General features: G+C 43.0%; 1 long non-coding RNA gene, 28 other non-coding genes and 3 pseudogenes across 48 annotated transcripts; all 32 read left to right on the top strand.

Annotated features, from left to right (window-relative positions):
• The first annotated feature begins 1716 nt into the window (after window positions 1-1716).
• On the top strand, window positions 1717-9719 carry LOC115835503 (annotated as a pseudogene). The gene has a single exon (XR_004030493.1). The product of XR_004030493.1 is annotated as a 40S ribosomal protein S26-like (transcript).
• Window positions 9720-10899: 1180 nt separating this feature from the next.
• Window positions 10900-96970, top strand: LOC105739932. 19 transcript variants are annotated; one of them, XR_004030503.1, is made up of 41 exons: window positions 10900-11132; window positions 12733-12772; window positions 19794-19866; window positions 27681-29068; window positions 30489-30628; window positions 33170-33309; window positions 35949-36087; window positions 38690-38830; window positions 41376-41498; window positions 44069-44208; window positions 46665-46803; window positions 46916-47990; window positions 49665-49796; window positions 50788-50921; window positions 52806-52939; window positions 53898-54031; window positions 55042-55173; window positions 57290-57406; window positions 58073-58235; window positions 59895-60028; window positions 61040-61166; window positions 62164-62296; window positions 63306-63439; window positions 64323-64575; window positions 66308-66437; window positions 68545-68685; window positions 70326-70527; window positions 72025-72141; window positions 73412-73523; window positions 73840-73973; window positions 75473-75584; window positions 76549-76657; window positions 78597-78708; window positions 82640-82764; window positions 83734-83839; window positions 83934-84450; window positions 86502-86632; window positions 90308-90332; window positions 92122-92227; window positions 92948-93062; window positions 93745-96970. It is a non-coding gene; the product is annotated as an uncharacterized LOC105739932 (long non-coding RNA). The 19 variants fall into 19 exon arrangements; XR_004030495.1 differs by lacking the exon at window positions 83734-83839 and having other exon boundaries at window positions 83934-84139; window positions 84290-84450; XR_004030498.1 differs by lacking the exon at window positions 83734-83839 and having other exon boundaries at window positions 27681-27820; window positions 28912-29068.
• On the top strand, window positions 12233-12299 carry LOC115835792. Its single transcript, XR_004030808.1, has one exon. It is a non-coding gene; the product is annotated as a small nucleolar RNA SNORD109A (small nucleolar RNA).
• On the top strand, window positions 25329-25423 carry LOC115835728. Its single transcript, XR_004030754.1, has one exon. It is a non-coding gene; the product is annotated as a small nucleolar RNA SNORD116 (small nucleolar RNA).
• LOC115835722 lies at window positions 28048-28142 on the top strand. The gene has a single exon (XR_004030748.1). It is a non-coding gene; the product is annotated as a small nucleolar RNA SNORD116 (small nucleolar RNA).
• LOC115835723 lies at window positions 30867-30961 on the top strand. Its single transcript, XR_004030749.1, has one exon. It is a non-coding gene; the product is annotated as a small nucleolar RNA SNORD116 (small nucleolar RNA).
• LOC115835720 lies at window positions 33553-33648 on the top strand. The gene has a single exon (XR_004030746.1). It is a non-coding gene; the product is annotated as a small nucleolar RNA SNORD116 (small nucleolar RNA).
• On the top strand, window positions 36331-36424 carry LOC115835724. The gene has a single exon (XR_004030750.1). It is a non-coding gene; the product is annotated as a small nucleolar RNA SNORD116 (small nucleolar RNA).
• Window positions 39003-39098, top strand: LOC115835725. The gene has a single exon (XR_004030751.1). It is a non-coding gene; the product is annotated as a small nucleolar RNA SNORD116 (small nucleolar RNA).
• On the top strand, window positions 41753-41847 carry LOC115835726. The gene has a single exon (XR_004030752.1). It is a non-coding gene; the product is annotated as a small nucleolar RNA SNORD116 (small nucleolar RNA).
• Window positions 44381-44475, top strand: LOC115835721. The gene has a single exon (XR_004030747.1). It is a non-coding gene; the product is annotated as a small nucleolar RNA SNORD116 (small nucleolar RNA).
• On the top strand, window positions 47047-47141 carry LOC115835727. The gene has a single exon (XR_004030753.1). It is a non-coding gene; the product is annotated as a small nucleolar RNA SNORD116 (small nucleolar RNA).
• LOC115835733 lies at window positions 48048-48144 on the top strand (annotated as a pseudogene).
• Window positions 49859-49950, top strand: LOC115835732. Its single transcript, XR_004030757.1, has one exon. It is a non-coding gene; the product is annotated as a small nucleolar RNA SNORD116 (small nucleolar RNA).
• Window positions 50982-51073, top strand: LOC115835719. The gene has a single exon (XR_004030745.1). It is a non-coding gene; the product is annotated as a small nucleolar RNA SNORD116 (small nucleolar RNA).
• Window positions 53002-53093, top strand: LOC115835731. Its single transcript, XR_004030756.1, has one exon. It is a non-coding gene; the product is annotated as a small nucleolar RNA SNORD116 (small nucleolar RNA).
• Window positions 54094-54185, top strand: LOC115835708. The gene has a single exon (XR_004030734.1). It is a non-coding gene; the product is annotated as a small nucleolar RNA SNORD116 (small nucleolar RNA).
• On the top strand, window positions 55236-55327 carry LOC115835715. The gene has a single exon (XR_004030741.1). It is a non-coding gene; the product is annotated as a small nucleolar RNA SNORD116 (small nucleolar RNA).
• LOC115835712 lies at window positions 57469-57560 on the top strand. Its single transcript, XR_004030738.1, has one exon. It is a non-coding gene; the product is annotated as a small nucleolar RNA SNORD116 (small nucleolar RNA).
• LOC115835717 lies at window positions 58296-58385 on the top strand. The gene has a single exon (XR_004030743.1). It is a non-coding gene; the product is annotated as a small nucleolar RNA SNORD116 (small nucleolar RNA).
• Window positions 60091-60182, top strand: LOC115835711. Its single transcript, XR_004030737.1, has one exon. It is a non-coding gene; the product is annotated as a small nucleolar RNA SNORD116 (small nucleolar RNA).
• LOC115835713 lies at window positions 61229-61320 on the top strand. Its single transcript, XR_004030739.1, has one exon. It is a non-coding gene; the product is annotated as a small nucleolar RNA SNORD116 (small nucleolar RNA).
• Window positions 62358-62449, top strand: LOC115835710. Its single transcript, XR_004030736.1, has one exon. It is a non-coding gene; the product is annotated as a small nucleolar RNA SNORD116 (small nucleolar RNA).
• Window positions 63502-63593, top strand: LOC115835706. The gene has a single exon (XR_004030732.1). It is a non-coding gene; the product is annotated as a small nucleolar RNA SNORD116 (small nucleolar RNA).
• LOC115835709 lies at window positions 64632-64723 on the top strand. The gene has a single exon (XR_004030735.1). It is a non-coding gene; the product is annotated as a small nucleolar RNA SNORD116 (small nucleolar RNA).
• LOC115835714 lies at window positions 66504-66595 on the top strand. The gene has a single exon (XR_004030740.1). It is a non-coding gene; the product is annotated as a small nucleolar RNA SNORD116 (small nucleolar RNA).
• Window positions 68748-68839, top strand: LOC115835716. Its single transcript, XR_004030742.1, has one exon. It is a non-coding gene; the product is annotated as a small nucleolar RNA SNORD116 (small nucleolar RNA).
• On the top strand, window positions 72365-72456 carry LOC115835735. The gene has a single exon (XR_004030759.1). It is a non-coding gene; the product is annotated as a small nucleolar RNA SNORD116 (small nucleolar RNA).
• Window positions 74194-74288, top strand: LOC115835736. The gene has a single exon (XR_004030760.1). It is a non-coding gene; the product is annotated as a small nucleolar RNA SNORD116 (small nucleolar RNA).
• LOC115835737 lies at window positions 76301-76392 on the top strand. The gene has a single exon (XR_004030761.1). It is a non-coding gene; the product is annotated as a small nucleolar RNA SNORD116 (small nucleolar RNA).
• Window positions 81258-81340, top strand: LOC115835734 (annotated as a pseudogene).
• LOC115835738 lies at window positions 82994-83088 on the top strand. The gene has a single exon (XR_004030762.1). It is a non-coding gene; the product is annotated as a small nucleolar RNA SNORD116 (small nucleolar RNA).
• Window positions 96971-104800: the final 7830 nt, after the last annotated feature.

Here is a 104800-nt window from a genome sequence, read left to right on the forward strand (position 1 = left end):
ATATAATGAGCTCCTATTTGACAGGGATTTTTTCTTTCTATTGTCTTATGATAAAATGTCAAGATAAAAATGTATGAGTTTCATTAAAGTTTGTTAAATAAAATTTGTGATGGAACGAGTGAGAGCGAGGTCATGAATGAGAATATAGAAATAATGGAGAATGTGATATTCTGATAGTCATGCAATATTCTTTTTGATGTAATATGTAACATATATTACTATGTTATATTCAATGTATTATTTGTCATATATATTACTATATCCTGTTGCTATATTTGGATAATTTGGGAATCTGCCATTTTTGATGATGTTGAAAAGAGAACATAAAATGTAGTGATTTCTTAATAAGGTGTAGAGGTGTAGGTATTAACTCGTTAAGAATATAGTGATTTATTTTAAAATAATGATAGGAAAGGATCATAAAAATGTCTGAATTTGGGAAATTAGAAAAGATTTTCTCTCTGGGGCTTTCATATGTCTGTTCTATGTGAATGTTGTATAATTCTCGCTTTGCCACGGCTCCTTCTTTGCTAACCCTTCTTAACCCCTGCAGAGAAGGAATTGGACTGATGGTATTTTGAGCCCGTCTTCAGGTTTGTTGGGAATGCAAGGGAAATGAGTTGTTACCAATGGGAGTAAAGGGCTAGTTGCTATGCCAGTTGCTGCTACTATTGTTTGACACTGCTTGAGCAATCTGAATGGCTAGTTTTGAATCTGGCTTCTCAGTCAGAATTTTACCTTCACTCTAACATTGCTTTTTTTCAAGTCACTTATATTTACATAAATATGAACCAACTTCAGTGATCTTAATTCGTTCCCGAAGATCCAAGTTTCTTTCCATCTGCCTGAAGAACTTTCTTTAGCACTTCTGATATAGCAGGCCTACTGATGATAATTTTTCTTTTAGTATATGGTGATTAGTTTACTTTTTATTCAACTGTGTCTTTTTTTGAAGTCTTCTTCATTGAAATATATTGTTAGTAAATATAGAATTAATGGTTTTTTTTAAGCACTTCAAAGATAATCCACTGTTTTCTGGACTCCGTTGATACTTAAATATTTATTTTTGTGTAATTCTTTCTCTTTATGTAAATGTGCCATTTTTCATTTTTCTCTGACTCCTACTAAGATATTTTTACTTAAGTATTGAGTCAGTTTTGGTTATGATGTGACTCAGTGTGTTTTTATTTATATTGTTTGGTTGTTTGAACTTCTTGAATCTGTAAATGTTGTGCTTTATGTTAAATTTGGGGGAATTTCAGCCATTTAAAATATAACTTTTCAGTCTCTTCCCCCGGGACTCCAATTTTTACATGTGTATTTGTATTAGACCTATTAATATTGTTCTGTGGACACCTGACATTCTTTTTAAATCTTATTTTTGGTGTTTTTCACTTTGAACAACCTAATAATTTGTTTCCATCCATGTTCACTCACTGTTTATTCTATTTTTTCCCATTCTGCTCTTAAGCCTATCCTGTGAATTTTCTTTTTAATTTATTTTATTTTTTAGTTCCAGATATTTTCTGCTTTTTGTTTTGTTTTTGAGACAGAATCTTTCTCTGTCACACAGGGTGGAGTGCAGTGTCATGGTTCACCGCAGCCTTGACCTCCTGGTCTCAAGTGATCCTCTTACCTTAACCTACCCACTCCTAAGTAGCTAGAACTACAGGTGCATGCCACCATGCTCAGCTAATTTTTTATTTTTGTAGAGAGGGGTCGTTGTGTTGCCCAAGCTGGTCTTGAACTCCCAGGCTCAAGCAGTCTTCCTGCCTTGGCCTCATGCCCCCGCCAACCAGTTCTTTATTTTTAATATTATGTTGTATTTGATGTGCTATCCTATTCATTTAGTATAAGCACATTTTTCTTTGTCTTCAGCATAATTATGTGCTTTTTCAGAATTTTAACATCAGGACTGCTTCCAGGTTAGCTTTATTGCCCTTTGTCTTAAGTATGGGTTATAGTTTTCATTCCTTGTATGTCAAGTAATTTTGGATTATAACTTGAACTTTGAATATATTGTAGAAGCTCTGAATTCTATTTTATTCTTCTAAAACAGTATTTCTCAGCTTCAGCACTATTGACATTTTGAACTGGGTTATTTTGTGTTGTTGTGTGTGTTTTGGGAGGGTACTGTTCTGTATGCATTGTGGGGTACTGAGTATTATCCTTTGTCTCCACTCACTACTTGCCAGTAGCATAACTCTTTCTCCTCCCCGCATCCCCTGCCAAAAAATGCCTTCAGTCCTTTCTAAGCGCCCTTTTTTATGGTGTTGGGGCCAAAATCATGCATCCTTATTCTTTCTCATTGAGAGCTATGGCTGTAGAGGGTAGTGATACTTTTTTTAATTTATTTTTAAGGCAAGCAGTTAACTTACCTGGATTCAAACTCCAGGCTGCCTTGTGTGCTGTGGGAAGCAGCCTACACTCTATTCAGTTTTCTTTTCATGTTGGTTGGGTTACTTTGAGTCTGGCCTACATGATGGGCAGTTTAGAGGTCAACCAAAGGATTTCAGCAGAACTTACACACACAATTTCATTCAGGCTTCCCATGTCTGATTCTCCACAGTGTGGGAATTTCCTCCCACTTTTCAGCTACTATTGAGGATGCCTTTCGGCAAAATTCCTTGAAATTGGAAACTTACAGGGAAATTCCTTTCCTCCAAGAGTGCACTCTCCTCCAGTGTTGGCTTGCTTTTGGTTGTTCTCCGTGGTTTTAGATAGCTGTCTTTATATTAATTCTGGAGTTTACAGTTGATATCTGTTGGGGGCTTAGTTTGATAACACATATTCCTCTGTTACTAGTAGCCAGACCTGTATGTCATACTTGACCTGATGGAGAAAAGTTTCAACTTCTGAGACAATAATGTGCTAGCTAGTTTTACTGATTCGTACTCTAAAGTACCCAAGCCTAAAATAGTAGAGCTGTCTATCCCACATGAAACTTCCCTGATTTTCACTGTTTTTTTATAAAAAGTATACATGTTCAGATTTCTGTAGGTTTTTTTTAAGCATCACCGTTTTTATAAACTTTCTATATTTCCAAGGTCTACCTGCTTTGTATTTTGCCTAGAGAGAGTTTTGTATTCATGTAGGAATAATCTCTTGGTGTGAGTATCTATTTTCCACTCATCCAAAACAGATAGAGCATTGATTTCACTAAGCGTTATGTTCTAGTTTGCTTTGGTATTATTATTAGAAATACCTAGTGATTAATTTAAGCTAACTATTCTTCTCTACCCTCATTCCCAGCATTATCACCCGCTTTTACCACTTCCAAGGGGTGGAAGCATTCTCCACAATGCATTTATTCATGCCAGAGAAAAATCTAGAAAAAATTGAGTAAAACGAAGAAATTCTTTCCCCTTGGTATCTGTAGCTAACTTGCCTAAGTGTTCTTTCCCACAGTTCAAGTCTTCAGTCCATAGTTCATAAGCAAAGGGGTGTAGCGAGCTCTGATCTTGCCAGAAGAGAGAATAAGTGAGCTACCCCGTGGTAGACGTTCTGGCCATCTGAAATGAGTCGATGCATGTGGCTTTTGTCTAAAGGCTACAAATAAAATGTGACCACTTTCTTCTTTGAGTAGTTGATATAGCAAATAGTTGAAACAAGTTTTGATTGGCAAATCAGGATATGGTAGATACTTTAACAAAGAGTAGAACTATTACCAGTTTTATGTGTTGCTGTTTGTATCTCTTTCACAGTTTTGATAATATCACATCCTGGAAAGTGAAACAGAAAATTATTATTCCATTTTAAATGACTAAATTTGCTTTCATGGTATTTACAGTGAAAGAGTAAATTAGAAAGTGAATGGATGACTGTTAATGAGAAAAAGCAGGGTAAAAAGATTTTATTTAATTAATTGAAAATATTAGGGTCAAAACATAGGCTTATGTTATGTTTTGTGAATTGTGCTGTGTTGTAGACATTTGATGAGTTCTCCTAACATAGAACTGATCTAGCTCTTGAAATACCATTTTTGATTGAATATAAATGGGATATAGGCACCTTACAACTTCTGAATTCGAGGAAGATGATGTGAATCTTCCAATTTTATCTATTTGATTCAAGTGGTATGTTTTTTTTCACATTTCTCATAATTTCCACATTTCAACTCCCATGATGATCATGCAGGAAAGGGGCATGATTGCACTTCTTGTAGTGCATACCATCACTAAAACATAGTTACTGTCTTTCTATGGTCCTAAGAAAAATTCAGAAACAGCATACCAATGTACATATAAGATAAATAAGCTTATGTGGAACAATAAGTGTTCTGTTCTGAGAAATACCTTGATTCATATCCTAATGTCTGATGTTATTGGTAGTTCTCAAACTTCCCCAATTCTGCTTTCATCTAAATTCATCTTATCTATCTATTGTTAAATAATCTGTCAGTCCATTTTTATCTATCATCTATATATCTGTCTTTATCAATCATTTGTCTGTAATCTATCTGTGCCGTTTGGCGTAAGAGACAGAAGGGCATAGCAGTGGAAACTCAAAGGAGTTACCTCCATGTAAATGAACAGTGGTGATGGTGATCTGTGAGGTGGTGATGTATAGAAAGAAAAACTAGAAGAGAGCATGCCCTAACTCAGGGACCTTGTCCAGCAGGCACTCTGGCCTTGTTATACTGTGCTTGAATATGAAAAAAAAATCAAAATAGTGCTGACATTCTGTATCTTCTGGGTCTGAGAAAACTTAGAGTAGATATGATGACTCTGCCATTTCAGTCTTTTGTACTTCCACATTTTAAAGCTCAGTTTTAATTATGTAGAATTATTTCTCTAGCCTGTGTTAAACTAGACCATGGATTGGCAAACTTTTTTTGTAAATTGCCAAATACACACTTTCAGTTCTCAAAGCCTTGTGGTCTTTGTTGCAGCTAATCTACTCTGCTGTTGTGTTATGAAAGCAGCCATAGGTAATTTATAATTGAATGAGCTCGCTGTGCCTTTCTTCCAATAAAACTTTACAAAAGCATCCTGTGGGCTGGAGTTTACCCTTTGGGAAACCAGAGCATTGGCTAAACTGGAACCTGAAGAAATAATCACATCAACTCAGCCACATGGTAATAATATTTAGAGTCTTATTTCAACATTTTCATTGTCATAAATTTTTTTAGCTCTTTTGCCAAATTCCTTTTGTGAGTGAAACAAATGACTACCACGTGCCATTAACATCATCACCTAAACAGTGTAAAACAAGCATAGTAGAAGGAATTGGAATGATATAAACCCCTTGCTATAATAGTTATAGTTGATAAATTATGCTTCAAAATTGAACCTATTTCTTCCAAATTTAATCTATAAAGTTCCAAGGAATTCCAGAATCTTGCCTGCTGCCTTTTCCCAGTTAGCAGTATTGTCTCTGAGCAGCCATGGTGGTATCCAACCTCCTTGGACAATGAATTTAGCCTATTTTGACTTCATTTGAGCAGTTGTAATTGTCTCACCACATCAGAGTAAGATTACTACATGCCAGAGCTATTCTTTAACTCAGCTTATAAAAACATTATAGCATCAACAATATACGTAGCAAATGAATGCCATCTTTAATCCAATTAAATGGTTTTTACAAATTTGCTCTTGTTTGTTGATGCTATCTGCACTGCAGTAATTAAAGGTGAGGTAAAAAGAATGAATAAACTGCCAAGTTAAAATTAAATTTGGGCAATTTCTCTTTTGCAGTAATGTATGTATATTTACTCAAAACATAATATGCCAAATTTAGTGTTGAAAGGCTCGTTCAAATCAATTGGGAAAGCACGTAAATGAACAATTCATAAAAGAAAAGCATTGCAAATGGCCAAGAGCATAGAAAATGTGCTCAATCTTATCAGTCATTAAAAGGAAATAACGAAATTTGTGTATATATGAAATACTTAAAATATATATAAAATAAAACAGTTATTTGCCTTTTTTCACCTATCAGATTAACAGATTATATGTGTTACAAGTTGGGGATAATTTACAACTCCTGATGTGTTAAAATCTTTCAGGAAGGTAGTAGAAAATATATATAAGATGGAAATTAGCACTTTTGACCAACAATTTTACTGTTAGATACTTACCTATAAGGATATAATAGGAGGTGTTCAAAGATGCATGTAACCTTAAGGGTACTCAATGTAGTGTTAATTATAATTGTGAAATAGTAAATAACATTTTTGTCAAATCATGTTAGGAACATTAGTGATGGCACATTTAACCAATTGAATTATATTCAGTTACGAATACCGTGATGCATGTTCAAATTAATTGATACAAAAATCCAACAACTTCAGCAGTTTGTTTACCAGTTATTGAATACCAGCTGTGTTCAACATTGTTATTTCATTCATATGAAATGATAAATGTATGTGCTTGTTATACGTAACGTCAATAAAACCAGTTTTATAGGAAGAATACTCACAAAGCGAGTTCTGGTCATTATTTTACTGTTTCATTTGTGTGTGTGTGTGTTTTGAATACATACATATATTTTAATATAGCATTTATTGAATTTTTGTCACATGTACCAGATGTGGAGATCAACACTTTACATGAATTATAATGCTTATAATAACAGATGGAATAACGAATTTGTCTTTTTAAAAGATAAGTAAATTGAGGTTGAGTTTGAATTTGTGTAATTCATTCTATTATATAGAAATTAAATAAACCTAGGATGTCACAACCTTTGGAAGATATTAAAAATACTTATGATTTGTTAAACCCATTGAGCAAAATCATGTTTTGTGAAAGAAGCCACATTTCAGAAGTCATATTCATTCTCTTTTTGTCTTTAAGGCCAGAGACATGATTAAGTGTAGCTTCTCAGGACAGAAAGTGTAAGTGTTGGTATATTGTAGGAATAGGAGAAAAACATGAATAGGAAATTGTCTTTTGGAAATTCTTACAGTATAAAACTTTAAGGAGTTACTTCTAGAAATATGGGGTGCCTTTTCTCAGGATGTGGAACAACATGTTCCCGGGCAGAAACCACATTATACACAAAGCCCTGAGACATCATGGAGGCACAGATGAAAGTCCAAAGAGAAATGGCCAGTAGAAAGAGGATCACTAAATGAAAGAAGCTAACTTTGGAATAGAGCTGGTGACAAGTAATATGATGACTTAAATACTGCCAATAGCAGGGAAAAGGTCCATGGTAATATCTGAGTGAAGAAACAATTGCCAACTGATCTAGATTTGAAGGGCATAACCTCTTGTTGGAATATTTTTCCAGTGTGATTTATGATCATATGGTCTGGATTCTACAAAATCTCCCCCATTCTACAAAATCTATAATCAGTTCTCTTTTTCCGTTTTCTTCATTCATTCTAGCCCTTTTCTAAAGATGGCGCTTTGTATCTTGTGAATGCAATCCCTTAGCAGTTCTCAGCTAGTAGCTGAAACTTTGGTTAAAATGGTAAGCATGGGGGATTGTGACATAAATTTTGCTTTGCTATTTCAGTTATTGAAATATTTTTAGAATTTTGACTATTTGTCATGTAAGGAATGCACAGTGCCATACTAACTTTGTATATTCTGGTATTTGGGGGGTGGAAATTGACTATATGAGATTCTTGCAGCTGGGTCTCTGACATGTTGAGAATGCTGAAGAAGAAAAAGTACAGAAGGAGAAAGCAGAGATGGGGAAAGCTGCATCCCTCAAATAGGATACCACTGGATACTGAGCAGTGAACAACCTCTGGTTTTGTCGGACACCATTTTGGAATATTTGGACACAGTTTCCTGAAGGATGAGAGACCTAATCAATGGTAGTAAGATGTTTAAAATATTATTAATATGAATGAATGAATGCTTAGGCAGGGTTGACGGTAAAGCTCTTCTGTACAATAGGTAGCGTTAATAAAGCAATGACAAGATTTGGAAAATCAGTATTTGGAAATAATCATAATTGTTTCAGCCAGGAATCATCAAATGATGCTAAAACTTGGAGAAAATTTTAAGAGAAGCAGGACACTTAGTGTCCTTATCAGTTACAAAGGGAAAGTAGTAGCTTCCTGATGGAGAACATGGTTGACAGCACCTGAATTAAAGAGGTGAAAGTTAATACCCCAGTAGTGGGAACATCAAGCAGCACTGATAGGATGCACTGAGAAGAACACAGTCTCATTTCTGTAGTATTACTGACTAAAGTGCATAAACCTGAGTCTACCCATGAGGAAACATCAGTCTCAAATTGACTGATATTCTGCTTTTAGTATTCAGACATACTAATTTCACTGAGGAAATGGTCCAGATTATTTCAGACTATATAGACATGAGAACAGAATATAACATTGATTCAGGATGTCTATAAAAGGATAAGGAAAGTTGGCAAAATTTGAAGACAGTCCCTCAAATAGATTATAGTGTTACGTGAGTATTAATTGCCTAAGCTATATAATTGCCTGAGGTTATATAACAGAAAATTCTTGTTTTTAAGAAATTAAAACAATTTAAAGGATAAAGGGATAATGTCATGGCTGTAATTTTCCAAGCGTTTGGATAAAATAATATACATGTTTCAAAAAAAATGAAACAGATGTTGTAAGATGTTAGCAAATAGGGAATCCAGGTGAAAATTATCCAGGAATTATGGATAGTCTTGTATCCGTTCAGCAGGTCTGAAAGTAGTTGATGAAAATAATGCAAAAGGCTCTCTCCGGTCCGTGCCTCCAAAATGACAAAGAAAAGAAGGAACAACGGTCGTGCCAAAAAGGGCCGCGGCCACGTGCAGCTTATTCTCTGCACTAACTGTGCCTGATGCGTGCCCAAGGACCAGGCCATTAAGAAATTTGTCATTCGAAACATAGTGGAGGCCGCAGCAGTCAGGGACATTTCTGAAGCGAGCATCTTCGATGCCTATGTGCTTCCCAAGCTGTATGTGAAGCTACATTACTGTGTGAGTGGTGCAATTCACAGCAAAGTAGTCAGGAATTGATCTCGTGAAGCCCGCAAGGACCGAACACCCCCACCCCGATTTAGACCTGCGGGTGCTGCCCTACGTCCCCCACCAAAGCCCATGTAAGGAGCTGAGTTCTTAAAGACTGAAGACAGACTATTCTGTGGAGAAAAATAAAATGGAAATTGTACTTTAAAAAAAAAATAATGCAAAAGAACATGTCAAAAAGAAATGGTTTGAGCATATGGCTTCAAGCATACATAAATGCTCAGGAAACATGAAAATGTGGAATAAATGGATGAGTACCATAATACCAGCAGACCTTGTAGATACCTGCATTTGAAGCATTTATATTAGAAGGAAGCCTTTTAACCCCAAATTTTTTTCACTTAGCCTAATGTTTCCAAGGTTTGGCCATGTTGCAGCATATATCAGATCTCCGTGATATTCTGTTGTATAAATATATCACATTTTGCTCATCCACTCATAGTTTTTGGCTATTATGACTAATCCCACCAGGAATATTTATGTGGAGATTTTTATGTGTTTATGTTTTCAGTTCTCTTATACATGAGAATATAGTAACTGTGTTTATTTGACATTTTGAGGACCTGTCTGTAAGTGATGTTTAAGATAATTTTTGCTACATTTGAAGGCAGATAATAGTCTATGCAAAATGAATATTCTGTTGAATATTGATGTGAACTATTCTTATTGTAAAAAAAAAATTACATTGAAACATTAAGTATAGAAGTTAGATCTTGGTGGCGGGGCATGGTGACTCATGCCTGTAATCCCAGCACTTTGGGAGGCCGAGGCGGGTGGATCATGAGGTCAGGAGATCGAGACCATCCTGGCTAACATGGTGAAACCCCGTCTCTACTAAAAATATAAAAAATTAGCCGGGTGTGGTGATGAGCGCCTGTAGTCCCAGCTACTCGGGAGGCTGAGGCAGGAGAATCACTTGAACCCGGGAGGCAGAGCTTGCAGTGAGCTGAGATTGTGCCTGCACTCCAGCCTGGGTGACAGAGCGAGACTCCATTTCAACCAAAAAAAAAAAAAAAAAAAAGGTCTTGGTTTTTGTACTCAACAAGCAGTTTTATGTTTTATTTTTCAGGAACTCTCCCATACTGAATTCAGGCTGGGATATTACAGAAAAGGAAAAGACATGAAACTCACTGGTGTTTTATGGTGCTTTGAGTTCCCCAATTCACCTTCAAACATTTAGCCTTCCAAGTTCTCTGCTACTGTATCAGTGCATCCCTCCTGAGATTCTTAATTCTTTGATTGTGTAAAGATGGACTATGCTTACTCCATCTTCTCTTACGTGTTACTAATGGAAGTGCCCTATTACATTTTGTTCTTTTCTATGATTTCCAATTATTTTATGAAATTTTTCATTTTTTCTGTTCTTGCCATCTTTAATTTCTATATAACGTTTTGAAATAGATTTCAAAGATTTTATATATATATATAGAGAGAGAGAGAGAGAGAGAGATCTACTGTACTGTTGAAGTAGATTCCTAAAGTTTTTATCTCTTCTAGAACATTGGTTTCACAACACCCCTATTATGCATATTTAATTTTACCCACCACAGGGCGTTTTCAAAAAGTCTTTATTTGGCAGAATACAACTTCAGAATCTGTGATTCAAAGAGAAAATTGCTCACAGCCATGAGCCACTGCGCCTGGCCGATTTTTACTATTTAAAGAAAGAAGAATTTTAGCAGTATGGGGTGGCTCACGCCTGTAATCCCAGCACTTTGGGAGGCTGAGGTGGGTGGATCACTTGAGGCCAGGAGTTCAAGAACAGCCTGGCCAACATGATGAAACCCCATCTCTACTAAAAATACAAAAATTAGCCAGGCATTGTGGCACGTGCCTGTAGTCCCAGCTACTCAGAAGGCTTAGGTAGGAGAATCGCTTGAACCAGAGACACGGAGGCTGCAATGAGCCGAGATTGCACCACTGCACTCCAGCCTGGGCGACGGTGCAAGACTCTGTCTCAAAAATAAAGAGGAATTGGAGGAGGAAATAAATGAATAAATGGCAAAGGTGACAGAGGACCAAAGATCCGTGACTTGTGCAAAGATTGCTCTGTGGTAATTATTCAGAAACAATGTTTGTATCTTATTTTTTAGTGAATTTTGTATATTGTCTAATCTGATTTACTTTGTTTTTAATAGTTTGCTGCAGGTCTAGAAGATGTTACAGAATTTCAAGGAAGAGAGGTGAGCAGCTACTGTGGTGATTTTGAAATTGTTTATGTGTGTTGTGGCCAGTGATGTCAGAATTTCAGGATCTGAGAGTTCATGATTTTAGAGGCTCAAAGGAGAATATTTTTATAATAGATTTTTTTTTGCTATGTGAGTGTCCCTAATTTGTTCAGGGAATCTCATTATTTTTTCTCTTTTTTTAAAAAGGGATTTTTTTTTGTAGTAACCTGAATAAATTCGGGGAAGTATTGATATATTTCCTTTTCTCACCATTTTTTGTTGGATGAAAATAATCTTTTAGTGAAATTCAGTGTTAAATATTCATTTTTTAAAGACTAGAGATGGGGTCATGCTGTGTTACCCAGGCTGCCCTTGAACTCCTGGGCTCAAGCAATCATCTTGCCTCAACATCCTGAGTAACTGGGACTATAGGCATGTGCTGCCATGCCTGGCTTAAATATTTATTTAAAAAATTTTATCTGGCCCATTCTGAACACAGATGTTTCTACTTACATTTGTTATGTAATCACAGTATATATTGATTTTGCTACCTTGACTACTCCTAAAAATTTTAGTTCATTTAATTGGTCTTAATTGGACTTAAAAATTTTTTCCCTGGCTGGGCGCCTTGGCTCATGCCTGTAATCCCAGCACTTTGGGAAGCCGAGGCAGGTGGATCACCTGAGGTCAGGAGTTTGAGACCAGCCTGACCAACATGGAGAAACCCTGTCTCTACTAATAATACAAAATTAGCTGGGCGTGGTGGCACATGCCTGTAATCCCAGCTACTCAGGAGGCTGAGGCAGGAGAATCACTTGAACCTGGGAGGCAGAGGTTGCAGTGAGCTGAAATCGTGCCATTGCACTCCAGCCTGGGCAACAAGAGCAAAACTCTGTCTCAAAAAAAAAAAAAAAATCCCAATAGATTTTAATTTAATTTTATTAGAACAATTCAGTCATATGTTTTTTCATGCTATGTATATGAGAGTTCCATTGTTCAGATACTAAACAAATGTCTACTGTACATTTACTGTTCTCACTGATGATGCATTAGATAACCATGCACAAAATAAGCCTGGCTGTGGAAATGCTTATTTGCTGGGAGGGTGCTTGTTTGGATCAATGATGAGAATAATTGTCTGAGGATGCTGAGGGACTCATTCCAGATGTCAATCTGAGGTCCAGATGTGCGGCCCTCCAATAGGACAAATAAGACTCTCAGAGCCTGGCTCTATTTGGGGATCCCTCAGTGACAACATAGTACCCCTATGAGCATGCCTTTTCTATCTCTCCGAAGAGGGCAGTAGCATCCTGTCTTATGAGTCAGTATGCACTTTAGTATGGTTGGTGACCCAAGACTGACCTTTATTTTGTTCATTTTGAGCAGAGAATTGCAGATAGATACATATATAGGAAATAATGTTCTTGATTAACATGAAAATGAAAAAGTTTCAGTCAAGAAAGGTCAAGCAACTTTGATGTATAGTGAAGGAAGGGAACACTGCATGCCTGTATTAAATATTGACAAAGGAACCAATTTTAGTGCTTAGTTATTTTTACCGTTGAGTATTTTCTGAGACCATTTCTTTTTCTTCTGTTTTGTTTTGCTGAGGTAGAGGAGGGCTGGAATGAGGTCCTCCACTTCAGAAAATAGGGGTGAGTAGTTAAACCAACATCCTTTGGAATTCATATACATCATGTGTTCCATGCCACATCCTGAGGTCTTTTGGTTGATTTTTTTAGTGGCTTACTGGATAACATCTAAATAACGTATATTTTACTTTGGTGAGTCTCTCCACCTTCATTTCTGAATCATTGTCCTTTACATTTTTATTCTATTTGAATTTTGCATGAAATGACAAATGTAGAATTTTTGTCCAATTGATTTTATTTATTCATTTATTTACTTGGGAAGACAAAGTCTCTCTCTGTCACCCAGGCTGGAGTACAGTGGCCCAGTCATAGCTCACTTCAGCTCTTCACTCTGTAGCCCTTAACAACTGGGCTCAAGTGATCCTCCACCCTCAGCCTCCCAAGTGTCTAGGAATACAGGTATGTGTCACCACCCATAGCTAATTTTTAAATTTTTTATTTTGTGGAGATAGGATCTTACTGTGTTCCTAAGGCTGGTCTTGAACTACTGGGCTCAAGGAATCCTCTTGCTTTGGCTTCCCAAAGTGCTAGGATTATAGGCAGGAGCCACCATGCCTGGCATCATTAGGGATATGGGTCTGTGATTCACTTTTTTGATGATGTCTTTGGTTTTGATAAAAATTAGGGGGTAATAGTAGACTCATGGAATAAGTTGGGAGATGTTTTCTGCTCTCCTGTTTTTTGGAAGAGTTGGTAAAGGACTGATGTTATTTCTTTAATGATTTGTAGAATTCATCAGAGAAATCATTTGTGTGGGATTTTATTTGTGGAAACTTTTTGAGTAGCTAATTCAATCTCTTGTTAAAGGTGACTTCAATTTTCTGTTTTTCCTTCTTGTGACAGTTCCTGTAATTTATATATTTCTAGGAATTTGCCCATTTACGTTATCTAATTTGTTGACATACCTTGTTTCTATAAGGGTGTTAGTAATAGTCTGATTTTCATACCAGATTTTATGAAAATTGGGTCTTCTGTTTTCAGTAGTGTAGATATAGTTATGTCAATTTTTTAAGAGACAAAGTCTTGCTATGTTGTTTATGCTAGCCTTGAACGTCTGAGCCTAAGCAATCCTGCTGCCTGTGCATCTTGAGTAGGTGGGAGTATAGGAACACACCACCACACCTGGCCTGTCACTAAACAAACAAACAAAAAATTTCAATGAACCAGCTTTTGATATTTTTATTTTTTCTTCTGTATTTTTTATTTTATTTATTGGCGTTTTATTCTTCTTTTATTCTACTTGATTTAGCTTTGCTTTGTTCTGTTTTCTTAAGGTAATAGTTTAGGTTATTGATTTGAGATTTTCCTTTTTTTAATATGGACATTTACAGCTATAAATTTCTCAAAGAACTTCTTTAGCTACATATATATATTCTTTTGCTGTGTTTTATTTCCTTTCATTTCAAACTGTTTTATAAATTGTCTTAGTTATCCCAAGAACTCCCAAGGATTCTTAGTAATGTGTTAATTTCCATATATCGTGAGTTCCCCCCAATGTTTTTCCTTTATTTCTGATTTGATTCTATTGTGGTTGGACACCATACTTTTCTGATTTCTTTACTTTCAGATTTGTTGAGACCAGTGTATGGTCTAATACCTACCCTGGACACTGTTCCATGTGCACTTGAAAATAATATATTTTCTACTGGTTAGATTGTTCCATAGATGGATGTTATGTAACTGCTTTATAGTGTTGGTTGTCTTCTATTTCCTTGATCTTCTGTCTCATTGTTACATTCATCATTGAAAGTGAGGTATTGAAAATTTCAATTATTACAATGTTTATTTTGCCTTCCATTCTGTCATTTTTAAAATTTAATTTGGGGGTTATGTTGTTAGATGCACATATCTTTATTATTGTTATATCTTCCTGGTGGATTGACAGTTTAATCATCATGAAATGTCCTTCTTTTTTTCTACCAACAATTTTTTTTTTTTGAGATGGAGTCTCACTCTGTTGCCCAGGCTGGAGTGCAGTGGTGCTATCTCTGCTCACTGCAAGCTCCGCCTCCTGGGTACACACCATTCTCCTGCCTCAGCCTCCTGAGTAGCTGGGATTACAGGCACCTGTCAGTACGCCTGGCTAATTTTTTTGTATTTTTAGTAGAGATGGGGTTTCACCATGTTTGCCAGGATGATCTCGATCTTCTGACCTCGTGATCCACCCACCTCGGCCTCCCAGAGTGCTGGGATTACAGGCATGAGCCACTGTGCCTGGCCCTCTACCAACAATTTTTATCTTGAAATTTATTTAGCCTGATAATTGTAGTTTTTGTCTGACTTATAGCCCCTAAACTCTCTTTGGTTACTGTGTGCAGTTTATCTTTTCCTTTCATTATTTTACTATCTACCTATTTTTAATTAAAACAAAATATCTTTGAGACAGGATCTCACTCTCTCACCCATGCTGTAGTGCAATGGCATGATCATAGCCCACTGCAACCTGAAACTCTTGTATTCAAGCAATTCTTCCACCTCAGCCTCCTGAATAGCTGGGACTACAGGCCAACACCACCACACCTGGCTAATTTTTTTGTATTTTTTTTCTGGTGGAGATGAAATCTTGCTATGTTGCCCAGGATGGTTATTTTCTACCTATTTTTTTTTTGTCCTTGAATCTAAAGTGTATCTTTCATAGACAGCATGTAGTTGTTTCATGTGTTTTTAAAAAAAAAAAAAACATCTCTGCCTTTTAAGTGGAGAGTTTACTTCATGAACATTTAATGTAATTACTGATAAGGTAAAACTCACATCTGCCGTTTTCTATTTTCTTTTATGGCATATATCTGTTTTGTTTTTCTTATTGTTGTTCTTTATGTTAAATAAATATTTAATAGTGTACTGCTTTAATTTTCTTTTTAATTTTTTGTGTTTACTTATTAGTGGTTGCCTTCGAGATTATAGTTCATTTATAACATAGATTTAATAATTTTAATAGTATACAGAAACTATTTTTCAATATAGCTCTGTTGTTTTCTCACCCTTTTGTGTATTACTGTCATTCAAACATTTATACCGTCTTTTATATTTGCCTAATAATTATTTTACTGGTCCTGTGCGTTTCTTTGTATGGATAAAAGTTAATGTCTAGTGCTATTTCACTTAAGGCTGAAGTCTCCATTTAATTTTTCTGGTGGGATAGGTATTTTGATAAATTCTCTCAGCTTTTGTTGATTTAGAATGTCATTTCTTTTTTATTTTTGAAGAGTAATTTTGGTGTATCAAGATTTATGGGTAGACAGTCTTATTTCTTTTTCTTTAAAATAGTTTGAATATGTTATCTTACTGTTTTATGGCTTCAAGAGTTTCTGATGAGAAATCAGCTGTTAGTCTCATTGAAGATTCCTTGTACCTGATGGGTTTTTCTCTTCATATTTTGAAGACTGTGGCTTTTGAAATTTTTACTATGACGTCTCCATGTCTTTACATGTATCTCACTTGACTGAGTCAAGTTCATTTGACTCATTTTATATGTACATAAATGTTTTTCCCTTACATTAAGGAAATTTTAGGCGTTTGTTCTTCAAACTGTTTCTGCCCTTCTACTGTGACTTTTATGTACATGTTGGTATGCTGTGTTCCTCAGCTCTCTGAAGCTGTTTTTCTTTTTTCTTTCTGCTTCACAGAATGGATCTCCTCAACTGTCCTATATTCAAATTTGATTACCTTTTCCTGCTAGCTCAAATAGTGTGATTAAATTTTTCTAGTGAATTTTTATTATTTATTTTTCTGTATCTTTATTGTCTAGTAAATGATACTTTTTTTAAAATCTTAATTTTAGGTTTAGGAGTACATATGCAAGTTTGTTATATAGGTAGATTGTGTGTCATGTTGGTTTGGTGTACAGATTATTTCATTACCCAGGTAATAAGCATAGTACCTGATAGGTAGTTTTTTGATCCTCACTCTCCTCCCACCTTCTACCTTCAAGTAATCCCCAGTGCTTGTTGTTTTCTTCTTTGTGTCTGTGTGAACTCAATGTTTAGCTCCCAGTTATAATTGAGAACCTACAGTATTTGATTTTCTGTTTCTTTTTTAGTTCCCTTAGGGTAATGGCCTCCAGCTCCATTTATGTTTCTGCAAAGGACATGATCTTACTCTTTTTTATGGTTACGTAGTATTCCTTGGTTATAAGTACCATATTTTTTAATCCAGTCTATCATTGATGAGCATTTAGGTTGATTTTATATCTTCTGCATCTCCATATCTTCTTCCTTCCTTGTTTAAAGACACTTTGTCATTGTATTTAGGGCCCATCCCCCCTCCCCCAATTCCAAGATGATCTCATCTCGACATCCTTAATTGAGTTAGGTTTGTAAAGACTCACCTTCCGGCTGGGCGCGGTGGCTCACCCTTGTAATCCCAGCACTTTGGGAGGCCGAGGCGGGCGGATCACGAGGTCAGGAGATGAGACCACGGTGAAACCCCGTCTCTACTAAATGCAAAAAAATTAGCCGGGCGTGGTAGCGGGCGCCTGTAGTCCCAGCTACTCGGAGAGGCTGAGGCAGGAGAATGGCGTGAACCTGGGAGGCGGAGCTTGCAGTGAGCCGAGATCGCGCCACTGCACTCCAGCCTGGGTGACAGAGCAAGACTCCGTCTCAAAAAAAAAAAAAAAAAAAAAAACTCACCTTCCAAATAAACTGACATTTATAGTTTCCATGTGGAAACTCTTGTATTCAAGCAATTCTTCCACCTCATATCTTTTATTTTTATTTATTTTTTAAAACAGAGTCTTGCTCTTTTATCCAGGCTGGAGTGCAGTGGCACGATCTTGGCTCACTGCAACCTCCCGCTCCCAGGTTCAAGCGATTCTCCTGCCTCAGCCTCCTGAGTAGCTGGTATTACAAGCTCATGCCACCACACCCAGCTAATTTTTTGTATTTTTGGTAGAGATGGGGTTTCACCATGGCCAGGCTGGTCTTGAACTCTTAACCTCAAGTGATCTGCCCGCCTTTGCCTCCCAAAGTGCTGGAATTACAGGTGTGAGCCACCATGCCCGGTTTGATGTATTTTTTTTTTTTTCAGTGGAGGTGGGGGTCACTGTTGAACTCACTACAGTGGTTTTCAAGAAACTGGTCTATTTCACTAAAGTTACCAAATTTGTGATTGTAGAGTTTTTCATAGTATTTCTCTGTTGTCTTTTTAGTTTCCAGGTGATTATTATCAATGATCCCTCTTCCATTTGTGTTACTGTAAATCTATGTCTTCTCTCTTTTATTTATTTATTTATTTATTTATTTAGAGATAGGGGCTTGCTCTGTCACCTAGGCTGGAGTGCAGTGGCATGATCTCGGCTTGGCTCAGTGCAGCCTCTGCCTCTTGAGCTCAAGCGATTATCTTGCGTCAGCTTCCCGAGTAGCTGGGATTACAGGCATATGCCACTATGCCCGTCTAATTTTTTTTTGTATTTTTAGTAGAGACGGGGTTTCCCTGTGTTGGCCAGGCTGTTCTTGAACTCCTGGCCTCAAGTGATCTGCCTGCCTTGGCCTCCCAAAGTGCTGGGATTACAGACGTGAGGCACCGCACCTGCGCTTCTCCCTCTTATTCTTGATTTGCCTGCTTATACTTTTATTAGTTTCATTGATCTTTTTAAATAACATGCTTTCGGTTTCATTGAGTTTCTCTATTATATTCTGGCTGTTAATTTCATTTGATTGTGCTTTAATTTTATGGTTTATTTTCTCTTCTTTGCTTAATGTTTTTTTCTTCTTTCTCTGGTTTTCTAATGTGGAAACTTATATTATTGACTTAGATCTTTTCTTTTCTTTTCTTTTTTGAGATGGAGTCTCGCTCTGTCGCCCAGGCTGGAGTGCAGTGACATGACCTTGGCTCACTGCAACCTCCACTCCCGGGTTCAAGCCAGTCTTCTCAGCTTCCTGAGTAGCTGGGACTACAGGCACATGCCACCACACCCGGCTAATTTTTGTATTTTCAGTAGAGACAGGGTTTCAACATATTGTCTAGGCTGATCTTGAACTCCTGACCTCGTGATCCGCCCACCTTGGCCTCCCAAAGTGCTTGGATTACAGGTGTGAGCTACCACGTCTGGCCGACTTAGATCTTATTTTCTAATGTATATATTTAATGCTACAAATTTTCATCTAAGCACTACTTTTGCTGCATCCCAATTTTGGTAAGTTTTTTTTTTCACTCATTTATTTAAATGTATTTCTTCATTTGTCTTGAGATAACCTCTTTAAACTGTGTATTAGCTGCGAGTTGTTAAATCTCCAGTTATATGGTGTTTTCCAGCTATTTTTCAATTATAGATTTCTAGTCTAGTTTTATTCCATTGTGAACTGAGAGCATATTTTATATTTTTTTTATTCTTTTAAATTTGTTAGTGTGTGTCTTATGGCCCAGAACGTGTCTTTCTTGGTAATATTTCATGGTGAGCTTGAGGGTAATGTGTATTCTCTTGATGGATGGACTATTCTGAAAATGTCAAATAAATTTAACTGATAGTGCTATTCAAGTTAACTATCCCCTTAACTGATTTTCTGACTGCTTCATCTATTGGCGCTCATCTATTTTTGGGACTCAAAAAAGGCTATGGAGCTCTCAAATTATAACGGTGGATGTATCTATTTTTCCTTATAGTTCTATCAGTTTTCTGCTCAGATATTTTGATGCTGTTTTGTTAAAGATAATTATTTCTTCTTCAAGAATTGGGGCCAGGCACAGTGGCTCATGTCTGTAATCCCAGCACTTTGGGAAGCTGAGGCAGGTGGATCTCTTGAGGCCAGCAGTTCGAGACCAGCCTATCCAACATAGTGAAACCCTGTCTCTACTAAAAATACAAAAATTAGCCGAGCATCATGGTGCACACCTGTAATGCCAGCTACTTGGGTGGCTGAGGCATAAGAATCACATGAACCCAGGAGGTGGAGTTGCAGTGAGCCAAGATCACGCTGCTGTGCTCCAGCCTGTGTGACAGTGAGACTCTATCCACCCCCCCCCAAAAAAAAAAAAGAATTGGCTTTTTTATCATTATATAATTCCCTGCTTTACTCCTATTTTATAGGGCAGTTTCCATTTTATTTATGTTGTCTTGCTGGAAAGGACAAAGAACAACAATTCTGTATCTAGTAGCAAAGGTAAATTTAAATTCAATTTATTTCTTTTTAAGATTTCAACTTTTATTTTAGATTCAGGGGGTACATATACAGATTTGTTACATGGGAATAATGTGTGAACATACAACTTGATTGGTAGTTTTTTTTTCTTTGTTTTTTTTTTTGAGACAGAGTCTCACTCTGTTCCCCAGGCTGGAGTGCAGTGGCGTAATCTCTACTCACTGCAACCTCCGTCTCCCAGATTCAAACGATTCTCATGCCTCAGCCTCCCAAGTAGCTGGGATTACAGGTGTGCATTATCACACCTGGTTGATTTTTGTTTTTGCTTTTTTATAGAGATGGGGGTGTCACCATGTTGGCCAGGCTGGTCTCGAACTCCCAGCCTGAAGTGATTCACCCAACTTGGCCTCCCGAAGTGCTGGGATTACAGGTGTGAGCCCACCACACCTAGCTTATAGGTAGTTTTTAAATCCACCACCCACACGGCACCTTCTAGTATTCCACAGTGTCTCTTGTTCTCATATTTATATCCATGTGTGCTCCCACTTATAAGAGAGAATGTGTGGTATTTAGTTTACTGTTCCTGCATCAGTGTGCTTAGGATTATGGCGTCCAGCTCTATTCATGTTGCTGTAAAGAACGTGATTTCATTCTTTTTTATGGCTACATAGTATTCCATGGTGAAAATGCTCCATATTTTCTATGTCCAGTCTACCAGTGTGATGGTTAATATTGAGCATCAGTTTGATTGGATTGAAGGATGCAAAGTATTGTTATTGGATGTGTCTGTGAAGGTGTTGCCAAAGGAGATTAACATTTGAGTCAGTGAACTGGGAGAGACAGATTCACCCTCAATCTGAGTGGGCACAATCTAATCAGCTGCTAGTGCTGGTAGAATAAAGCAAGCAGAAGAATGTAGAAGGACTAGACTGTCTGAGTCTTCCGGCTTTCATCTTTCACCCGTGCTGGATGCTTCCTGCCCTCAAACATTGGACTTCAAGCTTTTATACTCTTGGACTTACACCAGTTGTTTGCAAGGGGCTCTCAGGCCTTCAGCCCACACTGTTGGCTTCCTGACTTTTGAGGTTTTGGGACTCAGACTAGCTTCCTTGCTCTTCAGCTTGCAGAGGAACTATTATGGGACGTCACCTTGTGATTGCATGAGTCCATTCTCCTTAATAAACTCCCTTTTATATATACGTCTATCCTATTAGTCCTGTCTCTCTAGGGAACCCTGACTAATACAACCAGTCTTGGGTACCTGGGTTGATTGTATGTCTTTGCTATTGTGAATACCACAGTGATGAACATAGAAGTGCATGTGTTTTTTGGTAGAATGATTTATTTTCTTTTGGGTATATACCAGAAATGGGATTGTTGGGTGAAACTGTAGCTCTGTTTAAGTTATTTGAGAAATTCTCAGACTGTTTTCCTCAGTGACCGGACTAATTTACCTTCCCACCAACAGTGTTTAAACATTCCCCTTTTTCTTCAGGCTTGCCAGGATCTTTCTCTTTTTTGCTTTTAATAATAGCCATTCTGACATTGTGAGATATTATCTTATTGTGGGTTTTTTTTGTTGTCGTTGTTGTTTGTTTTTCGAGAGAGAGTCACCCAGGGTGGAGTGCAGTGGTGTGATCTCTGTTCACTGCAGCCTATGCCTCCCGGGTTCAAGCGATTCTTCTGCCTTAGACTCCCAAGTAGCTGGGACTGCAGGCATGTGCCACCATGCCCAGCTACTTTTTGTATTTTTAGTACAGGTGGGGTTTCACCCTGTTGGCCAGGCTGGTCTCGAACTCCTGACCTCAAGTGATCCACCACCTTGGCCTCCCACTGCTGGGATTACAGGCATGAGCCACCGCATCGGGCCCTTATTGTGGTTTTGATTTGAATTTCTCTGATGATTAGTGATACTAAGAGCATTTTTTCATATGTTTGTTGACCATCCTATGTCTTCTTTTGAAAAGTGCCTTTTAATGGGGTTGATTTTTGCTTGCTGATTTATTTAAGTGCCCTATGGATTCAGAATATTAGGCCTCTGTCAAATGCACAGTTTGTGGATGATCTCTGTTCGCCAATGATATGGTTCTATACCTAGAAAATGCCTTCTTTAAGAAAATAAAATTCTATTTTGTGGATGTATCACATTTTCCTTACATATCTACTTTGGGCATTTGGGTTGCTTCTGCCTCTTGGGCATTATGAATAATGCTACAGTGAATATGGATATGCAAATGTATCTTTGAGATCTTGCTTTGAATTACTTTGGATATATACCCAAAAGTGGGATCCCCAGATCATATGGTAATTCTATTTTTAATTTTTCAGGAACCTCCATACATTTTTCCACAATGGCTGTACCATTTTATGTTCCCATCAACAGCATGCAAAGGTTCCAGTTTCTCCACGTTGCCACCAGCACTTGCTGTTTTTTATTTCACTCTTGTTGCCCAGGCTGGAGTGCAATGGCACTGTCTTGGTTCACTGCAACTTCCGCCTCCTGGGTTCAAGCGATTCTCCTGCCTCAGCCTCCCTGAGTAGCTGGGATTACAGGTGCCTGCCACCATGCCCAGCTAATTTTTATATTTTTAGTAGAGACAGGGTTTCACCATGTTGGCCAGGTTGGTCTTGAACTCCTGACCTCAGGTGATCCACCTGCCTTGGCCTCCCAAAGTGCTGGGATTATAGACCTGAGACACCACGCCTGGCCCATTGTTTTTCAGTTGTATCTTCTAATGGATGTGAGGTGATACCTCATTATGGTTTTGATTTGCATTTGTTTAGTAATTAGTGATACTGAGCATGTTTTCATATACCTGTTGTCCATTTGTTTATCTTCTTTGGAAAAAAATCTATTCAATTACTTTGCCTCTTTTTTAAAATCAGGATTTTCTTGTTGTTGTTATCTGAGTTTGTTCCCTCCCTCCCTCCCTCTCTCCCTCTCTTCGCTCCTTCCTTCCTTCCTTCCTTCCTTCCTTCCTTCCTTCCTTCCTTCCTTCCTTCCTTCCCTCCCTCCCTCCCTCCCTCCCTCCTTCCCTCCCTCCCTCCCTCCCTCTCTGTCTCCCTCCCTGTCTCCCTCTCTGTCTCCCTCCCTCCCTCCCTTCCTCCCTTCCTTCCTCCCTTCCTCCCTTCCTCCCTTCCTCCCTTCCTTCATGCTGTGTTGCTCAGCATGGAGAACAGTGCCAAAATCATGGCTCACTGCAGCCTCAACTTTCCAGGTGCCAGAGAGCCTCCCACCTCATGCTCTTGGGACCACAGGCACGTGCCAACATATCTAGCTAATTGTTTTTTAATTTTTATTTTTTGGTAGATATGGGGGTCTCACTGTGTTGCACAGGCTGGTTTCAATCTCATAGGCTCAAGGAATCTTCAAGCCATGGCCTCCCAAAGTGTTGACATTACAGGCATGAGTTACCATGCCTATCCTGCATATGAAAGCCTTATGAGATATATGATATGCAAATATTTCTCTCGTTTTGTATGTTTCCTCTTTCATTATGTTGATTGTTTCCCTTCATGTACAAACGTTTTAGGTTTGATGTAGTCTTGCTTATCTATTTTTGCTTTTGTTGGTTGTACTTTTAGTGTCGTATTCAAAAAATTATTGACAAAAACAAGAAGGGTTTCCATGTATCTTCTTCTAGTTTTACAATGTCAAGATGTATACTTTAAGTACTTAATTTATTTTGAGTTGATTTTTGTATATGTTGTGAGGTAAGGATTCAGTTTACTTTTTTTTTTAATTTGTGGATATCGAGTATGCCAAATATGATTAGTTAGAGAAACTGTGCTGTGAGCACCCATGTCAAAGATAAATTGAGTGGAGTACATGGATTTATTTCTGCATTCTTCATTCTTTTCTGTTAGATTATGTCTGTTTTTTGCCAGTATTCTAGTATTTTGAATTACTATACCTTTGTTATCTACTTGGAAATCAAGAAGTGCCTCCACCTTTGTGTTTCATGCTGAATATTGATTTAGCTATTTTGGTTCTTTTGTGGATCCAGATAAATTGTATGATTTTTTTCTCTTTCTGGAAAAATGTGATTGTGATTTTGATAGGAATTATAGTGAATCAGTAGATAACTTTGGGTAGTATGGATATTTTGACAATATTAATTAGTCCCGGTTGTGGCGTTGAGGCCGTGTTGACCTGGAGGCACTGGGGTCAGTGATAGTGTGGTCAAGTTGGCTGCAGGATGGGATGGTGCCTGGGAGGTCAGTACATAAAAATCCTGTGGATGTGATCAAGGCAAGGGTGATGGAAGGTGATGTGTTCTGTCTGCTTGGTCCTTGTAGGATCAGGCAGGACCTCCTGTAATAAAAGGAGGCATTACCTTCGGATGTCCTGAGGGCATGGTGCAGGCACCAGGACTGAGTGGAGGGGAGGAAGCTCATGTCTTGAGGTCCTTTGGCTACATGGGGAAGACTGCCTCTGGGCTTGATGCCGGGTTCCAGACTGATGTGCTGGCTGTTGTGATGGTGCTCCCCAGTGCTGGTTGTGGTTGGTTTTTGGCTAGGTACACCTCACCTGGGGCAGCGGCCAGAGACAGTGTCAGTTCCAGACATCAGAAGCCCCATGAGGAGGAGCGTGTGCTCGCGCCAGGAGTGGTGACTGTTACGCGAGGGACCTCAGACCTATCTCTGCATGGCCTGATGTCAGAGTTCACATCCTACTGATTGAAGACCTCGTTTTGAGCTGTCCGGTTGCCACAGGGTCGGACCTGGGGGCTGCAGACCATGATGGCCCTTTGCAGTGTCCGGAAACATATTTGCACTCCAGGGAGGGACACACACACACACACAATCAAACTCACAAACACAACACACAGACACAAAATCACAAATACACACACACGAGCCCACAGAAAAAAGCAAATAGACACAGAAACGGGTGCATGCAGTAGTTCTGGCCACACGTGTTCCCTAGGTATCCACAGAATTACATGGGTAAGGTATATTCATAAAGATGGAGATCAGTCATGGAGGCCAAGGACAAGCAGGTGCACTAGTTGAACTGCAGGAGAGAATGGCATGGAAGTGGTGAGCAATGGACCTGGGCCTGTTTCTCAAGTGTGTATTTGATTTCTTTACAATTCCCTGGAGAAGTTGTCATGGGAGGCCAGCCACTTGCTGTCAAGGAAGATGTTTGATTCTTCTGAGCAATAGAGGCCCTGCAGAGTCCTGTAGTCACTGTGGCCTGGCATCCATGGTGCACCCAATGCTGGTGGATGGCTCAGGATGGTAAGCATTCCTCTGCCCCACGTGCTGAATGAGTGGCTTTTGGATGTCCTATACCTTCAAGGAGCTGTTTCTCAGCAGCGAATGGCATGACAAGTTCCACTCCTAGAGTGGATGGTCTGTGCCCATTGCTCAGTGGTGCGGCTCTGGCTTCCCCAGCATGCTGAATGTCTTTAAGGTCATCGGCTCACCCCTTCCCAGCCTGTGGTGTCAAACGTCTTGCCCCTTTGTCAAATGTGCTTGGATCGATGATGAGTTCCCTATAAAAACATTCCTTGGAAAAGCTGAACAAAATGAGTGAGAACTCAGACCGCCGTTCTCATCGGAACTGAGGTCCAGCATGTTGCTTCCTCTGGGGCCTGTAGGAGTGAGGGACAATGTCCACTGATTCCCATAGGTTCCACCACCCAGGGCGTCCACAGACAAAAGTCTCATGTCACAGGCATGTTAGGAACATTCCCTCTGTGTGAGGTACATGGGTGGGAGAGTGATGGGGGGGATTCGGCCGCTCTGTGATGGCATGGTGGCCGTGGAAGCAGGCAGAAATGTTGCAGGCCTAGGGGAGGCGGAAATGTTGCCGGCATAGAGGAGTGTGCTGCTGGTAAGCTCCCAGGAGGAAGACCCGGACCTCACAGTGGTCATCTCAGTGCAGAAGACCGGGTATCTGTTTTCATGTGGAGGAGAGCCCAAGGCCCAGACCTCAGGCAGACCTTAGTGTTGATTTTTGATTAGTTGAGAACAAGGAAGTGCCGAGGTGTTAGGGGAGAGTGCAGAGCAATTGGTGTCGGGGCAGACAGTGAAAGCCTCTTCAGCCCATCCTGCAGCATCGGTCACCAGGAGCCCTCCTGGAAGGGATTTCTTTGCCTCCCGAGCTGTGAGATGCCTGTGGTGCAGTGGCGGAGGCCTAGGCAGGAAGGTACTCCAGGGAAAAGGTGATAGAGGGCTCACATGGACGTGAGTGTCATTAGCAGGCTTGGGCTGTCATTTGGGGGTGACGGGCTTCCTGTGGATTTTTCTGGTGGAAGACAGGTTGGCCAGCAGGGGTCTTTGAGGCCAGGTCCTAGGGAGCACGAGGATCGAGTTGGTGCCTCTGGCCCTGGGTCACTTCCAGTCTTCCTGGGAGAGTAATGGACTCCTCCGTTGTGGAAATCTTCCTATAAATGGTCTGTTGGCCTGCCATTGTTGGGCGGCTCCACCTGCTGCAGCTTGTATGAGCAAATGCTGCTCTGGATACCCTTTCCTGCTTGGAAGGTGGCTTCAGTCCTGAAGGTCCAGAGTGAATGTGCCCTGATCCTGGCTCTGGCCCAAGTCTCTGCCGTGGGTACCGGTCACACTTGGGAGCTATCCATGGAGGTCTGTGTGCATTCCAGGCAACATGGGTGCAATCCCAGGGGTGTTGCCACAGAGTCCTTTGACTTGGGATGCCTCGCACCTCTGCATGTTGCCAATATTTAAGTGTTGGATTCCACTACACCCTAGGGGTGATGAACTGTTTTGGCTCCCTTAACCGGTTTGAAGTCTCAGCGCAGCCAGGACAGCCATGCCATGTTGAAGGGCATGCGGATGGCTTAGGAATGTTGGAAAGGATGGGTGGTTCTGAGCTTGCAGCTCACTCACTAGCTGCATGCATGTAGACCCAGTGGTGGTGTTCAGGTAGTGTTGACTTTCAGGCATTGTGGCGGGTAGTAGTGCAGTCAAGTTGGCTGCATAATGGGATGTTGCCTCAGAGGTCAGTACAGGGTAGCCCTGTGGGTGTGTCCAATGCAAGGAAAATGAAAGGCAGTGCATCCCATCCGCGTGGTCCTTGGGACATCGGTAGGGGGGACATCCTGTTGGAAAAGCAGCCATTCCCTTTGTGTGTCCAGAGGGCACGGTGCAGGCATGTGGACTGAGTGGAGGGGAGGAAGGCTGTGTCTTGAGGTCTTTTGGCTAGATTGGGAAGACCACCTCTGGCCTTGACACCAAGTTTCAGGCCGATGTGCTGGCCATTGCAAAGGCACCCTCCAGCACAGGTTGTGATTGGTTTTCCACCAGGTACGCCTCACCTGAGAGGGCGGCTAGAGACAGTGTCTGCTCAGGACATCAAGTGTCCTGTGAGGAGGAGCGTGTACTCACACCAGGGGAGGTGGCTGGTAGGCGAGCCACCTCGGGCCTATGTCCTCGTGGTCTCCAGGTCAAAATTCACATCCTACTGATTGAAGGCCTTGGTCTTCAGCTGTTGGGTTGGCGTGGTGTCAGGCCAGAGGGCTGCAGACTATGACTGCCTATTGCAGTGTTGGGAAACACATATGTTAGGAAACACATGTGCATGAGGGAGACACACACACATACACATTCATATACACACACATACGCACAGGCGTGCCGAGACACAGGCGTGCCGAGCCACAGGCAAATACATGCAGCAATGGGCGCTTTTAGGTATCCACAGAGTAACACGTGTAAGGTATATTCATGGAGATGGAGGTCAGTCGTGGAAGCCAAAGAATAACAGGTGTGCGAGTTGCCCCGCGGGAAAGAATGGGATTGAAGTGTTGACCAGTGGACCTGAGCCCACTTCTCAAGCATTTATTTGATTTCTTTACACTTCTCAGAGGCAGTTGCTGTGGGAGGTGTGGTAACTGCTGGAAGGAAGATGCTCAATTCTTCTGAGCAACGCAGGCCACACGGAGTCCTGGATTCGGTGTGGCCTGGCATCCACGGTGTACTGTGTGCTAGCGGGTGGCTCAGGACGGTAAGCATTTCTCTGCCCCGCATGCTGAATGAGGGTGTCTTTTGGATTTCCAAGACAGCAGTTTCTTGGCTAACCACTAATGGCGTGGCGAGTTCCTCTCCTAGAGTGGATGGTCTGTGCTCATTGCTCAGTGGCACCGCTCTAGTGGGGCCGAAGGTCTTTAACATCATCGGCTCACCCACTGCCCAGCCTGTGGTGTCAAATGTCCTGCCTCTTCAAATGTGCTTGGATCGATGATGAGTCTCCCAAAAAAACATTCCTTGGAAAAGCTGAACAAAATGAGTGAAAACTCATACCGTCGTTCTCATCGGAACTGAGGTCCAGCACGTTGCCTTCCCCGGGGACTGTAGGAGTGAGGGACAACTTCCACTGATTCCCATAGGTTCCACCGCCCAAGGCATCCACAGCCAAAGTCTCCCATCACATGCTCATTAGGAACATTCCCTTTGTGTGAGGTACACAGGTAGGAGAGTCCTGGGGGGAACGGCTGCTCTGTGATGGCCTTGTGGCCATGGAAGCAGACAGAAATATCACAGGCCTAGGGTAGTGTGTGCCTGATCTTGGCTTGGTGAGCTCCCAGGAAGGGAGACCCGGACCTCATGGCAGGTGTCTCTGAGCAGAGGACTGAGTCCTTGTTTTCTTGCCGGGGAGAGCACAAGGCCCAGGCCTCAGGCAGATGTTGGTCCTGATTTTTGATTAGCTGAGGACAAGGGAGTGCCAAGGATGATGGGAGACAGTGTATAACAAAGGGTGTTGTGACAGAGAGCCAAAGCCTCTTTGGCCCTCCACCCAGCATCCGGTCATGGAGGCCCCCCAGCAGGGATTTCTTCATCCCCTGAGCCGTGAGATGCCCCTGGTGCTATGGTGGAAGCCTGGACTGGAAGGTACTCCACAGAAGAGGTGGTAGGGGACTCATGTGGACATGTGTGTCATCAGCAGTCTTGGGCTATTGTTCAGCAGTGATGGGCTTTCCATTTATTTCTTTAGTGGATGACAAGTTGGCCAGCAGGGGTGTTAGAGGGCAGGTTCCAGGCAATACAAGGGTCAGACTCATGCCCCTGGCCCTCAGACACTTCTCGTCTTCCTGACAGAGTAGTGGGCTCCACTGTTGTGCACATCTTCCTGGAAATCGTCTCTTGGCCTGCCATTGCTGGGCAGCCACACCTGCTGCAGCTCGTGTGAGCAAATATGGCTCTGGATCCTCTTTCCCGCTTTGAAAGCAGCTTCCATCCTGAAGGCGTCCAGAGGGTATGGCCCTGGCCAGGAACTCTCCTGTAGGCATTGGTCACACATGGGGCTATCCATGGAGATCCGGGTGCATTCCAGGCAACATGTATGCCATTCCAGGGGCCTGCCATGCAGACTTCCTTGACTTGGGATGCCCCTGCACCTCCCATGTTGGTGATGTTCCGGTGTTGCATTCTGCTACACCCTAAGAGTGATGAAGCGTTTCAGCTCCCTTAAACAGTTTGATGTCACAGTGCAGCCAGGACAGCCATATCATGTTGAGGGGCCCACGACTGCATCAGGAATGTTGGAAGGGATTGGTAGTTCTGCAGATCACAGCTCATTAGTAGCCGTTTACTAATAGACAGTACGCTTAATTCTTTCTGATATTGGTGGAAAATTACTTCATGGATGTAGATAAGATAGGTATATCTTATTACTATATATCTCTCTGGTATTGTATTTTCTAGTTCCAGGAAGGCAAAGAGGATCCAGAGCCATATTTGCTCACATGAGCTGATGGTGCTGAGGCAGCGTTGACTTGCAGGAGTTGGGGTGGGTGGTAGTGCAGTTAAGTTGGCTGAATGATGGGATGTTGCCTCAGAGTTCTGTGCAGAGAAGCCCTGTGGGTGTAACCAACGCAAGGACCAGGGAAGGCAGTGTGTCCTGTCAACCTGGTCCTTGGGGCAGGGACATCCTGTTGGAAAGCAGCCATTCCCATCGGATGTCCTGAAGGTGCAGTGCAGGCATGTGGACTGAGTGGAGGGGAGGAAGCCCGCATCTTGAGATCCTTTGGCTAGGTTGGAAAGATTGCCTCTGGCTTGATGCCATTTTCAGACCTATGGGTTGGTCATTGCGAAGGCGCCCTCACGTGCTGGTTGTGGTTGGTTTTCCGCCAAGTGAGCCTCACCTGGGAATGCAGCCAGAGACGGTGTCAGGTCACAACATCAAATGCCCCATGAGGAGGAGCGTGTGCTCACTCCAGGGGTGGTGGCTGTTAGGTGAGGGATCTCAGGCCTATGTCCTCATGGCCCCAGAGTCAAAGTTCACATCCTACTGATTGAAGACCTTGGTCTTGAGCCTTCGGGTTGCAGAGGCTTCAGGTCTGGAGGCTGCAGACTATGGCCTCCTGTTGCAGTGTTGGGAAACACATGTGCATGAGGGAAACACACATACTCACACTATCACACACACAAACAGGCGTGCACAGCCACAGGCAAATAGACGTAGCAACAGCTGTGTGTGGTCGTTCCAGCCACATGCGCTTCCTAGGTGTCTAGAAAGTGACACAGTCAGATACATTTATAAAGATGCAGGTCCATAATGGAGGCCAAGGAGAAGTGGGCATGTGAGTTGCTCTGTGGAAAAGAGTGGCGTTGAAGTGACCAGTGAACCTGTGCCCATTTCTCAAGCGTGCATTTGATTTCTTTACACTTCTCAGGGGCAGTTATCATGGGACACCGGCCATATGCTGGCAAGGAGGATGGTCAGTTCTTCTGAGCCACAAAGGCCCCCAACGTCCTGGAGTTGGTGTGGCATAGCATCCACGGTGCACCCCCTGCTGGTGGACAGCTCAGGATGGTAAGCATTCCTCTGCTCCACGTGCTGAGTGGGGGGTGGGATTTCTGAGACCTGCAAGGAGCTGTTTCTCAGCAGGCCACTAATGGCATGGCGAGTTCCACTCCTAAAGTGAACAGTCTGTGCCCACTGTTCAGTGGCGCGGCTCTGGCTTCCCCAGCATGCCGAAGGTTTTTAAGGTCATCAGCTCGCCCACTGCCCAGCCTGTGGTGTCAAACATCCTGCCCCTTTGAATGTGCTTGGATCGATGATGAGTCCCCCATAAAAACATTCCTTGGAAAAGCTGAACAAAATGAGTGAGAACTCATACTGTCGTTCTCATCGGAACTGAGGTCCAGCACATTGCCTCCCCTGGGGACTGTAGGAGTGAGGGACAACTTCCACTGGTTCCCATAGGTTCTACCACTCAGGGCATCCACGGATGAAAGTCTCACATCACAGGCACAATAGGAATGTTCCCTCTGTGTGAGGTACACAGGTGGGAGATTCGTGGGGGCATTGGCTGCTCTGTGATGGTGTGGCGGCCATGGAAGAGGGGAGAAATGTCACGGGCCTAGGGGAGTGTACGGCTGGCCTTGGCTTGGTTAGCTCCCAGGAGGGGAGACCCTGACCTGACCTCCTAATGATGGGCCTCTCTATGTGGGGGACCAGGTCTTTTTTTTTTATGCCAAGGAGAGCACAAGGCCCAGACTTCAGACAGACCTTTGTCTCGATTTTCAGTTATCAGAGGAGAGGGGAGTGCGAAAGTGATGGGGGACAGTGGAGAGCAATGGGTGTTGTGGCAGACAGCCAAAGCCTCTTTGGCCCTCTGCCCAGTGTTGGTTACAGGGGCCCCCGGCAGGGATTTGTTTGGCTCCTGAGCCATGAGTTGCCCATGGTGTGGTGGCTCAGCCTGGGCAGGACAGTACCCCAGAGAAAAGGTGGTAGAGGGCTCACATGGACACGCGTGTCATCAGTGGTCTTGGGCTGTCATTTGGCAGTGATGGGCTTTCCATGGATTTTTCTTGTGGATGACAGGTCAGCCAGTGGGGCTTTCAAGGGCAGATCCAAGGAGCATGAGTGTTGGGCTGTAGCCCGTGGCCCTGGGTCACTTCTGGTCTTCCCAGCAGAATAGTGGGCTCCACCGTAGTGCACATCTTCCTGGAAATGGTCTCTTGGCCCAACATTGCTGAGCAGCCCCACATGCTGCAGCTCTTGTGAGCAAATAACTGCTTTGGATCTTCCGTCCTGCTTTGAAAGCGGCTTCCATCCTGAAGACTTTCACAGGGAATGTGCCCTGGCCCTGGCCCTGGCCCTGGCTCGGAACTCTCCTGTGGGATTCGGTCACATTTGGAGCTGTCCATGGGGGTTCGTGTGCAGTGCAGACAATGCATATTTAATCCTAGGTGCCTTCCATGGAGAGTCCCTTGACTTGAGATGCCTCTACTCCTCTGCATGTTGGTGATACTCAAGTGTGTTGGATTTAGCTACGCCCTAGGTGTGATGAACTGTTTCAACCCCGTTAGTCTCAGTGCAGCCAGGATAGTCATGCCATGTTGAAGGGCATGCAGATGGCTTAGGAAAGTTGGAAAGGATTGGTCATTCTGCGACTCGCAGCTCACTTGGTAGCCATGTGTGTGTAGACCTGGTGGTGGCTGTCAGACGTTGTTGAGCAGGTGTTGGGGAGGATGGTACTGCATCCAAGTTGGCTGCGTGGTGGGATGTTGCCTCGGAGGTTGGTGCAAGGAAGGCATTTGAGTGTGATCGAAGCAAGGATGATGGAAGGTGCTGTGTCATGTCTGCCTGGTGGTTGGGGCATTAGGCAGGGATGTCCCGTGGGAAAAGCAGCCATTCCCTTCGAGTGTCCTGAGGACATGGTGCAGGTACATGGACTGAGTGGAGGAGAAGAAGCCCGTGTCTTGAGGTCGTTTGCCTAGGTTGGGCAGACTGCCTCTGGCCTTGACGCCGAGTTTCAGAGTGACGTGCTGGCCATTGCAAAGGCGCCCTCCAGTGCTGGTTGTGGTTGGTTTTGTGCCAGGTGTGCCTTTCCTGGGAGTGCTGCCAGAGACAGTGTCTGGTCATGACATCAGATGTCCCGTGAGGAGGAGCTTATGCTCAGGCTAGGGATGGTGGCTGTTATGTGAGGGCCGTTGGGCCTATGTCTGCATGGCCTCGAGGTCAGAGTTTATATCCTACTGATTGAAGGCCTTGGTCTTGAATTGTCGGGTTGGTGGGGGCCCAGGCCTGGAGGCCGCAGACTATGACTGCACGTTGCCATGTTGGGAAACTCATGTGTTGGGAAACACATGTGCATGAGGGAGATACACACATACACACACACATGCGCACACATGCACATAGCCACTTAGCTGGCACCACACACAGCTCCAAGCTGTTTGCAGAGTGCCACTGGTAAGGTACATTCATGGAAACAGAGGTCACTCATGGAGGCCAACAGAAGCAAGGCGTGCAAGTTGCTACGCATGAGAGAATGACACTGCAGTAGTGACCAGTGGACCTGGGCCTGTTTCTCAAGCGTACATTTGATTTCTTTACACTTCTCAGGGGCAGTTGCCGTGGGAGGCCTGCTGCCTGCTGGAAGGAAGATGGTCAGTTCTTCTGAACCACAAAGGCCCTGCAGAGTCCTGGAGTCAGTGTGGCCTGGCTTCCAGGGTTCATCTCGTGCTGGTGGATCTCTCAGGATGGTAAGCATTCCTCTGCCCCCTGTGCTGAGTGACGGTGTCTTTTGGATTTCCAAGACCCACAATGAGCTGTTTCTCACAAGGCCACTAATGGCATGGTGAGTTCCATTCCTTCAGCAAATGGTCTGTGCCTTTTGCTCAGTGGCATGGTTCTATCTTCCCCAGGGTGCCGAAGGTCTTTAAGATCATCGGCTCACCCACTGCCCAGCCTGTGGTGTCAAATGTCCTGCCTCTTCAAATGTGCTTGGATCGATGATGATTCCCCCCAAAAAAACATTCCTTGGAAAAGCTGAACAAAATGAGTGAAAACTCATACCGTCATTTTCATCGGAACTGAGGTCCAGCACGTTGCCTCCAGCAGGGACTGTTGGAGTGAGGGACAGCTTCCACTAGTCCCTATAGGTTCCACCACCCAGGGCGTCTGCCATCACACATACATTAGGAACATTCCCTTTGTGTGAGATACACTGTTAGGAGAGTCATGGAGGGATTGGCTGCTGTGTGATGGCGTGGCGTTGTGGAGGTGGATGGAAAAATCTCAGGCCTAGAGGAGTGCGTGGCAGATGTGGGCCTGGTGAGCTCCCAGGAAGGGAGACCCGGACCTCGTGTCAACTCCCTCACACAGAGGACCGGGTCCTGGTTCCCCTACTATGGAGAGCATGAGGCCTCAGCCTCAGGCAGACCTTGGTCTTGATTTTCAGTTAGCTGAGGACAGGGGAGTCCCAAGGGTGATGGGGGAGAGTGCAGAGCAATGGGTGTTGTAGCAGATGGCCAAAGCCTGTTCGGCCCTTCCCCAGTGTTGGTCCCAGGGTCACCCCAGCATGGATTTCTTTGCCACCTGAGCCGTGAGATGCCCATAGTGTGGTGGTGGAGACCTGGGTAGGACGTATTCTCTGGTATTCCAGAGAAAAGGTGGCTGGGGGCTCACATGGACAGGTATGCCATCAGTGGTCTTAGGCTGTCATTTGGTGGTGCTGGGCTTTCCGTGTATTCCTCTGATGGATGACAGGTCAGGCAGCAGGGGTCTTCAAGGGCGGTTCCCAGGTATGTGAGGGTTGGGCTGCTACCTGTGGCCCTGGGTCACTCTGATCTTCCTGGCAGAGTAATGGGCTCCACTGTTGTGTACATCTTCCTGGAAATGGTCTCTTGGCCCCCCATTGCCAGGCGGCCCCTCCTGCTGGCAGCTTGTGTGAGCAACTACTGCTCTTGATCCTTTTTCTCGCTTTGAAAGCAGCATCCGTCCCAAAGGCATCCAGGGGGAATGTGCCCTGGCCCAGGCCCAGGACCCTCCCGTGGGCTCCAGTCATGCGTGGGGCTGTCAATGGAGGTCCATGTCCATTCCGGGCAATGCGTGTGCAATCCCAGGGGTGTTGCCACAGAAAGTCTCTTGACTTGGGATGCCTTCACGCTTCTGCATGTTGGCGATGTTCCAGTGTTGGATTCTGCTACTCCCTATGCATGATGAAGCATTTTAGCTCCCAATTCACAGTGCAGCCAGGACAGCCACGCCACTTTCAAGGACACTTGGTTGGCTTAGGAAAGTTGGAAAGGATTGGTGGTTCTACAGCTCTCAGCTCACTTAGTAGCCGCATGCATGTAGACCTGGTGGTGTTGATGCAGTGTTGACTTGCCAATGTTGGGGTGGGTAGTAGTGCAGTTAAATTGGCTGCATGAGGGGTCATTGCTTCTGAGGTCGGTGCAGGGATGCCCTGTGGGTGTGTCCAATGCAAGAACGATGACAGGCAGTGTGTCCTGTCAACCTGGTCCTTGGGGATTCAGGTAGGGACATCCTGTTGGAAAAGCAGCCATTCTCTTTGGGTGTCATGAGGGCACAGTGCGGGAACGTGGACTGAGTCGAGGGGAGGTGGCGTGTATCTTGAGGTCCTTTTGCTAGGTTGCTAGTCCTGCCTCTGGCCTTGATGCCGAGTTTCAGACTGACATGCTGGACTTTGCAAAGGTGCTCTCTGGGTGCTCTCTGGAGCTGATTGTGGTTGGTTTTCCGCCAGGTGCACCTCACCTAAGAGGGTGGCCAGAGACAGTGTCTTGTCATGACATCAGAAGCCCCATGAGGAAGAGGAGGAGCCTGTGCTCCTGCCAGAGGTGGTGGCTGTTAGGTGAGAGACCTGTGACCTGTTTCCGCATGGCCTTGAGGTCAAAGTTCACATCCAGTGATCAAAGTCTGGGGTCTTGAGCCATTGGGTTGCTGGGGGGATCAGGTCTGGAAGCTGCAAACTAGAACTGCCCATTGCAGTGTTGGGACCCACATGTGCATTAGGGAGACAAACACACACACCCATTTAAACTAACATTCTTAAACATACACACACCCACACCCACCCATATACTCACACTCAAACTCACACACACTCTGTCTCTCTCACACAGACACACACACACACAGGCACAGACAGCCATAGGCTAATAGATGCAGCAATGTGTACGTGCTGTGGTTCTGGCCACATATGCTTTTAGGTGTCCACAGAGTGACACAGGTAAGGTATATTCATGGAGGTGGAGGTCAGTCATGGAGGCCAAGGAGAAGCGGGTGTGTGAGTTGCCCTGTGGGAAAGAATGGTGTTGAAGTGTCCAGTGAACCTGGGCCTGTTTCTCAAGCATGCATTTGATTTCTTTACACTTCTCAGGGGCAGTTGCTGTGGGAGGTCCGCTGCCTGCTGTCCAGGAAGATGGTCGATGCTTCTGAGAAACAGGCCCTGCGGGTTCCTGGATTTGGTGTGGCCTGGCATCCACGGTACACCCCATGCTGGCGGGTGGCCCAGGACGGTAAGCATTTTTCTGTTCTGTGTGCTGAGTGATGGTGGCTTTAGAATTTCCGAGACCTGTGAGCAACAGTTTCTCAGCAGGCTATTAATGGCATGGCGAGTTCCACTCCCAGAGTGGATGGTCTGTGCCGGTTGTTCAGTGGCACGGCTCTGGCTTCCCCAGGGTGCTGAAGTTCTTTAACGTCATCGGCTTGCCCACTGCCCAGCCTGTGGTGTCAAATATCCTGCCTCTTCAAATGTGCTTGGATCGATGATGAGTCCCCCATAAAACATTCCTTGGAAAAGCTGAACAAAATGAGTGAGAACTCATACCGTCGTTCTCATCGGAACTGAGGTCCAGCACATTACCTCCCGTGGGGACTGTAGGAGGGAGGGACAACTTCCCCTGGTTCCCATGGGTTCCCCCACCCAGGACATCCACAGGCCAAAGTCTCCCATGAAACGCTCGTTAGAAACATTCCCTCTGTGTGAGGTACACGGGTGGGAGATTTGTGAGGGCATTGGCTGCTCTGTGATGGCGTGGCGGCCATGGAAGAGGGGAGAAATGTCGTGGGCCTAGGGGAGTGTGCAGCTGGTCTCAGCTTGATGAGCTTTCAGGAAGGGAGGCCTGGACCTCATGGGTGTTGTCTCCATGCAAAGGAGAAAGTCTCACTTTTGCTACCAAGGAAAGCACAAGGCCCAGGCCTCAGGCAGACCTTGTTCTTGATTTCTGGTTAGCTGAGGACAGGGAAGTGCTAAGGGTGATGAGGGAGAGTGTGGAGCAATGGGTGCCATGGCAGACAGCCAATGGCTCTTCATCCCTTCTGCCAGTGTTGGTCACAGTGTCCCCCCAGCACAGATTTCTTTGCCTCCAGAGCCGTGAGATGCCTGTGGTTTGGTGGTGAAGGTGTAGGCAAGATGGTATTCCAGAGAAAAGGTGCTAGAGGGCTCTTGTGGACATGAATGTCATCAGCTGCATTGGGCTTTAATTTGGCAGTGATAGGCTTTCCATGGATTTCTCTGGTGGACGACAGGTCAGCCAGGGCAGGTCTTTGAGGGCATGTCTTTGGGTGAGTGAGTGTGGGGATGGTGTCCATGGCCCTGGGTCACTTCTGTTCTTCCCAGCAGAGTAGTGGGCTCTATCGTTGTGCACATCTTCCTGGAAATGGTCTCTTGGCCTGCATTGTCGGGTGGCCCCACCTGAGGCTGCTCTTATGAGCAAATACTGCTCTGTATCATTCCTGCTTTCCATCCCAAAGGTGTCCAGAGTGAATGTGCCCTGTCCCTGTACCAGGACTCTCCTTTGCTCCAGTCACGCATGACTGGAGCAGTGTGTTTGCAATCCCAGGGGCATTGCCACAGAGAGTCTCAACTTGGCATGTCTCCATGTGTCTGTGTGCTGGTGATGTTCCAGTGTTGGACTCCGAAACTCCCTAGGCGTGATGAAGCATTTCAGCTCCCTTAGCTGGTTTGAAGTCACAGAGCAGGCAGGACAGCCATGCCACTTTCAAGGGCACACAGTTGGCACAGGAAAATTGGAAAGGATTGGTGGTTGTACATCTTGCAGCTCACTTAGTAGCTCCATGCATGTAGACCGGGTGGTGTTGATGCAATGTTGACTTGCTGGCATTGGGGTGGGTGGTAGTTTGGTCAAGCTGGCTGAGTGATGGGATATTGTCTCAGAGGTTGGTGCAGGGAAACTCTGTGGGTGTGTCCAATGTAAGGACAATGACCATGTCCTATCTGCCTGGTCTTTGGGGGGTCAGGTGGAGACATCGTTTTGGAAAGGCAGCCGTTGTCTTTGGGTGTCCAGAGGGCACGGTGTGGGCACATGGATTGAGTGGAGGGAAGGAAGCCTGTGTCTTGAGGTCCTTTGGCTAGGTTGGGAAGACTACCTGTGGCCTTGCTATTTCAGAGCGATGTGCTGGCCATTGCAAAGGCGCCATCCAGTGCTGGTTGTGGTTGGTTTTCCATCAGGTGAACCTCACCTGGTAAAGGTGCCAGAGACAGTGTCTGGTCATGACATCAGATGCTCTGTGAGGAGGAGCATGGGCTCGTGCCAGGGGTGGTGGCTGTTAGGCAAGGGACCTTGGACCTCTTTCCTCATGGCCTTGAGGTCAAGGTTCACATCCTATTGATTGAAGGCTGGGGTCTCGAGTCTTTGGTTTTGTGGGGTTGGTTCGGTCTGGAGGCTGCAGACTGTGACTGCCCGCTGGGGTGTTGGGAAACACATGTGCATGAGGGGGCCACACATCCACACAGAGACACACTCATGCACAAACATGTGTGCACAGCCACAGACAAATAGATGCAGCAATGGGTGTGTGCAGTCGTTAGGCCACACACACTTACAGGTGTCCATGGAGTGACACAGGTAAGGTATGAATGGGTCTTTGAGGGCATGTCTCTGTGCGAGTGAGTGTCGGGATGGTGTCCATGGCCCTGGGTCACTTCTGGTCTTCCCAGCAGAGTAGTGGTATGAATACGGAGATGGAGGTCAGTCATAGGGTCCAAGGAGAAGCAGGGGTATGAGTTGCCCCATGGGAAAGAATGACATTGACGTGGTGACCAGTGGACGTGGGCCTGTTTCTCAAGTGTGCATTTTATTTCTTTACACTTCTCAGGGGCAGTTGCCTTGAGAGGCCCACCACCTGCTGGCATGGCAGATGGTCAGTTCTTCCGAGCAATGGAACCTCCATGGAGTCGTGGAGTCGGTGTGGCCTCGTGTCCACAGTGCACCCAGTGCTGGTGGATGGCTCAGGACGGTAAGCATTCCTCTGCCCCGCATGATGAGTGAGAGTGTCTTTAGGATTTCTGAGTCCCACAAGGAGCAGTTTTTCAGATGGCCATTAAGGGCATGGTCGAGGCCTTTAAGGTCATCAGCTCGCACACTGCCCAGTCTGCAGTGTCAAACGTCCTGCCTCTTTGAATGTGCTTGGATCGATGATGAGTCCTCCAAAAAAAACATTCCTTGGAAAAGCTGAACAAAATGAGTGAAAACTCATACCGTCGTTCTCATCGGAACTGAGGTCCAGCACATTGCTTCCTCTGGGGACTTCAGTAGGAAGGGACAACTTCCAGTAGTCCCTATGGGTTCCACCACCCATGGCGTTCACAGATGAAAGTCTCCTGTCATATGCACATTACGAACATTCCCCCCCACCCCCCCAAAAAAGGAACATTCCCTCTGTGTCAGGCACATGGGTTGGAGAGTCGTAGGGTGATTGGCTGCTCTGTGATGGCGTAGTGGCCATGGAAGTGGATGGAAAAGTCGCAGGCTTAGGGGAGTGTGGGGCTGGCCTCGGCTTGGTGAGCTCCCAGGAAGGGGGACCTGGAAATCGCTGTGGGCATCCTTGCATAGAGGACCAGGTACGTGTTCCAGTTCTGCTTTCAAGGAGAGCTTGAGGCCCAGGCCTCAGACAGTCCTTGGTCTTGATCTTTGGTTAGCTGAGGACAGGGGAGTGCCAAGGGTGATAGGGGAGAGTGCACAGCAATGGATGTTGTGGCAGACAGCTAAATCCTCTTTGTCCCTCCTTTCACGGTCGGTCCCAGGGGGCCCCCAGCACAGATTTTTTTCACCTCTCGAGCTGTGAGATTCCTGTGGTGTTGTGGCCAAGCCTGGGCAGGAAGGTACCCCAGAGAAAAGGTTGTAGAGGGCTCCCGTGGACACGCATGCCGTCTGTGGTCTTGGGCTGTCATTCAGTGGTGATGGGCTTTCCATGGATTTCTTTGATGGATAACAGGTTGGCCATTGGGGGTCTTCAAGGGCAGGTCCTAGGGAGCACGAGGGTCGGGCTGATGCCTGTGATCCTGGGTCACTCCAGTCTTCCCGGCAGAGTAGCAGAAGTGTCCATCTTCCTGGAAATGGTCTCTTGGCCCGCCATTGCCAGGCGGCCCCACCTGCTGCAGCTCGTGTGAGCAAATACTGCTCTGGATCCCATTTCCCGCTTTGAAACAGCTTCCATCCCAAAGACGTCCAGAGGGAATGTCCCCTGGCCCTGGCCCTGGCCTGGGACTCTCCGATGGGGTCCATTCACACTTGGTGTATTCATGGAGGTCCATGTGCATTCCAGGCAACGTATTTGCAATACCAGGGGCACTGCCGCAGAGAGTCTCTTGATTTGGGATGCCTCCTCACCTTTGTATGTTGGCGATGTTCCAGTATTGGATTCTGCTACATCCTCATGGCATTGAAGCTTTTCAGCTCACTTAGCCGGTTTGACATCACAGTGCAGCCAGGACAGCCGTGCCACATTGGCATGGCACATAGTTGGCTTAGGACAGTCAGAAACGGTTGGTGGTTCTGTCTCGCAGCTCGCTTCATAGCTGTGTGCATGTAAACCTGGTGATGGTGTTGAGGTGGTGTTGACTTGCCAATGTTGGGGTGGTTGGTAGTGCAGTTAAGTTGGCTGCATGATGGGATGTTGCCTCAGATGTCGGTGCAGCGAAGCCCTGTAGGTGTGTCCAATGTAAGGAAAATGAAAGGTGGTGTGTCCTGTCCACCTTGTCTTTAGGGGTTCAGGTAGGAATATCCTGTTGGAAAACTAGCCATTCCCTTTGTGTGTCCTGAAGGCATGGTGCAGGCATGTGAACTGATTGGAGGAAGGAAGTGTTGTGTGTTGAGGTCCTTTGGCTGGGTTCAGAAGACTGTCTCTGGCCTTGACGCCGTGTTGAAGACCAACGTGCTGTCCATTGCAAAGGTGCCTTCCAGTGCGAGTTTTGGTTGGTTTGATGCCAGGTGTGCCTTACCTGGGAGGGCGGCCAGAGACAGTGTCTGGTCACAACATTATATGCCCCATAAGGAGGACTGTATGCTTGCGCCAGGGGTGCTGGCTGTTAGTCGAGGGACATCAGGCCAACGTCTATCTGACCCCTAGGTCAAAATTCACATCCTACTGATTGAAGGACTGGGTCTTGAGCCTTTTGGTTGCAGGCGTGAGGATGGTTTGCAGGTCTGGAGGCTGCCAACTATGACAACCCGTTGTGCTGTTGGGAAACACGTGTGTGAGGGAGACACATACACGTAAACACACTCACTCTGCCACACACACCTGCACACACACAGACATGCACAGCCACAGGCAAATAGATGCAGCAATGGGTGTGTGCAATTGTTCTGGTCACATGTGCTTCCTAGGTGTCCACAGAGTGACATGGGTCAGGTATATTCATGAAGATGGAGGTCTGTCATGGAGCCCAAGGAGAAGCCAGTGTGCAAGTTTCTCTGTGGGAAAGAATGGGATTGAAGTGGTGACCAGTGGACTTGGGCCCATTTCTCAAGCATGCATTTGATTTCTTTAAACTTCTCAGCAGCAGTTGTCATGAGAGGTCTGCCGCTTGCTGGCAAGGAAGATGGCCAATTCTTCTGACCAACAGAGGCTTCCTTGAGTCCTGATTTGGTGTGGCCTGGCATCTATGGTGCACCCCATGCTGGTGAGTGCCTCAGGACGGTAAGCATTCCTCTGCCCTGTGTGCAGAGGTGTCTTTTGAATTTTGAGACCTGCAAAGAGCTGTTTCTCAGCAGGCCACTAATGGCATGGCGAGTTCCACTCCCAGAGTTGATTGTCTGTGTCCATTGCTCAGTGGTGTGGCTCTGGGTTCCCCAGGATGCCGAAGGTGTTTAAGGTCATCGGCTCACCCACTGCCCAGCCTGTGGTGTCAAATGTCCTGCCTCTTCAAATGTGCTTGGATCGATGATGAGTCCCCCGTAAAAACATTCCTTGGAAAAGCTGAACAAAATGAGTGAGAACTCATACCGTCGTTCTCATCGGAACTGAGGTCCAGCACATTGCCTCCTCTGGGGACTGTAGGAGCAAGGGACAACTTCCACTGGTTCCCATGGGTTCCACCACCGAGGGCATTTACAGATGAAAGTCTCCTGTTACGTGCATCTTAGGAACATTTCCTCTGTATGACATAGACGGATGGGACAGTTGTGGGGGGATCGGTCGCTCTGTGATGTTGTGGCAGCCACAGAAGCAGGTGGAAGTGTTTTGACCTAGGGTTGTGTATGGCTGGTCTCGGCTTGGTGAGCTCCCAGGAAGGGAGACCCGGGCCTCGCAGCAGGTGTCTTTGTGCAGAGGACCAGGTCACAGTTCCCCTGCCAAGGAGAGCATGAGGCCCAGGCCTCAGGTAGACCTCGGTCTTCGTTTTCCACTAGCTGATGACAGGGGAGTTCCAAGGTGATGGAGGAGAGCTTAGAGCAATGGGTGTCACCACAGACGGCTAAAGCCTCTTTGGCCCTCCTTCCAGAATCAGTCACAGGTGCCCCCCGCATGGATTTCTTTGCATCCCTAGCCATGAGATGACCATAGTGCAGTGACCAAGGCTTGGACAGGATGATACCCCAGAAAAAATGTGGCAGAGGGCTCTTGTGGACATGTGTGTCATCAGATGCATTGGGCTGTCAATTGGTGGTGATGGGCTTTCCGTGGATTTCTCTGGTGAACGACAGGTCAGCCAGGGAAGGTCTTTGAGGGCATGTCTCTGGGCAAGTGAGTGTCGGGATGGTGTCTGTGGCCCTGGGTCACTTCTGGTCTTCTCAGCAGAGTAGTGGGCTCCACCGTTGTGCACACCTTTCTGGAAATGGTCTCTTGGCATGCATTGTTGGGTGGCCCCACCTGCTGCAGCTCATGTGAGCAAATACTGCTCTGGATCCTATTTCCCGCTTGGAAAGCAATTTCCATTCTGAAGGCATCCAGAGGGAATGTGCCCTGTCCCTGGCCTGGGATTCTCCAGTGGGTTCCAGTCATGTGTGGGGCTATCCACGGAGGTCTGTGTGTATTCCGGGCAATGCGTATGCAGTCCCAGGGGCATTGCCACAGAGTCTCTCGACTTGGGATGCCTCTGTGTGTTGGCAGTGTTCCAGTGTTGGATTCCGCTATGCCCTAGGCGTGGTGAAGCATTTCAGCTCCCTTAACTGGTTTGAAGTCTCAGCACGGCCAGGACAGGCATGTCACACTGAAGGGCACACAGTTGGCTTAGGAAAGCTGAAAAGGTTGGTGGTTCTACGGCTTGCAGCTCACTTAGCAGGAAGGTGCATGTGGACCCAATGGTGTTGAGACAGTGTTGACTTGTAGGCATTGTGGTGGGTAGTAGTGAGGTCAAGTTGGCTGGGTGATGGAACGTTGCCTTAGAGGTTGGTGCAGGGAAGCCCTGTAGATGTGTCCAGTGCAAGAATGATGACAGGCAGTGTGTCCTGTCAACCTTGTCCTTAGGGGGTCAAGCGGAGATGTCCTCTTGGAATATCAGCCATTAGCTAGGATATCCTGAGGGCACGGTGTGGGCATGTGGACTGAGTGGAGGGGAGGAAGCCCGTGTCTTGAGATCGTTTGGCTAGGTTGGGAAGACTGCCTCTGGCCTTGACACCGAGTTTCAAACTGATGTGCTGGACTTTGTGATGGTGCCCTCCAGTGCTGGTTGTGGTTGGTTTTCCACCACATGTGCCTCACCTGAGAGGGCGGCCAGAGAGAGTGTCTGGTCACGACATCAGATGCCCTGTGAGGAGGAGTGTGTGCTCATGCCAGGCTTGGTGGCTGTTAGGCAAGGGACCTCGGGCCTATGTGCGCATGGCCTCAAGGTCAAAGTTCACATTCTACTGATTGAAGGCCTGGGTCTTGAGCTTTTGGGTTGCGGGGAAGTTCAGGTCTAGAGGCTGCAGACTATGACCACCCCTTGTGGTGTTGGGAAACACATGTGCATGAGGGAGACACACATACACACACAGACACACTCTCACACACACACATACACACACAGGCGTGTATAACCACAGGCAAATAGATTCAGCAATGGGCGCATGCTGTCGTTTCAGTCACACACGCTTCCTAGGTGTCCACAGAGTGACACAGGTCAGTTATATTCATGGTAGTGGAGGTCAATCATAGAGGCCAAGGAAAAGTAGGTGTGTGAGTTGCCCTGTAAGCAAGAATGGCATTGAAAAGGTGACCAGTGGACCTTGGCCTGTTTCTTAAGCATGCATGTGATTTCTTTACACTTCTAAGGGGCAGTTGCCGTGGGAGGCCTGCCACCTGCTGAAAGGAAGATGGCTGACACTTCTGAGCAATGAAGGCCCCGCGGAGTCCTGGATTCAGTGTGGCCTGGCATCCGTGGTGCACCTCATGCTGGTGGATGGCTCAGGACGGTAAGCATTCCTCTGTCCCGCATGATGACTGAGGGTGTCTTTAGGATTTCTGAGACCCACAAGGAGCAGTTCTTCAGCAGGCCATTAAGGGCATGGCTGTGGTCTTTAAGGTTGTCGGCTCACCCACTGCCCAGCCTGTGGTGTCAAATGTCCTGCCTCTTCAAATGTGCTTGGATCGATGATGAGTCCTCCAAAAAAACATTCCTTGGAAAAGCTGAACAAAATGAGTGAGAACTCATACCGTCGTTCTCATCGGAACTGAGGTCCAGCACATTTGCCTCTGCCGGAGACTGTAGGATTGAGGGACAACTTCCACTAGTTCCCATAGGTTCCACCTCCCAGGGCATCCACAGGCCAAAATCTCCCATCACACATAGGTTAGGAACATTCCCTCTGTGCGACGTAGATGGGTGAGAGAGTCATGGGTGAATTGTCTGCTTTGTTATGGTGTGGCAGCCATGGAAGAGTGCAGAAATTTTGCAGGCCTCAAGGAGTGTGTGGCTGGCCTCAGCTTGGTGAGCTCCCAGGAAGGGAGACCCAGATCTTGCAGCAGGTGTCACCACACACGGGACTGGGTCCGGTTTTTTTGCCAAGGAGAGCATGAGGTGTGTGCCTCAGGCAGATCTTTGTCTTGATTTCTGGTTACCTGAGGACAAGGGAGTGCCAAGGTGATGGGGAAGAGCAATGGGTGTCCCAGCAGATATCCAAAGTCTCTTTGGCTCTCCTTCCAGGGTTGGTCACAGGTTCTCCCTGGCAGGGATTTCTTCGCCTCCTGAGCTGTGAGATGCTCGTGGTGCAATGGCAGAGGCCTGGGCGGGAAGGTATTCCAGACAAAAGGTGGTAGAGGGCTCATGTGGACATGTGTGTCATCAGTGGTCTGGGGCTGTCATTTGGCAGTGATGGGCTTTACATAGATTTCTCTGGTGGATGACAGCTCAGCCAGCAGGGGTCATTGAGGGCAGGTCACAGTGAACATGAGGGTCAGGCTGGCACCCACAGCCCTTGGTCACTTCTGGTCTTCATGGCAGAGTAGTGGGCTCAGCTGTTGTGCACATCTTCCTGGAAATGGTCTCTTGGCCCGCCATTGCTGGATGGCCCCACGTGTTGCAGCTCATGTGAGCAACTAGTGCTCTGGATCCACTTTCCCACTTGGAAAGCAGCTTCCATCCCGAAGACATCCAGAGGGAATCTACCCTGGCTCTGGCTCTGCCTCAGGCCTCTCCCATGGCCTCTAGTCACACTTGGGGCTATTCATGAAGGTCTGTGTGTATTCCAGATTCCAGGCAACATATGTGCAATCCCAGGGGCATTGCCACAGAGCGTCTTTTGACTTGGGATGCCTCTGTGCCACTGTATGATGGCGATATTCAAGTGTTGGATTCTGCTACGCCCTGGGGTGATGAAGCATTTCAGTTCCTTAGCCGGTTTGAAGTCACAGCACAGCCAGGACAGCCATGCCATGTTGAAGGGCTTGTGGTTGGCTTAGGAAAGTTGGAAAGGATTGGTGGTTCTGCAGCTCGCAGCTCACTTAGTAGCCACGTGTATCTACACCTGGTGCTGGTGTTGAGGTGGTGTTGACTTGCAGGCATTGTTGTGGGTGGGAATGCGGTCAAGCTGGCTGCATGATGGGACATTGCCTCTGAGGTCAGTGCAGGGAGGCCCTGTGAGGTGACCAATGCAAGGACAATGTTAGGTGGTGTGTCTTGTCCACCTGGCCTTTGGGGCATCAGGTGTGGACGTCCTCTTGGAGAAGCAGCCATTCTCTTCGGGTGTCCTGAGGGCACATGTGGGTACATGGACTGAGTGGAGTGAAGGAAGTCTGTTTCTTGAGATCGTTTGGCTAGGTTGGGAAGACCACCTCTGGCCTTGACGTCATGTTTCAGTGCGACATTCTGAGCATTGGGAAGGTGCCTTCCAGTGCAGGTTTTGGTTGGTTTTCCGCCAGATGCGCCTTACCTGGGAGCAGCAAGAGACAGTGTCTGGTCCCGACATCAGAGGCCCTCTGAGGAGTAGCCTGTATTTGCGCCAGGGGTGTGGTGGCTGTTACACGAGGGACCTCAGGCCTATTTCCACGTGGCCTTGAGGTCAGAGTTCACATCCTACTGATTGAAGGTCTTGAGCCTTTGGTTTGTTGGGGGGATCAGGTCTGGAGGCTGCAGACTATAACCGCCCATTGCAGTGTTGGGAGACACACACACACACACACACACACACACACACACACGTGTGCACAGCCACAGGCAAATACACGCAGCAATGGGCACGTGAGGTTGTTCCAGGCACACACGCTTCCTGTGTGTCCACAGAGTGACACAAGTAAGATACATTCATGGAGATGGAGGCCAAGGAGAAGCAGGCATGCAAGTTGCCCCACAGGTAAGAATGGGATTGAAGTGGTGACTGGTGGACCTAGGCCCATTTCTCAAGCGTGCATTTGGTTTCTTTACACTTCTCAGGGACAGTTGCCATGGGAGGCGCAGGCCTGCTGGAAGGAAGATGGTCGATTCTCCCGAGCAAAGAAGGCCACACAGAGTCCTGGTTTTGGTGTGGCCTGGTATCCACAGTGCACCCCATGCTGGTGGGTGGCTCAGGACGGTAAGCATTCCTCTGCCCCTCGTGCTGAGTGAGGGTGTCTTTGGGATTTCCAAGACCCACAATGAGCGGTTTTTCGGTAGGCCACTAATGACATGGTGATTTCCTCTCCTAGAGTGGATGGTCTGTACCTTTTGCTCAGTGGCACAGCTCTGGGTTCCCCAGGGTGCCGAAGATGTTTAAGGTCATCAGCTCGTCCACTGCCCAGCCTGCAGTGTCAAACATCCTGCCTCTTTGAATGTGCTTGGATCGATGATGAGTCCCCCATAAAAACATTCCTTGGAAAAGCTGAACAAAATGAGTGAGAACTCATACCGTTGTTCTCATCGGAACTGAGGTCCAGCACATTGCCTCCACTTTGGCTTACTGTGGTACACGGCTAACTTTGTCATATTACATGATACTTCACTACCCAGGCATTGGCATTCAATTTTTGTGGTCATTTTGACCATAGTAAAATTCTTTATCATAAATGTATTTGAGAATCATACTTGGGTAGCCCATGAAATTTTTTAGTGTTACTCTTCTTGGAGTCAAGTTGGTTTCACCCTTAATGCTAGGTTTTGGATATTTGTCACACGATTGAATTTTAGCCAGGTTCTGGTCACCAATCACAGCCTTCCGCCAACATTCATAGAGAAAGTTTCCTTGTTTTTTTTATGTTGAGGAAGTACATATTTCATGAATGTTTTTGCTTTTGTTTCAATGTTGGGCTGACCAGCATGTCATCTCTTATCTTATCCTGAACTGAGTAGTGGTACAAGTTTTTGGCTTTCAGCTTCCAGGGCACCAAGTCTTTTGTGCACAAATTGCAAGTATTGAAGCCATGGTGTTGATTGGGATGCTCTACGCCCATGCTCTTTAGTGGCATGATGCCCTCCCAGGTACCTGGAATCCACATGTGCAACTCTATATGTGTGTTTCTGTGAACACAAATATGTGAAGCCATAGATAAGCAGATTTCATATGTACCATAGGAGTCTAGATGACATGGTCTTCCTAACCTATGTACCTGTCTGTCTTTCTGAAGCACACTCATTTCCTCTGCACCTTCCTAGTGTCATTGGCATGGAAGGAAGTCCTTTAACCAAGAAGGATGGTCTTTGTCTTGTGTGATCTTTGAGATGCCGTGAGGCCCCTGGATACAAATGGTGTGGGCTCCTTTGGAGGCTTTTGGATTTCTCCTGAATGTAAGTGATTTCTTCTGAAAGCATTCTGATTTTCCTCACTTGCAGGGGACTGTGTGTAGATTGATGATGACTTACATATATGTGTTATTTTTTTTGGAAAGGTGAACAAAATGAGTGAAAACTCAGTACTGTCATCCTCATCTAACTGAGGTCCAGCACACTTCTCCATCAGGGCCTAGATTTAGGGGGTCAACATCTGTTTGTTTGTCATGGTCTGCACCAAGGCTTAGGATGTAGTTGTCTTTCAGTGAAACTGAGTAGCTGAGTATTTTGTACTCCCCTGGCTGAGAGATACGTTTGTTGAAGGACTTACTGTGAGAAGGTGGGGTAGCATCCTGCCAGTGTGCAGGAGAAGGTAAACCTGCAGGTGCCGCAGGAAGGCAGTATCCAGTTGCCCACCTCTGCATGGCTGGGTCTGTCCTTGATTCATACCTCTTGGGTTCGTCACCCCCCAGAAGAAGACAGTTTATTCCACATGAGGAGACAGCACAGTGCCATTCCTGAGCACTGCTTCAGCTGTCCTTCATCTGTGGCTGGGGACATGGGACTTCTTATGGTATTTGGGTAGCATCAAGGGCTGGCCACCTTGAAGCCAGTGGTGATGCTGATTTGCTCTCTGGAAAGGAGCCTGGAGAAGCTCTCCACAGTGAACTTGTACATCTGTAAGAAGAATTCCAAATTCCATGGCTCAAGAAGGGTAGTGGCTGTGGGAAGGGGAGAGGTCTGTGCGTGCCTTTACCTGGCGTCATTCCATGTGGGTCATGGAGTGATGACTTTGAGGCTCTTTCAGACATTGCAGGGTGCCCAAGGACCATTTCATGATGTCCTGAGGATGGTTTGCTTGGGAGAGCCTGATGTCATTTGCCTCTGAACCACTCAAACATCTTGATGCAGTTGGGGTTTATAAGAGTGTGTCATTCCCCACGTCGTGGTGACTTCTACTTGGAAATGCGACCTGCGAAGGTCTCCTTGCTTATATACCTCAGTGTCTCCTGATATTAGGGTATTTTCAAATTCCTCCTAATTCTTCACAGCAGTCTTGTTTGTGAAATAGTTGTTGTGTGGTAGGACAGGGCTACCATCCACAGGCCAGCGATGGATAGGTGTTGGACTCCGATGTTATGTTCACAGGCAAGTGCCTTAAGATCTTGTTTTCTTAGCTGCAGCACCATAGAAGTCTTGTAGGATTCAGAATGCCTGGTACTCTTATAGGCCCCTGATCTGTACCTGTGTAGTGCACATGGAGGTTGCTTTGTGATGTTTCTGGATGGGAAGAGTGTGAAGGACCTCAGGGGTGAAAATGCCTCAAGGCTAAAGGAAAGTTGACCTTTGCATAGCAAGAGGTTTCCCCTCCAAACTCTCCTCACTGAAGTATCACCATAGCCTTTGTCTTCTCTGATGGCCAAGAGAAGGGTTTTTGAGTTGGAGGTGTTACAAGAGTGGTGTTGAGAGTGTTCTTCATGCTTAGTGCTCTCTAGTTGATGGTGCCTTCAAAATTCATGCCTGCCTCCTACCTTCATGTTTGGGCAAACCTATGCATGTGTGCAGAAAGAAGGGGAGCCCATGGGAAGTAGATACAGATTACTCCACAGCAGGAAAAAGGACATGACCCTTGCCACCTATGCACCTCACTGCCTTTCTCAAGCACACCTGTTTTGCTCCTGCACTTCTTAGGTGGCGTTGGTTTGGAAGGAAGGCCAGTGACCACAAGGGATGATTTTGATCTTGGGAGATTTTTGGAGATTGCAAAGTGCTTCTAAACACATGTGGCGTGGTCTCCTTCAGGCTGGTGGATACCTCAGGATGGTAAGTATTGGTTTTTCAAAGGCCCCTAATGTTCCATGTTTGCAGGTATGAGGACTGTGCATGGATAAATGATGACTTCCATACATGGATTCCTTGGAAAGTTGAACAAAATGAGTGGAAACTTTATACCGTCATCCTCTTCAAACTGAGGTCCAGCACAATGCTTCAACGGGAGCTAGAGACAGAGGTCCACCTCTCATTCATTGACGTGGGTTGCACCAAGGGGTCTGTCCAGGCTTAGGATGGGGTTCTCTTTTGGCAAGGGGGTAGCCCCAGGGGAGTGGGAACTCCCATGCACAGGAGATTCCTTGTGTGAAGGACATCTCTTAGTGAGGCCAGGGTAGCACACACACTGTCTTCAGGACTAGGTGAATGTGCAGGTGGCACAAAGGACTTAGGCTCTGTGTCCCCCAGTTTGTCCTTGAGTCTTAGTTCTTGGTTCTCTCATCATCAGGAGGAAGGCAGGTCTTTTTCGTTGGAAAGAGAGGACAAGGCCACACTTTTGCCTAATTTTTGGCTCATTTTTATCCTTGTCTACATACATAGATTTCTGGTCACCTGCATGCTTCACATCCAGGCCAGGGTGCCTCTATTGTATCCTGTGTATTATGAAGACATACAGTTGGCCTCCTGCCCTAAGCTGGGGCTGATAGGCAACGAGTCTCTGGCTTATCTCAAACCTGGTGTAGGTCAAAGTCTTCCTCGTTAGGGGTGCAGGTCCCTGAGGCTTTTGTGATCAACATTACAGGTGTGCACGGGTATTTAAAGGGATGCTCAACATCAGTTCTCTCTAGTGGGATTGTGTACTCCATGGCCTCCCACGATCCAGACGTGCATCCCCGTGTCTATGCATTTCTGCATCCATAAACAGGTGAAGCCAGAGATGGGCAGATTGCAGATGTACTGCAGGGGGCCAGATGGCATGGCCCTCGTGACCTCTGCACATGTCTGCCTTTTTCAAGCATGCCCATGTTTCATCTGTACCTCCCAGGTGGCGTTGGCATGGAAGGAAGGACTGTGTCTGTGAGGGATGATCATCCTCTCATGTGATCCTTAGAGATGCCAGGAAGCCCCTTGACACATGTGGCATGGGCTCCTTCAGAGGCTTTTGGATCCTTCGTGAATGTAAGCAAGCCCTTCCCAAAGCCCTGATTTTCCTCATTTGCAGAAACAAAGATTGTGCCTGGATCGATGATGACTTCTGTATATACATTCCTTGGAAAGCTGAACAAAATGAGTGAAAACTCTATACCATCATCCTCGTCGAACTGATGTCCAGCACGCTGCTACATTGGAGGGCAGGGAGAGGGGGCCAACATCTGTTTGTTGACATGGTCTACACCCTGGCTTAGGATGTGGTCCTCTTTGGGCGAATGCGAGTGTCTGGGCTTTTTGGACTTCTGTAGCTGAGAGACAGCTTGGTTGAAGGGATTTCCTCTGAGAGGGTGGGGTAAGCACACTGCCAGCCTGCAGAACTTGAAGCTGCAGGTGGCACAGGAAGCAGTAGCCAGTAGCCTTCCTGTGCATGGCTGTGTGTCCTTGATTCATAGCTCTTTGGTTTGTCGCCTCCCCGCTTGCACAGGAATACCATTGCTTTCCTGTGGGGAGAGAGCACATCATTCCTGGACATTTCTTCGGCTTACTTTCATCCTCAGTCGAGGATGTGGGAGTTCCCTTGGTATTTGGGTAGCATCAGGGGCAGGCAGTCATGAAGTGGGTGGTGAGCTGATTTGCTTTCTGCAGAGGAGCCCAGGGAGGGTATCCACATTGAACTTGTATGTCCATAGGAGGAAACCCAAGTCCTGTGGTCCCTGCAGTGTACTGGTGGCGGGAAGGGGAGAGGGCTGTGCATGTGTGTACCAAACAGCATTCCATGTGGGTCGTGGAGCAATGACTATGAGCCTCTTTTGGGAGTTGTAGGGTGCCCATGGTCCATTTCATGATGACCTTGCGGTGCTGGGATGGGAATGAGATTGCAAGTCCCTGTGTTCCTGCCACTTCACAGACTGACTTGGTTTGAGAGGTCTGTGTTCAGGACCCCCTGTGGGATGCTTGTCTGTGTTAGGCATTTGAGCAGATACTGGCCCAGGGTTTCTACCCCTCCATGGTTGCACATACTGCTGGAAGGGCTTGTTGCTCCCTCTGTGTTGATGAGGGGAAGTTTTGCTCGGGAGAGCCTGATGCCATTTGCTTTTGAACTGCTGAGGCACTTCAATGTGGTTGAGGTTAAGAGCGTGTCACTTCCCATGTTGTGGTAACATCTACTCAGAAAAGTGACCTGTCAAGGTCTCTGCACTTAAATTCTCCATTGTCTTGTGATGTTAGGTCATTTTCAAATTCCTCCTAATTCTTCACAACAGTCTTCTTTGTGAAATAGTCATGAAGTTGTATGAGGGTTATCATCCACAGGCCAGTGATGGAGAGGTTTTGTACTCTGTGGCCATGTTCACAGGCAAGTGGCTTAAGATGTATGGTGTTCTCAGGGACAGCACCATAGAAGCCCTGTAGGATTCAGCATGTCTGATGCTTTTCTGGTTCACTGAGCTGCACCTGTGAGGAAGGCCAGAGGTGGAGGTTGATTTGTGATTGAATGTGTTTCTCAATGCAAAGTGTGTGGAAGGAGCCCATGGTAAAAATGCTTCAAGGCCGAAGGAAAGTTGTTCTTTGTGCTGGAACACTTTTTCCCTGCAGCTCTCCCCACTGAAATATCCTCATGGCTGTTGTCTTCTCTGATGGCCAAGAGAATGGCTTCTGAGTCAGGGGTGGTGAAAGTGTGGTATTGAGAGAATTCTTCACACTTAGTGTTCTCTAGTTTGATGGTGTCCTTGAAATGCATGCCTGCCTTATACCTTCATGCCTGGGTATATCTGTGCACACGTCCCCAAAGAGAGGTCACCTGTGGGAGATAGATACAGAATACAACATGGCAGGATGAATGGCATGGCCCTTGCAAACTGTGTACCTGCCTGCCTTTCTCAAGCACACTTGTTTTTCCTGTGCACTTCCCAGGTGGCATGGGCATGCAAAGAAAGACAGAGGCTGCAAGGGATGAACTTCATCTTGGGGGATCCCTGGAGATGGCAGGGAACCCATGGACACATGTGGCATGGGCTCCTTTGGGTGCCGGTGGATCCCTTCATATGGTAAGTGTTCATTTCTCAAAAGACCCTAATGTTCTTCCTTTACAGGAATGAATACTGTGCATGGACCAATGATGACTTCCATACATGCGTTCCTTGGAAAGCTGAACAAAATGAGTGGGAACTCCATACTGTCGTCTTAGCTGAACTTAGGTCCACCAGGGGCTATAGAGGGACAACTCTCATTTTTTTTTTTTTTTGATGCCTGTTGCATGAAGCGTTTGTCCAGGCTTAGGAAGGGATTCTGTTTGGGTGAAGGAGAGTCACAGGGGAGTTGAGGCAATGTGCACAGGACTTCTGTCTACAAGGCTGGGGAAGCATACATGCAGTCCGTGGGACTAGGCGAATGTGCAGGTTGCTCAGGGAGAGTTAAACTGTAGCCTGCCTCTGGGTGGCCAAGATTGTCCTTGACTCCTGGCTCTGGGTTCCCACAACCCCTGGATGAAGACAAGTAATTGTGCTTGGGAAGAGAGAACAAGGCCATACTTCTGCCTTTTTTTTTTTTCATTCTTGATTTGAGAACAGAGGAGTTCCAATCACCTGGCATAGCTTTCATGTTGTGTTCCATGCATTGTGAGTACATGCATATGGCAGGAACACACAGGTTCCCACTGCAAGCTGGGCCTGATAGGCAGGGAGTCTCTAGCTTAACCCCAGCCCAGTGTAAGTCAATGGCTTCCTCATTAAAATTGCATGGCCCTGTAGCTTTTGTGAGTGACATTATAGGTGTCAATGTAAGGGTGTTGAGAGGGATGCTCAATGTCAGTGCTCTTTAGCGTGCTGATGCACTACTACAAGGGCACCTGAGCCATTGTCCATGTGTTTCTGTGTCCAAAATCAGGTAAATCCAGAGTTGGGTATCAACCAGATACACTGCAGGAGACCAGAGGACATTGCCTTTGTGTACTGCACATCTGTCAGATTTTCTCTAGCACACCCATGTTTCCTCTTCACCTCCCAGGTGTAAGTGATGAATTGGCCGGGCCCATGTTGGTGAGGGACAATCGTCATCTCATGTTAACCTCAGAGATGCCAGGAAGCTCCTGGACACACATGGTGTAGGCTTCCTTGGAGGCTGTTGGATCTCTCCTGAACGTAAGCAATTCCTTCCCAGTGCACGCTGATTTTCCTCATTTGCAGAAACAAAGATTGTGCATGGATCGATGATGACTTCCATATATACATTCCTTGGAAAGCTGAACAAAATGAGTGAAAACTCTATACCGTCATCCTCGTCGAACTGAGGTCCAGCACATTACTCCAACAGGGGCCAGACAGAGAGGGCCAACATTCATTCGTTGACATGGGTTGCACCAAGGGGTCCATCCAGGCTTAGGATGGGGTTTCTTTGGGTGAATGGTAGACACAGGGGAGTAGGATCTCCCATGCACAGGAATTCCTTGTTTGAAGGACTTCTGTGTCCTAGGGTGGGATAACTCATGCGCTGTCTAGAGGACTAGGTGAACGGCAGATTGCACGGGAAGAGTTAACTGGTAGCCTGCCTTTGGTGGCCAAGTTTGTCCTTGAGTCCAAGCTCTGGGAACCGAAGTCCCCCAGAGGAAGACAGATCTGTTTGGTTGCGGGGAGAGCAAAAGGCTACACCTTTGCCATTTGTTGGCTCATTTTATCCTTGGCTGAGGATGTTGGAGTTGTGTTTACCTGGCATAGCCTCTGTGCCTATGTGCCCATGTTGTATACTGTGCGTTGTGAGGATGTGTATTTGGCATGAACAGGTAGGCTTCCTCTCCAAACTGGGGCTGATAGACAACGAGACTCTGGGTTATCCCAAACCAGATATAGGTCAATGGCTTCCTCTTTAGGGGTGCAGGGCCTTGATTATTTTGTGACTGGCATTGCAGGTGTTGAAACAAGGATATTGAGAAGGATGCTTAACATCAGTGCTCTTTAGCGGGATGATGCATTCTGAGGGCCGCCATCCCCAAGACAAGCATACTTGTGTCCATAAATTTCTGGGTTCATGAACAAGGGAAGCCAGAGACAGGCATATTCCAGATAAACCACAGGGGGAAGATAGCATGGCCCTCGTGACCTGTGCACCTGTCTGCCTTTCTGAAGCATGCTTCTTTATCCTCTGCACTTTGCAGGTAGTGTTGGTGTAAAAGGCAAACCCGTGTCATGAGGGATGATCACCATCATGTGTGATCCTTGGAGATGGCAGGAAGCCCTGGACATACACGGTGTGGGCTCCTCCGGAGGCTGTTGGAATCCTCCTGGATGTAAGTGATTCCATTCCAAAGCACCCTGAGTTTCCTCATTTGCAGGGATGGAGATTGTGTGTAGATCGATGATGACTTCCATATATACATTCCTTGGAAAGCTGAACAAAATGAGTGAAAACTCTATACCGTCATCCTCGTCAAACTGAGGTCCAGCACACTGCTCCATCAGGGGCTCGAGAGAAAGGAACAACATCCATTTGTTGACACAGGCTGCACCAAGGCTTGGGATAGGGTCTTTTTCTGGCAAAGGAGAGTAGCTGGGAATTTTGGACATTTGTAACTAAGAGACAGCCTGGTTGAAGGCAGCCAGGTGTGTCCTCGATTCGTACCCTTGGGTCCCTTGACCTCCAGAGGAAAGACTATTGCTTCCACATGGGGAGACAGCACAAGGTCATTCCCAGGCACCTCTTTCACTCACTTTCATCCTTGGCAAGGGATGTAGGACTTCCTATGGTGTTTGGATAGCATCAGGGGCAGGCAGTCTTCAGGAGGATGGTGATGCTGATTTGCTTTCTGCAGAGGAGCCCAGAGGAGGGTATCCACACTGAACTTGTATCTCCATAGGAGGAAACCCAAACCGCATGGTCCCAGAAGGGTCCTGGTGGTTAGAAGGGGAGAGAGCTGCACATGCATTTACCACACAGTCTTCTGTCTGGGTTGTGGAGAGATGACTGTGAGCCTCTTTTGGGTGTTGTAGGGTGCATACGGTTTATTTTATGATGACCTTGGGATGCTGGGATGGGAATGTAATTGCGAATCCACATGTTCCCGCAACTCCACAGACTGACTTGGTTTGGCAGGTTTGTGTTCAGGCCTTCTGTGGAATGCTTGTCTCCATTAAGAATTTGAGATGGGGCTGGGCACGGTGGCTCACGCCTGTAATCCTAGCACTTTGGGAGGCCGAGGCGGGTGGATCACCTGAGACCAGGAGTTCAAGACCAGCCTGGCTAACATGGCGAAACCCCGTCTCTACTAAAAATACATAAAAAAATTAGCGGGGCATGGTGGCGGGCGCCTATAATCCCAGCTAGTTGGGAGGTGGAGGCAGAGGCAGGAGAATTGCTTGAACCCAGGGGACGGAGGTTGCAGTAAGCCAAGAGCAGGCCACTTCACTCCAGCCTGGGCAAAAAAGCGAAACTTCGTCTCAAAAAAAAAAAAAGAATTTGAGATGGTATCAGCCCAGGTCAACATGTAGTGCATACTGCTAGTAAAGGTTGTTTGCTGCGTTTCCCTGTGTTGATTTGGGGATGGTTTTTTAAGGAAAGGCTGATGTCGTTTGCCTCTGAACTGCTCAGGCACTTCGATGTGGTTGAAGTGCCTGGTGATATGTGTGTGAGTTCCCGTATCATGGTGACTTCTACTCAGAAAAGCAATCCAGCAGGGTCAGTGTGTTTAAATTCCTCAGTGTCTCATGATGTTAGACTATTTTTAAAATCCTTCTAATTCTTCACAACAGACTTGTTTGTGAAATAATCATCATGTTGTAGGACAGGGCTAGTGTCCACAGACCAGTGATTGATAGGTTTTGGACTCCACGGTCATGTTTGCATGCAAGTGCCTTAAGATGTATGGTGTTCTCAGCCGCAGCACCTTAGAAGCCCTGTGGGATTCAGTGTGTCTGGTGCTTTTCTGGGTCCCTGAGCTGCACCTGTGAGAAAGACCCCCAGGTGGAGGTTGATTTGTGACTGAACATGTTTCTTGAATGCGAAGTGTGTTGACAGATCCTTGCAGTAAAAATGTTCAAGGCTGAAGGAAAATTGCCCTATGCACGGGAAGAGTTGTTTTTTTTTTCCCCCAAAACTCTCCCCATTCAAATATCTCTGTGGTCTGTGTCCTTTCTGATGGCCAAGGGAAGGGCTTTTGAGTCGGGGCACCAAATGAGGGATGTCCAGAGTTCTTCACATTTAGTGCTCTGAAACTTGATGGTGCCCTCAAAATGTATGTGTGCCTCAAACCTTCATGCGTGGGTACTCCCATGCACACATCCTGAAATGGGTATCCCATGGGAAGTAGCAATAGCGTATTCCACAGGGGGTTGAATGGCATGGCCCTTGTGACCTATCTATTTGCCTGCCCTTCTCAAGCACACCCGTATTGCCTCTGTACTTCCTAGGTGGTGTTGGCATGGAAGGAAGCCCAGTGGAGACAATGGATGATCTTGTTCTTAGCAGATCACTGGATGTGGCAGGGAGTCCTAGGACATGTGTGGTGTGGGCTTCTTCAGGTGCTGGTAAGTATCTATTCCCCAAAACCCCCTAATGTTACTCCTTTGTGGGCATGAAGACTGTGCATGGATCGATGATGACTTTCATACATGCATTCCTTGGAAAGCTGAACAAAATGAGTGAAAACTCTATACCGTCATCCTCGTCGAACTGAGGTCCAGCACACTGCTCTTAACAGGGGTTGGAGTGAGGGCCAATTTTCATTTGTTGCTGCAGGTTGCACCAAGGGGTTTGTTCAGTTGTAGGAGGGGCTCCCTTTCTGCAAGGGGTAGTCACAGGGTTGTGGGATCTCTCGTAAATAGGAAATTGTTTGTTTGAGGGACTTCTCTCTGCAAGGTAACACACACACACTGTCTGCAGGACTATGTGAATGTGAAGGTGGCATGGGAAGACAGCCTGTAGCCCGCCTTTGGTGGCCATGTTTGTCCTCGAGTCTTAGCTCTGGGTTCCATCATTCCCTTGAGGAAAGACAGGTGTTTGTGCTTGGGAAGAGACCACAAGGCCACACCTTTGCTGTTTTTTTTCCACTCATTTTCATCATTATTCAAGGACATTGCAGTTCTGGTTAGATCCATAAACAGGGAAGCCAGAGACAGGCAGATAGCAGATATACCATAGGGGGCCAGATGACACGGCCCTCGTGACTTGTGAATGTGTCTCCTTTTTTGAAGCACACTCGTGTTTCCTCTGCACCTCCCAGGTGGTGTTGGCATGAAAGGAAAGGAGGTATCTTCGAGGGAAAATCATCTTCTTGTGCGATCCTTGGAGATGCCATGAGGCCCCTGGACACATGTGGTGTGGGCTCCTTTGGAGGCTGTTGTATCCCTTCTGAATGTAAGTGTCCACTTTCCAAAGTCCTGATTTTCCTCATTTTCGGGCATGAATAATGTGCATGGATTGATGATGACTTCCATATATACATTCCTTGGAAAGCTGAACAAAATGAGTGAAAACTCTACCGTCATCCTCGTTGAACTGAGGTCCAGCACACTGCTCATCAGGGGCTAGAGAGAGGGACAACATCCATTTGTTGACACAGGCTGCATCATGCTTGGGATGGGATCGTCTTTGGGTGAAGTGGAGTAGCTGGGCATTTTGGACTTCTGTGGCTGAGAGACAGCTTGATCGAAGCACTTCCCTATGTGTGGCTATGTGTGTCATCAATTCATACCCTTTGGCTCCTGCACTCCCCAGAGGAATATGGTTACTTCTGCATGGGGACACAGCACAATGTTGTTCCCAGACACTTCTTTGGCTCACTTTTATCCTAAGTCGGGGACATGGGAGTTCTTGTGGTGTATGGGTATCATCAAGGGCAGGAAGTTGTGAGGAGGGTGGCAATACTGATTTGCTTTCTGCAGAGGAGCCCAGAGAGGGTATCCACGTTGAACTTGTATGTCCATAGGAGGGGAAAACCCAAGTCCCATGGCCCCTGAAGCATCCTGGCAGTGGAAGGGGAGAGGGCTGTGCATGCGTGTACCACACAGCCTTCTGTCTGGGTCACAGAGCGATGACTGTGAGCCTCTTTAGAGCTTTGTAGGGTACCCATAGTCCATTTCATGATGACCTCAGGGTGCTGGGATGGGAATGTAATTGTGGGTCCACGTGCTCCTGCATCTCTGCAGACTGACTTGGTTTGGAAGGTCTGTGTTCAGGAACCTCTGTGGGATGCTTTTCCTTGATGCATTTGAGGTGTCTGATGATGAGTGTGTGGGTTTCTATATCCTGGTGACTTCTACTCAGAAATGTGACCCAGCAAGGTCTCTGTGCTTAAATACCTTAGTGGCTCCTGATGTTAGGTTATTTTCAAATTCCTCCTAATTGTGTGTGACAATTCACACAAGTCTTTGTGAAATTGTCTTTGAATTGTATGACAGGGCTAGTGTCTGTAGGCCAGTGATGGATAAGTTTTGGACTCCACAGCCATGTTCACAGCCAAGTGCCTTAAGATGTATGGTGTTCTTAGTCATAGTGCCTTGGAAGCCCTGTAGGATTCAGCATGTCTCGTGCCCTTCTGGGTCCCTGAGCTGTACCTTTGAGGAAAACCCTGAGGTGGAAGTTGGTTTGTGATTGAGCATGTTTCTCAGTGGGAAGAGTGTCAAAGGGAGCCTGGGGTGAAAGTACTTCAGGGCCAAAGGAAAATTGCCCTTCACTCAAGAAGAGGCTTTCCTTGAACCTGTCCCCACTGAAATATCCTCATGGCCTTCATCTTCTCTGATGGCCAAGAGCAGGACTTTTGATTCAGAGGTGGCAAATGAGTGGTGTTGAGAGTTTGTTATGCTTGGTGTTCTGTAGCTGGATGGAGCCCTCAAAATTCTTGTGTGCCTGATAGCTTCGTGCCTGGTTACACCTATGCACATGTCCCAATAAGAGGGGCTGCCCGTGGGAGATATATACATGATACACCACAGTGGGATGAATGGTATGGCCCTTGCAATGTGTGTACCTGCCTGCTGTTCTCAAACACACCTGTTTTTCCTCTGAACTTTCCAGGTGGCTTGGGCATAGAAGGAAGGCCAGTGGCCATGAGGGACAATCTTGGTCTCGGGAGATCCCTGGAAGTGATAGGGAGTCCCTTGAAATGTGTGGCATGGGCTCCTTCAGGTGCTAGTGGATTCCTTAGGATGGTAAGTGTCCATTTCTCAAAAGCTCCAGATATTCCTCCTCTGCAGGGACAAAGACTGTGCCTGGATCAATGATGACTTCCATATATACATTCCTTGGAAAGCTGAACAAAATGAGTGAAAACTCTATACCGTCATCCTCGTCGAACTGAGGTCCGGCACATTGCTCTTACAGGGGCTAGAGAGAGAGGGACAAATTTCATTTGATGATGCCCATTGCACCAAGGGGTTCCATCCAGGCTTAGGATGGGGTCTCGTTTGGGCAAAGGAGAATGGCAGGGGAGTGGAGGCTATGTACACAGGAGATTCCTTGTTTGAAGGACTCTATTTGTGAGGCCAGGGTACCACACATGCTGTCCACAGGAGTAGGTGAATGTGCAGGTTGCCCGGAAAGAGTTAGCCTGTAGCCCACCTCTGCATGGCAGTTTGTCCTTGGGTCCTGGCTCTGGGTTTCCATGTTCCTTGGAGGAGGACAGGTGATTGTGCTTGAGAAGACAGCACAGTGCTATACTTGTGTTGTTTTTCTGCTCATTTCATCATTCATTGAGGACAATGAAGTTGTGATCAGCTGGCATAGCCTTCAGGCCAGCGTGCCCATGTTGTGTCCCATGCATTGTGAGCACATGCATGTGGCATGAACACGTAGGCTGCCACTCCAAGCTGAGTCTGATAGGCAGTGAGACTCTGGCTTATCCTGATCCGAGTGTAGGTCAAAGCCTTCCCATTAGGATTGCATGGCCCCGAGGCTATTGTGAGCTGCACTGCAGGTGTGGAAGCAAGGGTGTTGAGAGGGATGCTCAACATTAGTGCTCTTTAGCGAGATGATGCACTATAAGGGCACCCTGGACCCAGACGTGCATCCTCATGTACATGCATTTCTGTGTCCATAAATAGTTGACGCCAGAGACCGCCAGATTCCAGATACATCGCAGGGGGCTGGATGACATGGCCCTTGTCACCTGTGTACCTGTCTGCCTTTCAGAAGCACATTTGTGTTTCCTCTGCACCTCCCAGGTAGCATTGGCATGGAAGACAGGCCCATGTTGACAATTGTTACCTCGTGTGAGCTGCAGAGATACCAGGAAGCCCCTGGACACAAATGGCAAAGGCTCCTTTGGAAGTTGTTGGATCCCTTCTGCATGTAAGCAGTTCTTTCCCAGAGCGCTCTGATTTTCCTCATTTGCAGGGACAAACACTGTGCGTGGATCAATGATGACTTCTATATATACATTCCTTGGAAAGCTGAACAAAATGAGTGAAAACTCTATACCGTCATCCTCGTCGAACTGAGGTCCAGCATATTACTCCATCAGGGGCTAGACAGAGAGGGCCAACATTCGTTTGTTGATATGGGTTGCACCAAGGGGTCCATCCGGGCTTAGGATGGGGTCCCTTTGGGCAATTGGAAGTTACAGGGAAGTGGGAGCTCCCATGCACAGGAAATTCCTTGTTTGAAGGAATTCTTTCTCCCTGGGCGCGATAACTCACCTACTGTCTGAAGGACTAGGTGAATGGCAGGTGGCATGGAAAGAGTTTGTGGGTAGCCTGCCTCTGGTGGCCAGGTTTGTTCTTGAGTCCAAGCTGTGGATTCCCAGAGGAAGACAGATCCCCTGGTTGCGGGGAGAGCACAAGCCTACACTATTCTCATTTGTTAGCTCGTTTTGTCCTTGGCGGAGGACGTTGTATTTCCAGGCACCCAGCGTACCCTCTTTGCCGCATGCCCATGTTATATCCCATATGTTATGAGGATTTGTGTATTGCATGATCAGGCAGGCTTCTGCTCCAAGCTGGGGCTGTCAGGCAAGGAGTCTCTGGGTTATTCCAAACCTGATTTAGGTCAGTGGCTTCCTCTTTCGGGATTCATGGCCCCACGGCTTTTGTGAGCACCATTGCAGGTGTTGAAGCAACAATGTTGAGAGGGATGCCAAACATCAGTGCTCTTTAGCAGGATGGTTCACCTTGAGGGCCCCTGGCCCTGAGATGAGCATCCCCGCGTCCATGCATTTCTGTGTCCATGAACAGGGGAGGCCATAGACAGGCAAATAGATGTGTCACGGGACTGGATAACATGGCCCTCGTGACGTGTGCAACCTGTCTGCCTTTCTGAAGCACGCCTGTGTTTCCTCTGCACTTCACAGGTGGTGTTGGCGTAAAAGGCAGGCTCGTATCGTGAGGAATTATTGTCATCTTGTGTGATCCTTGGAGATGGCAGGAAGCCCCTGGAAACACATGGTGTGGACTCCTTCACAGGCTGTTGAAACCCTCCTGAATGTAAGTGATTTCATTCCAAAGCACCCTAAGTTTCTTCATTTGCAGGGATGAAACGGTGCATGGATCGATGATGACTTCCGTATATACATTCCTTGGAAAGCTGAACAAAATGAGTGAAAACTCTATACCGTCATCCTCGTCGAACTGAGGTCCAGCACATTACTCCAACAGGGGCTAGACAGAGAGGGCCAACATCCGTTTGTTGACATGGGTTATACCAAGGCGTCTGTTCAGGCTTAGGATAGGGTCTTTTATGGGTGATGGGGGTCACAGGAGAGTGGTGGCTCCCATGTATAGGAAATTTCTTGTTTGAAGGACTTTGTCAGTGAGGGTGGGTAACACATGCATTGTCTGCAGGACTAGGTGAATGTCCATGTGGCCTAGCAAGAGTTAGCTGGTAGCCCGCCTCTGGTTGCCAATTTGTTCTTGAGTCCTTGTTCTGGGTTCTCAGGTCCCACAGAGGAAAACAGATCTGTGTGGTTGGGTGGCAGGTACAAGGCCGCATCTTTGTCATTTGTTGGCTAACTTTGTCCTTGGTTGAGGACATTAGAGTTTTGGTCACCAGGCATAGCCTATGTGCCTTTGTGCCTGTGTTGTGTCCCGTGTGTTTTGAGGACATGTATTTTGCACGTACAGGTGAGCTCCTGCTCCAAGCTGGTTCTGATACCAAAGGAGTCCCTGGCTTATCCTAAACCCGATGTAGGTTAAAGCCTTCCTCCTTAGGGGTTCAGGGCCGCAAGGCTTTTGTGAGTGGCACTGCAGGCGTTGAAGCCATGTTGTTGAGAGGGATGGTCCATGTCAGTGCTCTTTAGCAGGATGGTGTACTGCAGGGGCCCCCAGCCCCGAGACGAGCATCCCTGCATCCACGCATTTCTGCATCCATGAACGGGGGAGGCCAGAGACGGGCAGACGGTAGATATATTGCAGGGGACTGGATGACATGGCCCTCATGACCTGTGCACCTGTCTGCCTTTCTGAAGCACGCCTGTGTTTCATCTGCACCTCCCAGGTAGCATTGGCATGGAGGGCAGGCCCATGTTGGCGAGGGACAATTCTTATCTCCTGTGAGCCACGGAGATACCAGGAAGCCCCTGGACACAAAAGGCAAAGGCTCCTTCGGAAGTTGTTGGATCTCTTCTGAATGTAAGTACTTCTTTCCCAGAGCACTCTGATTTTCCTTTTTTGCAGGGACAAACACTGTGCATGGATCGATGATGACTTCCATATATACATTCCTTGGAAAGCTGAACAAAATGAGTGAAAACTCTATACCGTCATCCTCATCGAACTGAGGTCCAGCACATTACTCCAACAGGGGCTAGACAGAGAGGGCCAACATCCGTTTGTTGACATGGGTTATACCAAGGCGTCTGTTCAGGCTTAGGATAGGGTCTTTTATGGGTGATGGGGGTCACAGGAGAGTGGTGGCTCCCATGTATAGGAAATTTCTTGTTTGAAGGACTTTGTCAGTGAGGGTGGGTAACACATGCATTGTCTGCAGGACTAGGTGAATGTCCATGTGGCCTAGCAAGAGTTAGCTGGTAGCCCGCCTCTGGTTGCCAATTTCTTCTTGAGTCATTGTTCTGGGTTCCTGGGTCCCCTGGAAGGAAACAGACCTGTCTGGCTGGAAGGAGAATACAAGGCCGCATCTTTGTCATTTGTTGGCTAACTTTGTCCTTGGTTGAGGACATTAGAGTTTTGGTCACCAGGCATAGCCTATATGCCTGTGTGCCCGTGTTGTATCCCATGTGTTTGGGGGACATGTCCATTGCATGAACAAGTGAGCTCCTGCTCATTGGTTCTGATACCCACGGAGTCCCTGGCTTATCCTAAACCCAATATAGGTTAAAGCTTTTCTCATTAGGGGCCCAGGGTCCCAAGGCTTTTGTGAGCATCATTGTAGGTATTGAAGCAATGATGTTGAGAAGGATGCTAAACATGCTCTTTAGTGGGATGATGTATTCTGAAGGCACCTGACCCCCAGACAAGCATCCTTGTGTCCATGCATTTGTGTGTTTATGAACAGGTGAGGCCAGAGACAGGCAGACAGCAGATGTATCGCAGGGAGCTGGATGACATGGCCCTTGGAACCTGTGCACATGCCTGCCTTTCTGATGCACGTCCATGTTTTCTCTGCACCTCCCCGGTGGTGTTGGTATAAAAAGCAGGCTCACGTCAGCAAGGGATGATTGTCATCTCATGTGATCCTGGCAGATGGCAGAAGTCCCAGGACACATGGAGTGTGGGCTCTTTCGGAGGCTGTTGGATCCCTCCTGAATGTAAGTGATTCCTTCCTAAAGCGTGCTGATTTTCCTCATTTGCAGGCGCAAAGACTGGATCGATGATGACTTCCATATATACATTCCTTGGAAAGCTGAACAAAATGAGTGAAAACTCTATACCGTCATCCTCGTTGAACTGAGGTCCAGCATACTGCTCATCAGGGGCTAGAGAGAGGGACAACATCCATTTGTTGACAAGGGCTGTGTCAACACTTGAGATGGGATCATCTTTGGGTGAAGTGGAGTAGCTGGGCATTTTGGACTTCTGTGGCTGAGAGACAGCTTAGTTGAAGCACTTCCCTCTGTGCGGCTATGTGTGTCCTTGGTTCATACTCCTTGGCTCCTGCCCTCCCCAGAGGAAGACAGTGGCTTCTGCATGGGGACATAGCACAATGTTGTTCCTGGGCACTTCTTTGGTTCACTTTCATCCTCATTTGGGGATGTGGGAGTTCCCATGGTGTTTAGGTAGCATTGAGGGCAGGCAGTTCTCAGGAGGATGTTGATGCTGAGTCGCTTTCTGTAGAGGAGCCCGGAGAGGGTATCCATGTTGAACTTGTATGTCCATAGGAGGAAACCAGTCCCATGGCCCCTGAAGGGTCCTGGCAGTGGGAAGGGGAGAGGTCTGCATGTGCATTTACTGTACAGCATATTCCATGTGGGTCATGGAGTGATGACTGTGGGCCTCTTTTGGACATTGTAGGGGGCCCACATTTCATTTCATGATGACCTCGGGGTGCTGGGACAGGAATGTGATTGCGGGTCCACATGCTTCTGCAACTCCTTAGACTGACTTGGTTTGGAAGGTCTGTGTTCAGGACCCTCTGTGAGATGCTTGTCTCCATTAGGCATTTGAGCTTATATCAGCCCAAGGTTTCTACCCATCGTAGGTTGTGCATACTTTGCCTCTGAACCACTCAGGCACCTCGATGCAGTCAACATGCCCAATTATAAGAGTGTGACTTCCCGTATCCTGGTGATCTCTACTCGGAAACGTGGTCCAGGAAGGTCTCTGTGCTTAAATACCTTAGTGGCTTGTGATGTTAGGTTATTTTCTAATTCCTCCTAATTCTTCCCAGAAGTCTTCTTTGTGAAATAGTCATCTTGTTGTAGGACAGGGCTAGTGTCCACAGGCAGTGATGCATAGGTTTTGGACTGCGCGGCCATGTTCAAAGGTAAGTGCCTTAAAATGTCTGGTGTTCTCAGCCACAGTGCCTTAGAAGCCATGTGGGATTCAGTGTGTCTGGTGATCCTCTGGGTCCCTGAGCTGCACCTGTGAGGAAGACGCTGAGGTAGAGGTTAAGTTGTTATTGAACGTTTTTCTCAATCTGAAAAGTGTTCGAGCAGCCCAGGGTGAAAAGTCTTCAAGACTGAAGGAAAATTGCCTTTTGTACTGGAAGAGTTTTTCCCCAAAACTCTCCTCATTTAAATATCCCTGTGGCCTGTGTCTTCTCTGATGACCAAGAGGAGGGCTTTTGAGTCAGTGGTGGCAAATGAGTGGTTTTGAGAGAGTTCTTACACTTAGGGCTCTGTAGCTTGATGGTGCCTTCAAAATTAACACATGCCTGCTATCTTCATTCCTGGGTAGACCCATACACCCATCCCAAAAGGGGAGTAGCCTGTGGGAAGCACATATGGGATATACCACAGTGAGTCAAGAGGAATGGCCCTTTTGACATGTGTACCTGCCTGCCGTTCTTAAGCACACCCGTTTTTCCTCTGCACTTCCCAGGTGTTGTGGCCATGGAAGTAAAGCCAGTGGCTACGAGGGACAGTCTTCATCTTGGGAGATCCCTAGAGAGGGCAGGGAGCCCCTTGACATGTGGAATGTGATCTCCGTTGGGTGCTGGTGGATCCCACAGGTTGGTAAATGTCCATTTTCCAAAAGCCCCTGATGTTCCTTCTTTGCAGGGATAAAGACTGTGCATGGATCGATGATGACTTTCATACATGCATTCCTTGGAAAGCTGAACAAAATGAGTGAAAACTCTATACCGTCGTCCTCGTCAAACTGAGGTCCAGCACATGGCTCCAACTGGGGCTAGAGAGAGAGAGACAACTTCGTTTGTTGATGTGGGTTGCACTAAGCCATCCATCCAGGCTTAGGATGGGGTACACTTTGGATCAAAGGGAGTCACAGGGCAGTAGGTGCTCCTGTGCAGAGGAGATTCCTTGTGTGAAGGACTTCTCTCTGTGAGGCTGGGGTAGCATGCACAATGTCTGCAGGACTAGGTGGATGTGCAGGTGGCACAGAGGAGTTAGCCCGTAACCCACCTCTGTGTGGCCAGGTTTGTCCTTGAGTGCTGGCTCTGGGTTCCCTTGTCCCCCAGAGGTAGATAGCTCCTTGTGGTTGGGAAGAGAGCCCAAGGCCACACCTTTGTTGTTCTTTGGCTCATTTTTTTTTCATGGCTGAGGACTTTTTAGTGCCCATGGTGTTTTCGTAGCAGCAGTAGAAGTCAGTTGTCAGGAAGTTGGTGATGCTTATTTTCTTTCTGGAGAGTACCCTGTAGATTGGCTCCATTTATGATTTGTGTGTCCCCAGGGAGAAACTGAAATCCCATGGCTGGTGATGGATACTCCAGGTGGGAATGAGAAAGCACCATACATGTGTTGACTTGGTACCCTAAGATGGGGATGGTCTGCCACATTTTCGAGTCTGTTTTGCATGGTGTGTACTACACATCACAAATGCCATGTTGGCCTTAGGGTGCTGGGAATGGAATATGATCTGATGTCTACATGCGAGGGACTTTCAGCAGATTGCTTTTGTTTCCTGACAGTCTTTGTTCCATCCCCAGTTACATGTTTTTCTCCTGTGAACATTTTATTGGAGTATATCGGGTTGATATCAGAAAAAAAAAAGTGTTGTGGTTATCCCAACATTAAGTGTGGTGATGTAACAGCAGTGTGGATGGTTGCTCAAGTGAACAGCAGCAAAACCAAAATATATTGGTTTACGTAAGTGACCCTATTCTCTCCTATATATGAAGTCTGGTATCACTGATATCACAGATTATCACTGCAATAATCTCAGTGATCCGGAAGCTTTCTCAGGAGGTCTTTTTTAGATATTTTATGTCCTTGTGGTTGTACTCGTACTCCCTGCAGTGCTAAGTCTGGGTCATTCTGCTATCCTAGTGCTACTGGAATTTCTATTGTTTTGGGGGCACTGTCTGGTCATTGTAGATACCTCTCTTGGGGCCCTTTAACAAGAAGTATGTTAGAGGTCAGTTTTGGGCAGTGTTGACCTCCTGCCTAAGGTCAAAGGCAGTTTTCTTCCTAAATCTTATTGCAGGATTCACTGCCCAGGGGTTGTGTGACAGGGAGAGCACAAAATTAGGGTATCCCATGTGGACTTGTGTCCAATATCAAGGCAGTGTTGGATAATTTTCTACATCCACAAGGCTCCCACTGGACTCTTTATGTCCAGCAGACATTCACAGGCCAACTTTTCTCTTACATAGGGGGCCTCATTCCTGCCATGTGTAGCTTCCATGGAACCATCATTCAGGTTTTAAGTGCAAGGATTTCTCTCAAGAGTTTAATTTGTTTCTTTAACACACCATTTTCTTCTCTATAAATTCTGCTTTCTGTGGTTTGTAGCACAGATGAAATTGCCAGGTCATATTCTACATTTCTGCCCAATCTTGGATTAGTGAGCCTTTAAAATATGTTCCTTGATCACTGGCAATGGTTCTTGGAATACCAGACCTTAGTTACAAGCATTGCAGACCTACAGAGGTTTGTAGTTATTTTTAACTGCATGAAGCAGTGGGTTTGTTTGTATCTTGTCACTCATGCCTGTCAGCAAAACTTAGGTGTTACTAAACCAGACCACACCCACGAATTATAGTGCCTCTGGTTCCTTCTGTTACAGGATGCACCACAACGGAATGAATGGCATGGCCCTTGAGACCTGTGTACCTGCTTGCCTTTCTCAGGCACACCTGTTTTGCCTCTAATTCCTAGGTGGTCTGGCATGGAAGAAGGCCAGAGGCTGTGATGGATCATCTTTGTCTTGGGAGATTCCTGGAGATGGTGGGGAGCCCCTGGGCATGTGCGGCACGTGTGGCGTGGGCTTCTTCAGGTGCTGGTGGATCCCTCAGGATGGTAAATGTCCATTTTCCAAAATCTTCTGATATTCCATCTTTGTAGGTACAAAGACTGTGCATGGATCGATGATGACTTTTATACATGCATTCCTTGGAAAGCTGAACAAAATGAGTGAAAACTCTATACCGTCATCTTCAATGAACTGAGGTCCAGCACGTTGCTCCAACAGCGGGTAGATAGGGAAAACTTCCATTTGTTGATGCAGGTTACATTGAGGGGTTTGTCCAGGCTTAGGATGGGGTCCCCTTTGGGCAAAGGGAGTCACAGGGGAGTGCAGCCTCCTGTGCACAGGAGATTCCTTGTGTGAAGGATTTATCTCTGAGAGCAGGGTAGCACACAACTCTATGCAGGAGCAGGTGAATGTGCAGGTGGCACAGGAAGAGTTAGCTGGTAGCCTGTCTCCACATGGCCAGGTTTGACTTGTCCTAGCTCTGCGTTCCTTCATCCCTTAGAGGAAGTCGGTTTCTTCAGAAGGCTTAAATTTGTGGAATTTAGTAGAATATTATCCATATAATGTTCCCAGTGAATGCTAGGCATATCACCCAAGATGGCCAGGCTTCTGGCCATAAACCATAGTAAATAGTATAGTGTGCATATATCCATTAGGGAGAACCTGAAAGGTCCTTTTTTGGCCTTCCAAGGTGAATGCCTGCACAAGCAAGTGAAGCACGCTATCTGCCTGCATGAACCCCCTGTACCTGGCCTGGCCTGGCTCCTCACCATGCCTCCCACTTCTGCTGCCCCTTTGCCTTGCCAGGTGGAGTCTGACTGATTTTTGCCACTGCTGCCACCACAGGCCACCTGGAGCCCCAGCCAGTTTGAGGAAAGTGGCTCTGCTTGATTTTCCTTTTTTCTTTTTTTTTCCCTCTTTTTTCTCCATTTCTGACTTCAGCAGGTCGGACTTGGAGCTGCTGCTTCTGCAGCCACAGATGACTCCCCAGTTTGGAGGGCTGTGGCTGTGGGCTCCCTAAGCATCTCTCTGCAGAGCCCCTCTGTTTTCCATTTTACCAACCATGTCAATAATTAACAGTGGCGGAGGAGTTCATGTCTCTTCCTATTTGTCATTACTCTTCTAACTTGCACAGCTGTACTCAGCTACTGGTTAGAATAAGAGAAAAAGCAGTGGAACCAGGAGGATCCTACAAGAAATACTCCATTTCATTTTTGTTTGTGCACATACCTTTTCTGTTTAAATGTGGACTTTGATTTGATATGCTTCCAGTGCAGATACAGATCCCATATGTAAGAGAGTATGGAGTTGCATAGAAAGAAGACTTGTTATTTTCCTGTACTGTTGATGTTCTAATATATCTTCGTGGTTTTTGCCTCTTCTGGCTTTAGAAGATACACCAAGATGGTTTGCAACATAGCCTCTTCTTATTTTAGTAAGGGACCAAATGTGCATGTCAGTAACAGGTGTTACCTTGAATTGGGGTCAGTGCTTGTGTGACTATATTCGGTGATGTCATTTTCTGTCACACTCAAGTCAAAAAATATTTAACCACTTATTTTTTTATCTCTGGAGGAATAATCCAAAAGATTGTACTGGTAAAGCCAGAACAATTTCCAGTTATGCTAATTGTTTGTATAATACTTAGTTGGCTTTATCTGTGGTTTGTTGGCTTATTTTCCTGTAGCTTTTCAAGATTTTTCTATGAGTTCTGTTAAAGAGGCTGAAAATGGAGCGTAGAAGACATGCTTCGATTTCCAGGATGGTTGTGTTTTCCAGAGAGGCGAAGGTAAACCATTGGCGCAGCCCTGCCTCCCACAGATAATTCCGGGTGCAGTGTTTCATATCTAGACTTGGACTTCTATCCTACTGTACTTCTTTGTGTGCAGGTATTTTGGGGGATAAAATTCTTGTTTTCAGCTGTATAGGTGTCTTGCACATACTCTTGTGATGGTTTGATTTATCCATTGTGTTCAGCACATTTCAGTGAGCAAGATATGGGATTTAATTTCCAGTATAAAATCCGTGACTGCTGGCTGGGTGCAGTAGCTCATGCCTGTAATCCCAGCACTTTGGGAGGCCAAGGTGGGCAGATCACGAGGTCAGGAGATCAAGATGATCCTGGCCAACATGGCAAAACCCCATCTCTACTAAAAATACAAAAATTAGCCATGCATGGTGTTGTGTGCCTATAGTCCCAGTTACTCAGGAGACTGAGGCAAGAGAATCCCCTGATCCTGGGAGGTGGAGGTTGCAGTGAGCTAAGATCACGTCACTGTACTCCAGCCTGGGCGACAGAGACTCTGGCTCAAAAAAAAAAAAAAAAAAAAAGAATGTTATAATTATTTTCAACCTCATGTCTCTGTGTCACACACGGGTCCACAAAGCTGTGTTTTTTTTTTTGTTTTTTTTTTTTTGTTTTTTTTTTTTTTTCAGAGTATTTTCTTTCTTGTCCAGATTAGCTAAATTTGATTGTTCTATGCTAAATTCACTTAATCACTACTCTATTATTTTTGAATTTTTTAGTTCCGTTTTTTCACTTGGTTCTTTTTTTAAAAAAACTTCTACTACCTTTCTGAGATTTCTACTTTTTTACTTTTTTCAAGAAGCTTTATAATTACTTGCTAAAGCATTTTTACCATGACTGTTTTTAACTTCTTCAGATAACCACAATGTTTGGTTAATCTTGAGGTTGGCTTGGTTAACTGTTTTTTCTCATCCTGCTTATGATTTTCCTTCTAATTGTGATTTCTTCCGGTTCTTGATAGATGGGTGATGTTTTAGTTTATCCTGCATTTTTTTTCCTTTTTAAGTTAGGGGAATCTGAATCTATTCAAATGTTTTATTTTAACAGGCATATAGAGCACATTTGAATGCCCTGTCCTACTTTTGTAGGCCATGTTTTCGCAGGCAATCTTGCCATCAGAGCTGAGGGGATGCTGTTTTGATCACTTAGTTTATCTGATGTTGCTGGGCCTCCAGCTGGTGCTGACTGGTACTTCCTGAGATGGCGAAGGTTTTTCTGTACTCTGAGATGCCGGGTATCTCTGTGTAAGGGGAGGAGACTCTGGACCACAGGAATGAAGAGAGCATCAGGCAGCTCAATCATATGCGATAACCTGGGTCAACCAGCCAGTAGCCTCATGAAGTATGGGAGGGGATTCTCCAGTGTCAGCATTCAAAGACATCATGAGTTTTTACTTCTCATTTTCTTTTAAGTGATATAATCGCATGGAAATTAAAGAATACATATCTTGTATGAAATATATGAAACTTATATGAAATATAAGAATGTGAGAAGGCCTACAGTGTGGGGATCCCCAGGCCATTTGAACAATGAATGTCTGTGTTACACATCTTTGCTCACTTTTTCTCTATTCTTGTAGTTCATCGCAGAACCAGCACAGATTTTCATATGAAAGTTATTTTTTTAACCTCAAAAAGTGACAGAATGGAGTGTATCATGAAAAAGTGTGACATCAAAACCTCAAAATGTGATATTGGTAAGCATTTTGTCCTGAGAATACCAGCATTTCCTCTTAGGGGATCATGACACTGCAGTGACCATGTGACCCTGGCTGTGCTAGTCAGCCTGGGCTGGTCATTGACTGTGATGCTGGTCTCCATGTGATTGACTAGTGTGGGTCAGTGCCTCCAAAGGTGACAGCTGTGTGCTCAGTGTCTGCCACATATCTCGGGCTCAAGGTCCCTTTTATAAATGTGCCTGGATCGATGATGACTTTAAAATGGATCTCATCGGAATCTGAACAAAATGAGTGACCAAATCACTTCTGTGCCACTTCTGTGAGCTGAGGTCCAGCACAGGGGCCATGCCAGACAAACACATGGAAGGTGTTCAGTTTGGTCAGCACTGGTACTAAAATGGCCTGTGGAATTAGACAACTAACCAGCTCACATACAGTACAGGAAATTATTGGACAGTTACCTACCAATATGTGGTTGGGGGTAAGATGGAGACTCTTCAAATGCTTGGCTGGTAGCATCTGTACACTACAGTGACCAGACACTGGGGAGCCAGCACAGGAGTTATAGGATTTACAGGAAATTATTGTGTGAACCCACAAGCCATTCAGACATTTGTGTGAGCGCCCAGAATATTCTGGTTGATGATTTGTTGCTTGATGGCAAAGAGATGTCAGCATTCAAAGACATCATGAGTCTTTACTTCTCCTTTTCTTTTAAGTGAAATAATTGCATGGAAATTAAAGATAAATATCTTATATGAAATATATGAAACATGAAATATAAGATTTATTTATATCATGTAAGATATAAATATCTCATATGAAATTTTGTAGTATATTTTCATTTGATTGCCAACCCAGTCACTAGGACTGAAACAATTGTTTCTTTTTTGTTTTCCCATCAACCAAGCAAGCTATTTAATACATGTTTCAGTGCTGGTTTCAACTACATGTTGCAGCAAACATTTTTAGAAGTGATATTTCAAATTCTTGGATTTTCACATGGATTTCATTGTCTGCTTTCATATGTCCTCCGTATGTGACCACTGTATTGATTAAAAGTTGTAATAAATGATTTTGAAGGGTATGTGCTGGAGGAACTTTGGGACAAATGTTTTAGAAAACATTATTTCCATACAATTTGGATCAAAGATGTGAGCATAATTGTTCTTGTTATACAGATGGTCCAATGAGTGTCTAATGTGAATTCTTACAACTGCTTATAACAAAATAGTCCATTAAGCAAATTTTGTTTCACAACTTTCCTAATTTCCCCTGTACTCTGTAGATTGGGTGAGATAGAATTCCATGGATCTTCATTGCCAAACCAGTGAAGTGCTAATTTTGACATTTGTACCAGCTAACATAGCTGTGAAGAAACACACCAATACACTTCTAAGGTAACATTCAAGTTTTAGTGAATTTATTTTTGTGAGTTATTTTTATTCTTTTAAGTAATCAAGAATTTAGGTTCACAAAGAATTGGTTAATACTAACAATTTCAGACATTAATATTCTGATGAGCTGAGGCATCAATCTCCTTTTTATAAAGATTTTGTTCTTTTCTCTACTTTGAATAACATATGAAATGTCCAACAGGAGTTATAAGTTAGTGTGTATTCCATATATGTTAATAGCGAAACATCCTGTCTTATGCAAGGCTAAAAATTGTCCGTGTATACTTCTCAGATTCGTATACATACTCTCTTCCTACAGGACAACATAGACCAAGATCTAGGTTTCATATGGATGAATTTATTCATCCCTTTGAGGCAAGACAAGAAGGAAAGAAAGTATTGGGAATAATGCTACCCTCCCATCCTCAAGGGCCAGTGGGAACTCTAATATTGGTAAGCCTTTTGTCCTGAGAATACCAACATTTCCTCTTAGGGAATCATAACACTCTGGTAACCGTGAGACTCTGGCTATGCCAGTCAGCCATGGGCTGGTCATTGACTGTGATCCTGGTCTCCATGATTGAATAGTGTGGGTCAGTGTGTCCCAGAGTGACAGATGTGCTCAGTGTCTGCCACATATCTCAGACTCAAGGTCCCTTTTATAAATGTGCCTGGATCGATGATGACTATAAAAAAATGGATCTCATCGGAATCTGAACAAAATGAGTGACCAAATCATTTCTGTGCCACTTCTGTGAGCTGAGGTCCAGCACTGGGACCATGCCAGGCAAACATGAGGAGGGAGTTTACAGGGACTAGGGTATTGGAAAACTAACCTACCCATATATATTAGAGCAAATGAATTGTTCTCAGGTCTGTAAATATCCAGCTGTGGTTTGACATAGCAACTCTCTTTGTACTTGCTTGGCAGCATTTATAGAAGCAGCTGGTAGACCCTGGGGAACCAGGACATAGTGAGATTCATGGGACGTTATTGCACCTACTCTTGAGCCATTCACATTTGAGCTCGCAGAATTTTCTGGTCGATGATCAGTCTCTTGAGGGTAATGGGAGGGTCAACATCCAAATCCAAAGATAATAATGAGATTTTACTTTTTTTTTTGAGTCTCATTCTGTTGCCCAGGCTGGAGTGCAGTGGCATAATCTCGGCTCACTGCAACCTCCACCTCCTGGGTTCAAGAGATTCTCCCGCCTCAGCATCCTGAGTAGCAGGGATTACAGGTGCCCGCCACCACGCCTGGCTAATTTTTGTATTTGTAGTAGAGGTGGAGTTTCACCATATTGGCCAAGCTGGTCTCAAACTCCCAAACTCAGGTGTGATCCACCCACTGCAGCCTCCCAAAGTTGGGATTATAGGCGTGAGCCACTGTGCCCGGCCTTACTTTTTATTTTCAATTAAGTGAAACAATTACATGGAAATTGAAAAAAAAAAAGGTACTCTAAGTAGACTACTCTAGTGTATTTTAATTTTCTTGCCAATTCAGCCACTAGGATTGTGTCACTTGTTGTTTTGATTTTAGTTTTTCGTATCAAAAAGCAAACCACTGTTTATATTTGAGTGCTGGTTTCAACTACATGCTGCCTCAAATAATTAGATTATATTACAAATTCTTTTTTACATATATGAATACATATATGTAAATATGTATTCATATATCCTCAAAGGTTTCCATTGTGTTTGAAGAGATATCCTAATTGTAATAAATGCTTTTGATTGGGGATGGCAGGGAAGCTTTGAGACTAATGTCTCAGATTTTTTTTTTAAAAAGTTTATATTCTATAGTTATCAAAGATGTAAGAATAATTTTTCTTGTCATTCATTGGATAGTCCAGTGAGTGTCTAGTGTGAATTTTTATATTCACTTGTAACTAAACATTCCATTTGACAAATTTTGTTTCATGACTTCCCTAATTTCCTCTATACTTTGTAGATTGGGTGAGATACAATTCCATGGAATTTTACCACTGAACCAGTGAAGGGCTAATTTTGTCATTTGTACCAGTTAACTAATTTGGGAGGAAACAGAACAACACACTCCTGAGGTAGTATCCAATTTTTAGTAAATTTATTTTTATTATTTTTAAAACTGTCAGTGATTTGGTTTGGTCAACAATAGGTTAATACAGACAATGTTAGGAATTATTAATCTGATGCACTATCTGAAGCATCAGTTTCCTTTATTTTTAAGATTTTTTTCTTCTCTATACTTTGGATAACATTTAAAACACTTCCAAGAGTTATAAATTAGTATATTTTCTATGCTGATTAATAATGAAACCTTTTGTCTTGTGCAAATTTTTAAAAAATGAATATGTCTCTGCATGTGTGTGTGTGTGTATATATATATATATATATATATATATATATATATATATATATATATAAAATCTCTTCTCACAAGATGATGCAGACTAAAACTGCATTTTACATTTTATATGGCTAAGTTTATTGTTTCCTTGTGTCGTAATATGATGGAAAGTAATGGGAAAAATTCTGCTTCTGGTCCTTAGGGACCGGTAGGAATTTTCCCATGATAAGCATTTTGTCCTTAAAATACTGACATCCTATTAAGAGATTATGACACTCCAATGACCATGAGACCCTGGCTATGCTAGTCAGCCAAGGGGCTGACCATTGACAATGATGCTGGTCTCCATGATTAAATAGTGTGGGTCAGCATGTCCCAGGGTGACAGAAAGCTGTGTGATCAGTGTCTGTCACATATCTCAGACTCAAGGTTCCTTTTTAAAATGTGCCTGGATCGATGATGACTTAAAGATTGATCTAATTTAAATCTGAACAAAATGAGTGACCAAAACACTTCTGTACCACTTCTGTGAGCTGAGGTCCAGCACAGAGACCACTCCAGTCGAACATGTGTTGCCTGGAGTTGCAACTAGTTGGTCAGTTAGAAGCAACCACAGGGACTGGGGTATTTGAAAACCACTTGAGTGCATTTATTAGAGGAAATGAATTTTACATTTGTGTATAAAAATTCAATTGTAGGGTAAAATGGAAACTCTGAGAGTTCGGTTGGCGGCATCTATATACCATAGAAACAGAGCCTGGGAAGCAGAACAGTGAGACCCAAGAGAAATGTTCCTGCCTATACTTGGTCTGTTCTCACATTTGCCTGAGCTACTGATTGACCTTTTGAGGGTGATGAGATGGTCAAAATCCAAGGATATGATGAGTTTTTACTTCTCATTTTCTTTTTTTTTTTAATTATACTTTAAGTTTTGGGGTACATGTGCAGAACGTGCAGTTTTGTTACATTGGTATACACATGCCATGGTGGTGTATACCAATCTACAAATACCATATTAGGTATTTCTGCTAATGCTATCCGTCCCCTAGCCCCTGACCCCCCAACAGGCCCTGGTGTGTGATGTTCCCCTCCCTGTCTCCATGTGTTCTCATTGTTCAACTCCCGCTTATGAGTGAGAACATGTGGTGTTTGGTTTTCTGATCTCGTGTTAGTTTGCTGAAAATGATGGTTTCCAGTTTCATTCATGTCCCTGCAAAGGACATGGACAACTCCTTTTTTATGGCTGCACAGTATTCCATGGTGTATATGTGCCACATTTTCTTTATCCAGTTTATCATTGATGGACATTTGGGTTGGTTCCAAGTTTTTGCTATTGTGAATAGTGCTGCAGTAAACATATGTGTGCATGTGTCTTTATAGTAGCATGATTTACAATCCTTTAGGTATATACCCAGTAATGGGATTGCTGAATCAAATGGTATTTCCAGTTCTAGATCCTAGAGGAATTGCCACACTGTCTTCCACAACGGTTGAACTAATTTACACTCCCACCAACAGTGTAAAAGTGTTCCTATTTCTCCACATCCTCTCCAGCATTTGTTGTTTCCTTTTTTAATGATTGCCATTCTAACTGGCATGAGATGGTATCTCATTGTGGTTTTGATACACATTTCTCTAATGACCAGTGATGATGAGCCTTTTTTCATGTTTGTTGGCTGCATAAATGTCTTCTTTTGTTTTACTTCTCATTTTCTTAAAGTGAAACAATTTCATGTGGTATCTTCCAAGTATATTTTAATCAGTTGCCAACGCAGCTGCTAAGATTGAACTGTTTCTTTTGTTCTTCTCTTGTTTTTTTCTATTAATTTAGCAAACAATTTCATATATAGTTTGCTATCCTTCTCCATGGGGCCTGCATCTTCAGATTCAACTAACCATGGATTGAAAATACTTGACAAAATATTGTATAGTTTCATCTGTACTGAACATGTACAGTCTTTTTATTTATTTTTTCTTTCTTTCTTTCTTTCTTTTTTTTTTTTTTTTTTTTTTTTTTTTTTTTTGACAGAGTTTCACTCTGTCACCCAGGCTGGAGTGCAGTGGCATGATCTCAGCTCACTACAACCTCTGTCCCCTGGGTTCAAGTGATTCTCCTACCTCAGCCTCCCGAATAAGTGGGATTACAGGTGCCCACCACTGTGCCAGGCTAATTTTTGTGTTTTTAGTAGAGATGGGGTTTCCCCATGTTGGCTGGGCTGGTCTCGAACTCCTGACCTTAAGTGATCTGTCTGCCTCGGCCTCCCAAAGTGCTGGGATTACAAGCATGAGCCACCACGCCCAGCCAAGTACAGACCTTTTCTTTGGTCATTATTCCCTGAACAGTACAGTATAACAACTATTTATGCAGCATTTACATTGTATTCAGTATCATGAGTAATCTAGAAATGATTTCCTGCATATAGGAGGATGTACATAGGTTCTATGCCAATAGTGCACACAGTGCTCGCTGTGTTTAAAGAAATATCCTAGCTATAAATAATTTTGAAGTCAGTGTGCTGAGAAAACACTGACATGGATAGAAAATATTTTATCTGTCTAGAATAGAAAAAATAGAATAGAAAAAATTCTATCTGATCAATCTGATCAAAGATGTGAGCATAATTATTCTTGTCATACATAGAGTCTAATGAACGTCTAAAGTGAATTCTTATAACTGCTTGTAACAAAATATTTCATTTGGCAAATGTTGTTTCACAACTTTCCTGATTGCCTGTGTACTTTGTAGATTGGTTGTCACAGAATTCCATGGACTTTAACTGCTGAACCAGTGATGCGCTGATTTTGTCATATGTACCAGCTAACTCATCTGGGAGGCAACAAAACAATATTCTCCTGAGGTAACATCCAATTTTTAGTAAATTCATTTTTGTGGGTTGTTTTTATTATTTTTTTAAGTAATTGAGAATTTCATTAGATGTGCAAGGAGTCACTTAATACAAATAGTATTAGGCATTCAGTACTCTCATGAGATATCTTAGCCTTCAGTTTGTTTTAACAGTTTATATTTTTCTCAGCTTTAACATCAGAAACATTCTATAAGTGTAATAAAATTGTTATACTTTACATATAGTTACATAGTAAATCCTCCTGTCTTATTTAAGTTTGAAAAATGAACATGTATACTTCTCATTCCCATGTATATAATCTCTTCCCACAGAATGAGGTGGACCAAGAAACTGGGCTTCATATGAATGAATTTATTTTTTTCCCCATATGGAGACATGAAGGAAAAGTATAGGGAATAATTCTGCCTCCCACCCACAAGTCTCCGTGGGAATTCTCACATGTTAAAAAGCATTTGTCCTGAAAATAACAACAATTTTTCTTAGGGAATCAGGACACTCCAATGACAGTGAGACTCTGGCTATGCCAGTCAGCCATGGGCTGGTCATTGACTGTGCTGCTGGTCTGCATGATTGAATAGTGTGGGTCATTGGTGACAGATAGCTTTGTGCTCAGTGTCTGCCACATATCTCAGGTTCGAAGTCCCTTTTATAAATGTGCCTGGATGGATGATGACTTAAAAATGGATGTCATTGGAATCTGAGCCAAACGAATGACCAAACCACTTCTGTGCCAGTTCTGTGAACTGAGGTCCAGCACAGGGACCATGCCAGGCAAACACGTGGAGAGAGTTCAGTTTGGTCAGCAACTGGTACCAAAATGGCCTGTGGTATTGGAAAACCACCCCACTCACATAGGTTACAGCACATGAATTGTACAGAGGTCTGTATGTGTTTGTATATATTTATATATGTTTGTGTACATACATCTTTGGGGATTATATGGCATTTTTTTCAGTGTTTGGCTGGCAGTGTCCATACTCTAATAGTAAACAGAACTACACAAGAGTAGAGGGAACAGTAGGAAATGGTTTTGCCTACCCTAGAGTCTTTTATACATGTTTTTAGGTGCTATAATCTTGTGTGTGAGGTCAGTCTCTCAGGTTCATTAGGTGGACAGTGTAAAAGGCATTATGAGGGTTTACATATTATTTATCTATTAAGTAAAAGAAATATATGGAAATTGAAGAGTAGCTTTTATCTATTAAAGAAAAGAATGTATGGAAATTGAAGGGTACTTTCTATTTGTGGAAAGTCTTAACATTTTAATTTCCTTATTGACCTTGTCACAAAAATTGGAATTTAAATTTTGCCTGTCACTCAAAGAGAAGGTTTTTAGACATTGATTGAGGGATTCTAGTAGATGCTATAGTAAACATTTCTAATTGTAAAATGATTAAATTTGCAATTCATAGAGTTTTATGTGGATTTCATTGCCTGATACTCATTTTTTTTTATTAGTGGGTCTCATAGATGTTTAAAGGGAGATCCTAGTTTTATTGTGTGATGTGAAGGGAGGCCTTTGGTGTTAGAAAACTGACTTTCAGTACTACCCATTTCCAGGGAGTGAGCATAATTTTTATTCTCGTACCACATGGGCAAGTGAGTATCTGTGGTTTATTTCTTACAACTCGTCATTAGTAATTATGAAAGTAAGAAAGTTGACAAATGAAACTCTTTTAATTATGAGGGTTTCATTTGTCAACTTCTTACTTCCTCAGTGTGCTTTGTATATTGGAGGTAATACTGGAATTGCATGGAATTCCTACCGCTGCTCCACTAACCTGCTGATTTTGTCACATGTACCAGATTCTTTGTCTGGCAATGAGAACAATACACTTCAGAGATAATATTGCAATTTTTAGTAAGTGCATTTTTTCTAGGTTAGTGCTATTATTTTATTTTAGCAAGTAAGATTATTATTGGTTTTTCAAGCAGTCTGTTAATCCAAATGGTGTGAGGCCCTAATAATCTGGTTAGTCATCTGAGGTTTCTGTGTCCTTTGTCCAGTATTTTTATACTTCCTCTGTTTTCAAATAACATTAGGATACCCTACTAGCAAAATAATTTAGTATATTTTATATACTTGTGCATAGTAAGCCTGTTGTATATGTACACTATTTGCATGGTTGGCAAATTACATTTGCACTTTATATTTTTCTATAATTTTTTCCTATTTTCAAAGGTTAATGTGGACCAAGAACTAGATTTCATGTAAAAGAGTTTTATTCCTTCTACTTGAGGTGTGGCATGAAGGAAAGTAATGGAAATAATTCTGCCCTCCCATTCTCAAGGGCCAGGGGAATTCTAATATTGGTAAGCATTTTGTCCTGAAAGCACCAACATTCTTCTTAGGCAGTCATGACACTCCAGTGACAATGAGACCCTATCTGTGCTTGTCAGCCATGAGGCTGGTCACTGGCTGTGATGCTGGTCTTTGTAATTGAATACTGTGCATTGGCAAGTCCCCAGGTTGACAGAAAGATGAGTTTTCAGTGTCTACCACATATCTCAGGCTCAAGGTCCCTTTTATAAGTGTGCCTGGATCGATGATGACTTGAAAAAATGGAAACCTTGCAAATCTGAACAAAATGAGTGACCAAGACACTTGTGTGAGCTGAGGTCCAGCACAGGACCATACCAGGCAAACCTGTGGAAGGTGTTCAGTTTGGTCAGGGACTGGTAACAAAATGAACCCACTCGCATATGTTAGAGCAGATGAATTGTACAGAGGCCTATATGTCTTTGGGGATTACATGACAGTGATTTAAGTGCATGGCTGGCAGCATTCAAACACCTAATAATCAGGCTTTGGGGTGCCAGTGTCAGAGGAGTGAACATTGTAGAAATGGCTGTGCCAGCACTCGAGTCATTCACGCTATTTCGTAGATGCCACAACATTCTTAGTGAGTATCAGCATGTATAGGTATATTATGTAGTCAGAAAGAAATTATCAGTCTTTGCTTGTTATTTATTCTTTCACTAAAAGAAATATGTGAAAATTGAAGAGTGGGTTGTATTCATGGGATTATCTTATTACATGCTGGAATTTGCTTGCTAACTCAGTCTCAAGGATTAGAAGAGCATTTGTTTTTCTTTTTCCTGTCACTCAGGGAGCAATTTTCTAAGCATTAGATGATAGATTAAATTAGATGCTTCATTAAACATTTTAATGTGAAATAATGAAAGTTCTAATTCTGGGGATTTTAGGTGGATATTGTTGGCTAATAGGTATATTCCTTCATTGAATCTTTGTATATTTTAAGGGAGATTCTAATTTTAGTAATACTCAGGGGGCCTTTGGCCTTTCAGACCAAAATCTTGGAAACATTGATTTTCTATACTTACCCTGTTCCAAGCAACAAGCAGATATTTTAGTTATGTGGATAGTCAAGTGACTGTGGCCAATTAATTACAAACTGTTGTCAGGAATCATTCAGTTGGGAAGGTTTTGTTTCAAAACTCCTGTAATGTCCCCTGTGCCTTGCAGAATGGAAGTGATTTTGGAATTGCATGGAATTCTCACTGCTATCCCAAAGAAATGCTGATCTTGTCACTTTTACCTGTTCCATTCCCTGGGGCAGAACAAAAGGATGCACTCCAAAGGTAACATCCAAGTTTGAATAAATTTACTTTTTATGGCTTATTTTGTAATTTTTTCTGTAGTCAAGTAGATAATCAGTTTTGTGAATGATCTGTTAATAACAATGTGAGGCATTAATTATCTGGTGAATCATCCAAGGCTTTCATTATCCTTTATTTCCAATTTTTTTTTTGCGTTCTCGCTTTTCAGTAATATCAAAAACACCCTAGTAATTTTAGTATATTTGATATTAATATACATAACAAACCCTCCCTTCTTGTGCATGTTTGACAAATGGACATATATACTTACCATCTTCCCATATTTGTACTGCTTTCACAGATCAGCATGAACCAAGAACTGGGTTTCATATAAAATATTCTGTCCTCTTGAGATGTGACATGAAGAAAAGTATTGAGAATACTTCTATCACCTCATCTTCAAGAATCAGTAGGAATTCTCCCATGGTAAGCGTTTTGTCCTGAAAATACTGGCATTCCTCTTAGGAGATCGTGACACTCCAATGACCATGAGATCCTGGCCATGCTAGTCAGCCATCGGCCAGTCATTGACTGTGATGCCAGTCTCCATAATTGAATGAATAGTGTGGGTCAGTGTACCCCAAGCTGATGGAAAGCTGTGTGCTCAGTGTCTGCCACATATCCCAGGCTTAAGGTACCTTTTATAAATGTACCTGGATTGACGATGACTTTAAAAAAAAAAAAAAAAAAGAATCTCTTTGAAATCTGAAAAAAATGAGTGACCAAACCACTTGTGGGCTAATGAAGTCCAGCACACATGACAGGCAAACGTGGAGGGATGTGGATGGTCAGTGCCCACAGGGACTGGGGTATTTGAAAGCTAATCTGCCTGCATATGTTAGAGGAAATGAATTGGACAGTCATCTATAAATATCGTATTTTTTTAATAAAATGGCTATTCCTTTGGTGCTTGGCCGGTAGCATCCATCCACTGGTAGTAAACAGACCCTGGAAAACCAGCACATATGTAGTGAGACGCCATGAGATATGATTGTGCCTACCTTTGAGCCATCCATACAGTTATCTGGGACATGACAGTCTTTTGAGTGAGAGCAGTTTACTAAGGTCACTTAGATCATCAGTTCCAAAGATTGTGTGGATCTTATCAATTTTTTTTAGGCAGACGTAATATCTGGAAAATAAAGAGTGATTTCTAACCATGAGAATATTTTAATTTGTTTAACTTTGCTTGCTAACCCAGTCCCAAGAATTCAGACCTTTTTTCTGTCTGTATAAAACAATATTCTAGACATTTGAGTGATTCAAGTAGATGTTGTGAGATGATTACATTTCCAGTCCTTGGAATGTTGTGTGGATTTTATTGGCCAATCTTCATATTTCATCGGTGGATTTTCCTATGCATGTTAAGGGAGATCCTTGTTAATTGATGTCTAGGTGGACTTTAGGGTTAACCTGAACAGGTCTTGGAAAAAGGACTTTAAACATTCTCCTGTTCTGTGGTATAAGTATACTTTTTTCTGGACATAGACCTTGTCAGTGAGTATGTATCATAATTCCTCATAACTTCTTATCAGGAAACATTCGATGTGGAAGATTTCTTTCTCAACTTTTCTAGTTGCCCCTGTGGTTTGCAGGTTCCATGTGATACTAGAGTTGCATGGATTTTTAACCTTTACACCAATGAAGATATGAGGCAAACATTGCTCCTTTTTTAGAAGTTTGCATTTGTCACTGATAACTGTAATAATTGATCTTGTTGAAAAGCTTGGGAAATGAAGATCTGATATGTCACTTTTACCAGCTTCCTCAACTGAAAAAGAATACAACGAAACACGCCGAGGTGACATCTAATTTTTGATACTTTTTTTCCTGGATTACTACTGTTTTAAGTATTTAGGAATTTAATGGGTGCTATACTACGGAGCCAGTTAATTCAGATGCTATAAGACCTTACTCTGGTGAGTCATCTGAGGCTTCTGTTCTTTTCTAGAATTTTTGTGATTTCTCAGTCTTGCTGATGATCTTTCTATGGGCATGAAGCGTGGAGAGTGCCAGAGAGGCTGATTCTCAGCAGTGTGGCAGAGGAAAGTTGGGTGCGACCAAGGGGTATGCGGTGCCCAAATGCCACTGGGTCCTCAGCAGTACCACCTGGTGAGCGTCACTCTGAGAGCTGAGAGTAGGTGGGAAGCAGCTCATGGTGAGAGGGTTCAGAGGCCGCCTTTCCCTCTCTGCATACGGCCCAGTTCTTCTAGTCACACGTCCCGGGACAGTACCATACCTGTGTGTGTCCTGCCTGCATTGCTGTGATCACTTTTAGTGGAATCAGGTACAGTGCAGCTCTGTGCAGCTTCTGCAAATTGCCACGCTCCCACTCTCAAGCAGGTTGAGTGCTACGAATGATTTTTAGACCATTGTTTGTTTATTCCCTTCTCTTATCATGGCTTGTTGTGACTTCTTTCTCCCCAGTCCACTGGGTCACCTTTGAAGGTAAAGTAATCCTGAGGTGGTTGAATTTATGGAAATGCTATGCATTGTTGTGAATGGAATGTTCATCGGGCCAACATCTTCTTGGAACTTTGAGCAAACTGATAGTCTGGTTGCACATATGATTTGTCTGGCAGCAAATGTTGGACAGTATTTGGACTGATGGAAGCTAGAGACAAACACATCGACTATTGTTGAATAACACTGGAAACATCCTAGGAGAGCAGTACATTAGCTAATTTAATAGATACATAAACTGAATCCTACCTTCTTTTGCTTGATGGACCAGCAGACACATGCTTGTATCATTCTCATGTTTCTACATGTTTGCCCTATTCCCACAGGTCAACAAAGACAAGGCACCTAGCCTCACATGAAACTTTATTCCTTTCTCTTGAGATGTGACATGAAAGAAAATATCAGAAATGATTTTTCCATCCCATCCTCAGGGGGATGAATTTTACCATCCCACCCTCAAGGGCCAGGTCAGGTCGCTAAGCATTTTGTCACTAAAATATTGCCCTTTTCTAGGGATTACGTAATACTCTATAAGGCACTGTCTGTGCTGGGCAGCATGGATCCTGGGTCATTGCTGTGTTGGGGGCTGGTCTCCATGACTTAATAGGGTGGATCAGTGTGTCCCAGAGAAGTGTACTCCAGAGTGCTCATTTTCTTTCATGTTTCTGAGGCAAACAGTGCCCCTTTTTTTTAGAAGTTTGCATGTGTCACTGATAACTTTAATAACTGATCTTGTTGAAAAACCTGGGAAAACAATGAGTTAAATAATAACTTCTCTTAACATGAGGTCCAGCACAGTTACCTGACCTAAGCAAACTATATGGAAGGAGAGTTCAGTTTGTTCAGCTATGTGGTCCCAGCAAGGACTGTGGTACTGGAAAACTAACCAGCTTACATGCACTAGAGAAATAGAATTGGACACTGATCTGTAGGTACCCAGTTTGGAGATGAAATTGCAACTCTTGAGTTCTTGATTGGCAACATAAATATGTTGATAGTAAACAGACCCTGGGGAATCAGCACTTGAGTTGTGAAAATGCAGGAAATAGCTATGCCTACACTTGAGCCATTCACATTTCTGTTGGAGCTGCAATAATCTTCTAAGTCATGCTTGCCCTCTTGAGGGCAATGAGATGGTCAAAATCCAAGGAGATTTGGGATTTTCACTTTTCATTTCTCTAGTAAGTGAAAAAAGGATATGAAAATTGAAAAATAGATATTACTTATGTAATCTTCACAATATAATTTGCTTGCCAAGCAGTCACTGGGATTTAATCGGTTTCTTTGTCTTTCGTTTTTCTCATCAGCTAAGAGAGTGATTTTGTGTGCACAGAAGTACTGTCTTCAGCTACATGCTGCATTAAACATTCCTAGATGATGTGAAATGATTAAATTTCCAAGTTTTTAAAATGTGAATTTTTCTGGCCACTTTTATATCTCTTCAGTGGGTTTCTAACGGATTTAAGGAGAGAGCCTAGTCATAATGAATGGTGTTGTGTTGGGTATGCTGAGGAAACTTTGAGACCAATGTTTCAGAAAAAATTATTTCTATACTGTCATGTTTCAAGTACCAAGTATTGTTCTTGTCATATGGATGGTCCAGTGAACATCTCTGGTGAATTCCTTACAACCAACCTCTTGTTACTAAATATTCCATTAGGAATGTTTTGTTTCTCAACTCCCTGATTTCCCCTTTACAGATTGGAAGTGATATTGGTGGAAGACAACATTTTGCCGCTTGGAATTCTTACCTCCACACCAAAGAAGTACTGTTTTTGTCATTTGCACCAGCTTCTTTCTCCAGGAAAGATCAAAACGATGCACTGCAAGGGTAACATCCAATTTTTAATACATGTAACCTGGATTATTTTTGTTGTGTTATTAAATAACTTAGAATTGTTTTTACGAAGTCTGTTGAACCAAACACTGTAAGGCATTAATAACCTGGTGAGTTATTTGAGTCCTCTTTTCCTCTCCTAGAATTTTTGCACAATTTATATTTTGAATAATATCAGAGACATCCTAGTAGAGTCATAAATTGGTACATTTTATATGCAGATACATAGTGAAGCCTCCTTTCTTATGCATATTTGACAAATGGACATGTATATTTCTCATCTTCCCATATTTTTACTCCATTTCCACAGGTCATGTAGACCAAAATGTGGATGTCATATGAAAGAGTTTAAACATTCCCCTTGAAGTATGACAAAGTATCAGAAATAGTTATACCATTTCATGCTCACAGACCAGTGGGAATTCTCATAGTAAGCATTTTGTCCAGAGAATACTGTATTCTTCTTAGGGAATTATAACATTCCAGTGATAATGGTAGTCAGCCATGTGGCTGGATCATCGTTCTTGTATCCTGGTCTCTATGACTTAGTGTGGTCATGGTGTCATTGTGTCCAAGTGTGACAGAATTGTTAGTGTGTAGTGTCTGTCTCCTATCTCAGGCTCACAGTCCCTTTTATAAACATGCCTGGATTGATGATGGCTTCAGTATCTTTTGGAAATCTGGACTAATTGAGCAGTAGAATTGCTTCTCTCAAATTGATTTCAAGTCATATAAAAGCCCATGTTACACATACATTGTTAATCTGAGGGAGGTTGTGATCATTTAAGATGTATTTTATAAACACTAGGACCACCAGTAAGAAAACAATTCAAAAAATATTAAAAGAACAACCGAAGAATTAGAATAACCGAAAAGATCTGTTTAACACAAAAGAAGGCAGTTAAAGATGAACAGAGGAACCAATAAGACATATAGAAAACAGATAGGAAAATGACAGACATAAACCCAGCCATATGACAATTATATTAAATTTTTAAGAGATTAGGAAATTCCGTTGTTTTTTAAACATGAACAACTAACTATATGCTGTCTACAAAAGAGACACTTTAGAACAAAAGATACAAATAGTTTGAAAGTAAAAAGATGGAAAAAGCTATATCCAGCGAATCCAGAAGAGAACAGAAGTGGCTATTCTGACATCAGAAAAAAAGAGACTTTAAGATAAAGTATTGCTAGAGAGGAAGAAGGTTAGTATTTAATGATAGAAGGGTTAATATGGAATATGTAACAATTATAATCATATCAGCACTAACAACACTGCCCAAAATTACATACACTGAAAACTAACATGATTGAGGGGATCAATAGGCAATTCAACAATAAAAACTTTTGTTCATACCCTCTTCTTAATCACTGATAAGTCAATTAGATAGAGCATCATTGAGGTTACAACATACTTCAGCAATATTGTCAACCAGTTTGACCTGAGATAGACAGACAGACGGACAGACAGACAGATAGATAGAGAAAACTCCACCCAACAGCAGAAATACAAATTAGTTTCAAGCATACCTGGAGCATTCTCCAGGATAGAGTATATGTTAGGCTATAAAACTGTACTCAATAAATTTAAGATTGAAACCATGTAGAGTATGTTGTGTGACCACAGAGGAATTAAATTAGAAGTCAACACAGAAATAAATTTGGAGGTCACAAAATATTTGGAAATTAACACACTTTACAGAGCCCATTGGTCAAAAATATTTATATTAAAAGAAACTAGAAAGACCAGGGTGGTTGCTTACACCTGGAATTCCAGCACTTTGGGAGGCCTAGGTGGGCACATCACTTGAGGCCAGGAGTTCAAGACCAACCTGGGCAACATGGCAAAACCCCATCTCTACAAAAAATACAAAAAATAAGTTGAGCATGGTGGTGCGTGCCTGTAGTCCCAGCTACTCAGGAGGCTGAGGTAGGGGAATCTCTTGAGCCCAGCAGGTAGAAGCTGCATTGAACCAAGATTGCACCACTGCATTCCAGCCTGGGTGACAAAGTGAGACCCTGTCTAAAAAATAAAAGGAATCTAGAAAACATTTTGCATAGAATGTGATACAACTAAAGACATGCTTAGAGGGATATTTATAGTTTTAAATAACTGTATCAGAAAAAAAGGGAAGGTAAATAAATGACATAAGCTTCCACCTTAAGAAACAAGAAAAAGACTAAACTAGAAGATGAAATCCAAAGCAAGCAGAAGGAAGTAAACAATAGGGATTTGAGCTAAAACTGATGACATAAAAAATGAACCCAAAAGTTGGGTGTGTGCAGAGATTTGTGAAATTGACAATCCTTTAGCTAGACTGACACAGATCATTAGAATTAGGAATGATGGAGACGACATCACTACTGACCCTATAGATTGGATCAGGAATGTTGCTGTTTGCTGCATTGTGCTTTCTTGAGGGGAGAGCTATGAAGGAAAACAAAGTTCTCATTGCACTTACAACTCAACAATACAGCGTTGACATTTTGATTCTCATTGGCTTCAGTGCTCATCTCTGTGAGGTTTCCAGAAGATCCCATAGCAATATCACTCATTCTAAATTTATCTCTGGGCTACCGTGGGAACACGGTATATATATATTTTGAGGCTGAGTCTCGCTCTGTCACCCATACTGGAGTGCAGTGGCATGATGTCGGCTTGCTGCAACCTCTACTTCCAGGGTTCAAGCGATTCTCCTGCCTCAGCCTCCCAAGTAGCTGGGATTACAGGCACGTGCCACCACACACTGCTAATTTTTGTGTTTTTGTAGAGACAGGGTTTCACCATGTGGGCCAGGCTGGTCTCAAACTCCCGACCTCAGGTGATCTGCCCTCCTTGGCCTCCCAAAGTGCTGGGATTACAGGCATGAGCCACTGTGCCTGGCAACTATGTTTGTAGCCAGTGGGGGATTGTTTTAACTAGGCAATAATTTGATCTATTTTGGGAAGCCTCTTGTAATCAAATCATGTATCAACATTAATCACATGGTAAGTCTTCCATGGTTTTCATTCCTAGAGATTCTAGGATGTTTGACATTTCTCTGCTTAGCTTATAGCAGAAAGGTATTGGGTATCAAGAATGTTTGAACAGTTTCTCCTTTTTGGGAATGAAGATGATATTGGGCTAGAATGAGATGTGTGATTGAGAGAATGTCCCTGAGGCCTGAGCAGTGTGTCCTTTTGGGTATGGGCATTGGAAGCATGTAGTGAATTCTTAATAATTTTATGTTGCCTCGGCATCCATCTTGAGTATAAGTTTAACTTTCTTATACCAGAAGCAAGGCTTACTCACTTTTGCACAGTTTCCAGTTCTACACCTCCTTCTCGTTCCTCAGTGTGCTTGGTCCAGATAGCTGCCTTATCCAGCTGCCTCCTTTGGACCACTTCATCATGGGACAGCTTGATGCAATCTACTTGACAAGCCCCTTGAACCCCATACCCCTCATGGAGCCAGTGTCTACCTCCCAGTCACAGTGTGACCCCAGGGAACTCATGCCTGCTTGCTTTAAACCCACCACTTAAAAGTCTCCACAGAAAACCTGTTTGAATAGTACCCTTGTCCCAATAAGGGCATTGGCCCATGGGTGTCTCTCTCTCTCTCTCTATTTCCCTTTCTCTCTCTCCCTCTCTCTCTCTTGCTTCCTGACCTCTGCGTGTGGACTCCAGGCATGCCATATATCTCTCAGGACCTGTAAGTAATACTATCTTTATTTTTATTTTATATCTCTCCTAATCATTGAAAAGGTGCTGTCTATCTTGAAGATACTATATTAAATAAAATGGGAACTTGTCCCTAACACAGTTAGTGACAGGCTGAAACACCTTGATTGCACTCTTCACCCATTTAGTGATTTTTCTCAAGTTTACTCTACACCATGTATTATCAACATAATTGATATTATAGGATAGAATTATGACACTTCTTTTGCCACAGAAAGTTCTATTGGACTCAGATTATCTAGAGCTACTACATGTATGCTATTCTATGATAAAAGATGTAGATGTGATAAAAACATTTATAAAGTACCTGTCTTAGAAATGTTAGCTAAAATTATTTTGGGAAAAGTATGTTTGAAAATAGAATTGTAAGCTACCACATTGTGATAAATATTTCTAAATGTGTTTATTAACTTGTCAGGAGACAACAGAATGAATTAAAACGGTAGCCTTGTATCAGTATGTTTTTATTCAGAAGACAAATGCACAAATAGTTTTAACTATTGTATGTTCTTGGCTTCACTTTTTTTGTAAAGTTAAAACATTATACTTCAACTATTGTATGTTCTTGGCTTAACTTTTTTTGTAAAGTTAAAACATTACACTTTTACATGAATCTGTAATTTCAAGGTATCTTAATGGTTGACAGGGACAGGACAATTCAAGAAAACCTGTAAATATGTTTGGTAAAATTTATGATGCATTGTTTTGCAGATGGCTTCAGAGAGTATTAGCACATCTGTTTGAGATACGCACAGTTTTACATTTGTCCCTTAGGTAATCAGCAGGGCTGAGATCAGTAAATCACATGTAAGCCACTGTTATGAGGCTATTCTGAATAGAGTTATATCATTTTATCATATCTAGACTTTCTAGTTATATTGATGCTGTTGAAAATGATTTTGTATTACATGCTTTCTTCCAAATCATATATCAAGATATTTATGTATGTCTTTTAAATGAAGAGTGGTTAGGATAGTCCTGATTATTGCACATAAATATTGCCTTTCACTAGATTATTGTTTTGGGCCAAATTTTAGACTATTGTTTTAAAAAAGAGTAGTTTACTTTAATCCAACCTTTCCAGATATTTAGAAATTATTGAAATGTATTTTTTGTAAAGATGGTCTTAAGAAAATTGTAGAGCTAGAAACATGTCCTTCACCAGTGGAATTCTTAGAAGCTTTCCTTGGGCTTCACTGGGTGCTAATAGACCATGATCGTATTGCTCTGTATATAATGGTATAAATTTTGTTTTATAACACTTAGTCTTAATAGAATGGGAGTATTTTATCTTACTAACATAGTCATTAGCTGGCCACTCTCTGTGTCCATTGGACCTATAGGGTAAAGGGAGGGCAGTGCGTATTTGAAGCCTGTGCATGTGACACACAAAGGGCTTAGCAACCTCTGTGTTTTCCCAGCACAGGATACCCATACTTACTGAATGTTTTATTGTTAAATTAGATTGTGTGTGTGTGTGTTTTATATGAACATACAAATGTATGTATTTTAGTTGCATTTTTTTCTTAAAATGTTATTTTTTCTCTTTTTCTTTTATGTCAGGTGATGATAGGGCCTCTAGGGAAGCGAAACTGTCCATGCCCTTGCCTTAACTTTCAGATATGATAAAAACAACATTTATAAAATACCTGTCTTAGAAATATTAGCTAAAATTATGTTGGAGAAAGTGTGTTTGACAATAGGATTGTAAGCTACCACGTTGTGATAAATATTACTAAATTTGTTTATTGACTTGTCAGGAAGCAAGAGAATGAATTAAAGAAAACTCCAGAGAATGAGCTGACAACTTACTCCCTGGTCAGTGGCTCTCCATGCCTACCTGTGGTCTCTTGGACACCCTTGCAGGTATGTGGGCAGGGAACTGTATGTTTATAGGAAACAGGCCTAGGATGGAAGGAGTCAATAGATCTTGCTCTTCTTGAGTTCGATGACATTTGTTTCCAGTTAAATAGCATGAAAACCCATCTGAGAGCCAGCTGAGAGTGGATACAGTTCTGGGGAGTTAAAGACGAGTGGTCACAACAGGTCTTCCTTGGCAATCCGAGCCCAAAACTGAATCTGCCACCATAAGACCATTATGTCTCAGCTTTTTATATAATTGATTCATCCAGTGGACTTTTAATTTCTTATGTCCAGATACTTTTTCAGTTCTTTTTTTTTGTGATACAAGCACCTTGTGGATTGCCTGTCATAGAACAGGTTCTCAATAAACTTTTATTGAAAAAAGATGTATAAGTAGATTGTCTTGAGTAATTTTGTGAATAACCTGACTAAGCAGTAGAAGACAAATGATTTTAAAACAGAAAGAGACATAACTTTCAGTGGGATTCAGGTGATCTAGTCGGGTCTGGAAATGTGCAAGAGAGAAGGTCCCTGATGCAGTGTGCTGACATTGAAATGTGTAGTTATGGACTAGATGGTTATGGTTTCAGAACTGTGTAAGTAAGGGGTAGATTCCAAATTAAATCAATATTAAAGAGTAGCAGACAAGGAATTTCCAGATTCCAGCTGCATTGCTTGTTTCATTGGAAGTGGTGTTTCTTTTTTTTTTTTTTTAAACCTCAGAAGATGACTTCCTGGGAACTCTTCTGGGAGTGAATGTTATCCGCGAATTCCCAAAACAACACCCCTTAGACAAAAAGCCTCCTCACCTATGCATTGCCTAGGCCGCCCACTAAAGGTAAGGTGTTAGTTAAAATAGTCCTTGCTTTCTGGGAGAAGCCATGTCTTAGTAGAAATTGAGCTGTTAATTTTCTGAATATTGATGATGTTTGATTACATTCTAATTGATTCTAAGACTTCATAATATGTTAAGAGATGCAGCTTTTGTTATATACCTTCGTGGCTTTTCTACATCTCAGTACATTTACTGTTAATATGAAGGATTTCCTTAACTTCTCTCATCTAGTAAACTGAACTCCTTCATGGCTTGATCCATTGTGATGCTAGAAAATTGTTGTACCTAGAAGACACAGTAGCTTCTCCATAACTGTTAGACTGGAAGGTTGACAAACTGGTCTGAAATAACTGATCAAATCAATGAATGACCTAGAGCTTTAAGAAACCAGATGGGAAGAGACAGACATGAAACCCGAGGTTGTTGATGGCTATTACTTTTGAGCCTAGCAAAAGGAGAAAAAGCAGCACCAATATCTGGCATCCTTGACATTAGGAAGTTTTACTGTCATTGTTTTGGCCTCATCATGGACCCAGGTGCTAAAAATGAGATTTTCTCTGTGTACTGTGGGTATATTTGTTCTAGCACAAGTAGGGGGAAGATTAAAGAGGAATTTCATAGCCCCATGACTCCTAAGGAAATGTGTTTCTCACCTTTACCACTTTTCCCCACTGTGTCCTTGCAGGTGATGGCCACAAAAGGTGGATTTGTTGAGTTGGTGCCATTCCTTCTACTGCCAGCTTCACCAAAACAATGACACAGTCTTCCTTCTGCATGGAGACTCTTCTCTTTCCTGTGTTGCAGTGGATGCCTCCTGCAGATAAGAAATGCTTAACTGAGAAATGCTCATGTTGGGATATCATCGATGAGACTTTAATTTGGGCATGGTGACTGTTTCCCTTGCTGCCACTTGACTCAATCCCAGGAGCCTCAGTAGAGAATATAATATTACACAAGATGCTCAAAATGGTGGAATTGCTCAGTGCTCCCATAAATATACATTTATAATTTTCATTTGCCACATGGTAAACTGAAAAACACAGAATATATTAAAAAGAAACTCTGCATGATTTTTTTTCAAAAATTCAAAGCATATTTAAATAATATATAAATTAAATGCCCTCCTCTCTTCCAATTCTGTCCCTATAGTTTTCCTCTATTAAGCGAACTACATGCATTCTTTTAGTGGATAGATGCACACAAACACACAAGCCATTTGGGGAACGATCCACATGTGTGGCCATATTGTAACACATTTTTCTGCAAATTACCTCTTTCATTTAACAGCCCTTATTCAATGGCCTTTTTCTTTTTCAGTAATACATACACATCTGTGTCATTTGTTGAATGACGACATCAATGTTTTGTAGATGAAATATAATTAAATGTTTTAAGCATTTCTCACTCATAGATATTTATGTTAGCACCAAATTTCTGTGCAATGAACCTCCCTATATATTAATAATTTTGCATTTGTCTATAATATAATAAATTACTTATCAGTTGAATTACTGGGATTAAGTATGTGCACACCTTATATTTATATTTTGAAAATTAATGCAAGATTGCCTTCAAAAATGTGGTTAACAACTTTATCCTCAAATGGCAATGTATGAGATTGCCAGCTTTCCTACAACCTCACAGACAATGGATTTTATAAATATTTAACATTTTTGCCAATGTGATCACCCAAACTGTTGTCTTAAATTGTATTTCTTTTGTTTTTGAGTTTGGTCATTTTTTCATGTTTATTAGCCATCTGTATTTTTTAATTTCTTCTTTATGTCCAATTTTGTGGGTGGGAGGAGGATTTAGTCTCTTCCTGATTTTGAAGAGCTCATTTACTATTTTGGGAAATAAGATTTGGATTGTCAACCATTATAGCTATTTTTTACACACTTTTTAACTTTGTTTTTGTTATAAGAATGTGTATGATTGTTATATGTCCAAGTATAACCATGTTCGCTTTTATGGCTTCTGAGTTTCATGTCATTTTTGGAAAGATATATATACTGAGTCCATAAAACCCTTCACATATGTTAAATTCTAATTCTTTTGTGTTTTTTTAATTCAAATTCTTAAATCATGAGAAATTTTTTTGTTTTGAAATCTTAAAGTTGCCAAGTTACTTGCCATTACTTGCGATTATTTGCCAATAATTGCCCATTTATCTGTACCGCCATCTTGCGCATATGCTGTACTCTCATCTGTGACTGGCTCCATTTTTGTTCTGTGGATTTGTGTGTCTCTTCTTCTGCCTCCTGTCTCATGTGTCTTCTCGTTGGAAGAAATTACAGTTTAGACTGCAATTTCATCAACTTTAATAAATCAATTGAGGGGAGAATTGGTTTTTAAAAATATTAAGTAAGTCTTCGTATCCAAGGACAAGGTATGTCTTTTCTTATTCAATAATTTTAATTACTGTTAATATTTTCACTGTGGTGATGGGAGTTTTTCTTTTAATTTATTTTCTTGTTCATTTTTTGTATCTAAAGTTTTTGTTTCGTTTTGTTTTGGGGGTAAGTTGTCACCTTACTGTTTCTTGTTGCTTTTCAGATTTTTTCAAAGTATAGACTAAATCCTTCACAAATATTTAAAGTTTCTATTTTCCCCCCTTCATATTGATCCTGATTTTAGTTATGCTGACAAAGTCCACAGACTGTTACTATCAGAACACTTGAACAGTTATGGAAATATCACCTACCCTTGATTTAATCAGAGTTTAATGGTATGCTTCTTTGGTTTGACTGGCACATTGTTCCTGGTCATTTTCTCCCAAAGACCACCAGAAAGAGCTATGATCAAGCAAAGCTGAGTTTGTTAAACTTACCTGCAGCAAGGGAAAACACCACCTTGATAGGGTTTAATAATGTTTCAAAATCAAGAAATGAGGCTTTGGGGTCTGGGCAGGGAACTAATTAGACATGGGCAAAATTTGTCATGCAATACTTTAAGATTGGTGGGAAAGTGAGATGAGGTTCTTAATGTGAGTACTGATGGTCAAATCATTTTCTAGGTGAGCTGTTTGCCTATATAAAGATGTTATCAATGATAGAAGAACTATTTGCCTAGATAAACAAACTGAATTTATTTATTGGTTTACAGTTTTATCTTGCTGGGCAGGACTCTGCTGGGGGTGGTATCAGGTCTTATTCCCAATAGGTAAGTTATTTGGATATGGGTGGTCTTAATCATCAATGTGTAAAATGCTGATTTTAAGTGCAAAATACTTTGTCTACCATGTTAGGAAAGTCTCCCACCTTTTATCTTTTTTAAGGAATTTTAATCAAAACCAGGTGGTAGATATAATCAAATTTTTTTGCAGAATCAATTTTACTGTTCTTTAAAAAGACTTTTATCACTGTTTAATTTACTATTATTAATTTACTATTATTGCAACTTCCTTTTATTTCTTGAATGAACAGACTGACCCTACTGGTTTTAAAAATGTTTTATTCTTTTAATTTACTACTTAATCTTGGGTATTTTAATTTGATTTGGAATTTTTACAAGTATACAAATAAGTGAAATTGATCTGTGATTTTTCTTTCTTGTGCTATTTTTGTCATGTTTTGATATCAGATATTCTGGTTGTGTTAAAATAATTTTGAGGATTTTGTTCTTATACTGTGTTCTAGAGTGGGGAAAAAAAAAGCTCTAGTCTCACTATCAGTGTTTAAGTGAACACATCAATGACATCATCTGGACTCTGCTTTGTTTTTGCTGGTTTGGCATTAGGACATCTAGAAGTTTTTTTCCTTTTTTGTATGGTTATTGCTTGTTCTTTGTTTTGTGTCAAATTTAACCTGTTTTCTCTTAGCAAATCACAGTTCATGCAGATTGTCAAACACATTAGCATTGTTATACAAAGTGTTCTTTCGTCATTCTATTAAATTTCCATTTTCATTCCAGTTATAGTTATTTCTGCTGTGCCTTTGTTAATGAATAAGTTTAACTAGTGGATGTTTAGCATCACTAGCCTTCCCCTTCCCTCTCCCTCAATCAGGTCTTTGGATTTTTTAAGGTTCTAATTTACTTATATATATTGTTTCTGTATTCTTTTGTTTCTTTTCTTAATAAATTCTTAAACTTGTGTAATACATTCATATTCACTTGTTCTTGGCAATCAAAGATTTACCCTGCTGTGCATTTTATAAAACTTTTCATTATGAACACATTGTAAACATACAGTGTATGAGGAGAAGAGAACAGTGAACTAGCATGTACAAGGAACTGGAACTGGTTCGATCATTATCAGTATTTTGCCATATTTACTTCGTGTTAATTTTAAGTGTTTTCAAATAAGCTGGAGAAATCATAACACTTCTTATTCTCCCATAAACATTTTTACAATTTTATTTTTGGATGTGTATATATACACACTCATATGCTTTTATATTGTTCTATAACTTTCTTTTATATCTTACGTAATATATAAGTATTTTAATATTTCTATCTGATTATTACATATCCATAGATGTGGAGCTTCCCTATTTTTATGTAAGTAAAATTTACATAGTTAAGTGCATTGATATATAGTAATTGTATAATTCAATAACTTTTCTTAAAAGTAATTACTATCCCATTCAGGAGATAGAATATTTTTGTTACTTGAGAACCTACCCTACTGCCTCTTTCCAACAAAGCGCCTTCTCAAAAAAACAATGTTGTGATTTCTATGATCATAGATAAGTTTTGCCTGTTTTGAAATTAATGTAAGTGGAATCACATAGTGTGTGTCTGGCTTCTTCCACTCATCATAATCATGTTGAGATTTATCCATGCTATTCTCTATGCAGTTTAAAAACTTTTTTATAGTTGTAATATTTCACTAAATCGTCATATTGCAGTTTATTTATCTGTTCTCTTGTTGACGGACACCTGAGTAGTTTCGAGTTTTTAGCTGTTTTGAATGTTAGCAGATCTCTTATGTAAATACCTAAAAATTGAATTGTTTGATCATAAGACAGATTTTGCTTAACTTATAGGAAACAGAGAGTCTTCTAAAGAGGTGGACGCTTTTCACACTCCCAGCCAGTGATATGAGATTTTTAGTTGCTGTCCAGTTTTGCCAACATTGGAAATTGTCAGTCTTATCTATTAAGTGGGTGTGAGGTGATTTTTGTTGTGACTTCAGTTTGAAATTTGACCACTTAAGAAGGCAACCAGTTTTGCATGAAGTTACCCAATTGTAAATCTTCTTTAGTAAAATTTGTGTATTTTTCCCAACTTTTAAATTACAATTTTGAAGTAATTTTGGACTTATAGGAAATTAGCAAAAATAGTAGAGTTCCTGTGTATTCTGTACCCAGCTTTCTGGATGTTAGCATTTTATATAATCATTATTATAACATTATTACGTACAATGATTACTGAAATCAGGAAATTAATATAATACTGTCAACCAATCTGCAGACCATATTCAGGTTTTTCAAGTTATGCTACTGATGTCCTTTTTATCTAGTCCAGGATCCAATTTGAGATCCCTTATTGCATTTATCTGGCATGTTTCCTTTGCCCTCTCTCCTGACTACAAATCTGGGAGAGCCCCCTCAGTCTTTCTTTGTATTTCATTTAATTGACAAATTTGAGAAATACTAGACCATAATTTTGTACACTAGTCCTCAATTTGGATTTGTCTGATATTTGTTATTATTAGATTAAGGTTATGCACTTTTGACAAAAGATAACACAGTAGTAATAGTGTGCCCTTTTCAGTGGATCATCTGGAGTACATGATGTCAATGTCTTATTTCTGCTGATATTAAATATGATCACTTTATTAAGGTAGTGTCTGCCAGGTTTATCCACTGCAAAGTTACTGTTTCCTTTCTTTGTAATTAATATTTTATGAGGAAATACTTTGAGACTATGCAAATATTTTATTTCATCTAATTTCAGTATTAATTGAAGATTCTCGCCTACAGCAATTATGATTATGGTGTTTACCTAGTGATGGTTTCTATTTGCATGATACTTTCTCTACTTATTAGAATTTGACTGTAAGGAAGATCTGTCCTTCTTCCCCATTTATTTGTACTCAGTTGTTATTTTACATCAGTATGGATTTGTGGATATCTTATTTTATGGATTGTTATATATTGCACTCATTGTTTGTGTTTGATTTTCAATTTTTTTTCTGGATTTGATCATTGGGAGGTCCTTTAAGTTGGCCCCTGTGTTCTTTTAATACAAACCCATGATTTTTTGACCACTTCTTATTTTCTGGTATCACAAGATGTTCTAGGTTTATCTTGTATTTTCCTTCCTCGTGCCTGTAATCAACCATTTCCTCAAGGAGTTCTAGTTCTTCATATTGGAAAATAGTATTTAGAAACCAAGATCTTGGTATTAAGTGTATTCATTGCTAACGGGGTTTTATTGCTTCTAGGCCTAGAGCTGGGAGCTGTGTGTCCGTTTACATACACACACATATACACACACCCCTATATTGTCTGTATTCACTTATCTATCTTAAATATATATACTAACAGTATGTAGAATACTATAGATAGTATATCTTTATTAAAAATCACGAGTTCATACTGTTGTGGATTATAATCCATCATCATAGGGTTCATTTTATTCTTCCCTCTTGGCTTATTTGTGGTTTGTTTCTTCAACAGTGAGAAACCTACCTTTCATTATCTACAATGTGTTTTGTTATTTCTTCAATGCAGTATACACTTAAAGTAATTTCAGAATTGCTAAATTATACCCCTTTAAAAATGAAACCACTAACTACAGCACAGCATTTAAATATAGTTCTTTTTTCTTTATCCTTAACAGTGTTCAGTTGACATACTATTTCTAAACGTATTTAGGTTAGTTATCTTTTTTTTCCTATCCCCTGCAGTATGGTTACATTAATCATATAATCAGGCAGGTTTTTTTGTTTATATTCCATTTTGAGTTCCCTCACCTTCTGGATTATTTTAGCTGTGTTTTGTATATGTGAAATATTACTATGGTTCTAAAAATTAGGACTGTGAGAAATATCACTCCCCCATCATCCCTACTACACTGATTCTATTCCTCCATTCTTTCCACCCTAATCTCACCCAACCCCTAGAGTTAACTAGTCTTAATAGTTTCTGGTTTATTTTTTTCTCTTTTTATTCTTGTTCACAAGTGGTCGGATACATGTATATCTTATCATATATCACATGTATATTTTATATCCCCTTCCTTCGTACATGATTGGTGGCATACTATAGATTTTTTTTTGCAATTTTCTTTTTCCACTTAATATGTCCTGGAAATCACTTCATATGTATTCAAAGAGATATTCCTCATTCTGTTACGCTCGGTGCTTAAGTCCATGGATGCACCACAATTTATTCAACCTCTCTGCTCTATGAGAATTGTTTGTAATGTGTGTAAAGTATCACACTACAAATAGTTTTACTTTGGATTGTTTATTCACTCTTCGTTTGGAAGCGTTCTTTGTATTACTGGGACATACATTTCTTGTTCAATATATGTGTTGCAAAGGTTTCTTTCATTAAGTGTCTTAGCCTGCCTGCCTTCCTTTCCATTTCCTTTCTTTTTCTTTTCTTTCTTCTCCTTTTAATGCTGTTATGCTCTAAATTTTAAAATGACCCAAATTTGCCACTGGCTCTTCCCTTATTGCTATTCTCCCTCTCCTTTTCTCCCCCATCTCTTTTCCTTTAATTTAGGTGAAATTAACATAATGTAGCCATTTAGTGCATTCAAAATGTTTTGCAACTGCCATCCTTAACTAGTTCAAAAACATTTTCAGCACCCCAAAGACAACCCATACCCATTAAGCAGTCAGTCCCAACTCTCTTTCCCCATCTTTTCATTTTTGTTTTTTGGAGTTTTTTTGAGACAAGGTCTCACTTTGCACCCAGGCTGGAGTGCAGTGGCACAATCATAGCTCACTGCAGTCTCAAATTCCTGGCCTTGTGCAATACTTCCACCTTAGCCTCCCGAGCAGCTAGGACTATGGGCATATGTCACCACACCAGGCTAATTTATAAAAAAATTTTTTTTAGACACAGAGTCTTGCAATGTTGCCCAGGCTTGTGTTTTTCGATAAACAGACTTTTTAAATTTTTAAGTCCAGTATATCAGTTTGAGTCTCTTATTTTTAGTGCTTATTACTTACTATTAAATCTTTGCTTACTCCAAGTTTGCAAATAATAGTTTTCTAAGTTTTCTTCTAGAAGCTTTGGGACATAAATATAACATCTATCTCAAATCATTTTCAAATGTAGTTGAAGTTACTTGTTTTCATCAATCTCCATTTGTTCCAGAACCATTTGATCAAAATATTTTTCTTTTTCTACTGAATTATCTAATGCCATTGTTAAAAATAAATTGGCCATATATGTATAGGTCTTTTTTGAACTCTCTTTTTTCCTTCTTTATGCCATTCTTTTTCACTGAAGTTTAATAGTAAATCTTGAGATTAAGTAGTGTGAGTCCAAAATTTTGTTATTTCAAGGCTTTATAGAGGAAGGAGATGGCTACACTGGGTCCTTTGTATTTTCACTTAAATTTTAGAATTGTCTTGTCAATTTCCTAAAAAGCCCAACTGAGAAATTGATTTTGATTACATCAAAACTATAGATAAATTTAGGGGGGATTGACATCTTAACAATGTTGAGTCTGTAGTTCTCCATGTATTAGGTTGTCTATAATTTCTCATAGATGTCTTTTATAGTGTTTAGTATAGAAGCATACCTTGTAGTTTTCAATATAGAAACTATTAAAATTTAACAATTTAATAAATTAGATTAAATTGTTAAATTTATTTGATTTGTGGTTTTGATGCTATTGTAAATGAATACGTTTAAATTTTATTTTCCAGATTTGTTACTGTTATATGAAAATGGTAGTATTTTCACATTGCAGCTGCTTTTCAATTGGGTTGTCTTCTTTTCAGTCTTAGGAGAAAATATTTAATTTCTTACCATTAAGAAAGATACTAGCTGTAATTTTTTTGTAGATGCCCATTGCCAAATTGAGCAAGTTTTATTCTAGTGCCAGTTTGCTGATAATTTTTATAATAACAATGTGATAAATTTACTGAATGTTTTTCTACATTTATTAATATAATCATGTTTTCCCCTTTATTCTCTTATTATGGGAAACTGCATTGGTCAGTTATTGGGCTTTTGAGTGTTAGCCCAACATTGCATTCTTGATATAATCCAATTGGTCACTGTTATCTTTCTTGTATATATATTACTGTATCCAATTTTCTACTAGTTATTTAAGAGTTATTCACCTATGTCCGTGATGGCCATTAGCCTGTGGTTTCCTTTTTAAAAATTATTTTTGTCAGATGTTAGCATTAGGCTTCATAAAATGTATTTAGTATAGTGCTCTATTTGCTAGTACACTTGACCCTTGAACAACAGACATGGAGATTAGGGGTGCAGTCTCCCCCATAGTTGAGAATCTGTGGACAATTGTTTGCTCTCCAGAAACTTAACTACGAATAGCCTACTGTTGACTGAAAGCCTTACAGATAACGTAACTAGTCAATTAACACATATTTTTATGTTATATGTATTACATACTATTTTATTACAATAAAGTGAATGAGAGATAAAATGTTACTAAGAGACATAAGGAAGAGAAAATATATTTACTATTCATTACGTGAAAGTAGATCATCATAAAGGTCTTCATTCTCATCATCTTTATGTTGAATAGGCTGAGGAGGAGGAAGAGGAGGGGTTGTTCTTACTGTGTCACGGGTGGCAGAAATGGGACACTTGGTGTAACTGTATGGAAATATAGTTTCTAGCTTTTTTGCTTTTTCATTTCTCCAAAAATGTTTCTATGTGGTACAGTCCTTCTTCCACTGTTTACTTATTTGTAGTACCCATATCATAGAAGGAACCATATTGTAAAGAAGTCAAACACAGACTTGAATAATTAGAAACCTTTTGCCAGACTGTTTTTCTGGCACTGCTTCTGTGTCGTCTTCCTTATCATCTGGTACTGGTTCAGAAGCACTTGTCTCCATCACGTCATCTTCTGTTAATTCCTCTGGTGTGTTATCTGTTAGCTCTTGAATTTCTCCAAGGTCTATATCTTGAAAGCCTTCACTCACCACCCTTTTTTCCATGTTCGCTATCTCTTTCATGATTTCCTTGGTTGGCTCTGTTGGAAATCCTGTCAAGTCATGCACAACATCTGGACACAGTTTCCTCCAGCAGGGGAGTGTGTTGTGTTGGGCTTGATGCTTTCACCGCTTTTTGTATAACAATGATGGCATCTGCAGTGCTGTGATCCTTCCAGGTTTTCATGATGTTCTGTCAGGGTTCTCTTGCATAGTGTTGACAATCCTTTCCATAAAGTACTGTGTGTAATGAGGCTTAATGGTCCTTATGACTCCCTGATCTAGAAGATGATTTAGAGATGTTATGTCTGGGGACAAATAGACCACTTTGACACCTTCAGTATTGAACTCATGGGGTCAGGGACATTGTCCAATCAAAAAAAAAAAAAAAAACTTTAAAAGGCACTCACTTACTGCAAGGTACTTCTTGACATCAGGGTCAAAACATCAATGAAACCAATACAGAAAAAAAAGAGTTCTTATTGTCCAGGCCTTTTTGTTTTACAAGCAAAAGACTGGCAACTGGTGTTTTAACTTTTCCCTTCGAGGCTCAGGAGTTAGCTGCTTTATAGATAAGGTCAGTCCTGATCATAAACCCAATTACATTTGCACAAAACAGTAGAATTAGCCCATCCCTTCCTGCCTTAAATCCTGGTGCTCACTTCTCTTCCTTACTAATAAATGTCCTTTCTGGCATTTTTTTTTTTTTTCAGAGTAGGGCACTTCCATCTGTTTAGAAACCTGTTCAGGCAGATATCCTTTCTCTTCAATGATTTTCTTAATGGCCTCTGGGAACTGCTTCTCCTGCTTGACTTTTTTTTTTTTTCTTTTTTGAGACGGAGTCTCGCACTGTCGCCGCTTGACTGTTTTTAAGCCAAACCTCTTTCTAAAATTATCAAACCATCCTTTGCTGGCATTAAATTCTCCAGATTTAGAACCTTCACCTTCCTTTTGCTTTGGATCATCTTGCACCCTAGAGGTATGCCTTACAGCAATCCTGTACCCACAGAAAAGATGCATTTTCAATAGATAAAAAGATACTTTGCAAAAGTGCAAGGTTTTCACACTGTTGGCACAGCTGCAACAATGGCTTCATGAATTTCCTTTTTTTGTTTGTTTGTTTTAACAATGGTCCTCACACTGGATTTATTTATCTTGAAATGACAAGTAGCCCCTGCTGGAGACCTCAATCTATGGTACCTTTTAAGCAATTAAACGTTTTCTTTTAATGTCATGACTTTCTGCTGCTTCTTAGGAGTACTTCCAGTATCACCAGTGGCACTTCATATGGGTCCCATGGTGTTAAGGTTTATGGTATTACATGAGACACTATGAAAAGTAATATGAGAACTGTGAGAGCTTTTGTTTTGCTGCCACATGCAATTTACTGGAGGGAGAAACTTTGCTGGCATGATTAGGGTCACATGGCATTTTAAGCAGATACAATTGAGCTCCCCACTGTAGCAAAAGGGGGTGGCTACAGAATTATTGCAATAATACTGGGTGTACTACAGCTAATTTTATGCAGTTAGGATTTAATACCACATATTTACATTTCTCTCAACTGCAAATGGCACCATGTAGGATCTATGAGTATGTGTGGGTAGGTTTTGATAAGTTTTAACTTTTTATAATTTGTGTA

Source organism: Nomascus leucogenys, chromosome 6 (genome assembly GCF_006542625.1).
Source record: "Nomascus leucogenys isolate Asia chromosome 6, Asia_NLE_v1, whole genome shotgun sequence".
In the NCBI taxonomy this organism is placed as follows: Eukaryota; Metazoa; Chordata; class Mammalia; order Primates; family Hylobatidae; genus Nomascus; species Nomascus leucogenys.